The 143,221-nt window shown below is 45.1% G+C and overlaps 5 protein-coding genes across 8 annotated transcripts; 2 read left to right on the top strand and 3 right to left on the bottom strand.

Moving 5' to 3' along the window:
* Window positions 1-24,404: 24,404 nt before the first annotated feature.
* Window positions 24,405-25,103, top strand: LOC147360503 (large ribosomal subunit protein uL6-like). The gene is given in 2 exon segments (XM_086332692.1): window positions 24,405-24,975; window positions 24,977-25,103. Coding segments are annotated over 2 exon segments (579 nt in total). The 5' UTR covers window positions 24,405-24,432; the 3' UTR covers window positions 25,013-25,103.
* Window positions 25,104-45,998: 20,895 nt separating this feature from the next.
* Window positions 45,999-47,578, bottom strand: LOC147360502 (protein FAM209-like). Its single transcript, XM_086332691.1, has 2 exons — window positions 47,285-47,578; window positions 45,999-46,342 (listed from the first exon to the last, which is right to left on the bottom strand). Exons 1-2 carry the CDS (start codon window positions 47,531-47,533, stop codon window positions 46,085-46,087), a joined length of 507 nt encoding a protein of 168 aa, XP_086188817.1. The 5' UTR covers window positions 47,534-47,578; the 3' UTR covers window positions 45,999-46,084.
* A 3,268-nt stretch (window positions 47,579-50,846) lies between these two features.
* On the bottom strand, window positions 50,847-94,152 carry RTF2 (replication termination factor 2). 3 transcript variants are annotated; one of them, XM_086332688.1, is made up of 9 exons: window positions 94,025-94,152; window positions 88,933-89,027; window positions 87,684-87,777; window positions 85,532-85,671; window positions 77,710-77,788; window positions 55,047-55,160; window positions 52,209-52,263; window positions 52,009-52,104; window positions 50,847-51,259 (listed from the first exon to the last, which is right to left on the bottom strand). In XM_086332688.1, the coding sequence occupies exons 1-9, from the start codon at window positions 94,091-94,093 to the stop codon at window positions 51,102-51,104; spliced, it is 900 nt and encodes a 299-aa protein (XP_086188814.1). In that variant the 5' UTR covers window positions 94,094-94,152; the 3' UTR covers window positions 50,847-51,101. The 3 variants fall into 3 exon arrangements, with proteins under 3 accessions (XP_086188814.1, XP_086188815.1, XP_086188816.1); XM_086332689.1 differs by having other exon boundaries at window positions 50,847-51,256; XM_086332690.1 differs by lacking the exons at window positions 50,847-51,259; window positions 52,009-52,104; window positions 52,209-52,263; window positions 55,047-55,160 and adding an exon at window positions 76,728-76,890.
* LOC147360501 (putative beta-1,3-galactosyl-O-glycosyl-glycoprotein beta-1,6-N-acetylglucosaminyltransferase 7) lies at window positions 64,198-71,788 on the top strand. Its single transcript, XM_086332687.1, has 3 exons — window positions 64,198-66,475; window positions 67,456-67,551; window positions 68,940-71,788. Exons 1-3 carry the CDS (start codon window positions 65,506-65,508, stop codon window positions 69,161-69,163), a joined length of 1,290 nt encoding a protein of 429 aa, XP_086188813.1. The 5' UTR covers window positions 64,198-65,505; the 3' UTR covers window positions 69,164-71,788.
* A 6,998-nt stretch (window positions 94,153-101,150) lies between the features above and the next one.
* Window positions 101,151-141,252, bottom strand: CASS4 (Cas scaffold protein family member 4). 2 transcript variants are annotated; one of them, XM_086332675.1, is made up of 7 exons: window positions 137,930-141,252; window positions 118,099-118,515; window positions 112,879-112,980; window positions 111,055-111,135; window positions 108,637-109,947; window positions 107,684-107,761; window positions 101,151-104,364 (listed from the first exon to the last, which is right to left on the bottom strand). In XM_086332675.1, the coding sequence occupies exons 1-7, from the start codon at window positions 137,963-137,965 to the stop codon at window positions 103,954-103,956; spliced, it is 2,436 nt and encodes an 811-aa protein (XP_086188801.1). In that variant the 5' UTR covers window positions 137,966-141,252; the 3' UTR covers window positions 101,151-103,953. The 2 variants fall into 2 exon arrangements, with proteins under 2 accessions (XP_086188801.1, XP_086188802.1); XM_086332676.1 differs by lacking the exon at window positions 137,930-141,252 and adding an exon at window positions 136,580-136,675.
* Window positions 141,253-143,221: the final 1,969 nt, after the last annotated feature.

Genomic DNA, 143,221 nt, shown 5'->3' with positions numbered 1-143,221 from the left:
TTTAGGTCTTCCCCTGGCCTGACTAAAAAACACAATATGAAAGAGGAACTGGTTATTCTTTTTTTTAAGAAGGATTGGTTATTAGATGGCAAGAAATGGTTATTAATTTCTATCGGGAATAATAACCATGTTGGGGTTAGGTGATTAGAATAAAAATAAACAAGCAAACAATCTTTATCTGTTTATTTTTAGGTGAAATGATACAAAGTCTGGATTCGTTTTAAAATAATGATGGGGGCGTGGAGGATAAGGATGGAAAGCAAGTGGCAGGAAGTAGTGGTGATCAAACCAGCAGTGAGTCTGAGGGAGGGGTGGGTCGCTGTACAAGTCTCTTTACTTTGGGATGGGTTTGAAAAGTTCTCCGATAATAACAAATAAAATGGAAATAAGATGTGAGCTCCATTTTCAAGAGAAGGCAGTTGAGCTAGAGTTGAAACAGGGTTGGGCACACAATAGCTGCTAGTACAAATCTAATTAACATCAGTCTTATTTAAAAGACTGAGTTCCACGAAGTCAGTGTCTCAGTAACCTGCATAACAGATCACATTCAGAAAGAAGTGTTTCATCTGTGGATTCTTCTTTTCCTTTTTGTGGGAGGTGTGGTCTAATTCCTTTCTCCTCCTGGGGCCACACCCAATGCATAACCATCCAACTTCACGAAAACTGCTATTAACATTTTCTTTTAACACAAATTATTCACTCACAAAGGAACGATTACAGATCTAAGAACCACTGTTTATGCTGGCTACCTGGGAGGGCGAGGGGACGTGAATGGGTGGGAACACAGATTTGTATTCCCACTTTATAACTCTCTGTTGATTTTGTTTGCTTTAAAGTATATTTTTTCAGTTACCCACTAATGCATGAATATATTTTGGTTATAAAACATTCATGAAATATACATAAATGTACAGCTACAGAACATATGAATGTCCATTCCTTGGCTTTCTCCTAGAAGTCAGTCTTACTCCTGAGTTTAATCCCCAGATAACTGATATATCCTTGGAATCCTTTTTCTTTATGTTGTTGTTTAGTCGCTCAGTTGTGTCTGACTCTTCTGCGACCCCATGGACTGTAGTCTGCCAGGCTCCTCTGTCCATCGAATTTCCCAGGCAAGGATACTGGGGTGGGTTGCCATTTCCTTCTGCTGGGGATCTTCCTGACCCAGGGGTCGAACCTGAGTCTCCTGCATTGGCAGATGGATTCTTTACCACTGAGACCCAGGGAAGCCCTTTTTCTATATATTGAAGTATATATCTCTGCAAGCAGCTTTTATAAAGATTTTATTCTTTGCTATTTTACACAAATTTACCACCCAGCAATATAGTTGGCCGTGCTTCTGCATTATTAGCTACCGACATGTTTCATTTTTAAAAATACCTGCAAAAAAATGGATTTCAAATTAATCAATAAAAACAACCAATATTTCTCTCCTGGGGTAGAGGAGTCCTGCTGGATGACCTGAACTTGAAGGGTTTGTTATTTAGTAACTGAGAAAATATGTAGGAGAATCTAGAACTCTCATCATATCAGAGGGCAGTGAATCTATGAGGCACCTCCCTCCTCGTAATGTGGTGATGAAGGGAAGGCCTGGATGACCCAATGGGAGACAGAACCAAATGGCCTCGGCACAGGAACGAGGTGGTCTGAGAGAGCCCAGTGGATGACCGTGATTTCTCTGCACTTCCCAGGTTCAGCTGACTGTCAAAGACGGTTTGTTATCAAAGTTTAGATAAAAGCAGCCAAAATGACGCAGGCTCTGCTCACTCACAGGCTGTGTTACTCGAAGAAATAGCACTGATGCACCGCACAGATGGGTAGTCGAACAGGCTTCTCTGTTACTGAAATGCTGGAATTGTGAGCAGCCTGAGAAGACTCTGCTCTGGCCACTTGGAGATAGAGCCTGTTAGCAGGCAAATGCCCTCCAGCATTTTTAAGACATTTTAAGACATTAGCATGTCTTAAGCCTTTCCTAGGCTCCAGGCAGTAGGCTAAGCATTAGCCTGCCGATCCACAAATAACCACTGACCACCTACTACACATCTCCCAGGATTACAGGCATTGGTCATAGAGCAGTGAACCCTACAGACCTAGTGTCTGCCTCCACGGGCTTGTGGTCTCAGTCCAACATACAGAATCACAAAGTGTGAAAGCCTGATGAGGAGAGACATTCCAGGCAAAAGAAACAGCCCATGTCCTGCTATGCAGCTCTACCTTGAAAATGTTCACCTATCAGTTGGCTGCCTGACTTTGGAAAAGACAGTTAATGGCTTGAGACTTCATTTTTTTCATCGGTAAATTACAGGGTACTCTTCCTGACCCAGGGATTGAACCCAGGTCTCCTGCATTGCAGGCAGATTCTTTACCATCTGAGCCACCAGGGAAGCAAAATGCAATAGTCACAGATCATCATACTGCTAGCCCCAGAGGGGCACCATGTCCATTCATATATAAGGACCCCTGAGAATCTTGGTGAATGACTGGAACCCCATGCCCACCTGCTGATCAGGGGCTGGGAAGGGCTGCCTTTGAAGTGCAGGCACCCTGTCTGGGCTCTGGTCCCTAATCCTGCCAGGAACCCTAACCCAGGTGGAGGTGGGGTTCGGGGTGATGGGAAATTACCCTCTTCCTGTGTTGTGCCAACATCATTGACCATGAACACGTGCTCTTCTGACAAAAATACCAATTTAATTTTGTATTAAATGATCTAGTATTGGTAGAAGGGCAATCAGAAAAACTAATGGAATTGAATAAAGCCCTTAATACCCTATTCACATATATATGAGGCTTTGTTGTTATTGTTGTTTAGTCATTTAGACTCTTTGCAGCCCCATGGACTGTAGCCCACCAGGCTCCTCTGTCCATGAAATTCTCCAGGCGAGAATACTGGAGTGGGTAGTCATTTCCTTCTCCAGGGGATCTTCCCGACCCAGAGATTGAACCTGAGTCTCCTGCTTGGCAGGCAGATTCTTTACCACTGAGCCACCATATGGGACTTTGGTAAACAGTAAAAGGTGTCATTTCACATCAGTGGCAAAATAACCTGTTATTCAATAGTGACATTAAGCAGAGGCATTTGGGGGAAATTTTTAATTCCTTGTTTCAAAAATGAGTACACTCATAGCAAAGAATTAAATGTACAAAGTGTTAAAGGAGCAGGAAAAAGTTTAGTAATGGATGCGACTTTAACATCAAGACATAAAGAAAAAACACTGATGACACTTACCACCTAAAAATTTCAAATGATATATTTTAGAGACTAACAAATGGAAGCAAAACTCCTGTGTGCTCCCTTCCCGGTGTAGGAAGGAAAACAATCTAGTAGTTACCACCCCAGGAAAACAGAAGTTGGAGTATTTCCTTCCTTGCCCGCTTTTATTCTTGAATTTTTCATATAGGCACCTATGGATCAAATCCAGGTATAAAACTCTGTATCCTTCTGCAACCTGTATTTTTCCTCACAAGGGTATATCTGGGAGCTCCACCTGTGTTGATACAGGAAGCTTGGCTGCAGGAAAATGCAAAACTGCAACAGTAGCTGAGGATGGTTGCATGTTTCCTGCCCAGCTCTGGGGTGTGTTCCCTTCAGTGTTACCCTTGCTGGGAGTTCAGTTTATTTCCTCTAACAGAGGCGGTAACTGAGGCCAGGGTCTAGGCAGAGGGACTCTGGAGAGCCCACAGGAAGAGGTCCTCCATGCCCCCTGGCCCACACCCTGTCCTCAGTAGGGCAGGCTCCCCAGGGAGCGGCTGAAAATGCAGGTCCCTGTGGGGATGACAGTGGCGACTGCAGCCCAGGACAGAGCTGAGATGCAGCCGTGTCTCAAATGGTCCCTCCCCGGTTCTCCTGGAACTCAGCCCATTTACCCCAATTGCCAACTTCCTAAACTCTAGAACCGTGGTTCTCAAAGCCTGGTTCCCTCACAGGCAGCACCTGCAGGACCTGAGAACACATTAGAAATGCAAATTCCTGGACCCCACCCCAGAACTCCTGAATGGAAACTGGAGGTGGGTCCCAGGGACCCCCCAGCAGGTGCTGATGTGAGGTCAAGGTCACAGACCTCTGTCTGGAGTGTGAGACCAGGTTCCCTTTTAGCCTTGGTTCAGCTGTGAGCAAGCCTCATAGACTCTTAATAAAAAGTAGTCGTCATGAGATGAGCCAGCAGCAGGTGCTCAGTAAGTACTGCTAGTGTTGTTGTTCAGTTGCTAAATTGTGTCTAGCTCTTTGCAACCCCATGGACTGGAGCACACCAAGCTTCCTTGTCCTTCACTATCTCCCCAAGTTTGCTCAAACCCATGTCCATTGAGTTGGTGATGCCATCCAACCATCTCATCCTCTGTCGCCCCCTTCTCCTCCTGCCCTCAATCTTTCCCAGCATCAGGGTCTTTTTCAGTGAGTTGGCTCTCCGCATCAGGTGGCCAAAGTATTAGAGCTTCAGCATCAGTCCTTCCAGTGAATATTCAGGGTTGATTTCCTTTTCGACTGACTGGTTTGATCTTGCTGTCCAAGGGACTCTCAAGAGTCTTCTCCAGCACCACAATTCAAAGGCATCAGTTCTTCAGCACTCAGCCTTCCTTATGGTCCAGCTCTCACATCCATACATGACTACTGCTATTGAGTCCTTAACAAACATTTCCTAAATGTTCACCCTGTGCTGGGGTCTGTGCGTGGGGCACCTGTGCCCCTGGAGGTGGGGGTCCAGTCGGGGAACCTGTAAGTCAAGAAGCCCATTCAGGAGCCCAGGTCAGAACAGGGACCTTGACACTCACTGAGTCCAACTGGGGTCTAGGGCAGAAGATGTGGGGTTGCACATGGAACCCCATATCCAGTGGGAGACCACAGATTTATATTTCCCTCTGGTCTGAAATGCCAGTGCTAATATATTTACAGGAGAAGGCAATGGCACCCCACTCCAGTACTCTTGCCTGGAAAATCCCATGGATGGAGGAGCCTGGAAGGCTGCAGTCCATGGGGTTGCTGAGGGTCCGACACGACTGAGCGACTTCACTTTCACTTTTCACTTTCATGCATTGGAGAAGGAAATGGCAACCCACTCCAGTGTTCTTGCCCGGAGAATCCCAGGGACGGGGGAGCCTGGTGGGTTGCTGTCTATAGGGTCGCACAGAGTCGGACACGACTGAAGTGACTTAGCAATAGCAATATATTTACATTTATGCATACTAAAATAAGTAGCTTTTTTTAAATCCATATATTTATTGAGCACTTATTATGTGTTAATCCCTGGTCAAGGTGTCTGATATTTATCTTTGAAGTAAAGTCCTTTCTAGTGATTAAAATGAAACATATGCATATCTCAGAAAACAAATAAATAGGACAGAAGGGCAGAATATAAAGGTTAATCTCTCTATTCCCCTAGCCATTCACCTTCTAATTTTCACATATTGTTTTTAAATTCTGAAACATTTTTGTTCATTTGTAAAACAAATGGCCCACTCTTCAGAGTTTTTTGTGAATTGCCTGTTCACATCTTTTGTCTATTTTTCTACTTTTTACTGCTCTTTTGCTTGACTTTTTTCTTTTTGATTTCTAGGGTTTATATCCTGTATTCTGAAGCCCTACACATATATGGTCTTTTCATATCAAGTATCTTATTTTTTGCCACTTGAAATCCTCTTTAATGCAATTGACTGCATCAACATTTTCTTTTTTCTTAATTTTATTTAATTTTATTCTTTTTTTTTTTTTTTTGACCACATCGCGCAGCAGGTAGAATCTTAATTCCCTGACCAAAACCCACATACCCTGCATTGGAAGCACAGAGTCTAAATCACTGGACCCTCAGGGAAATCCCAATATTTTCTTTTAAAGTTTTGTTATTTTTATCTTGATGAAGAATCCTCCCTCACCCTGATATCATGGTATTTTCTGTTTTCTTCTAAAAGTTTTCAGTGCTGCATTTTCATATTGAGTTATCTAATCTATCTGAATTTTATTTTGTGAATGATCTAATAACAGGAATCTAATTTATCTTCTTTTAATAGCCAGTTACACAGAACCGTTTGCCAACTAACTTATTTCCTCCCTACCAAGTTGTCACATACACATCCCCACAGAAGGGGGTTTTCCTAGTGGCTCAGACAGTAAAGAATCTGCCCTCAGTGAGGGAGCCCAGCGTTCAATCCCTGTGTTGGGAAGATCCCCTGGAGAAGGGAATGGCAATCCCCTCCAATATTTTTGTCTGGGAAATCCCACGGACAGAGGAGCCTGGCAGGCTGCAAAGAGTCAGACACGACTGAATAACACACACACAGAAAGTTGGTCTTCTCTGAGTTCTATTCTAGCTTATTAGTCTGATATACCTGTTGTACTTATCACATTGCTTCTGAGGAAGCTTAACATCTTTTAAGATGTGTTCCTTCTTGTTTTATTTTGAAAAATTGCCTTGATTCTTCCTGGCCATTTCCAAAGCAACAAAATTCCAAAATCTAAAATCCATCGAAAACATGTGCTTTTAAAATCACCCTTGCCAAGTTTTGGGACTAATTCATTAGCATATTTTTATTGGCTTCCCTTGAATTTAGAGATTATTTTGAGGAAAACTGACCTTTGTGTAAAACTTCAAAGTTTTGTAGCACAGCATTATAAATTTCTCCAAAATTTTTAGGTTTGTTTATTACATTTATTCCTAATCACTTTTTGTTGCCATTGTATATCATTATTTTAACTATATGTCTAGTTCTTTTTTCCTTTTATCTATGAACTGTATTGATTTTTAAAATATTAATCATTTTTCTAGTAATGTCACTCAACTCTTTTATTTGTTGTAGTGGTTTGTTGAATTTTCTGGATTGTTTTTACAGAGTCAGCCATGTTATCATTGAAAAATGACATATTTGTTTCTCTCCTTTTAATCTTTACAGTCTCTTCCTTCTTGTTTCTATTTTTTTCTCAGCAGAGGATGGCTTGGCTTGGAAAAGAATATTTTAAAATGTATATAAATGTATAACTGAATCACATTACTGTGCAGCAAAAATTAACACAACATTACGAATCAACCATGGCAGTGGTGGCGGTTTAGTCACTAAGTCGTGTCTGACTCTTACGACCCAAGGACTGCAGCCCACCAGGCTCCTCTATCCATGGAATTTCCCAGACAAGAATACAGGGGTGTGTTGCCATTTCCTTCTCTAGGGATCTTCCCGACTCAGGGACCGAACCTGCATCTCCTGTATTGCAGGCGGATTCTTTACCACTGAGCCACCAGGAAAGCCCTAAATCAACTCTATTTCAATTGAAAGAGAGAGAGATGCCCGTGACCCAAATAAATCAAGGTACAAGAGCACAGGAAGATGGTCTTGGGTCCCCGAGCAGGACCTTGAGTATAGTGTTGAATACAAGTAGTAATAGGGAGATTTTTGTCTTCTTCCTAACTTTGGTGAAATATTTTCATCATTAAGAATGTTTTCTATAGACTTGTGGTGGATACTGTATCAAATTCAATTGCTCTTATAGAAAGAGGTTGCTAATTTGTTTAAACTCCAAAGTATATGGAATTTTGTCAAATGTCTCTTACACATCCACTGATATCATCAAGGAGCCTAAAAATATTCATCGAATGCATTGTTTTCATCTTCAAAACAACTCAGTGAGTCGGGTATTGGCTTCCTCATCTATAAAGTGGGCAGATGAGGTGCAGAGAGGCCACCCCACCGGGTGATGTCAGTTTCAGAACAGTAAGCAGATCTGTCGATCTTTAGAGCCTGTGATCTTTTTGCTAATCCTCCAGGTGGCCCCTGGGAAAGTCAACAAAAGCCTGGGCATTCCGTGGAGCTCCAGGTTTGTGCAGGGTGGAGAGAGTAATATTGAAAACAGCCAGAGACACTCTTGGAGGTTGGCTCCCCGGGGCAAAAGGATTCTCCAGATTAGCTTCATGGCCTCCGTCACTTCATCTATCAGATGGGAGCCTCAAGGTGCCAGTGCCTGACACGGTCAATTCCAAGTAGTCAAGAGATCTAAAAGTCATCATAATTACCTGGTGACCACATCTACCATCAGTAACTGGGATCCAGAGCGGTCCTACAAAGTGTACAATGGCACGTGACTTAACAATGTTTAACAGGATGCTGGAAAAAATACAGGATTCTTAGTTAATTTTGAATTGTGGATAAATAACACTTTTTATTTTTAAAGTATAAGTATTAATAGTTCTACAAATGGGCATCCCGGGTGGCTCAGTGGTAAAGAATCTGTCTGCCAATGCAGGAGACACAAGTTCGATCCCTGGGTCTGGAAGATCCCCTGGAGAAGGGAATAGCTACCGACTCCAGTATTCTCACCTGGAGAATTCCATGGTCGGAGGACCCTGGAGGGCTATAGTCTGTGGGGTTGCAAAGAGTTGGACATAACTGAGCAGCTAAAACTTTCACTTCCAGTGCTAGGGCACAGGTTTGATCCTTGGTCAGAGAACTAAGATCCTACATGCTGCACAGTGTGGCAAAATATAAATAAAAAGAAAAATTATTCGTTGTTCACCCAAAATTCAAGTGCAGGGCAGATCATATTTTTACTATCTCTCTCTGTCAACCCTGCCTAGAAAGAATGCTTGACAAAAAGTTTAACCTGAATCTAATTAAGCCTGTAAACCCAACTTCCAGTGTACAGAAAAGAGAAGGACTAAGTTAAAGATACTTTATGTACTGTAGCCCGCCAGTCTCCTCTGTCTATGGGATTTTCCCTGCAAGAATACTGGAGTGTGTTGCCATGTCCTCCTCTAGGGATCTTCCCAACCCACGGAACAAACATTGGCAGGTGGGTTCTTTACCACTGAACCACCAGGTAAGCCTTCCCAGTACTACATTATTTGACTTTTTGGTCAAAAGTGGGAATAATCAGTATTATAAAAGAAAGCATTTATGTTTATGGTAAATGAAATTAAAACAACAGATAATGGGTACAATTTCCCATCCCTCTCTAACCCCACCTCCCAGAGGTCTGGGGTAGGGTTCCCAGCAGGATTAGGGAACAAGAGGCAACCAACCTGAGTGCCAGCATCTCATACAGGCAGCTGTGCCCAGCCTGGGGTGCCCACAAGTCTGTGGAGCTTCTGGGTGGTCCTGACCCTTTCACTGGAAATGAGGACCACCCAGCTGGCTGTGTCTGCCAATTTGAGGGCCTCACCTCCTTCCCAGGCTCTGCTTTGCCGGCTGGGGTGTGGTCAGTGTCAGAGTCAGCATCAGCAAGAGGTTGAGAGAGACTTGTTCAGCCGCGGCCCACTTGATGCCCGGGTCCGCTCAATGGTGCAGAGAAGTCGGCCTGGGGGGTCCCATCTTCATGGCCCACTAGCGAGTTCCCTAACCTCTCTGAACCTCAGTTTTCACACATCTATAATGGAAATGAGGGACTTCCTTGGTAGTCTAGGAGCTAAGGCTCCATGCTCCCAATGCAGGGGTCCCAGGTTCGATCCTTGGTCAGGGAACTAGATCCCACGTGTCATAACTAAGAGTTCACATGCTGCACTAAAGATCCCTCATGCTACAGCCAAATAAATATAATAAATAATAACTAAAATGGAAATGACATTCTCAACCTCTTGGGGTTTGGGGAAGGAAGGAGTGAGAGGTAATATCTTCAAAGTCCTTAATGAGTGTCCAAAGTGGGAGCCTTGACTTTTAAAAAGGGACTTGTTTTGTGGTGTGTTCAGCACATACGGTTCTGTAGCATTAGCACCTGAAAAGCCCAGGCTGACAGGTCCCCTCTCAGATCAGGGTTGATCTGTCATGTCATCTTCTCAAACTGCCCCCACCCCGGCTCCTCCTCCCCTGTCACCTGGGGTCCACAAGGTCCCTCCGCCCTGTGATTCCCAGCACTGCCCCGAGTCATCTCTTCCCCATCTTTCATTTCGCAAATATATACGGAGCATGTGGCATGCTCCCAGCACTATTCTGGGCAATAGGGATAGAGCAGGGATCAAAAGAGACCAAAAACCCCTCCTCTGGGGGCTTGTTCCACTGAAAGGACCTAATAGACTCATGTCAAACACAGAGAACGTCAGAAGATGCCAAAGCTGACTTAAAAAAACAGTCACAACCTATAAGCTGAGTTGTTTTAGCATTAAATTCTGTAACTTGAGATATCAGGTTTTCTTTAAAAAGTATTCACCAAAAAAAAAAAAAAAAAGTATTCACAAAAATACTTTTGCTGTTCGGACTACCTGCCCTTGGTTACAAACTTCTATATATAACCTGACTCCTCCCTCCACCTCCTTGGAGGAGTTCGCTCAGGGTCACTTGAGATGCTGTCTCCTGGGCTTGAAGTCCTAAAAATTCCCACCAAAGAAAACGTAATTCTCCACTTTTAGGTTGTGACTATTTTTTTTTTTTTAATCGACACCAAGGACCAGAGAAGAGAATTGGGCAGGTGGGACAAGCGGGGGACTTCCCAGGGGTGTTTTAATTATGACAATTTGCAGTGCTTCACGTATCTGGCATTTTCTTATTTATTACTTGTTGGTCAATCAACCCTTCACTGCCCTGACTCTAGGATAAGAGCCCGAGGACATGGGGCACCTGTCCTTTATCCACTGCTGTATCCATAGGGGTTACCTCTGACCCTGACGCATCCAATCACTGAGTATTTATTCACAGAATCACAAGAGGAACACCCATCCTCAAGCAGTGCTGAGATCTCAACAACAACAACAAAAATATATTAAGGTTGGGGCTTCCCAGGTGGCACAAGTGGTAAAGAACCCACGTGCTGGTGCAGGAGACATAAGAGACACAGGTTCGATCCCTGCATCGAGAAGGTACCCTGGAGAAGGGCATGGTAACCCACTCCAGTATTCTTCCCTGGAGAATCCCATGGAAAGAGGAGCCTGGTGGGCTACAGTCCACAGGGTTGCAAAGAGAAGGGCATGACTGATGCAACTTAGCATACACGTTAAGGTGGGAAAAGCTTAAATTGGCTGAAATCCTCAGAAGAACTTCCTTCAAGTACCTTAATGGCACTTTGTCCATTGCTCACAGCTTCCCAGTTTTCCTTTGGCCTTAAGGAAAAGTTGAAAACTACAAGTGGACCGTGAAATAAGAGCGAGGTGGCCATCTAATGGAAGATAAATGCGATTGAGGCTCACGGTAGTTGTTGGTTATGAGGAAGTATTAATTTCTCTATCATCCAAAGGGCCTGGGGGCTAAACGTCAGGATGGTGATGCCACAAACAGGTGCTATTTTGGCGGGAAGGGTCAGAGCCAGCGTGACCATATGATTTATCAGACAGGGTGATTTTGAGAGTGAAAGGGTTTGATATTAGGAATTCCCCCAGCTCAGTAGACACCCTTCAGGACCATCTCAAGGAAACCTGAAAACAGATCACCCTTAGTCAGGCGGGCGGCTCTCAGCCAGGGGTGGGGGCAGGGGCGGGGGTAGGGGCGATTTTGCCCCCAGGGAACATTGGGAAACGTCTGGACACGTTTTCGGTTGCCACAACTTGCCGGTGTGTGTATGTGTGTGTTGGGGGTGGTGTTTACTACAGCTGTCTAGTGCTTAGAGGTCAGGGATTCGGCTAAACATCCTACAGAATACAGGATGCCACCCCTCTCCCCACACTGAGAGGTAAACGGCCCCCAAAGTCAGCAAAGCCCAGAACGGGGACCCCTGATGGAGTTAGACTTTTCATCTGATGCAGAATGGGGTTAGAGTTGACTTTTCAGCCTTTTTTGAAGGGGTCTGGGTCAAACTGTCACTTTGATTTAGTACTCCTAGATGGCACAGCCGTCTAACTTGACCAAGGAAACATCTGAACAGTGAACACCAGCATCCGCTCACCTGCATGGAATTCTGCTGGGTAACGTCTGCTGTTGCAACTTGCTCTTTCCTTGTTAGTGTCAATGCTGTGAGTTTGTTTTAAATGACCTGGGTAACATCGGAATACAATCTTTTTTTTTTTTTTTTTATTCTGATGAGGTAACAGACTGAACTCATTTGCATTTCTAGGCTCTCCTCTGAGTGTCAATTCGAGAGCACCTATAACTTAAGGCAGGCTTTGTTCTCTCCTCAGTCCCTGATGTCATCTTTGGCTTCTGCCTCATTATTTGAAGCACCTGGGGCATTCCATTGTATGGATGCACCCTGCTGAACCCCTTCCCCCGCTAAACGGACCCTGAGGTTATTCCAGTTTTTCCTGTCTTAACAAAGAGAGATAAAAGGCACATCCTGACGTGGACTTCTGAAGAGGTTGCGGGGATGGAAACTGCTGAGTCACGGGGTCAGCTCTGATTTAAGTCTTGTTAAAACTGTTCTACAGGGGTTCAAATTTTAGTGCCATGATCATATATTCCCTGAATCTAAACAAATACATGCTGGACTGGCCCCAAATGTCCCCTGTGAAAAGGACTTTTTTTCCTGTAATGACCATACTTTGGGTTTGGCCCTCACAAAGATACTGCATTCAATCAGATGTGATTTCTAGGTTCTGATAAAACAGTCGTGTCTGACTCTTTGCAACCCATGGGCTGTAGCCCACCAGGCTCCTCTGTTCATGGGATTTCCCAGGCAAGAATATAGGAGTGGATTGTCATTTCCTCCTCCAGGGGATCTTCCCAACCCAGGGATCGAACCCAAATCTCTTGTGTCTCCTGCATTGGCAGGCGGATTCTTTACCACTGAGCCAGCTGGGAAGCCCTTCGGATAAAACAGGGTCTCCTCCTAATAGTAACAGATGTCAAGGAATGCTTTATACCTTAGTCTTCCCTAGAGGGGAAGAAATGAATGATTAACACACATATATGTATTTATTTACCATCCACAGTATGGTAATTACAGGAAAAAAGTCCTTTTCACTGGGGACATTTGGGATCAGCCCGGCATATATACCACACCTGAGAGAGCCCAGGGCATGGACCCCGTTTCCCCATTTCCTGGGTCTTACTGGACTGTGGACAATGGATGATTCAGAGCCATTTTAGGTGGAAATACAAGGAAAACTCTGTTATCCACCAGTTCTCAGGGATCTATAGGGAGGCCCCCAGTGAACAGTGCGGGGATGATCTCTTCTGCTGTGGAGCGCCCTCTTCCTGCCCTGGTGGGTCTCAGGAAGAGAAAAGTTGCCTTGCTCACAGTCACACCCTTTCTGGAACACTGTCAAGGTAGCAGGCTGGTCACTTGCATGCCAAGGACAAATGGGAGGACCCACTGTGCTCCCTGACATTCTGGGCACTGCCGCACAGTCACGCATGACACTGACCTCGATTTGGCTCCCATGGGGCTCCTGATCTACGAGGGGAGATGGATTTAATTTTAAAAGCAGACAGATATACCATCACAAAGTGTGGCACTGGGTTGGACTTGGGGTGGGGCAGTACTCCAGGCAGAAGGAGCAGCACTTGACTGTACCTCGCTGTTGTTGTTCAGTCGCCAAGTCATGTCCGACTCTTTGCAACCCTATGGACTGCAGCACGCCAGGCCTCCCTGTCTTTCACCATCTCCTGGAATTTGCCCAAGTTCATGTCCGTTGAGTTGGTGATGCCATCCAACCATCTCATCCTCTGTCCTCCCCTTCTCCTGCCTTCCATCTTTTGCAGCATCAGGGCCTCTTCCAATGAGTCGGCTGTTCACATCAGGTGGCCGAAGTATTGGAGCTTCAGCTTCTCTAAAGTGACGAGTTCTGCCCACTCGGCCGAATGGCCTGGAGCTGTCACCTACCCTCTCTGAACCTCCCCCTTTCACCTACAGAGTAGAAATAACAACCATAGCTTCACTGTATTGAATGGTCCCCACATAATTTATCATCTGGATGCTTTTGAGAATAATAAAAGGACACTTTTAACAATGATGCTGGGAGAGCAGGCACGACCCGGGTCTACTGTGGGTGAACAAAGATGCTTGGCCCTGCTCCTGTGGGCACACGGGGTGTACCAACTGGAGCTACTGTGTACACACCCTCCCTGTCAGAGTAGGAAGCATCATCCTGATTTTACAGATGAAGAAACTGCCCATTACCACCAGGGAAGTAGATGCAGCACCAGAATTTTTATGCAGGATTTTTGATTCCCAAACCCAAGAAGGGGATTATTATGCTCTCCTGAGATTAGGTTGAAAGATTTGCATGTATAGTTGTCATTGACAAAATGTATTCAAGTTGTCTGGCTAAAGGAGGACAGCTTTGATAAATGGGAACTATTATTCTTGTAATTAGTGAGAACAAAAACTCGAATCATCCCAGTGTTAAGCAATACTGGGATCAGGTAAAAATCACTTGCTGTCTGCTCCAAGACATATCTGCTTCTGGAAGATAAGATTATGCCTCAGCTCTACTTTCAAAACTCCACCACTTGGGCCCACCATTCCAAAGCTGCTGTGTCAGAAACAACCCGATTCCAGCCAGCCCCTTGCCTTGCGAAACTGCTGTAAACTCCCCCAACCAAGGCCCTAAAACCCTATAAATACCATTCCCTAATTTTCCTAATTCTCGAGACTCTGTTGAAGTGGTGTCCTTTATTGCAGGAGGACTAATAAACCCAGCTTTGCTTGATCGACAGGTTTTTCCGGCAGAGTTAAGGTCTAGGAAGGCATTAAAAATGCTTTTTTGCTATTATTCTACAAAATGGAGTACATCAAGGCTGTATATTGTCACCCTGCTTATTTAATTTACATGTGGAGTACATCATGAGAAATGCTGGGCTGGATGAAGCACAAGCTGAACTCAAGATTGCTGGGATGAATATCAATAACCTCAGATATGCAGATGACACCACCCTTACGGCAGAAAGTGAGAAAGAACTAAAGAGCTTCTTGATGAAAGTAAAAGAGGAGAGTGAAAAAGTTGGCTTAAAGCTCAACATTCAGAAAACGAAGATCATGGCATCTGGTACCATCACTTTGTGGGAAGTAGATGGGGAAACAGTGGAAACAGTGGCTGACTTTATTTTTCTGGGCTCCAAAATCACTGCAGATGGTGACTGCAGCCATGAAATTAAAAGACGCTTACTCCTTGGAAGAAAAGTTATGACCTAGATAGCATATTCAAAAGCAGAGACATTACTTTGCCAACAAAGGTCAGTCTAGTCAAGGCTATGGTTTTTCCAGTGGTCATGTATGGATGTGAGAGTTGGACTGTAACGAAAGCTGAGCGCCGAAGAATTGATGCTTTTGAACTGTGGTGTTGGAGAAGACTCTTGAGAATCCCTTGGACTGCAAGGAGATCCAACCAGTCCATCCTGAAGGAGATCAGTCCTGGGTGTTCACTGGAGGGACTGACACTGAAGCTGAAACTCCAATACTGTGGCCACCTGATGCGAAGAGCTGACTCATTTGAAAAGACCCTGATGCTGGGAAAGATTGAGGGCAGGAGGAGAAGGGGACAACAGAGGATGAGATGGTTGGATGGCATCACTGACACAATGGACATAGGTTTGGGTGAACTCCGGGAGTTAGTGATGGACAGGGAGGCCTGACGTGCTGCGGTTCATGGGGTCGCAAAGAGTCGGACATGACTGAGCGACTGAACTGAACTGAACAAAATGGAAACAACCAAGTGTGCTAGACACAACGCTGTTGCTGCTAAGTCGCTTCAGTCGTGTCCGACTCTGTGTGACCCCAGAGACGGCAGCCCACCAGGCTTCCCCGTCCCTGGGATTCTCCAGGCAAGAACACTGGAGTGGGTTGCCATTTCCTTCTCCAATACATGAAAGTGAAAAGTGAAAGTGAAGTCGCTCAGTCGTGTCCGACTCTCAGCAACCCCATGGACTGCAGCCCACCAGGCTCCTCCATCCATGGGATTTTCCAGGCAAAAGTACTGGAGTGGGATGCCATTGCCTTCCCCAGCTAGACACAATAGTGGTCTCCAAAAGCTACCCGAATGCATACGACCAGAATCTGGGAGTAGGACACCTTACTCGGCAAGAGGGGCTTTGCAGACATGATGAAGTATCTTGAAATGGGGAGTTATCCTGGATTGTCTGGGTGGACCCAGCATCATCACAAAGATCCTAACCAGAGGGGGCAGGAGATCAGAGGTAGACATGTAATGATGGAGGCAGAGGCTGGAATGATGGCTTTAAAACCTTCCTGGATCAAGGAAGGCAGGTAGTCTCTACAAGCTGGAAAGGGCAAAAGAATGGATTTTTCACTTAAAACCTCGAGAAGAAACACAGCTCTGCCAACCCATTTTAGACTTCTGCCCTCCAGAACTGTAAGACAATAAAAATGTGTTGTTTTAGGTTACTGAGTTTAAGGTAATTTGTTACAGGAGTCATGAGAAACAAACATGCCAAACATTCAAGAGAGAGAAGCTATGTGATAATTGTCAGCAGAGAAAAGCAGAGAAGCTAGAATACAGGCTAGAGCTAAACTCCCTGGGCTTCATATCCCTCCCCTGCCACTTCCAGGCTGGGTGATGTTGACTGAGTTACTAAGTAACTCTCTGAGCTTTATTTAGTCTTTGCAGAACAAGGATGATACAAGTAACAGCCTGGGAAAGTTACTGTGCTGATAAAAGAAAAGCTATGGTGGGATAAACCTGGCACAGAGCTGGGGTTAATGCATCTCAGCACTGAGGTCAGAAATGGAGGAACTGGGGAATCGCTCCTCATTTGTTTTCTCAGGATGGAGCAGAGCCAAGAGCAGGAGTTACTGGGATAACCAGGAGAATCTCAGCCAGGCTACTACTGCCAGTCCTCAGTATCCTTCCCACGCTTCATTTCCTAACTCACACGGCCAGTTGTATATCTTGCAAAAATAATTTCCAAGGATACGTTGCAGGTTCGTCTGTGATCTGGCAGGTCTTGAGGGAGCTGAAGACCCTTGGGCCTGACCTTCCTCCCCCACGGTCGCTGTTTCCTCTCAGGCTCCGGCCGTGCCTCTTGTTTGGTGTAGATATCAATGCTGCTTTCCAAAACGGTGATAGGCGACCTTCCCAGATACCATGGAGATAGATACTACAGTGTGAGTGCCACCAAGTTGGTGCCCGTTCCTGGAGCCACACCAGCCCACAGGGGCTAGTAGGGGATGGAAGAGCCCTTTCAGACCCAGGAGGTTCCACCCTGCCAAGGCAGTCAGGGTCAGGAGTCCCCAGAAGTTTAGGGAGAAGATGCGAACATTCCCATTGCTGGTCTCCAGGCTCACCCCTCCACTGGGCTCTCCTTCCCTAACTCTGCTGGGAACCCTAACTCTGACATCTGCCTCAGGCCTGAGATCCGGTGGGGGAAGGCATGGGAGATTACTGGCTGTTATTTCAATGTTGTCAAACACATTTTCCTTTTAGTTTTATTAAGACATATTTGACATTTTCAAATATTTTTGAAATAAGGCTAATCATTTTTAGCATTATTCCAAAAAAAAGATTTTTTTTCTGTAAACAAAACACTTTGTTTTATGAAACAAATACTATGATTCTAATCCACAGATAAAAAATTCAATAGCTTCAAAGATTTAAAAATTTAAATAGGGGACACCTAAATATACACATTGGAGAAGGCAATGGCAACCCACTCCAGTACTCTTGCCTGGAAAATCCCATGGACGGAGGAACCTGGTAGGCTACAGTCCAATGTATGCTTTTTACCATACATTGACATGAACCAGCCATGGGTTTACATGGTTCCCCATCCTGAGCCCCCCTCCTACCTCACTCCCCATCCCATCCCTCTGGGTCATCCCAGTGCACCAGCCCTGAGCACCCTGTCTCATGCATCGAACCTAGACTGGCGATCTGTTTCACATATGATAATAGACATGTTTCAATGCTGTTCTCTCACATCATCCCACCCTCGCCTTCTCCCACAGAGTCCAAAAGACTGTTCTATATATCTGTGTCTCTTTTGCTGTCTCACATATAGGGTTATCGTTACCATCTTTCTAAATTCCATATATATGTGTTAGTATACTGTATTGGTGTTTTTCTTTCTGGCTCACTTCACTCTGTATAATAGGCTCCAGTTTCATCCACCTCATTAGAATTGATTCAAATGGATTCTTTTTAATGGCTGAGTAATATTCCATTATGTATATGTACCACAGCTTTCTTATGCATTCTTCTACTGATGGACATCTATGTTGCTTCCATGTCCTGGCTGTTACAAACAGTGAAAGCAGAGATTTAAAATGGGAAAGTCTAACTTGAGCCTTAAGCATGTCATCTTTGGGGGTCAGCTCCCCAAGTGGGCGGCTGGAAATGCAGATCGCTGTGGGAATGAACAGTGGACCTCTGAGAAGTCTCTTCCATCTTCTTGCTGGGAATTAACCCAGTTGCCTTATAATTAGCCGTCTTCCAAAACTCTGGAATTCAAGTGTTCTCAATGTCATTCTCCATTGTTAATATGCATCAGAGTCCCTGAAGGGATTGTTAAATGGTAGATTGCTGGGCATAACCCTCTAGTTTTTCTCTGATTCCGGGCTTCCTTGGTAGCTCAGCTGGTAAAGAATCCACCTGCAATGCAGGAGGTCCTAGTTCGATTCCTGAGTCGGGAAGATCCCCTGGAGAAGGGATAGGCTTTCCTGGTGGCTCAGATAGTAAAGAATCCACCTTCGATACAGGAGACCTGGGTTTGATCCCTGGGTTGGAAAGATCCCTTGGAGGAGGGCATGGCAACCCACTCCAGTATTCTTGCCTGGAGAATCTCCATGGGCAGAGAAGCCTGGTGGGGTACAGTCCACGGGATCACAAAGAGTTGGACATGACTGAGCAACTAAGCACAGTTCTGATTCTGATTCAGTTGGTCTTGGTGGAAGGAGGGGTGGGCAGGAGTTTGGTGGTGCTGATTCTGCTGGTCTGGGACCACACTTTGAGGACCACTGGTCTAGAACTGGAGATCTGAGGGCTTGGGGCACTGTGCCTGACATAGTCATCACAAGCCAGCCAACCTTGGGTGCTCAGGTTAATATTCAATTGACGATCTTAAAAGCCCACTGTGTGAGGGTCTCTGCCCAAGACCAAGGGCCCTGCTGCTGAACACCTGGAGGAAAATCAAGGATGTTCCTGGCCTCTGGGAAGTCAGGGTCCAATAGCACCTATAAGAAAAGGAACCCATACTTGAGCCGAACATAGGCAGTGGGAGCTGCCCCCACACTGAGTAAGGCGGACCAGGGGGAGGGAAGGGGAAGTGAACACTAGCAGGTAACCGGCCAGGTATATGACCTGCAGAAGCGCCTGGTGACCATGGTCCAACAGCGTGAACATAAAAAACTATAAGGGTGCTGCTGTCTGCCAAGCCTTGAACCAGAATCTCTAGATTCATCTTAACCACAAACCCACAGGGAAATGAAGTCCAGTCAAGGCAATTTAACTGGGTACCAAGCTGACACGATCATGGTATCTTCCCATTGACTTAAGCCTAAGTTTATGCCCTCTGGTCAAGTTTCACACTTTCTTTATAAAGATTTTATACATCTTTTGCTAGATTTAGCTTGAGTATACTTTTTGTTAAAAGTTTTGCCAATCATCCTAGTAATACTTCCTTTATATTAAAAGGATCTAATCTCTAGGGAATGGTCATCATTTGCTTGAGATATGATAATGGTATTTAGACATACATATTTGACAGACAGCAATGCGTTGATGCATATTCATGTAAAGTTTATGTGGCAAAATCTTAATATAGTCTATCAGTTTTTCACCTTTTCTATATGTTCGAAATCTTCAAAATAAAAAATAGAAAAAATTAAAAAAAGAATCCAATCTCAGTCACACTCTGCCGTAGTTGTCTCGTCTTTTCTGTCTTTTCCATTCGGAGACTTTCCTCCGTCTTTGCTCAGCTCTCATGACCTTGACGTCTTTGAAGATTACAGGACAGGTATTTGCTGAATGAGGTGTCCCTCGTGGTGCTAGCGGTGAAGAACCCGCCTGCCAATGCGGGAGACGCAGGAGGCGGAGGGTTTGAACCCTGGGTCGGGAAGATCCCTGGAGGAGGAAATGGCAGCCCACTCTCATATTCTTGCCTGGAGAATTCAAAGGACAGAGGAGGCTGGCAGGCTACAGTTCCTTGGGGTCACAAGAGTTGGACACAACTGAGCGTGTACGCACGTGTTTCCTGGGATGAGACTCCAGTTACATGTCTGCCTGGAATTTCACAGAGGGGATGTTTTGTTCTTCTTGTCTCCTGTCAGGTAGCACATGATTTCAACTTGTCCTGTGACTGCTGATGTGAGCACTGATCTCTAGATTAAGGTGTTTTGGTCAAGTTTCTCCGCAGTAATGTTACTTCTCCTTGTCTGTATTTAATAAGTGTTTCAAGGTGAGATATTTAATTTTCCATCGCTGTTCTACTTTCACTCACTAATTTTAGCCTCCATGGATGTTTCTTGTCTGAATTATTCTTATGATGACTGCCAAAGAGTAATTTTCTAATTCCATCCTTCTCTTTACATTTAATTAGTTTGCATTGCAGTGTTAAGAAGCGCTTCTTTTTTCCTCATTTACTCATTCATTTTAAAATTTATGTCAGTGTGAACTCAAGGATTCCTATTTTATTCAGTGGATTTTTTGTGAGTTTCTTTTGTTTGTGTGGCTTTGCTGCTTGCGGGATCTTAGTTCCCTGCCCCGCCCCAGGAATCAAACCTACGCCTCCCGCCTCCCGCAATGGAAGTGCAGTCTTAACCTTTGGACTGCCAGGGAAGTCCCCAGAGGGCTCATTTTAAAGTGATCTCTAGTTTATGGGGTGGCAAAAAGTACAGTTTTGATATTGGCTCCACAAAGACCTTCAACTGGACCCCAGAAATGTGCAACCAGTCTAATACAGACACGAGGCACTGTGCGAGATAAAAGATGATCCCCAGTTCCAAAGAGTGGGGTGGGAAAGGGAGCACCTGAATTCATCTTTCACCCCCTCGTTTGTCCATCCCTTGGTCCGTCTGCAATCTGTGAAAGGGCTCCGGCTGATTCCGATCCCCAGTCTTCGTTAGAAATGCTCCGAAAGAAACTCAGGAACAACAGCAGAGTCAGACTGGGACTTTCCTGTCCACGGCATTGAGGACACTCTGGCAAGGATGACCCAAGGCTGCCAGCGGACGCCAGGTATATGGCATCCGGACACTCCAGGAGGGTCGACCCACGAAGCAGCTCAGGTGTGGGATCCGATGGCTCCTTTTGGGGGTTCAGGCCGGAGGAGTCTCAGATGGCATCTGCCCCTCCCCGCCGCCAGAACTCCTGGGGCAGATTTTGTTCTTCACGAGAGACAATGGGGTTGCCATCGCCCTCAGCGAGCTGGGGTATTTCCAGCAGGGATGTTCCTGCCCCTCTTCCCACGGGGGTACTGTTACAGGGTGGGAAGAACCCCTGGAGGCATTCACGCTTCCCTCCTTCCCCTCCCTGGAGGCTTCACTCATCTGGGTTCTCGAGCAGGTGGGGGTGGGGAGCAGCTGAGGGCGGGGGGACCAGTGGAAGCCTCTATGTGGGTCCCGACTGTATGTCAGGAACTGAGGCAGGGGCTTTATGCCAGTGGCTTGGTGTCTTCTATTTCATTTTTCACAAAGCTATGAGTAGGGGTAGTTGGTGTGCTCTGGGTGACAGAGAAGATGTAAGTAAATTTTGAGGACGGTCCTCCTAGGAGAAAATACTTCCTAATAACCTCTTCTTTTTTTTGGCCATACCATGCAGCTTGCGAGATCTCAGTTCCACCACCAGGGATTACACCCAGGCCACAGTAGTGAAAGCCCAGAATCCTAACCAGTAGGCCACTAAGAAACACTTCTCCATCTCTTTATATAACACCCTGTTCCCCAAAAGCTCAAAGCTTCTGGTGACACCGTATGTGTTAGTGGCTGTGAACCCAGTTTCTTGAGCTGAGCAAATAGGTTCAAGTCTGGACCCTGCCAGAGAATCCCACTTGCCAGGCTGCTGGGAAGATAAAATGGGATAAAATGGAATAATAGGGCTGTGAAGTGCATAGTTCCATCATCCCTCTAAGACAACAGGTATTTGATCAGAATCAAAGGATGGCACCTGTAGCCACAGTTTGCTGAGTTGGAGCAGCTCTTCAAAAGGCAGCCTGGTGGAGTGCAAGGTCCCTCCCCTCTTTCTTCTCCCTGCGTCACAGCTTCCTCTTCTGTAAAGTGATGGGGTTTGGGGCAAGATCTTCATTAAATGCCCCAAATCCCACACAGGGGGTGCTTCCCGGAGCACCCAGTACCACTCCTAGGTTCCCTGGGCACCTCCTCATCCTCACATTGAAGATGCAGCTTCTGTCCTCACTGGACCCACTTCTGCAATGCCCTCCTCAGACCCTCTGTCCACAAGGGTCCTTGCCGGTACCCAGAGCTTTCACCTCGCTGCTAAACTGAGAAGCAGCAAGGCCGAGTCCAACAGAACGAGTCTTGAAAAGTCTCGGCTTCTGCTTTCTTTTCTCCAGAGCCTCAGCTTCTTTCTCTGTGAAATAAGGAGGTCACTCCCTGTTGATTCAGTGGTAAAGAATCCGCTTGCAATGCAGAAGATCCAGGTTTGATCCCCAGGTCAGGAAGATCCCCTGGAGAAGGAAATGGTTACCCACTCCAGTATTCTTGCCTGGAGAATTCCATGGACAGAGGAGCCTGGCTGGCTACATACAGTCCTTGGGGTCACAAGGAGTCAGACACACCTGAGCAGATGTGTGACCCCCACCCCCCACCGCCCCCCCTGCCCCACACACAGATTATGACCCCCAAATCCCTTCCAGTGCTAAACATCCAAGCCATCTAGGCCTTTTATGTCCTTGTTTTAAGCTAACACTGAAGGAAGATGCTCTTCCTGCAACCTCTGAAGGGCAATCCCCTCAACCGTACTCGAGAGTTTGCAAAAGCCAGTGACAGCGACAACGTTATTTGCCCTTGAGATGAGAGCATTTCAGTCTCCATGATTTGGGTAAGAAACATGAATCCTCTGGGTCGTACAACCAGGGTGGTCAAGCCAGGACTTGAACGTAGGCCTCTAGATCCCAGACAAGTCTGGTAGCACCCGTTAGTGGGGTTCAAACCCTGATTCCACCCCTGCGGTGGAGCAGTGGGAACGAGGATGGGAGGGTGCAGTTCCTATGTTTAACCACAAGGTGGCGAGCTGACTTCAGTCACTGCCATTAAGGGTGGGTATTAGGGTGGGGATGGGCTCCTTTGGGGTCACAGTTGTGCAAACATTTTTTTTTTTTTCCCCAAACATCTCTCTGCTTTCTCTCTCCAGTCCTGGATCTGGTTTTCCAGAGGTTTGCAGTGATCTTTAAAAAAGTAAAGCCAACAAAAAGGAAATCAGATCAGGTGACGTGTTTAATTCCCCAAGGGCTTCTCACCACACTGAGAGTAAATCCACAAGCCCAGGTATGTCTGGCCCCTGCGCCCTGCCCCTGCCCAGCCTGCAGCCCACCTACTCAGTGCAATGCGATGGTTCAGGCAGCTCACGTGATGCATTCAGAGAAGGGCAGCGGGCCCTTGGGGAACCCTCCCATGCTGGCATTCTATGGTTCTGTGATCTGGAGAGTGAAAGCCATGTTTGGTCTTATGGGTGTGCTGAAATTAACCGCTGGAGGATAATAACATGACACCTGGAACTCTGGTTTGAGAGTGATTTCATTCATTCACCAGTACCGGTCCAGTCTGTGTGTGTGTGTGTGTGTGTGTGAGTGAGTGAGCGTGTGTTCACGCTCTGCTGCTGCTACTGCTACTAAGTCGCTTCAGTCGTGTCCTACTCTGTGCGACCCAATGGACGGAAGCCCACCAGGTTCCCACCTCCCTTGGATTCTCCAGGCAAGAACACTGGAGTGGGTTGCCATTTCCTTCTCCAATGCATGAAAGTGAAAAGTGAAAGTGAAATCGCTCAGTCGTATCCAACTCTTCGCGACCCCATGGACTGCAGCCTACCAGGCTCCTCCATCCATGGGATTTTCCAGGCAAGAGTACTGTCCAATTCTTTGCCACCTTTTGGGCTGTAGCTCATAAAGATCCTCCGTCCAGGAGATTTTTCAGGCAAGAAATACTGGAGTGGGTTGCTATTTCCTCCTCCAGGGGATCTTCCTGACCCAGGAATTGAACCCATGTCTCCTATGTCTTTTGCACTGCAGGCAGATGCTTTACCTACTGAGCCATTGGGGAAGTCGACTGGATCCAGCCCCTGCTAGGTCCCAAACACTTGGAACACAACTCATAAGGAAGCCAAGGGGTGTCCAAATAGACTATAACCAACCTCTTCCTCCATTCTTCAAGTGACAGTAATGATAAGTATAATATGAATAAACAGAACTAGCCGAGGATCTATTTACAATTCTAGAAGATGGTGTTATGATTTAATACGTGAAAGGCAGAAGCCGATTCTATAATCTATCATTTGGAAGGAAGTGACCATCCATTTGGAAGGAAAAAACTTAGTTTCTATAATCCAGTGGTTAGGACTACGAGCTCCCACTGCAGAGGGCACAGGTTCGATTCTGGGTCGGGGAACTAAGATTCTCCAAACTCTGCAGCGCAACCGAAAAAAGGGAAAAGAAAAAAAAGCAGCTCTTTTTTTTGCCGCATCTACTGCGAGAATGAAGACCATTCTCAGCAACCAGACTGTCGACATCCCAGAAAATGTCGACATTAACTTGAAGGGACGGACAGTTATTGTGAAGGGCCCCAGAGGCACCCTGCGGAGGGACTTCAATCACATCAATGTAGAACTCAGTCTCCTTGGAAAGAAAAAGAAGAGGCTCCGTGTTGACAAATGGTGGGGAAACAGAAAGGAACTGGCCACTGTTCGCACAATCTGTAGTCACGTACAGAACATGATCAAGGGTGTTACACTGGGTTTCCGTTACAAGATGAGGTCGGTGTATGCCCACTTCCCCATCAACGTTGTTATTCAGGAGAATGGTTCTCTTGTGGAAATCCGAAATTTTTTGGGTGAAAAATACATACGCAGGGTTCGAATGAGGCCAGGGGTTGCCTGTTCAGTATCTCAAGCCCAGAAAGATGAGTTGATTCTTGAAGGAAATGACATTGAACTTGTGTCAAATTCAGCTGCTTTGATTCAGCAAGCCACCACAGTTAAAAACAAGGACATCAGAAAATTTTTGGATGGTATCTATGTTGTCTGAAAAAGGAACAGTTCAGCAGGCTGATGAATAAGATCTCAGTGATCCTGCTGCAGAAACAAGATAGATGGTTCTATGGACTCAGTTGTGATGTTTTAAAAAGACAATAAAAACTCTTGATTTGAGATTTTTTCCTACTGATTATCATTTCAAACTATTTGGCCAGTAAGCAGTTAAGTAAATTCTAGTGTGTTAAAAACAATAACAGAAGGAATAGGAGTGGTTGATTGATTTTGTTGTTGTTAGAAAGATGTTAGCAAGACTTAATGGCAGAGGGGGCTTGAAGGAATACCAAGGACATTTCAGGCAAGAGGAATATGGTTATCATAGGAAGAACTTTCGGAGATGCCCTAGGAATCTAATTTTGCAGTGGCACAAATTTGAATATTTGTGAGGCAAATGCCTGAGTCACAGTAACTGAAAAAGCAGCTGAGAAGTGATACTGTCTTAGTAAGAATTAAAAGATGGAGTTAATTTGTATTTATGATAAACATGGTTGCTGTAGTCTAAATTCTCTCAGTTATACTCAGATTTCAGCCACATGTATATCCTAGTCTTTGATAGCTTTAAAAAAACTTAAGAAACGTTCCATGTGTCATACTTCAGATATACTACTATACAGTACAGTAGGGTTGCCCCTAAACCTGCAGTCCTGCCCTGTCTCATTTGTTAGAAACTCTAACCGTGTAATTTCTCAGGCAAAACATTTAACTTTGTCTTACATACTGTGTCTAGTCCATCAATAAAATCTGTGGGCTTACTAAGAAAAAAAAAAAAAGAAAAAAAGCAAAAGGAAGTAGTTCCGCAGGCTTACAAGATGCAAAGGAAGAGATGGAAGATTTGGGAGATGCAGAGAATAATTAAAAGACTTGAAATCCTGGAGAAGGTCACAAAGGGTGGGACCTGGAGCAAGGGAGGGACAGGACTGAGGTTGGAAGAGGAAGTTGTATGTTTCCTCCATAAACCAGGAGAAATGGGAGGAGGAAGGGGACCCAGGTGGGGATGCTTGAAGGACCACACCCCTGGGCCCTGCATTTGGGAGACAGACGCCTCTTGGCAGGATGCGGCTTGTCTCTGAGGTCTGAAGCAACTGGCCCCAAAGATGAGTCAACTTGGCCCCAGAATGGAGACCAACCCAAAGTGAATTCCTTAGTTCACCCGCTCTGAGGTTGGCAGCCTCCCCGAGAAGGCTGGGCCCGTGGGAGCTCCACCCAGCCAGAGGCCATCCAGATGGGGCCCCAGAGAACGTGGCTTCCAAGAGGATGTTTCAGCAATACTGCAGGGCTTGTCTCTGCAGAGAGAGCATGAGCAATCAACAAAGGGCTTAATCCTCTCCTTATCCTGCCTAGCACCTGCCCTGCGCTCACACTGTCTGTCCTGCTTGTTAGGTTCTTAAAGAAAGGGATCAACTGACTTGGGGAGAGGACTTCCCTTATCGTCCAGTGGCTAAGACTCTGAACTCCCAATGCAGGGGGCCTGGGTTCAATCCCTGGTCAGGGAACTAGATCTCACATACCGCAACTAAGACTCAGCACAGCCAAATAAATAAATAAGTATATTTTTGAAAGGGGTTAGGGGCAGAGAGGAAGGGAAGTGGGGAGGAGAGACAGCAAATGAGGAATAATACTTAATGTCAGGGTTTTATGGGGAGAGGCTTCCAGAGTGGCCTAGCCCATTCTTCCACGTGCAGTTGGGCGGTGCACAGTCCAGGGCGCTGGCAGCTGCTCCCTGCACAGACCCTCAGCTCAGTCTGGAGATGCAGCACAACCTGAATCCTGGTACCAGGCTTGCCCCAGGTCTAGGTCAGCACAATGAGCACAACTTTCCTCTGGGCAGCACCCACATCGGGTGCTTTCAAGGCTGCCCAACAACTCCAGAATCACCCTTGTTCTGCAGCTGGGGAATGAGGCTCCGAGAACATAAGTGTCCAAGCCTGCCCGGCTAGGCAGCTGCAGAGCCAGAAACCAAGCCTCTCTGAAGGGCAGGAGGCAGGATGCGTCAAGGTCCTGTGACTCTTGCTGGTTGTGTGGTCTTAGAGAGGTTGCAAAGGACCTACCTCAAGGGGTCGTTTTGAGGTTTAAATGAGTTTATACTTGGGAAGCACGTAGAAAGCATCCTAGGTGCTATGTGATGTTTGGCTATTATTATAGGGGTCTATGGAGCTTCCCAGGTGGCGCTAGTGGTAAAGAACCTGCCTGCCAATGCAAAACACATAAGAGACTTGGGGGTCAATCCCTGGGTCGGGAAGATCCCCTACAGGAGGGCATGGCAACCCACTCCAGTATTCTTGCCTGGAGAATCCCATGGACAGAGGAGCCTGGCGAGCTACAGTCTATAGGGTCGCATGACTGAAGCGACTTAGCACGCATGCACAGAGAGGGCTATCTCCCTGCTCCCATTTCCATCAGCACCCCAGTAGCAAGACAACCCAAATAAGGGTACAATCCAAGTAAAGTCTGGGCTTTCTAAGAAGATCCCACTTGAAGACCAACCCCCAACATTTAAAGTACATTGCCATGCCTAAATCCTCCTTCTCAGGAACTAGCATTTTAGGAACCATTAGTCTTTTTTTTTTTTTTAACTATTATCATTATTTTATTTATTTATTTAATTTTTAAATTTTTTTGGCTGCGCCTCTCAGCTGTGGGATCTTAGTTTCCTGACCAGGGATGGAACCCCGGGCCCTTGGCAATGAAAGCTCAGAGTCGCAAGCACTGGGCCACCAGGGAATTCTCTACTCCGATTTTAATTAAAATCACCTGGGGTCAAAGCAAGAGCTATTTGAAGATATTCCTTCGGAGAAAATTTTAACTTCCCTAAGAGAAAAAATAAAAATATTAGCCACATTTCTACGTTACCACTCTGGAAATTTCAGCAGACAACCATAAACTGTCTTTTTAGCCAGCGCATGAATTCTATGAGCATCAGAGCTAAGAAAACTGTGTCGGGTTCAGTAAAATTGCATTCTCTTTGCTGTCTGTGGGCTCAGCTCTCCTTCCGGTCCGAATGGCAAGATGCTTTGAAATAATTTTTTTTTATGTTAAAGATTTAAGACACTTCGTGGAGGAGAAATGAAGAGCCTCTAAAGGGAGAAGCATGTTTTTTTCTCTACTACTCACCGCTCACACCAGGTGTATGGCGGGGGGCGGGGTGGGGGGTTTCCCACAATTTAACTCATTAGGATACTAACTCCTCAGCCTCATAAGACTGGCCCATGTATATGGAATCTAGAAGGATGGTACTGATGAACCTACTTGCAAGGAGAACAGACTTACGGACACAGGCAGAGGGGAGAGAGGAGAGTGGGATGGATGGAGACAGCAGCATTGGAACATATACATTACAAATGCAATATAGATAACCAGTGGGAATTTGCTATATGACACAGGGGCTCAAACCTGATGCTCTGTGACAAACTAGAGGGGTGAGATAGGCTGGGAGGTGGGAAGGAGGTTCAAGAAGGATGGGACATACGGCTGATTCATGTTGATATATGGCAGAAACCAACACAGTATTATAAAGCAATTATCTTCCAATTACAAAAAAGAGAGACTGACCCCACTTTAGATGCCAATCACAAGCCCAGGCCTCCAGCACTTCTGACCAACTGGCTATAAATTGGGGGTTCCCATGAACACCTCTTCAGGTTTGATAATTTGCCAGAAGGCTCAAAGAACTCATGAAAAACTGTACACTTGCTAGATTGCCAGTTTATTATAAAGGATATGATTCAGGCACAGCCAGGTAGAAGAGACAGATAAGTTTGGGGGTGGGGCCCTGAGTTGCCAGGCCCTCTCCCACCTCTAGGTGTTCAACAACCCGGAAGCTCTTGGAATCCATTGTCCACGTAGTTTTATGGATCTTCCATTAGGCAGGCTGCTGCTGCTGCTGAGTCGCGTCAGTCGTGTCCGACTCTGTGCAACCCCATAGACGGCAGCCCACCAGGCTCCCCCGTCCCTGGGATTCTCCAGGCAAGAACACTGGAGTGGGTTGCCATTTCCTTCTCCAATGCATGAAAGTGAAAAATGAAAGTGAAGTCTCTCAGTCGTGTCCGACCCTCAGTGACCCCATGGACTACAGCCTACCAGGCTCCTCCGTCCATAGGATTTTCCAGGCAAGAGTACTGGAGTGGGGTGCCATTGCCTTCTCCATTAGGCAGGCACCCTTGAGTAAGTCTTTGGCAACCTGCGATTAACTCAACTTCCAGCCCCTCTCTCTTCCCCAAAGGTCAGGAGGCAGGGCTGGAAGTCCCAGCCTTCTAAGTAGGTGGTGGTTCCCATGGCCACCAACCCCCATCCTGAGGCTACTCGGGAGCCCCAGTCACCAATCATCTCATTAACATAGAGAAGACATTTTTTACTCCAGAGATTCCAAGGGGTCTAGGAGTCATGTGCTAGTTATGTCCTAGAAATGGATGGAGGGAGAGGCCAAATACGTATTTCTTATTATGCCACAGCATCTTTTTATTATTATTATTATCTTTAAACTCTAAGACACTTGAGTACGATTCACTAACAGGCCAGGTCACTGTCACTTAAAACAGAAGCTCCTGACCCCAGCAGTTCTATCCTTTAACTTTTACATCCTTGCTTTCTCATCTCTTGGCAGGATTCATACCCTCCACCCGCCATCCCCCACCCCCGTGACCAGGAAAATGTTGATTGGCAGGTGGCAGGAGATGAAAAGTTATCCTTTTTCTCCATCTTCACACCTAAGCCAAGAGGTACTGCCCTGTTTATCATCAGTCTGTATTAGAGTTTTGCCAAAAGTTCAGTTAATAATAATGAAATTGCTCTTCCCTGGCAGTCCAGTGGCTAAGCTTCCAGTGCAAGGAGCATGGGTTCAATCCCTGGCTGGGTAACTGAGATCCCACATGCCCTAGGCTATGGCCTAAAGATATTTTAAAAAATAAATGAAGATTTCCTAATTCTATAATGACCATGAATCATTGTATAACCCCAGGGGAAAAAAAAAAGTTTAAAATAAATGTTAAACCAACTCTAAAGTACTCCCCCTTTTTTTATTTTATAGCAATTAAAGTTAAAAAAAAAAAAAACAAAACCCAAAACCCAGACCCTGGAGTCAGACATGCTAGGGTTCAAAGTCTTACGTTCTCAACCTACTTACCAGCTGGCTGATCCTGAGCCATTACTTAAATGCTTTATGTCACAGCCAGGTGCTATTATGAGGCTTAAATGATCCCCTTGCTTGTGACAGCATAGATATCTCTAGTCCTCAAACCAAGGAAACAAGATGGGAGTCCAGGAGTCTGGGCAGACCAGGGTGTGTAGCAGATCAGCTCTGGTGCAGGGCCCCTGACTTCTCATCTTTGGGGTTTCTTGATTCATTACATGGTGGAGGGCGGCCCCAGTCCTGGCATTAGCGCCAGGTCCGTGGGCTCCACTGAGCAGATGGAGGAGCCTCTGGGTCATGATCCACGGAGGCTTGAGGACTATGGGGAAGGCTGGGAGCTGATGGGAGTACGTGCCAGGCCTCTGAAAAATGATTATCACGATTGCTTCTTATTTCTTTCTGGCTTTTCCAATCAATCCAGCTAAAAGTCGGTTGCAAGGTGACATGTGCATGTGGGGTGTTTGACGTGATAAATACACAGGTGTAGAGCCAAGCTTGAGAGCTTCGGCTGTTCAAACACCACTGTTCTTTCAAGAAATACTCTCTTGGGTCAGGAGGAGAAAGGCTTATATTTTTCAAGTGAAAATGGTCTGAGGAAACTTGACAGAAGTCCAAGGTTATAGGGTCCAAAGATTTTTTTCTCTTTTACGAAAAAAAAAAAAAAAAAGAAATGCCTAAGAGGCAACACTTTTTAAACAATTTGCTTTCCCCATTGGCCCTGAAGGGTCCCGGGTGACAAAAAGCCCCAGGTCCTCTGCAAATCCAGGTTGTATTTCTACTTAAGAAAAGTAAACCCAGAGAAGAATCTTGAGAGTGCCTGGGAACTAGAAAAACTGGTTCAAGCTTCCTTCTTGAATCCTCCTCCAGAATCCAACAAGTCCCCCCTCCCGCCCTCACCCCGTAAGCTTAATGTATCATGACCCCAGGCAAGCAAGGGATTCTTTAGCAAAGCTTACACTGTAATTAAGGAGGAAACTTTTCAAAGAGCTCCTTTGAAACAGTTCGGTGTGGCCGGGACCAGGTTGCAGGGACCAACAGGGACTGTCCTGAATGATCAGTACAGGGCCAGTGGGATTCCTAAAGAGGTGGCCTTAATTTAGGGGTTTGCAAAGTTGCAAGATCTTGGGTCTGCAGACATGACTTAGAAAATGTCCATTTTGCAGCCCTTCAGAGATTAGAGACCAGGACTGGGCTGGGACAGAAGTCAGGCAGGGCTTGGGGAACCCTTGTCCCACTGCTTTTCAAATTCAGAAGGTCTCTTCCATTGCTGCCAAACTTTTTTAAGACCACGCTGTGTAGTATGTGGCATCCCAGCTCCCTGATCAGGAATCGAACCCGGCCCCCCTGCATGGGGAACACCAAGCCCCAACCACTGGACCACCGAAAGTCCCAGCAAACTCAGTTTTGAGAGCATTTGCCTGGGAAATTAACCTTCTCAGCAGAACAACTTTGGACATATCTATGGAAGGGAAGGGCTTACCAGGTGGCTCAGTGGTAAAGGATCCACCTGCCAATCTAGGAGACTCAGGTTCTATCCCTGGGTCTGGCAGGTCCCCTGGAGAAGGGAATGGCAATCCACTTCAGTATCCTTGCCTGGGAAATCTCATGGACAGAGGAGCCTGGCCGGCTACTGTCTGTGGGGCCGCAGAGTCAGACATGACTGACTAAGCAACAACAAATGGAAGGGAAGCAAAATGCAGTGACTGAAAGTGGTGGTGAGGAAGGGTGTTTACTGACTTGGAAGACATTGGTAGTCTGTGACAGGGCTGGTAAATGATTTCCATAAAGGGCTCGATAGGAATTTTAGGTACATATGGTCTTAAAGCAGCCTCAGGCAGTATGCGAATAATATGGCTGCTGTCACTACAACAGAGGAGTTAAGCAGATGGGACACAGACCAGCTGGCCCTCAGAGCCCCAAATATTTACTGTTTCTGGCCAATTACAGAAAAAGCGTGTGGGCCTCTGAGTATACTGGATGGATTACAAGCCAATGAAGGACGGAACCAGGAGAAGCAGCGTTGCTACTCTCTCATCATTGTCAAGGTGAGAGAATTAACTCAAAGGAGGAATCCACTGGCTGCCACCACCACCTGAGCCAGGCGGTCCATGGATGTGACTTGCTCTCTATGGGATGCTGACTCATATCCCCCAGCTGCCTCTAAGCTGCAAGTACCTGCCTTTGGCTCCCCAGTCTGGCCCCACCTACCCCTGAGCTTGAGCCCCACTGCTCCAGGCTTTCACTTTACATCCCGTGAAGATGGTATTTGTTGTCCCTTCCCATTTTTCCTCTGTCCTTCAGTGGGGGAAACACGTGCCCTCCATGCCCCTGCTCCCAATCCATAGCTTCCCCCATGCTTTTATTTCTGTATGTGTCTGCACCGGGTCTTAGCTGCGGCACACAGGATGGATATTCGCTGCAACAGGCGCGGTCTTGTGGTTGCAGCATGCAAACTCTTTTCCTCACTGAACGCTACCATCTGGAAAAGCTTAATGCTAACATAACTCTAGTTCATTCTTCCTCTCTGCTGCACAACATTCCAAGATGGAACACTCTATCATTTCCTTATTTATAGGCTTGTGTACCTGGAAAACCCCCAATATGCTAGTTAGTGAAAAAATAACAACAAAAACCCTAGGGGCTTTCCTGGTGGCTTGGTGGATAAGAATCTGCCTGCCAATGCAGGAGACACAGGTTGGATCCCTGGTCTGGGAAGATCCCACGGAGCAACTTAACCCATGCACCACAACTGCTGAGCCTGTGCTCTAGGGCCCAGGAGCTGCAATTACTGAGGCCCAACTCCCCTGGAGTCTGTGCTCTGCAACGAGAGAAGCCACTGTAGTGAGAAGCCCGCACACCACAACTAGAGAAAAGTCCTCACAGCAATGAGGACGTGGCACAGCCAATAAATAAATAAATAAAATTATTTTAAAAAATATCTAGAATAAATAAGAGACTTTGGTTAGCTGTCCGGGTCCAAGATAAATACACAAAAACAAAAGCTTTCCTACACTCTGGCAATAGAGTAACATAATTTTTTTAAAAATGCATTCACAATATAGAGAGAAATGATGAAATACTCAGAAATAAATTTAGGAAGAAAGGCCTGGTTTTTTATGAGGAAAATTAAAAAATCTTCCTGGATGACAACACACAGAATAGGAACAAAGGAAGGGACATCCCATGTCCTTGAGTAAGAAAAGATAAAAATTATGATACGCATGTGTGAGTAGCTCAGTTGTGTCTGACTCTTTGCGATCCCGTAGACCAGGCTCCTCTGTCCATGGGATTCTCCAGGCAAGAATACTCCCAACCCAGGGATCAAACCCAGGTCTCCCTCATTGCAGGCAGATTCTTAACCATCTAAGCCACCAGGATTTGTAACTCTGACCTTATTTGGGAACAGGGTCCTGGCAGATGTAATTATGATGAAAGTTAAGCTGAGGTCATGCTGGAGAAGGGTGGGCTCTTAATTCTATACAACTGGTGTCCTTATAAGAAAAGGAGAGACTGAGGAAAGAGAGGTCACATGGAGACATAGACAGAGGAGAAACCGTGTGACCACAGAGGCCCGATAGGAGGGATGAGCCTACAAGCCAAACACCCCCGAGGATTTCCAGCCAGCACCAGAGGCCCCGAGAAGGACCTGGGCCAGACTCTTCCCAGAGCCTTTGGAGAGAACATGGCCCTCCTAGCCCTTGGTTTTGGATTTCTAGCCTCCAGAACTGTGAGAGAATACATGTCTGTTGTGTTAAAGCCACCCCGCGTGTTTTGTCTCATTCAATGCCTCAGTCATGTCCAACTTTTTGGGACGCCATGGACTGCAGCACGCCAGGCTTCCCTGTCCTTCACCATCTCTCAGAGGCTGCTCAAACTCATGTGCGTTGAGTCTGTGATGCCATCCAACCATCTCACTCTTTGTCACCCACTTCTCCTGCCCTCAATCTTTCCCAGCATTAGGGTCTTTTCTAATGAGTCAGCTCTTTGCATCAGGTGGCCAAGGTATTGGAGCTTCAGCTTCAGCATCAGTCCCTCCAATGAATATTCGGGGTTGATTTCCTTTAGGATTGGCTGATCTGATCTCCTTGCAGTCCAAAGGACTCTCAACATTGTTATGACAACCCTGAGAAGCTAATGAACAGTGGAATTACATAAATCTTGAAAGAACAAATAGAGTTCTGACTCAGATGGGTAGATGAAAATTTCCTTTGCCAAGAAAGAGGGTGTATTTGGCAAATTTTCCCAAAACTGCAAAAATAAAAAGCTAAACAGAGGGGACTGTGGGCATCCTTTTCTAGGCTAGGAGACTGGGTCACAGAGGGGAACCTCCTCCATGGGGTCACTGTTGAAACCACCATACAGTTGGTGTCTCGGTGGAACCAGCAAGTTTCAGGAATTGGATCCCAGAAGATGGCGGCTTCTCCCACCCCCGCAACCCCCGCCCCCACAACACACCCATCTTTCCACTTGTCCCAACACCTCTCCTTTAAGAGAATGGTTCAGAGAAAGATAAATTCCATGATGTGTCTCTGTGCTCAGTCACTTAGTCGTGTCCAACTCTTTGTGACCCCCATGGACAGCCCACCAGGCTCCTCTGTCCATGGAATTCTCCAGGCAAGAATACTGAAGTGGGGTTGCCACTTCCTACTCAAGGGGATCTTCCCAACCCAGGGATCAAACTCTCATCTCCTGCATTGGCAGGTGGATTCTTTACCACTGAGCCACCAGGGAAGCCAAAGTCGATGGTGCAGACTCTCAAAGCAGAGGTCGCTGTGGCCAAGAGGAAAGCAGTGGCTCCTGGCCATGCCTGGAAATTACAAGAACTTTCTCCTGTGTCAGCTCCTGAGCCCTCACTTCCCGGAGGCCTGACTCAGTGGGAGCAGATCCACTTCCAATCTCTCTTTCATCCTCGTGGGCCAGGCACACAGCAGTGACTCACACAGAGCTCTGTGCCTGCTTGGAGCTTCCAATGCAGGAGGAGGGGAAGAAAACCAACAGATAAGGGTAGATAAGTTGGATGATGGCGTAATGACTATGAAGGAAGTAAGGGGATATGATTAAGAGTGAGGGAGATGGTACTTTCCTGGCAGTCCAAGTGGTTAAGACTCTGAGTTTCCAATGCAGGGGATGTGGGTTTGATCCCTGGTCAGGGGACTAAGATTCCACATGCTACGTGGCATGGCCAAAAAATAAAAAACAAAACAGACAAAATAAAATGAGACTGTTATATTATCTAAAAATTAGTTTCAAAAAAAAAAAAAAGAGTGAGAGGAGATAAGCAGCCCAAAGATAGAAACAACCTAAATGTCCGCTGATGGACAAATGGATCCACAAAATGTGGCCCATCCATGCCATGGAATGGTATTCAGCCATGATAAAGAACAGAATACACAAAAGGCTGCGTGTAGCTGACGAAGTTTATGAGAAATGCCCAGAAGAGGCAAATCCAGAGACAGAAGGTAGATTAGTGGTTGTCAGGGCTGGGCTAAGGATGGAAAGTGAGTGCTAACGGTATGGGGTTTATTTTTTATATCATTTTTTTTAAGGCTGCACTGCATGGCATGCATTGCAAGGAAGATTCTTAACCCCTGGACCACCAGGAAGTCCCTTCGTTCCTTTTCATAGCTGAATAATATTCTGCTCTATGACTGCTGCTACTGCTACTGCTAAGTCACTTTAGTCGTGTCCGACTCTGTGCGACCCCATAGATGGCAGCCCACCGGGCTCCCCCATCCCTGGGATTCTCCAGGCAAGAACACTGGAGTGGGTTGCCATTTCCTTCTCCACGCATGTAAGTGAAAAGTGAAAGGGAAGTCGCTCAGTCATGTCCGACCCTCAGCGACCCCATGGACTGCAGCCTACCAGGCTCCTCCGTCCATGGGATTTTCTAGGCAAGAGTACTGGAGTGGGGTGCCATTGCCTTCTCCGGCTCTATGACTAGTCCACACTTTATTAATCCATTTATCAGATGATGGACATTTGAGTTGTTGCCACTTCTGGCTATTATGAATAATGTTACTATGAACATTCGTGTGTAAGCTTTTTATAAGAGTTATTTTTGTTTGTTTATTTATGGCTGCTCTGGGTCTTCATTGTCACCCGGGCTTGCTGTAGTTGCTGTGAGGGGGGTTACTCTCCAGTTGCAGTGCACTGGCTTCTCTTGCAGAAGGTGAGCTCTAGGGCATGCCGGCTTCAGTAGCTGTGGCTCACGGGCTCAGCTGCTCCCTGGCATGTGGCGACTCAGACCAGTGATCAAGTCTGTGTCTCCTGCCTTGGCATGCGGATTCTTTATACCCCTGAGCCACCAGGGAAGCCTCATGTACAAGTTTTATACGGGAGGTATGTTTTCATTTGGGGCAGGTGTTGACACCTAGGAATAGAATGGCTGGGTTGCACTGTGACTCTGTATGTTTAACCCTTCGAGGAAATGCCAGACTTTTTCTAAAGTAACTGCGTGATTTTACATTTCTGCTAGCAGTGTGTGAGGGTTCCAATTTCTCTGCCTCCTCACCAACATTTGCTATTGTCTGTCTTTTTGATGACAGCCATCCTGGTGGGTATAACATGGTGTCTCATGGTTGTTTTGATTTGCATTTCCCTGATGAGTAATGATGAGCATCTTTTTATGTGCTTGTTGGCCATTTGTGCATCTTCTTTGAAGAAATATCTATTTAAGTCCTTTGCACATTTTCAGTTGGTTTTTATTGAGTTGTGAATTTTTCATATATTCTTAATACTAGATCCTTGTCAGATACATGATATTCAAATATTTGCTCCTATTCTCTGAGTTGTCTTTTCACTTTCTTATAGTTTCCTTTTGAAGTGCAAAAGCTTTTAATTTCACTTACTCATTATTCTTTGGTTTCTTGTGCTTTGAGTTGCATTGCTTTTGTAATCAGAAAAAAAGAAAATATTTTTTAGGCATTTCCCTTGTGGCTCAGCGGTAAAGAATCTGTTTGCCAATGCAGGAGACATGGGTTCTGTCCCTGGTCCACATGCTGTGGAGCAACTAAGCCTGTGCACCGCAACTACTGACCCTGTGCTCTAGAGTGAGGAAACTGCAACCACTGAGCCCCCGGCTGCAGCGCTGAAGCCCGTGTGCCCTGCAGCCCGTGCTCCGAAACAAGAGAAGTCACCGCAATGAGAAGCCTGTGTACTGCAACTAGAGAGGAGCCCCCGACTGCTGCAACTAGAGAATGCATGCATGAAGCAACGAAGACCTAGCATAACCAATAAATTAATAAAAAACATTTTTTAGAAAAATAGGCCCAGACATTATGCAGTTTATTTATTCACCAACATTCCTGTCTTCAAGGAGCTGACACTCAGTTGATGTTTCTTGGGACTCCCTCTCAGTGGTTAAAAACCACTTCTCTTTTCCTCTTGGGTACTTTTCCAGGTTGCTGGGCAAAGTCTTTCATATTCTGATGAACCAGATGGTCCATTAAACAGCTCAGATTTAAGTGGGATGAATCATCACTTAACTGTACTTAGAAATTCTAAAATAAGTCACGTGTAAGCTGTTGCAAGGGTTTTTGTTTTCAGTGCCTTGCCTGGCTGTGCTTTGAGTGTTTGCTGACTGTGGAATAAACCCAAACACTGGCAGATGGCAGCTGTACTGCCTGAAGTGGGGAGCATCAAGTCCTGCCCAGTCTGGGGAAATAGGAACCATATGTGTTCATGATAACACGACACTGGGGAGCACCCTGCATCCACAAGGAGGGAACTGGTTAAGTACGGTACATCCGAACTCTAGAATAAGAATCATTCTTCTCCCCGAGGGCAGGGGAGGGGCACCTCCCTCTATGAAACCTCTGTCCTGCTTTGGGGCAGAAAAAGGGAGGGCAGAGAGCACTTTCTGCCTCAGCTGCCTCCAGCTCAAAACAATCCTTGTGCCAAAGTGGTACACTTTGGGTCAGCATGTCCATCAAGAACCCAATTACAGCAAGAGGCCAACCCTCGGAAGGAAGGTGGGTTTCTCGGAGAACCTTGGGGCCTTTGCACTGGCTTCCCATCCCCAGGGCCTCACCTCACACAGCGTGTTGTTCAAAGTGTCCTCCGAAAGGTCTTCCCTGACCATCTGGCTTCAGGGGCCCCTCCTCCAGAGTATTTTTCTTCACAGCACTCAGCTGCTCCTGAACAATGTTGTATATTTATGTGTTCGTGGCCAGTGTTGGCGTTTCGTCTTTGTCTGACAAAATCCCCAGAAATACTGTAGGATTTTATTACCTTTGCATTCTCGGTGCCCAGAAGGAATTTGGCCTTTTTGGACTTGAATAATACGCAACGTATGGATAAGTCACATTGTGTTCATTGATTCATCCGTCCACCCATGGACACTGAGGCCGCTTCTGTTTCTTGGTGGCTGTGAAAATCATTGCTATGAACTTGGGTGAGCAAATAGCTCTCCCCAGTCCTGCTTTGGGGTGTTTACCCAGAAGTGGGGTTGCCAGATCTTATGGAAATTCTGCTTTTTGAGTTTTGGGGGAAGCTCTGTCCTGTTCTTTGCTGTGGCTGCACCGTGTTTCAGTCTCTTTCCTGGGAGCCACCTCTAAGGGGTGTGAGGAGGCCCTGTGCGCCGCGTTCACACATCACTGGATCTTCAGCACCACTGCCGTGCTCACACAGAGATGCTCCTGAGCCCTGGCTGAATGATGATGAACAGATACAGAGGGAAGGGTGAGTGGGTGAAGGGGAGACGGTGTTTCCAGAATATCGAGGTCAAGGTGGCTATGATGGCAAAGCTCCAGCGCATCTGCCTGAGGGCTGAGGCCACACACACTGGGAGGGGAAGGCGCTGAGCAGCCTCTTCAAGCTCATGGCTCAGAACTGCAGCCCCAGTGGGGAGGCGAGGGTCCAGGCAGGGACCAGGGGCCAGACAGGGAGGGGCTCTGCCCCCAGGAACTCAGGGCCTCCCTGTGCCCCCAGGGAGCTGCCTCCCACATCTCTGCCTCTCCCAGGTCACCACTCTGGGGCAGGTCCCTGCTGGGCCTCCCCAAGTGTCCCTAGGAAAGAGAGACAGAAGAGCCTGGGCAGCAGTGGGTCCTCCCATGGCCACTGTCCCCTCCTCTCCATCATGTTTACTTTTCTATGGGTTTTCAAGATGGAAGGGAATCTAATTTCTTCATCTCTGGGAGTAATACACTTCAGAGCTGTCTTCATGTCAGCACTGTCGCTGAGAAGGGCTCAGGGCTCCGTGTAAGGGAATCATGACTCTTTTACAGTATGATGACCACGTGTCAAAGATGTTACTCGGGGGACTTCCCTGGTGGTCCAGTGGTTAAGGATCCGCCTTGCAATGCAGGGAATGCAAGTTCTATTCCTGGTCAGGGAACAAAGATCTCACATGCTGAGGGCAAGGAGATCACACCAGTCAATCCTAAAGGAAATCAACCCTGAATATTTCCTGGAAGGACTGCTGCTGAAGATGAAGCTCCAATACTTGGACCACCTGATGTGAAGAGCCAACTCATTGGAAAAGACTCTGATGCTGGAAAAGATTGAGGGCAGGGGACAAGGGGGTGACAGAGGATGAGATGGTTGGATGGCATCACTGACTCGATCGACATAAGCTGTAGCAGGTTCCAAGAGATGGTGACGGACAGGGAAGCCTGGCGTGCTGCAGTCCATGGGGTCGCAAAGAGTCAGGCATGACTTAGCAGCAACTGAACAAAAATACACCAAGATGCAACTAAGACCCAACACAGCCAAACAAATAAATAATAAATAAATAAACAAAAGAAACAAAAAATTTCTCAAAAAAAGAGAGATGTCATTCATTAGTTAAGGAGGGGTCAGCTGCATGTTATAGATGAGATTCAGACAAGGCTTCAAAGGACTAGCAGTCAACAGGAGGATGACAGACAGACAGAGGCAGAGCTGCTTGACTGGGTCCCCTACGTGCAACCCACGTGCATCTTCATAAAATTGAAGGCTCGGCGTATTATCTGTTTTCTAGAGTTTACAGAACTGGTAAGTGGCTCCAAGGAGCCAGAAGCCAGAGCTCACTCTCAGGGCCTCCAGAAGACTCCTTGTTTCCCACGGGAAACCTCATGTGGCCATGTCTATTGTCCCCTGAGGCCCCCCCTACCCCCACCAAGGGCTCCTGAGAGCAGAGACCAGCACTCACTCGGCATCCATCGGGTGTGGCCCAGGCTGGGCCATCTGGAGATACCTGGAGAAATGGGTGCATCCTGGCCTGTTCCAGTCTCCTCTCCCCACGGCCCTCATCTCACCAGGAGGGAAACTCAAGTCCTGTGGATGGCCTGCAAGGCACCTGCTCCCTGGGCCCCACCTCATCCCCTCCCCAACTCCACCCCAAGCACAGGACACCACCCCCACCCAGGGCTCCCCATCAGGCTGGGCTCCCTCCAGCCTCAGGCCTTTTGCACCTCCCTTCCCAGTGTCCTCCACACTCATCTCTAGCTGGTCTTCAGGGCTGACCCCCTCTAGTAACGGCTTCTCAGTAGCCCTTCCGTGACCACACCATTTAAGATCTAAAGAACCATCTTGCTCACTGACCCCCACACCCTCACCTCTTGCCTTGGAGAGACTACCTATTGGACTCATGGGTGTGCTTCTCATTTCTTCCTCAGTGGACAGCAAGCTCTGTCCCGGGAAGATGTTTGTTTGTTTTTATCTTCTCATGCCCAGAACCTGGAGAAGTGCACAGAACAAACACTTGAATAAATGAATAAATAATCAATGACAAAAGTTCATTGTTAATAAAAAGTAACGTTGTTATTACTGCTTTTAAATATATATTAATATGTATAATATATAAATATATGTTAAATATATAATTAATATAAATATTTATTTATTTATTTATTTGGCTGCACCAGCTATTAGTTGAGGTATGTGAGGTCTAGTTCTCTGACCAGGGATTGAACCCAGGCCCCCTTCATTGGGAGCACAGCGTCTTCGCCACTGGACCACTAGGGAAGCCCCTGTTATTACTACTGGTACAAAGAATGCCAGTTGCTAACTATGATCAAAGTGTTACGACCACTTCATCAGATGAAGTGTTACCATCACTTCATCTCACACATTATTTTCATCAAAGGTCTTTGAAAACAAGGTCTGGGAAACCAGAGCGCTGTTTCCCGTGACGGGCTTCGTCTGCCACCTAGCAGCAATCTTAGGTAACTGCAAGCCTCACAAGGCCACGTAAGACAGGTGGTTCAGGCAGAAGTGTCCAGTCCGCTGTCCGCAAATCCATTAAAAAAAAAAAAAATCTGTATTGGCATTTCTGATGAGAATTCGAGCTGGCACAAGCCTCCTGGAGGGAAATTTGGCAATACCTAACAAAACTACACCTGGGCTTTCCTTTCTCTCCCACTAAGGTCATTCCTAGAAATCTACCCTAAAGTTATGTCTCCAACAACACAAAAACAGGTATGCACAAAGTGATTCACTGCATTATCATTTGTCATTTCAAACTTCTGGAAACTACCTGAAGATTTTCATGGAAGACGGAGGCTGAACAAACATGATGGAGCACTCTGCAGCGGGGGAAAAAAGCATGAGAAAGACCCTCTCAAAGCCAATAAGAAGGGATTTTCAAGGACTTTCTGTTAAATGGAGAAAGCAAAGCCCCAAAGAATATAGAACGCTTGCTCTTCTTCACATCAGAAAGAAGGAGCATAAGAAAATAAATGTGTATCTGTTCATTTGCGCAACAGAAATGCAGGAAGGATAAGACAGAAAGCAACGAGGCTGATCACAGCCCTACAGGGCTTTGTGGAGGGGAAGAGGGCATGGGATTCGGGTGGCAGGGATGAGAAAGAGAGGCAGTTCTCTGGGTGCATCTTTTTTTCTAAATCTTTGACTCTCAGTGAAGGCCAAACCCTACACTTCTCATGTGAACCAGCAGCCATAATCCTGGACATCTAAACCAGAGAAATGAAAGTGTGTGTTCACATAGAAACCTGCACACAATTCTTCATAGCAGTCCTGTTATCATAAGCGAAAACTACAAAAAGACTAAAATGTGCCCCTACAAGCGGATGGTTCAACAGACTCAGCAGCAGACAGGCATGAATTGTTGGCATATGACACCACCTGGATGTATCTGAAGGGCTGTAAGGAGTGAAAGAGGCCAACCTCAAGGGTAACACACTGTGTGATTTCATTCGCATAACATTGTCGTAGAGATGGAAACGGATTGGTGGTTGCCAGGGGTCAGGGGAGGTGGGGAAGGCTGTTGACAGTCTCTGCCAGGATAGTGTGGTTGGGGTAGGGTGGGTCCAGGCTTCCACACCAGGGACAGAACAACACAGACTCTCCCCACACACTGTTGCAACATCTGTCTTCTGGTTCTGTGATTGTTCTCAAGTTGCATAAGATGCAACCACTGGGGAATCCAGGTGAAGGGTCTAAAAAGATACTCTGTTACCTTTGCAACTTCCTGTGACTCTACAATTATTTCAAATTAAATGCTCAATAACGTGATTATGGTCAAATGAACATGTCAGGGCAGGGGGAGGCTTGGTCCCTGGGCCAATAGTTTGTAACTTCTAGTTTCAAGGAGCAGGACAGTCCTATTCTTGATCCCCTGCCATTATTCCTTTGGTCCCATTCCCCTAGTTCAGAAGCCAGGGACTAGGTCAGAGGGAGTGTGGACTTGTCCTCCAAGGCATTGGGAACAACAATGGTGTTCAGCAATTGGGAACAGAAAGATGGGGTGTGTGCGTTACTGATTTTCTACTGCTGTGTCATAAACTATCACAAACTTGGTGGCTTCAAGCAACACACATTTATTCTCCTACAGTTTCTGTGGACCGAGAGTCTGTTCCGGTGGGTGGGCTCCTCTGTGAGGGTCTCACACGACAGGGGTCCCCTCTGACACGGGGGGCTCTTCCAGATCATGTCCTTGCAGCTGTGTGACTGAGACTCTGGGCTTCTTTTCTAGCTGTCGACTGGGGACTGTTCTCAGATCCTAGAGGATGCTCTCACATCTCTGCCTCATGACCCACCACCTCTGGCAGTGGTCTTTTCAGGCCGCCAGGAGAGGGTCTTGGCTACGAATTCTGCCAACCCTCCAAGTGAATCTCCTCTGACGGAGACAGGAGGTGTAGGTGACTACAACCATCTGGTGGCTTCGAGCTGCTGAGTCACTGCAGAGTGCAGAAACCCTGGGGTTTCAGCTGACACTCAAACAGCAGAGGTGAGCGGCTTTGTGGGGCTCTCACTCCTTGATCTGTATCTATTACATTTTTGTATGAAAATAATGCATGAAATAGACTGGAGCGAGGAAAACACTATTTTCTAGGCAACACCGGGGTCTGCAAAGCTTTGTGTTAGTCAAGGCAAAGACTCGGGACACTCTTTTATGGAAACTGTTAAATCCACTTGAACAGCAGATTTTGTTCTAATTATATCCCAGATCAACTTCCTATAAGAAATTTTGATGTTTTGCTCTTTCATAGGATTCCCATCATTAGCTGGGACAAAACAACACAAAAATGATACGAAATTACATTTTTGCTTATCAGACCAAGAGGGGATGTTTGTGAAGGTTATTGAATATATCAGATCCCAGTGAACATATCTTCTGTTTGTTAACATATAAATTAGGACTTTCCTGGTGGCTTGGATGGTAAAGAATCTGCCTGCAAAGCAGAAGACCCAGGTTTGATCCCTGGGTCAGGAAGATCGCCTGGTGAAGGGAATGGCAATCCACTCCAGTATTCTTGCCTGGAGAATTCCATGGACAGAGGACCCTGGCGGGCTCTAGTTCATGGGGTCGCAAAGAGTTGGACATGACTGAGCAAGATTAGTATAAACTAGGATCAACAAACTTTTCCTGTGAAGAGCTAGTTAGTAAATATTTTCAGCTCTGTGGGTCATAATGGTTTCTGTGCAGTAATTCAACTCTGCCACAGAGCACAAAAGTCACCAGAGGCAACATGTAAATGATAGTGTGGCTCTGTTTCAATAAAAATTTATCTACGGTCACTGAAATTCGAGTTTCATGTAACTTTCATATCATGAAATATGATTCATCAGTTGATATTTTTTCAACCATTTAAAAATATAAAATCCATTACTGGACTTCCCCGATGGTCCAAGTGGTTAATACTCCACACTTCCACTGTGGGTGGAATGGGCTCTATCCCTGATCAGGGAACTAAGGCCTTGCCTGCCACATGGCGTGGCCAAAAATATTAAAATTAAAAATTAAAAAACCACGGTTAGTTCCAGGGCTGTTCAAAAACAGGCAGAAGCTGATTTGACCTGTGAGTCGTGATTTGGCAACCTTTTGATTATCTCCATTCTAATCTAAAATATACCCCATGTTGACATCACAGGTTAAAACCAAAGTCTTTTTTCCTTATCTGCATTTCTTCAGAATGTGCTGGGAAAATAACTTTTGCTTGAAAACACGCAGAAAGAGTACAGGAGGCACTGAGGAGACATCTCAACTCCTTCCAGTTTTTTTTTTTTTTTCTTTTTTAAAAATATTCTGAAAGCTGAAATTGAGACAAAAAGCAAAGGGTTCAGGGATCACTTTTCAAAGACAGGGTGACAATGATGAGAGGGGAAGAGGTGGGAGGTCTAACCTGAGGTCTCTCAGACACTGTGTGGGACTCGTCTTGAAGATGCTGCTCGAACCATGAGGATTAACTCTTTTTAGCCAGATGGAAGGCAATGGAGGTTCAAGCACACTTAAATTAGGTGTGAAGTGGAAATAAGGGAACTTCCAGAGCGGACGTCTCTGCCTAGGCCTGCATCTGCTCGTCCTAAAACTATCAGGGTGGCCTTTATGAGGCGTCATGAGATAATAGAACAGCCCAGAGAAAGTGTAGTTTCCATTAGCCATACGAACATGCCGAAATACCCATATTTTATTTTTATTATTTGTTTTTTTTGGCACACTGCAAGGCATGTGGGATCTTAGTTCCCCAACCAGGGATCAAAACTTCATCCCCTGCTATGGAAGCCTGGAGTCTTAAACACTGGGCTAGCTGCCAGAGAAGTTCCCCAAATATCCATACTTTAAACAAGTATTATAAAGAACATTCAGGAGACATAAGAGACGTAGGTTTGATCTCTGTTGGGAAGATCCTCTGGAGGAGGCATGGCAATCCACTCCGGTATTCTCGTCTGGGAAATCCCGGACAGAGTGGTCCATGGGGTCGCAAAGGATCGGAAATGACTGAAGCGACTTAGCACTCACAAAGAATGCTAACCCTGACTGCTTTGGAAGCTCCTGATTAGCTTGTCTATATCCAAATGACATTAGAAACGTGGTTTGAGTTTCCATTTTTCTTAATCCATTTAGATACATGTAACTGTCAGTTTTGTGTAGAAAAAGTCAATATGTTAGACCCACAAGATAGAATGAATAAGTTTCTGAAGGTAAGAAAATGAAGTGAGGGACTTCCCTAATGGTCCAGTGGCTAAGATTACACACTCCCAATGCAGGGAGCCCAGGTCAGGGAACTGGATCCCACAGGTCGCAACTATGACCAGGAGCAGCTAAATAAATAAACATAAAAAAAAAAAAGTGAATCCACCATCCTCCGGGCACACATACCTCCTAACTCAATCATTTTATAATTTTAAACCTATAATTAAAGTTGTCCTTTGTAATGTAGTAAATTAGAGAAAAAATGGTTCTGCCCTTTCCAAAAATAGCTACTATAAAGATAAGTTATTACAGAAATAATATTAGCATCTTATCCCAAAATCTCCCAAGCCTTATTCTACAAAGGTCATGGCCCAGTGGCCAAGCTTGTCACTGTCCTCACGCTTCTCACCACCCTCAGCTCTAGAGAAGGTAAGAAACACAAAAACAGTAACTGCAATGGCTTCTGGCCTCACGTTTTTTTTTTCCAGTTTAAAGAAAAAATGAGAAAGGAAAAAGGTCACAAATACGAGAATTGCTTTTCTTCACAACAGTTTTATAGTTTGGATACAGTTTGTCAGTACCCAACTTCTCCTCTCCTACTTGGACACACAAACCCACTCAATCGACAGAGTCTTCTTCGCCCCAAACCTCATATATTGTAACTTTATGCTGTGGATCTGCGTTCCCTAAGTTCTGAAGCCTGAAGTGACTGCTGGTTGCCATGCTGACTTTCAGATTCCGCACCCTGGACACAAATTCCACAAGGTCCATCTCGAGCTGGGTTAAGGTACTGAATGCATAGTTTTTGTTGGGTGAAGCGTTTTTCCTTCCTGGAGGGCGAAAGGTACAGCCCCGAAGGGTGGGAGGAGTCTGCACCTGTCAAGAAAGATATTCAGGGTGAATGATACCATTGACATTGCTGGTTTGTGTTGACGGAGTTCTAAGAGAGTTGGGCTCACCTGAGAGAAGTTGGCTCTAGCATTGATCTAGTCAAAGGACTGGCAAATGATGGCCAAATATGGCCTGCCAGCTGTTTTTGTTAATAAAGTTTTATTGGAACAGCCAGGCTCATTCATTTGCCGATAGTCTATGACTGCTTTCATGCTCAAAGGGCAGAGTTGAGTCCTTGCAACAGAGACAGAATGGGCTACAAAGCTGAAAATATCGACTATGTGGCCTTTTGCAGAAAGGTTTGCCAATCCCCTGCTCCCGTCAGTTTGGACACAGTATCCTGGAGCATTGGGTCTGCTGAAGAGGCAACAAGCCACCATATTTCTCTTCCCATCCCCTTCTCAGAGCTCTTCAGCCTCTTCATGGACAGGCTGTTACTTCTTTACACCTCTGACCCTTTACAACAGATCTTTTCCTTTACTTGGAATAATGATACCACTTCCATTCAGTTCAGCAACTGGTAATAATTCAGATGTCAGGGAAATGAAAAATCAGTGGCAGTGAATCTGGCTCTGTAAATAATTTTGACCTGAAACATGCCAAGTTCTTGAATCTATCCTCATTTGAAAAAAAAAAAAAAACAACTGATTTAACAGGATAAACTTTGAGCCAAGGTTTTAGTTGCCTAATAAACAAAAGGTGGCCTTCAACTATATGAGTCCCAACCTCTGTGAGTTCAGGCCTAGTTTTCTCTAAGGATATGTGGGGAAATGAGTTAACCAGCACACTCAGGACTGGGCGTAGATACTCCATATTCAAACTCGTTATACCTAAGTCTTGCCTGTAATAACGAGAGCATCTGTTTCTCTTGAGTCTGAGTTTTCTGAGATGGAATCAACGTGGATTAACAAAAGGAGCCACCCTTACCTTATTCTTTTCACCATCTCCTCGAAACTTCAGTATCATGTACAGCACAACAATAAAAGTGAGCCAGAGCCACTTGCTCCCAAGCCAGCTTTGGGTATGCTCTGGTAGATTCTGCCGAATTCTAAAGTGCCCTCCGCAGGGGACCTTCCCCTGGGTTTCTTTGGGTTTCTCTCTCAGAGAAGAAAACATAAAGGCATAGCCGCAGGAGAGACACAGAGGCAAGAACAAGCACCATTTCAGAGACTGCATGGTGAGCAGAGATGGCACAGGACGTGGCTCACAGTGGGCTGGTGTGCCCTTGCACCTGGAGACAGGGGACCAGGCAGGGCTGGGTTGTTGGTGATGTCACAGAGGGCCCCCCAGCCAGAACCTGCTCTGGCCATTGTGATGACTTCAGGGCAGAGGATTAAGAGGCTTGAGGGGGTCGCCTGGGAGTAGGATTTAAAGGGAAATGGCATCATTTCCAGCAAGCAGTCGAAAAAGAGGTGGGGAGTGACAGAATGCCATCTCCCTGCCAGTGTATGCTTTCTGAGCCTGGTGCTCTACTGGGAGGGCGGGTCCATCTCCTATTTTTATTTTTGCATTTGTTGAATCCAGACACTGTGGTGAGCAGAGCAGACTCAAGGCATGTGCCCCCATGGAGCAGAAAGCTGAATGGGAAAGAAAGATATTAAACCAGAGGCTGCAAACTAGGAGCTCCTGATGTGTTTTGTGTGGCCTACACTGTTCTGAAAAATTATTGTATTCAGTCGCTAAGTCGTGTCTGACTCTTTGTGACCCCATGGACTGTAGCTTGCCAGGCTCTTCTGTCCATGGGATTCTCCAGGAAAGAATACTGCAGTGGGTTGCCATTTCCTCCTCGAGGGGATCTTCCCAACCCAGGGATCAAACCAAGTCTCCTGCATCTCTTGCTTTGGCTGGGGTATTTAAATGGGGGTGGGGGAGCTCCAATTTACAAAGGTCAGATTTCTGATTTCCTTGAAAAGTATGGAAGATCTGATAACACAGGGCCCCTCTCTGCTGGAGCCAAGTAGGAAACCGCCCCTCCGGTGGCTATGTTCTACTGTCCCCACCACTTCCTATTACCTCATATCCACACTCGCTGACATCATCTGAGTGTACAACGCCTGGCTTAATTAAGAGTATCATTTACTTCATTAAAATTGTGATAAGGGAATTAGGAAAGACCTCTTTTGCTTTTACTATTTATAAATTGAAGACAAATCAACATTTGAGCATTAGTTTTACATGACCAGTTATCAAATGGTCACAGTATGAAGTATGCAGTTGTTCATTAGCAAACTGTTTTGAGTTTTAGACTAATAAGTACTAATAGCGGAGATGAAAACTGAAGAAAAATGCCAATTTTAAGTTTGTGAATAGGCAATGGCACCCCACTCCAGTACTCTTGCCTGGAAAATCCCATGGATGGAGGAGCCTGGTGGGCTGCAGTCCATGGGGTCGATAAAAGTCAGACACGACTGAGCGACTTCACTTTCACTTTTCACTTTCATGCATTGGAGAAGGAAATGGCAACCCACTCCAGTGTTCTTGCCTGGAGAATCCCAGGGACGAGGGAGCCTGGTGGGCTGCCGTCTATTGGGTTGCTCAGAGTTGGACACGACTGAAGCAACTTAGCAGCAGCAGAAGCAGCAACAGCCTTAAAAAAGCTCCATCCTTTTAGGTGATCTTTTTTTCCTGTAAGTTCTCTGGAAAAACAATGGAGATTGGACATCTCGATTTCAAATGTAAATGAAAACTAATTTTTAATATTTAACTGTTATTGAAAAAAGTGAAAACATTAGTTTCTCAGTCATGTCTGACTCTTTGTGATCCCATGAGCTGTGGCCCATCAGGCTCCTCTGTCTATGGGATTCTCCAGGCAAGAATCCTGGAGTGGGTAGCCATTCCTTTCTCCAGGGGATCTTCCAGATCCAGGGTGAACTGTTATTACTGTGAAAAAACAAACTGTGATGAGGGAACTTCCCTGGTGGTCCAGTGGTTAGGACTCCAACGCAGGAGACACAGGTTCGATCCCTGATTGGGGAATGAAGATGCCGCAGGCTGAACAGCATGGCCAAAAAACAAAAAACTGTGGTAAGAAATGAGAGCTTTGAGAGTGCGAGGGGGTAGCTGGAGGTTAGTTCAGGCAGGCAGGTTTTCCTGAAGAAGACATCCGGGCAGAGTGTGAGGGATGATCAGTTGGCTGGATGAAGTGGGGGAGAGGCTGATATCCAGGCAGGTGTGGGGACGGTGAGGCGACAGGGGTGCCGCGGACAGGAGCCGCCGCCAGGAACACAACCAGGCCCATAGGCCACCGTGTTCAAAAACCACCAGCTTCTGAAAGTGACACAAAACAAAAAAATCCCAATCAGCGGAACACAGGGCTTGCAGCTGTTCCGCTGGGTCATGAGATTCACACATTTTCCTCAGAAAGAAGACTTCTACTGCTACAACCCAGGGTCCACGGTGTGTCTGCACTCAGCCTCTGACTGTGTTGAGCCCAGGGAAGTTCTGTGAGAGGATGTGAAATCAGAAGGGGAGACAGAGGAGAGTCGGACGTACCACACAGGCTGACGTGGGGATCACACTCCCCCTAGCTTCAGGGGCGGGGGGCTCCCGGGTAGAGAGCTTACAGGAGTGTGAGACCCCAGGCTTGATCAGAAATAGGCATGGTGATCGTAACTAGATGTCTGCATATAAATGTACATAAACGGTAATTTTCACGTTTCTTCTGGAAAAAGTCTGCAACAAAAATTCACTGATCTTGATATAATCTGATGAAAATGCATCTATATTCACGTATCCTGGGGTCCAACTCCTGACTGCTAAGGCAGAGGACAGGGTGTCAGAGCAGCCTGGCTTCAGCTCTCCAGCCCCTTCCCCTTCCCAACCCCAGGCTGCTCCCTCCCGCTTCCAACTTCCTCTCCCAGCTCCTTTGTCTGCTCTAAAAAAAATTGTATTTTCCTGAAGTATAGTTGATTTACAGTGTTGTGTTTCCTCTGCCTGCTTCTTAATGGAACTCCATGCCCCGGATCCCCTATAAAGAACCATCTCAGTAATATGCCCCTGTCTCCAGAAGGCAGGGCTCACAATCTTGAGGCTCCTGCCTTTAGAACAGTTTCATTAATTAATGACTTTAACACACTTTATGCATGAGACATACCAATTTTATATCCAGTTTTCCTTTTCATAATCTGCTGAGAAAGAATGTGGCATTGATGTGACGTCACAGAATTACTGTCACTAACAATGCAATGGTTCCAAGTTTCTCACTCAAATATTAGTGGAAGAAGGAAAACACAGAGATGAGAGAAAAAGCAGACTTTAGACTTAATTTTTGTACCAAATCATCAGGTGCGCAACTAAATCGCCTTTCTCATCACAGCGATGGAGCAAGGAAACCCCCTAAGTCCCCTGCTCTGGTGCAAAACGCTCCCTCCCACAGCCCTGCAGGCAGAATGTACTTGAAACTCAACTCGTCCTTTCTCAAGTTCAGTCTCACTTGGCTTATTTAATTAATTAACCATTGGCAGCAAAACCATGAAAATGTTAGTCAAAATGAGCTGACCACACACCCAGGAGGAACCTGGAGTCTTTAATTATTTTGAGCATAAATATGCAGCCAACGTGCTCTTAGGGCCGCGGGAAGGTCCAAGTGCACAGAGGGTGGAGGTCAGCGGGACAGGGTGACGGGCGAGGCCAGCGGGGTCACAGAGTCCCCACTGTGCCTTCCTACTCGAAGGCACCGTGCCTGGCTCCAGCTTTAAGGGGACGAGCAAGTGCACAGGCCCCAGCTGAGGCCGCACCGCTGGCCTCAGAAGCAGTAGGATGTGTGGGTGACCCAGTGGGCCGACTCCTCCTTGGAGCGCTTGGCGGAGCTGTGGGTGGTGAAGAGAGACTTGTAAGCTTCTGACTCTTCGCTGTCGGCGATGGACCTCTTAGCGGCTTTTCCAGAAGTGATCCCGTGTGCTGCTGGAAAAACGAGAAGCTTTCAACTCTGAGGCTGGGGCTGCAGACCATTCCAACCATCACATTCTTGAGAGGCCACCAAGCCCAGGAATTTCCCTCCTCCTTTCTGGGGAGGAATGCTGAAATACAGTATCTCAATCACCAAACCCAAAAAACAAACGAAGCTACTGTATGTAAATCTGTCATTTAAAATCACCTTAATCACTACTTGCACTGGCCCCAGCTTCAGGGATTGACGTACATGAGACCCTGAGGCCAGGGAGCTGGTATGTGGAGGGGTTTCTGGAACCCATGAACACTAGATGACTCACTCCTTACCTCATCCATCTGTCCTTCTCTTCTTTGTGAAATAAGTACTAGTGTCTCTAAATTCTGGACTAGCCACCAAACAGCTCCTGGCTGGGAGGCCAGAGGAGGGAGGCTGGCTCCAGTGCACAGAGAACCCAGCCTTGAAACGGGGAACGACCGAGTCAGGTCTTTGGTCTCTGCATCCCGTTCGCCTGGCCCTACGAGCAGGCTCCACAGGAAAACTGGACAACGGCATGTGTGAACACCCCCTTCAATCCTGACAGGTCTTCTGCTCCAAGGTGAATCAACCGTTTCTTAGTCACCCCCCAAGAGAGCTCAGGGAACCCCAAGAGAGACACGATCAGGATAAGCTAGAGTCTCCAGAGTCACCCCAGCAAACAGTGACACGACCACGCGGGTCTCCAGCTGTCTGAGTGGCGCACAGTCGTCCCAACTGGACCCACCTGCACTTTTGGGAGCCGAGTTGGTCTTCTTCTCTCGAGTGTCAAGGCTGGTTTCTTCGGGCTTCCCTGTTTTCATTTTTGATGGTCCTGGGGTTTCTGTGAAAAAACAAAGCAAAACAAAACCAAAGCAGGAACTTACTTAGCAAAACAGGCCTAGCGGCTTATTTTTGCTAAACAAGGACTTCTTTTTAGCATCTTACCTTCACTGATTTCTGATTTTGAGACAGACTCTGCCGCCTTAGGTTTCTTTGTTTTCTGTGAAAAGAAAGGGAGAGAGGACACGTGCTCCAATTCACTGATTTTTAGCGTCTGTGTGGCTGCCACTGGCCTGGGAGTCCAACTTGAGGCCGACACAGTCACCTAGGGCAGGGCTCCCTCTGAAGGCGACTCTGACCCTCAGCCCTGCACCTTGGTCCTGCCTAGGTGTTTCTGGCTGCACACTTATGCCTCACGCAGTACACATCTAGAGGGATCTGCTCAGCTGTACAGTTATATTCCAAAACCACATCCTCAGACAATTTCAACGAGGAAGACAAGTTTCGGTGAGAACAGTCCGTTTTAATAGTGACCACCACACACATAAGAGCAGTTAGCTGGATAATAACATAAAATCCAGACAGGATAACCATGGACTGAGTCCTAACCTTTTCAGGAAGACCTCTTCAAAGTGGTCAAAATGTTCTGACATTTGTGTATTTAACTGTAAGGACTTGAGGCCTGTACTAAAGAGCACTTTAGCCGATTCTCAACTGTGGATTACTTCTGTTAGAATTCTGTTGCTCATAATAGTTAAAGTTAAGCTGGTCAGCAAAAAGTTAAGAAATGAAACTTCTAAAAACCACACAGCTGGGCTTCCCTGCTGGCTCAGTAGTAAAGAACACACCTAACAATGCGAGAGACACAAGTTCGATCCCTGAACTGAGAAGATCCCACAAGCCGAGGAGCAACTAAGTCCGTGTTGCTACTCAACTACTGAAGCTCGCATACCCTAGAAGCCATGCTCTGCAACAAGAGAAGCCACCACAATGAGAAGCCCATGCATCACAACTAGAGAAAGCCCACGCAGCAATGAAGACCCAGTGCAGCCATAAACAAATAAACATTAAGAGAAAAAGAATATTAAAAACCACACAGCTGATTCAATCATAGGATAAACAGGACTCTTCACTGAGGGAATTTACTCTCATCATGACATTTCCTTCAGTATGCAAAAGGCGGCGCTACAGATACACAGCCTAACCCTTTCAGGAGGCTCCCATACCTAGAAAACATCCCACCTCTAGAAAACATCAGAGACCCTGCTCAGGCAGTGGCCTCTTGGTCTTGTAATATATATATACGCCTTGTGATTTGTAACATCTGTACAAAACACAATGTCCTGTTCATTTCACACAGGCAAGACATGCATTCAACTCTGAGGGTAACACATCGTGGTTCAAAAATAATACAGAAAAGTGACTTCTAAGCCCTCCACTCACAGATAAGGTTATGATGTTTGAAAAGCATGGGCAGTGGGGCATTAGAAAGGAAATGCTATGTCCTATTCCTAGCTGTGGGTATATTTGGGAAATATTTTGGTTTCCCGGCAGCCGTCTCTAAGAGGCATTCCCAGAAGCTCCAGGAAGGACCCTGAGGAGACAGGCAGGTTAGCTCCGCTGGGCTTTCAACAACTTGGCGGAAGCCTGGGACACAGGAGACAACTAAGGTAAGAGGGCTACGACCACACCACCATCTCTACTAAAGCTTCCTTCAAAACACAATCTCCCCTTCCGTGCTTTTTAAAAACTGGACTTGATTGGTAGCAGCAATCAAGGACAAGCAGATCCTTTTTGGTAAATGTCCTCTGTCAAAAACATCTCAAACTTTTTCTTTTTTTGCTCATTTGATAATGAGATCACAGCTATTTAGAAAACCAACTTGAAATGAACACATTTATAGATTTAATTGCTCCTAAACCTAAAGTCACCCCTTTAAAACACAGAGTGGCTCTTTATCCTCATGAATGTTGTAATAACCCATACAAGACCACTTCGAGGAACACTTCGATTGGCATTTGATCACATAAGCTGGGCACAATTTCCTGTACTACAGAATAATTCACACAAATTATTTATTTTCTACCTAAGTGAGACAATAAGAGAAGAAAACCCAAATGGTTTAGCTCTTTCTGAGAATTCTGGACACGTAAGACCAATACCACATTCTCAAGCATCAGGCTTTTAAAGCCCCATGAACATGAATTACATATTATTTGAGAGTGATACAATCCTGCACTTTCCTCTATTATGATTTTTAAAAAAGAATAACCTGAAAAATCTTTAATTATGACATCACTGGTAGATGTACTCCAACTGCATAAAAACAGGCAGGCTATTTTTTCTTCCCCACTATTTTATGTCCTCAATTTTCTAGTATTTTAGGCATTCTTTTGCCTTAGTTCTGAAGACATGAAGTTTCTCCCACATTTAAACTAAACCTAACTTTTTTTTTTAAGAATGTAAAAAGACCATAGCTATCACCTTAAGTACTCAAGAAATAACAAAATTCACTGCTGGATACAGAATCGATGGCATATTGAACACATTTCTTAGCTGATCAATTGTTTTGAGCCTGGGGCACAAAACAAAGCCTGCACCCTGACACCCCAACCCAGAGCATTGCCTGCAGTTGATGCTCACTGAGGTGCCACTCAAAACAGGTGGGCGGGAAGAGAGTCCAAGCCATGGCTCCAGTGGTGGGAAGGCTATTCTCTGCTCTCCTGCCCGTGCTCTTCCCCTGCGGGTGGGCCAACCACTCCTCCCTCCACACTGAAGAGGAAGCTGAGTGCAGAGCAGACCATGGAGCCCGAGCTCCGAGGAATCTTCTAGAGCCCACGTTCTTCTAGGTCATAAAAGCCACCTCCATCACTGCAAACCCTGAGGGCGCTGCCAGCAGTGTGGTTGTGGGGTTGCAACAGGCTCCCGAGCAGGGGCCATAGCTGGGCAGGACCTACTTTTGCCCAGACTCAGAGGCTAAGGGCAAAGCCCAGGACGCGGTACCTTCCCCAGCTTGGCTCGCAGCCGCCTCTCCTCCATCCTGCTCTTCAGTACTTCCACGTCTTCCTTGGTGCCATTGAGCACGATGACGTCATCCTCCTGGAAGGCAGCCCCACACTGGAGAGGAGAGAGGAGAGAGGAGACAGGTCCCGTGAGCACGCGGACAGCAGCGACCCCAGGTCCTGGCTCTCAGCCCAGCCACTGGGCCTCCTGTTGTTTTCCCGCTTGCACCTTGGCTTGATCCGCTGTGGAGGTCCCGCCCTGCTTGGGGAAGTTTCCGGGCATGGTTAGTCCAACAGGCCTGCCTACAAGACTGGCCTTGGCTGGTGTCTGGGAACGTACATTTCTGGAGGGTTCTTCCCATTTCCAAACTGTGCTGGGCTTCTGCTTACAGTCCCCACCCCCGCCACTGGACCCAACCTCTGGGTGCACAGACCCAAGCACGGGGTGGGCATTTAGGAGATGCCTGTTAAGGACTCACCAGCAGTACTTACTGAGCACCTACTGCTGCCTCATCTCATGATGACAGACTTAATACGAGCCCATGAGGCTCACACACAGCTGAGCCAAGGCTAGAAGGGAAGAGACCAGGGGATCTCACATTCCAGACAGAGGTCTGTGACCTTGACCTCAGAGCAGCACCTCCTGGGGGATCCCTGGGACCCACCTTCAGTTTCCTTTCAGGAGTTCTGGGGTGGGACCTGGGGATTCACATTTCTAATGTGTTCTCAGGTCCTGCAGGTGCTGCCTGTGGGGGAACCAGGCTTTGAGAACCACGGTTCTAGAGTTTAGATAGTTGGTGATTGGGGCAAATGGGCTGAATTCTAGCAGGACGGGGGAGAGATCATTCCAGAGACACAGCTGCATCTCAGCTCTGTCCTGGGCTGCAGTGGCCACTGTCATCCCCACAGGGACCTGCATTTTCAGCCGCTCCCTGGGGAGCCCGCGCTGCTGAGGACAGGGTGTGGGCCAGGGGCATGGAGGACCTCTTCCTGTGGGCTCTCCAGAGTCCCTCTGCCTAGACCCTGGCCTCAGTTACTGCCTCTGTTAAAGGGAATAAACTGAACTCCCAGCAAGGGTAACACTGAAGGGACTAGAATGCCGAGTTGGGCACCAAGCACTTGACCATTCTCAGCTACTGTTGCAGTTGCGCATTTTCTTGGAGCAGAGCTTCTGGTATCAGCACAGGTGGAACTCTAAGACACAGCCCTCTGCACCATGCTCTAACCAGCTTCCCTAGGCAGAAGCACTGCCTACCCTGAGTTCCTTATCCATGGATTCAACCAACTTCTGACTAAAAATACTGGGAAAAAAAATTTTTTCATAAAGTTCCAGAAAGCAACACTTGAATACTATTTAAATAGTTACCACGCATCTGTGCAGGGCAGTAACTATTTACACAGACCCGCAACTATTAACATAACATTTACACCGTATTTACAAAGCATTTACATTCTATTAGTAGGAGTGTTAGTTGCTCAGTCGTGCCCTACTCTTTGCGACCCCATGGACTGCAGCCCACCAGGCTCCTCTATCCATGGGATTTTCCAGGCAAGGATACTGGAGTGGGTTGCCATTTCCTTCTCCAGGGGATATCTTACCCAGGAAGATCATTAGGTATTATTATTATTCTTAGGTATATTCTATTAGGTATTTTATTAAGTAACCTGAAGATGACTTGGAGTATATGGGAAGATGGATGTCGGTCACACGCAAATACTACACCATGCTATATAAGGGACTTCAGCCTCTTCGGATTCTGGTATTGGGGGCGGGGTGGGGGGGAGTGTCCTGGACCAACCCCAAGCCCCCAGCCCAATAAGGAGGGCTGACAGTCACATGGCTGCATTCTCCCTACTGGGAGGTGCGCGCCTGCATCGGGGGAGAACGCAGAAGGAAGCCTCACAGGATTCCTCTAGACAGCCTGAGTCTCCATCCCTCACCATGAGGGCTACACACCCCTGCTGGATCAGTGGACAAAGCTGGGCCATGAGGACAGCTGTAGGGCACGTCCGGTGGGTCCTACTAGCCCACTCTGCCCAGAACAGTAAGAGACCAACTGTGCCCAGAATCTCTTTGATAGATAACATTCTCAACACAAGACTGTTGCAAGTTCTGTTCTCAGAAGCTGCCAAAGCTTTCCCAGCACCTCCCAACTCTCCTCAGCCACTGCCTTAGCTGTGTTATTTACTGTGGTTCTGGGTCCAAAAAGCATAGCTCCAAGTCAAAGTAAGCTCACGTTCGGGTAAGTTTTCTCAACTGAAAAGACATTCCTTTGACCCACCAAGCCCAAGGCTGGTGCCGTAGAGATAGTTCTGTGCCCCTGGAGAACAGTGAGGCTGGCAGGCCTGGGGAAGGGAAGAGCCCCTCTGCAGGGGGAGAGTCCCTCTAACCCAGAAGCCGCGGGTTGTGGGAGATTTGGGCAGAGCCTTCCCCTGGAGGTGTCCTCCTTGGAGAGACAATGGGAGAGAATCTGCAGGAACAGAATCAGGTGGTAGATAAGGCCCAGTGAGGCTTGGGGCCGGGTTCTGGTGTCAGTAACCCTCCTGAGTGCACAACCGTGAGGCAGAGTTGTGGCGTCTGCTCACCCTGCTCCATCACAGCCGCGCTGTCCTCCTCTGGGGGCTTTCTGTGCCTCCTTCCACCTTCCACCATGCCCTGCTGCCCTGGCCTGATCATGTCAGTGGCCTCAGCCTCCTCCCCTGCACATGACTGCTTAGTTGCCTGTCTATAATGGTGGGCTCTGCCCTGCCTGCTGCTGTGGTATGCTGCCCCCAAAGTTGTACTCTTACAGCTGATTTAGCTGCTAACACCACCAAGTCAGGAACTGCTCACGTTAAAACTCGTGGTATCTTGCTCTTGGTCTCCAAAATTTAAAAGACCCACTAATATCAAACCCACTCTTCCCTCAAGGCTTCAACTGCCTGGACTTGACCTGGCAGCCCTTGGAGAAGGCACCTGGCTCTCCCACCAGCCACAGGCCTGTGACCTGACCTCACCAGGCTTCTGCAGGACTCCAGGGCCCTGGGTGGAGCAAACCATCCCTGGAGGTGAGTGAAACCAGGGCAGGAATCAGGCTTCTGCCATGATGCCAGCCTCAGACTGGGGCTCTTCTCTGTGGACTAAAGGGTAGGAATCACTTTAGAAAGGGGGGGGGAGTGGCGCTGCTGTAAAGACCCCAAAGGGACTGATCCTCTCTCTGCCTATAAAATTAACATGCACACAAAGCAGAAAACACCATATTTCCCTGTGAATGCATTTTTCTATGTGTGCCATTACCATGCACTTGAAATCGTAAATTCATTTTCAGTTTTGCTTCATCACTTGGACCTTAGACGTCCAAAAAAATGCGGGGGGGGGGGATAGCTAAATAAATCATAATACGTTCCTAAAAAGGAAGCGTATATATAGCTATTTTAGATTTTTTGACAGCATAGAAAATGCTTATTATATGTTAAAAGGAAAAGTAGGCTGGAAGTTATATATTCATATGATCTCTGGATGTTAATTTCTTTTTAAATATTGGGAAAAAAAGGCTAGTAGCAAAGTCCTGAAGGAGACAGAATTAAGAGTAATATGCCTCTCTATCTGTATTTTTACATATGAGACAAATGGAGTAGTGGTTTCTCAATTTTTGTTCTTACGAACAATAACTGTGATGAAGAACTGATTACATGCATCTCTGACCCAGAAATTTCACTTCTGAGACTTGGTTATTCTGTCATAGAACCCTGTCAGTTTCCTGCATTCATGGCTTATAATATTAATAAATGAATGCATGCCTGTATGTGTGTATGAACTTTTAAAACAGGGCTTCCCTCTGTCATACCGTAAGCTCCAAATGAGAAGGTTTTATCTTTCTTGGTTGTAGCCAAGTCTTAAGCCCAGGGTCTTGCACACAGTGGACGCTCAGTAAATAACTGCTGACTACATGAATGAGAACATAACCTAAAGAAATATTTCAAACCAGGATGAAAGGGAGTGAAATTTTAAAGCCAAATAGCTCGCCTAAAAGGCCGCATGAACCTTACACTCCCTAAAACATGTGAGAATGCCCATCACATCACATAAAGGCAGGGGTAAAAAAAAAAAAAAAAAACTTACGGTAATCTAAAAAGGAGAAGATTGCTCCTCTTGGGCTTTAAGAAATACAAAAGTACCCCACTGTATTCATAGCACATATAAATTCTGTTATTTATGTTTATGCTGTTTTCTTAGGACTTTCATTTAAAAAATTTTAGCTGAATCAATCTGTAATGGCAACCCACTCCAGTACTCTTGCCTGGAGAATCCCATGGATAGAGGAGCCTGGTAGGCTATAGTCCATGGGGTCGCAAAGAGTTGGACACGACTGAGAGACTCCACTTTCACTTTCAATCTGTATAAGAAGCTGATACATTAAACCTATCTTTCATCCACTTATTACAACAGCTCCTCCAACATGTTTGATTTTTATTCTGTATTTTCCTCAGAGCTGTGGGGTGTAAAGTGCATGCAAGCAACTCTCACCATTTTCTCAGCTGTTTTCTTCCACTGTTTCCCCCAGGTTAAGGATGTGAGATCCAGGTGAAATCCAGCACCAAACCTCTTCCCCCAGGGATGGACCTGCCAGGCCAGTTCAGCAGCACCCACGGGACATTTAAGACAAGCCCTCAGGGTCCTGGGGGGCAGCACTGCAGCAACGTTTGACGAGCTGGCAGGGTGGCCTTTCCTTTCTTGGTAAAATTAGTCTATCGACTCAGAGAATCTGAATACCTCCATACAAACCTACACAGGGTCTCCCCACTGAAAGGCTGCATAGATCTGTTTTTATATAAAAAGCATGCATGTTACATGCACAGCAATGCTGCAGCCCCTTAAGATCAGACAGACCAGGTTCTCTATGCCCCATTAAGAAAACTTAAGCAACATCTGTTCTGCAAAAGAGCAACAGGTATCTCGAGTGACCGGAGGTGAAGAAAAGCTGGACTCATCTGACTTAACAAAGAGCTCAGGTGTCTGGACACCCACGAGGGTGAGAGTCTCTGTGGGCTCTGAGTCACGTCTCTTGGCTTCACTATCCCCGGCAGACACACGTGGGGTAAACCTAAAGAGCGGACCAGCAAGTGGAGGACCTTTTAAGCCAGAAAAGCGAAGATTGTTAAGAGGAGAAGTACCCATCAGAGAAGAGTAACAAAAGGGGGGAGCCACTACTCGTGGACAGAGACTCCACCTCCGCCTGGTGCACAGGCTAGCCGGTGGCCGCTGGAAGATGGGGCAGGGCCAGGACTCTGCCTGTGTCTCTGAAGTCAGGCCTCTGGAGAGCCATGCTGAGGCACTCGACTGCTCCAATGCTACGTAGGAAGCAAGTGAGATTTTTAAGCGATTTTTATTTACTCCCTGAATGAAAAAGGCTCAATAATCAATTCTGGCCTCCTTCTTTTAAAAACATTTAAGAAATCTGACCCAGGACTGCCAGGATTTCACCCAGCTTTTAGAATCCGAGAAGCACCCCGTGCTGCCCTTCTCCTGGGCCAGGTGTTTGTTTTGTAAAGGGAGCCAGCCCTGAAGAAACACTCAGGTTCTGTTTTTCAACCCATGGGTCAGAATTGACAAGAATAAAATCCTCCAGGGATGAAAGGGTAACAAAACCTGCCAAGCGACTCTGGTTCATGTGACTTCAGCAGGAGCCGCAGCAAGAGAAGCAACTGAAGGAGAAGAAAAGCCAGGCAGGGTGCAGACACGCCCGGACCTCCAACCCATGAGAGGAGCATCTCTCGGTAAGTGCTTCATGAATGCCACAGGCTGAGCAGGTATTGTTACTACTAATAAAATGAAATTTAAGTTTTTCTGTGTCTCCTCCATGTCTTTAAACTAGAACTACTGGAATATCAGTAATATTTTAAAATTCAGAAGTACTGCGCATCTTTTCCTCTCAAAAAACAGCCCTCATTTTTTCATTTAAGTCAAGAAAATTTAAAGTGGAATTTTAAGAATGAGACCAATTTTATTTTTAAATTTTAAATGCTGCCATTTATTGATTCCTCATGTGGGAAATAACTAAGTCAGCCTCAAGGCCGTGTCCACACTCTCAGTTCTCAATCTGCACCAATAAGAAGAACGTTGTATTTGCTGTGATGTTCTGAGTGGATATCCTGAAATGCAGTTTCCCTCTTCATATAGTGGCTGAAGAAACAAATACTCATTTTAGGAATTAGCATGTTGTGATTAAGACATCTGTTTTACTAGATAGCTAGATGGTCTGAGTTCAAAATTAGTCTAATATGTTAAAGCTCAAATAGTTCAAGAAAAAAACCGTTAACTTGTAGGATGCTCTGGACATCATTCTGAGCCTAGAGATGACAGAAAAACACATAAAATTTTCATCGCTGCAGCTACAGTGACTTTTTTAGGACAAACACACAGTAAATGGAGAGAGAGCCGACATTCATGGTCTGAAGGTCTCACTACTCCAGGAGACTGGTGGGAATTAAGCACCCCCATCCGACTTAAGCACTGAGCACCCTCCCAGGCCAGGCTCAGGAGGAAACACTCGTCTATCCACTCCCACACCCCTGGGTCCCTGGGCCTTAAGAGACAGGTTCTGTCATATACCCCCACCTGCAGTCCAGAAGATAAAGACTACACTGTTTAATCCCTGTTAAATTGACATTAACCAGCTAACATTAATGCTCTAAAACAGAAGTATACTAGGGTATATGGCAAAATACCACAAGTTCATCTTTAAAGATGCCCATGATCTATTTACTAACAGGAATAACCTTTAAATAAGTGTAAGTTTCAGCAAAATAATTAATTTATACAGGATGTTGCCAACCTGCCCTTTAAAGTCCATACAACAACTTAAATCTCATCATAATGAAATTCAAAACGACTGCCCCGAAGTGTTCCAGTGGCAATACCTGGTACCAAACCCACATTACTGGCTTTGTTTTGGGCTGTTTAAGGCTTGTTAGTGGGGTGGGAGAGGAGGACTACAGAAGGACACAGAAGAAAGGAAAAAAGAAGGAAAATATACTTACTGGCTCTCAGTTAGGATAGTAAGGAATTGTGAAATAACTTCTTGGAAATATTTTATGCTTGGACAAAAAACATAAAAGGTTAAATTATTCCATTCTGAGAACAAGAATTAGAAATCATGTGTGATTGCTAATACCACAAAAAGGAAAAAATCTTAACACCATCCTTAACCATAGCCTTGGTAATTACTTCTATTGAAGGATATTCTACAAAATCTCTTAGATGTCATATGTCTTCAGTCAACTGACTGTAAAATCTTTAAAACATTATTCATTGTCTGGAAGCTATTTAATTCTACTGTACACTATACATATTTTATTATTATTATTTTTTGGCCATTCCCCTACCAGGGACAGAACCCATGCCCCACTGACCCCCTGCCCTTCAGTGGAAGCACAGAGTCTAAACCACTGGACCACCAGGAAAGTTCCATTATATATATTTTAATGACGTTTTTGCCATGCTCAGTTGCTAAGTCGTGTCTGACTCTGTGACCACATGGACTGTAGCCTGCCAGGCCTCTCTGTCCATGGGGTTTTCCAGGCAAAAATACTGGAGCAGGTTACCATTTCCCACTCCAGGGGATCTTCCCAATCCAGGGATGGAACTCGAGTCTCCTGTGGCTCCTGCATTGGCAGGTGATTCTTTACCACTGCACCACCTGTGAAGCCTTATTTTAATGAGGCTACTCATTAAAAAAAAAAAAAAAAAAAAGAACTATATCTGCTCCTGATCCATGAAACACAATGATAACTGCCGCTCTTTCTAAAGCCTTTAAAATACACAGTTTAAATAAAACTTTTTGCGGAAGAAAAAAAAGGCTCAAAAATAAAAGACTGTACTTTTTTTTAATGGGATCCCCTCACTTGAAAAATATTGCTTGTATTTCTTGGAAATTAGTGATTAAAAGTCACATGTTTAACAATTATAGTTTCATGATGACTACAAAAGTTGATTTCACATTACAGAAACAAAACAACAAAAAATCACCAAGAAGAGAGGCTGGAAATGCCTGCAAAGCTGAAAATGGTGTTCATTTACTACTTCAAAAGAAAAAATTGCCAGGCCCTAAACAGTTGATCCCTGTAGCAATTTTCACGTTATCCACCTCGTGGAGGTTAAACCAACAGCAACAACTATTTACATTCAACAGCAGTAGGGTCTCCAAAGGCTTCATTTCAAGGCTGTCCTTGAAAGGCTCGTGTTGAAACAATGAAAATAAAGTTGGTGGCCCTTCCCACAACGTGACATTCTAGCACTCCCCAGCTTCTAAATTTCAAAGTGAACCTGAGCTAAAAGGAAGACTGGGCAACTGTGAACCACACACCACAGAACAAGAGGTGGAAAGGCGGCCGATTAACCCTGACCACACTCCACTGACCGTCTCTTTATAAGGGAGGGAAGGGACTTAGCCCATGTATTGCCCTGAAGGACAACAGGTTACACATGGGACTCATCTTCATTTAATTATCACAAACCACTGAAAATACCCAATCCTCTGGGCGCTGCATGAGGTGGAGTCTGTCAGTGAAGTGGGGCTAACACTTCTGTGATGAGGCCAGCTGGTTTTACTTTGACCATAAGCTTAAAAACATCAACCAAGACAACAAACTGAAAAATACTCCAAACCCCCTTCCCATGCTAAAACTAAATGCAGGATAAAATGTAATAAACTATGGTACATGGTTTACATTTAACCAAAATTCTTAACAGAGAAGCATTTCTTTTCATTTCAGGAAGGTATTTCCTTCCAACTGGATTTCTGTTTACATGATAAAGGTTGTGTCTATTTTAGAGACCAGATACGAAATGTGTTAATGATGACTCTGTACTTCATAAAAAAATGTCTTTAAAATTATGCCATAATGTTTTCTGTTTGGGACCATCAACAAACATTTACTGAACTAGAGTAAAATGTAACCTGGCGTATATGGGCAGCAGCTGCTTTTTATTTTTGAAGCATGATGTGTAAAAAGAAAACTGTATACATTTTAAAAATCCACAACCTTCAACCAGCATTTATAGTTTTTCCTGGCTCACAGTTTTAAAAGCACAGAGATAACTCAAAAATGTTGCCTCATCCATACTTTCAAATGGCATTTGCAATAATGATGTGGAAAGGTAAGGGGCTAATGTGAAATTTGAGATTAACATTGGTCAAAAGTAATTGGGTCTTTAAAAACAGGAAGGAGGAATAGGCAATGATGACTTTTTTTTTTTTACAGAAACTTAGAAATAAGACTCATAAATAAGGAAAAAAATTACTAACAATAAAGACATTTTACCTGATCAATTTTCTTCCCTAAATTCCCAAGGATGGTATTTGCATGCTAATAATAATTAATTAAAACACCTATTCATGCATCTCTATAGAGTTCAAGAGAGGCAACTAAATTATTATCAAATAATCTTATTAAAAATATCTTGTTTTTAATCACTGAAGCCTTCTCTAAAAAAAATTAAAATACATAAATTCATTTCAGTAAGTCGAATTATGTGATCACAAAATTTCTCTTGATTTGTTGTTCCTTTTATTGAAAAGATATATCCTCATAACATGATACAGAATTACAGCCTAAGAAATTCTGGATAATGCAAACCAGGACAGGATCTACGTCCAAAATAAATCTTTGAGATTTTTTTTTTCTGCCAAGATAAAGGCAATAACACATGAAAATATATTCAACACCATCAATCATTGGGGAAATGCACAGTAAAACCACAGTGAATTACCATTACCAATTAAACAAATTTTAAATTGACTACACCCTGTGTTGGTGAGGATGTGGAGTAAACGGAACGCTCATACTTTGCTGGTGGGGATAGAAAATGGCACACTCACTTTGGAAAACAACCTGGCAGTTTCTTAAGAAGTTAAACACCCATATGTGAGCCAGCTAGTTCACTCTTAGGTACTTACCTCAGGGATACAAAAACACAGGTCTACACAAAGACTTATGCATAAATGCTTACAGCGCCTTGTAGTATCCTAAAATGGAAACAACTTCAGTCCTTCAACAGATGAGCAAACAGATTGTGCCACATCCATTTGATGGAATACTGCTCAGCAGTAAAAAGGGAAAATGGTGATAAGTGCAATGATGTGGGTCAAACCTTAAAAGCATTATCCTAAGTGAAAAAAAAATCCAGGCAAAAAAATACACACGTGTAACTCCATTTATATAAAACTGCAGAATATGCCAAAACATCTACAGTGACCAAAGCACATTAAGAGATTATCTAGAGACAAGGATGGAAGGAGGATAGAGTACAAAGGGGCCCAAGAAAACTCTTATGGGGTAAAAGAAATGCTTAACGTGACTGTGGTGTGGGTTTCACAAGCACTTTCACAACACCCTGAATTCTGTCTGTTGTTCCTTTAGGAAGCTGAGAGGAGAACATTTCAAACCATGGTAATAAGAAGGCAACTGGAGCTCAAAGCATGAGCCAGCTGCGAGCCACAAAGCCTGGTCTTCTCGTGTGCACAGCCATTTGCATCTTCATTTTTATTTATTTAAGGAATCTGACTCCTGAGGAAGCAGAGGAGGAACCCACCCACCCAGCAGTGGTGGAATGCGGCTTCTATCCAGATGAACTGTGCTCGGCTTTGTTTGAAGGGAAAGAGGCGGCTCCCCAGATTGCAAAGTTCTGTAGAAACCCTCATGGATCTGAAATACTTGCTCATTTACACAGACCAGGAAATTGCTCCAGGATTTCCCAGGAGTTGCATTTCATAACCAGACCCCTGTCTGCAGAGGAAGCCAGCTTCTCTTTGGCATATATTGTAACTATTCATAAGGAGCTGGCTATGTTTGTGCAGCTACTCAGGGCTGTTTATGTGCCTCAGAATGTTTACTGTATTCATGTGGATGAAAAGGCCCCAAAGAAGTATAAGACTGCAGTGCAATCCCTGGTTAACTGTTTTGAGAACATTTTCATTTCATCAAAGAGAGAGAAAATGGCTTACACTGGCTTTAGAAGACTACAGGCAGATATTAACTGTATGAGAGATCTAGTGCATTCCAAATTTCAATGGAACTATGTCATTAATCTCTGTGGACAGGACTTTCCAATCAAAACCAACAAAGAAATCATACACTACATCAGAAGCAAATGGAAAGATAAAAATATCACTCCCGGAGTAATCCAGTCACCAAGCATTAAATCTAAGACAAGTCAGAGCCATCTTGAATTCAGCCCTGAAGGAGACATCTACGTGTCTCCAAATGCAGGATTCAAGGTTGAGCCACCCCATAACTTGACCATTTATTTTGGAAGTGCTTACTATGTACTAACGAGGAAGTTTGTGGAGTTTGTGCTGACTGACATCCGCGCAAAAGACATGCTCCAGTGGTCCCAAGACATCCATGGCCCAGAGCGACACTACTGGGTGACTCTGAACCGACTGAAAGGTAAAAACAATCCAGCAGAGGGGTGTCTGTGCAGGCCAGCTGCAACAGCAGACGTGTACCCTTGAAGATTCTATTTCAGCTCTTTGACTTGGCAAACAGCTCTACATATTCTGTAGGACCTCCCACTTGGGTGGTTGTTGGCGGGGGTTGGGGTGCAGGGTGTCTCTGCTTTTAGGGGTCTGGGCTTTGCCAGGCTCACTGCTTTGTTCCCTCTCCAGAAGGAAGTGCCAGCATTCTGCATCTCCCCAAATAGAGCCCTTTGAAAATTCTGAGCACAGATCACTGGAAAGGTCTTCCTTTCTTCATTTACTTATTAGATACTGCTGAATACCTACGCGTACTATTTATCATGCTGCTGCTGCTAAGTTGCTTCAGTCGTGTCTGACTCTGCACGACCCCAGAGACGGCAGCCCACCAGGCTCCCCCGTCCCTGGGATTCTCCAGGCAAGAACACTGAAGGGGGTTGCCCTTTCCTTCTCCAATGTATGAAAGTGAAAAGGGAAAGGGAAGTCGCTCAGTCGTGTCCGACTCTTCGAGACCCCATGGACTGCAGCCTACCAGGCTCCTCCATCCATGGGATTTTCCAGGCAAGAGTACTGGAGTGGGGTGCCATCACCTTCTCCATATATCATGCTAGGGGCTCTTTAAGAATGGAAAATATTAAAACTAGCCATTGTGTGTGGGTAGGTAGGTTTTCTGAGAGGCAGAGGGAAATATGATGCTTTCCTTTAAATGGGGCTTATTTGCGACTGGCTCCAACTGGGGACGGGCCTTCAAGCTTGAATAGCTAAGTGAATAGGTCCAGGAAGACAGTGCAAACAATGAGTCCAGAAAAAATGAGTTAGGACCTTTTTAACCACTGAAAATCCTTTCAAATTACCCAGAGAGCTGTCCTTTGTGCAGACAAGGGCACACATCCTGAGTGAGGTAGGGCTTGCTTTCCACCTGCTCCCTGTGTACCTGCCTGTCTTCTCCCTTAGACGCTCCGGGCTCCACCCCAAACGCTGGCTGGGAAGGAAACATTCGAGCTGTTAAATGGAGAAATAAGGAGGGAACAGTTCACGAAGGCTGTAAAGGTAAAAACAAAACCCAAGGGAGCTCCCTGGTGGCCTAATGGGTTAGGACTCCAGGCTTTCAACTGCTGGGGCCTGGGTTCCATCCCTGGTCTGGAAACAGATCCTGCAAGCCAACCAGCTCAGGAAAACAAAAAATAAAAACAAAATAAAACACACACCATAGGATGCCTTCAAATTTTACAAAAACTGTACAACTGCTGCCTCAGTAACAATAGGAAAAGGCTAACGGTCATGTATGAGATGATCCAATTAGCATGGTGTCAATTTTTTAAAAAACTTCTAACTACTCTCCAGACAGAAAAGTACACAAATTCTAAGAATCTGAGTCAATAAATTTTCACAAAGAGAACACACAACAGGACTGCAACTTCCAAAATTTTCAGATAAAAATACATCAGCCATCTGGCTTTACCCCACTTGCTCCTAGAATTCAAACCCAAACATTTATTTAAAATGAGCTCCCTGCCTCCCTGGGTCTATTAGAACAAAACGACTGAATAACACAAGTCTGTGCTCATTGGTGGGATCAGCCAGCGATACCCCACATTTCCAACACAGTTCCTGCTGAAAAAAGGTCTCTTTCCTTTGCCCTCAGGAGGCTCTCTGGAACCGTGAATTCTTTTGCCCCTTTGACTGGTGTCCCAGAGGTTTTAGTTACTGGGACAAAACACAGAAGCCAGATAGTGGGTGGAGGAGAGAGCAGTGTCTCTGTTCTGTGAACAGTCTGGAAGAGAATTAGCAGGCTACAGGGAGGTTCTCAGGCTCATCAGTTTGGGGGAGATCACTTCCGGGTTGAAGAGCCAGAACCTGGCTCCTAGGGAGCGATTCAAGCCTACTCTCCTGGGCTGGCTCTCCCTGCCCACCCAGACCTGCGATGTGAAGATGGAAGAGAGGGGCAGACAGTCTCAGGGAGGAAATGACGGATGACGATTCACAACGTGACACAGACGGGGTCCAGTAGAAAGATGGCAAGTTCTCTGGTGCACACACGGAAGGGAAAACAGAGCATGCATGACCTCTGTGGGCCCGCAGCTCGTGGTGGACAGAGAACTCGCGGAGACTGCAGCAAATCCCTGCGTGAGTCAGTTCTTCACATCAGGGGGCCAGAGAGTTGCAGCTCATGACGAGCTAAAATTCTAAAGAATTCACCTACAGCAGCCATTAAAGACTTCACACATCACTAACCAAACGAATAGAAGCTTCCCTTCCATCACAAGTTCAAAGTTGAAAATAAAAGCCCCTTTCAAAGCACTTGTGGAAATCATGTTTAATCTGAACTTGCAAGAAGCAGAGAGGCCTGAGAGATGACCTTAGAAGTGGCACTTATCCATGTAGATGTACACTGACAACAAAACAAAGGCGGCTCAGCTTCTGTGTTCTCTTTGCAGGCCACTACGCCCAGGACACCTGTGTGTACGGACCAGGGGATTTGCCATGGATCATTCAATCACCTTCTCTCTTTGCCAACCAATTTGACTCGACCGAGCCTCTTGTGGTCTCCTGCCTGGAGCGGTGGCACAGGCTCAGAGTTCTCGGGCAGGCAGAGGGCCCTGTGGAGGCACACTGGCATTTCCAACGGGAGAGCCATTTTAATACGGAATTGAACCGCTGAGTCGAAAGTTATAGAGACTGCTTGCTTTCTTATTGGTATCATTCTGTTTTCTTGACTTGAAATCAGAGAACATTCAACCAAAAAAGAATGGAAAAATAATTCCTTGACAGAAGTTAGTCATAAAATGAATTTAGAAACTTGCTACTGACAAAGACTCTGCTGTTGGTGATAAGCCACTTTCACAGTTTAGAGAAAGAAATCACAAGAGAAAAAATAATTCAAAGTTCCACTGGTGACTAGATAAGTGACATGGAGGCCTGACTGCCTCACTAAACAGTTAATGGAAATCAAGATTCTCCAAACACTTAGATCCAGGCTCAAGTTAGAGTAAGAATGTATCTTGTCTTAAAGATACTATTGTGTATGAGATTCTAATAAAGAACAAACTCCCACTGAAAATGAAAATAGGCTTCTAGCAGTCCTCCAGTTTGGCTAGGAACAATGTAACTCTGTTCTAGAAATCCTAGAAAAACAAGGAAGAGTCTAATTCCTTTGGGTAAAAGGAAATTATGGAATTGAAACATAACTTCTTACAAAGGCTGCCCCCAAGTTTCTGCGGGCTTGCAGCTGCCATGATGGGATGGTCTGTGTCTAAGCTGCCTATACCAGTCACAACCACAGGGAGCGCTGGGCATCTGAAATGTGGTTGCAGTGACTGATCAAGTGAACATTAACTTTAAAAACTTTAATTAATTAAAATGTAAAAAGTCACACGTAGCTGGTGGTTACAGAACAGCACAGGTCAAAGGTGTGGATGGTCTTACTTCTCTCTACTCAAAGATCCAGGTCTTTCAAAAATCCACAAATCTTTGTTGTTTTGTCGAGGACTTTTTATATACTCTTTCGAAAAGAGCCCACGGCATCATACAGGGCTGCTGCTGCTGCTAAGTCGCCTCAGTCCTGTCCGACTCTGTGCGACCCCATAGACGGCAGCCCACCAGGCTCCCCCGTCCCTGGGATTCTCTAGGCAAGAATACTGGAGTGGGTTAGAAACATACAACTATTAAACAGCACAACTTAAAACAACTAAAGTAAGGGAAAAGTAGGAACCACAGGACAGGATACTAAAGAAATAAACATATAATTCAAGGACAAAGCATACCCTTTAGTGAACTGACACTTCTCAAATGCAGAAACTAAATGAGATTCCACTTAAGTCAATGCAAACAGCCCTTGAAAAGCATGGAACTACACAGAAGGAAAAGAGGCTCTGAAAGCAGAGTCTGCAAATCAAACTTGAGCTAACCATAGCACATTGAATTTCCATTGAAACAAATATTTCTTCACCAAAGATACGTGATTCCAGGGAAAGCGCACAACAGAAGGTTAAGACCATCAGAAAATGTGAGCGCCCCAGCCAGCCTGCTTACAGGCAGACACGGAGTTGATGGTCATGGTCTGAGTGGTTGTTCAGAAAGCTCAGGTTCACCACAATCTTGTCCCCTACATTTTATAACAACTCTTTGCAAGTAAGTGCAAACCCCAGTACACTTTTTAAATTAAATAAAATAAAAAATAAAAGAAGCTAACATTGTTTCAAGTTACTTAAAAGATAAGCTTCCCTTCATTTCAATGTCAATTCATAGAACACAAATTCACACAACTGCCCTCAAAAACCTCAAATCCTGCAACAAAGCATTTCTGTAACAGCGAGATAAAAAATAAGAATAATAAGATAAAGACAGGGACTTCCCCCGTGGTCCAGCGGCTAAGACTCTGCCCTCCCAATGCAGGGGGCCTGGGTTCTATCCCTGGTGAGGGAACTGGATCCTGCATGCTGCATTAAGACCTGGTGCAGCCACATAAATAAATAAAAAACAACTTAAAGGTACAGAGGAATGAAGGGGGCTTCCCTGGTGGCTCAGTTGGTAAAGAATCCTCCTGCAGTGCAGGAGACCTGGGTTCCATTCATGAGTTGGGAAGATACCCTAGAGAAGGAAACAGCAACCCACTCCAGTATTCTTGCCTGGGAAATCCCATGGACAGAAGATCTTGGAGGGCTACAGTCCTTGAGGTTGCAAGAGTTGGACACGACTAAGCAACTAAACCACCACCACAGTGGAATGAAGCAGCGTGAGATTTGGGGAAGCACAAGCTGGGTGTTAGTGGGGCATCAGGGCACCTCCCAGGAGGCCAAGACAAAGCCACAGCCTCCATGGATATGAGAACCAGTGGGAAGCTGCCGCACTCTCTACCCTGAGCCAGCCTCTAACTGTGTTTATTCGTCATATAAAAAAAACAAAATCAAATCACATGTAAAACAAAGTCTGAACAACGTTTCTAAGGATTGTATCTTAAAGGTGAGACAAATAGGGGTCTTGAGATAATTTCTCTAAGTTTCCGGGAACAGAACCTGCTTGTGAATATGTAGAGTCTACTGTTCAATTTTCCTATTGTGTTTTCCTTACATGTAAAAATTTAAAGCTGCCAGTGCTGTATGCTATATGATTTCCTAAGGCTTACTATTCACCGAGACCATGAAGATGGCAGAAAGGAACAACTGGAGGAGGCTGGGCCCGAGAAGCAGAATTCACCACCCGCTTTTGAAGTGCCTCCTTCTTTATTTTCTCCCCTTTCCACTCTGCTTGCTCCATGATAAAAATAAAACAAAACAAAAAACCAGTGTATGAGTGTAAATTTTTGTTTCACTTCTGACTTTAAAACATCCACACCCTGTGCTCAGTTGTCACAAAGCCTAACTAAATAAAGCCAGGTCAGCAAGCCAAATGCTACTGCCCACACTTCTATTGATTAGTGCTTTCCAACTGTGATGCTGGAGAAGACTCTTGAGAGTCCTTTGGACAGCAAGGAGATCAAACCAGTCAATCCTAAAGGAAATCAACCTGGAATACTCATTGGAAGGACTGATGCTGAAGATGAAGATCCAATACTTTGGCCACCTGATGCAAAGAGCCGACTCACTGGACAAGACCTTGATGTTGGGAAAGACTGAGGGCAGGAGAAGAGGTTAACAGAGGATGAGATGGTTAGATGGCATCATCGACTCAATGGATATGAGTTTGAGCAAACTCTGGGAGATAGTGAAGGACAGGGAAGCCTGGTGTGCTGCACTCCATGAGGTGGCAAAGAGTCAGACATGACTGAGCGAAGGAACACCATCACCACCACCGTTAACATCCAGGTCAGCTTCTCAAGCTGACCTGTGCATACAAATACCCTGGGAGGCTCTTGTTAAAATGAAGTTTTCAATTCTGCAGGTCTGAGGAGGGGCCTGGGAGTCTGTGTTTCTTTTTTTTTTTCTGTGTTTCTTAAAAAACAAAAGCAAAACCCTCCCAGGTGATGCCAGTATTTGCGGGACCATGGCTCATGTTTTGAGTAACAAGCACACCATTTATTTTGCAACCCGTGGTTACTCCAATGTGTTTCTTATTACAAGCAGGGATGAACACAGTAGGGAATACTATTAGTTTTGTGGCTAGTGCTTTGTTTACCACGAAAACAGAAAAACCTAGCAACTACATCTCTTTGGTCTCTGTTTCCTGAAGTCAGGCGCACAGTGTGTATTTTAGAACACAGAACCAGGGCAACTTCAAACCCTGGAGTCTCTTCTGGTGAACCAAAGAGCCCAATGTCCATGGGATTACAGAGGGAAAGTGGAGAAAGTGCACACACTCAGCATCACTCCTGATACTGTTCTTTTTTTAAAACATAACATTCCATCGTGTTTGTTTACATGTTTATTCCTTCCTGTTTCCAAGAAAGGTGTTCTTGTGCAGAGGAAACACAGTTCTAACCACTGGACTGCCAGAGAAGTCCCTGACACCGTTTTAATGACACTGGTTCCTCTAAATTTCAGACGTTTTCTAAAACATGAAAAATACTTGCTTTAGATTTCCACACTGTGGCCTTATCTCCCTTCATTCACATTTTCACAACGCACCACAGCTCCTGAAACTGCACCATCATTCCTCCTTTGGGTACTTGGGCAGAAATGGTTGGTGTTCACCTCTTCTTCTGGGGTGTCCAGCTAGAACGCAATCCCTAGGCTCCTGCAGGTAGGTGTGGTCACCTGACTAAGTTCTGGCCAATGGCATGTGAGCAGAAGCAGTAAGTACTATACCCAGGTCTGCCCCATAAAATACAAGGCTCTCAGTGTTGGCTGCGTGAGTGACTGAATGAATGACGCCCACCAAGGGCACCACAGACTGTCCCAGGCTCTAATTTTCTAAACCGTATAGTGTTATCAGTTGAATTATGCTCCCCCACCTCCCCAAAAAGTCCTAACCCCCAGGATGTTACAACGTCACCTTCTGCAGATGCAGTTGGTTAAGATGCAGTCACTGCGTGGGCTGGTATTATTATAAAAAGGGGGGAATTGAGACACAAAGACACGCTCCACAGAGGGAAGACTGTGCAAACAGACACAGGGAGAGGCAGCTATGGACAAGCCAGGGAGAGAGGTCTGGAACAGATCTTCCCCTCGCTGCCCTCAGGAAGAACCAGCCCGGCCAACACTGTGACTGCAGACTTCAAGCCTCCAGAAAGGTAAGAAACTAAATGTCTGTTAGGTCACCCAGTCTGCAGCGCCTGGTTACGGAAGCCCTAGTGAACTAATACGCAGAGTACTCAACCTACCTCTGTGTGCAAGGGCGATTTTTAAGGAGATGACCTAAGTGAAAAGAGTAAAATATTACTCTTCTGATGACAGACTGATTTTTAAGGGAAGCTGGTCCCTAAGGTTGGTTCCTGGGTTATATAGCCAGGGTCCCGTCTTGACTGTGGGTAGTCTCGGCTACCCTGCGGCCCCTGTTAGGTGGTAGGAGGAGCCAGCACTCTGGTTCTCATCTGGTCTTGGCTGCTGCTTGTGCAATCCTGATGAGGTCATTTCCCCTCTCCCCCTGCTTCCTTCCCTTCCCTTGAAGAGCTGGATGGTGACTTTCAGAAGGTGACTAGCACTTTGTTTCGAGACACCAACAGAATGACTTTACAGTTCCCTAGTGGCACTGCCTTTCCATGAAATCACATCAATTTTTCTGCAGAGCTGTTCTGCAGAGCACACTCCTGTTCGCACACTCCTGTTCTGCTGCAGGCCTGTCACAATGGCTACCACCAAGGACATCCAGGGTCAGCCAGAGAAGAAGACAACTGCACACCAATCTAAGAGATGGACACCCACTGTGGGTCAGGAGAAAAAGCCTGATTCCTTTAGATCACTGAGCCTCCCAGCAGAAATCAAAAACAAATGAAGAAAGAAAAGAAATACGTGAGGGCTCCACACTAATCCTGAAATCCTGACGTAGGGCCTGAGGTCGGGAGCGGGGACTTAAAAAACCACTGCGGTGACTCTACAGCGCGGCCTGGGCTGGGAACCACTAGTTCAGGGCATCTGACTGCTTTAAGATTTCAGCTTAATTTCCCACCTTCTCATATTTACATTCTTTCAAGCAAGCTTCCAGAGTGCACCTGTGGATGTGTCTGACACAGACAACGCCTCACACACTACTTGTTAAAACGCACACACACTTGAACACAGAGAGGTTCCTTTCCTGCTCTTGGGAACCCCAGGCCAGCTGAGTTCCCTCTCCTTCATGACGCTTCTCTCACAGGCTCCTTTTTCTTACTTGCTCTTGTTTAGTCTTTTCTCTCTGTCCATCTTGCACAGACCTACACACTGTTGCCCCCAGGGGTCTCTGCTGCTGCAAAGGTATCAACAGCCCCTGATGACAGCATTGCCCTCCCGCCTCCACCCCCGGGCAGCTGCTCCTCAGCCTGGTGCTCCTAGTTTTCACCAGGCAGTCTGACTCACACCCCTGGCTTCTCCCTGCTCCTGAGCGGCCCGGGCAGTGATGGCACCTCGAGCCCCCACCTTCTCAGGCTGCCTGGGCACTTCCTCTCCTGAATGCGGCTGCAGCTCTTCCTCTCCCACCTATTGCCACCCCCACAGCGCGCCCACCATCACTAATAGCATCTCTCAAACTGCAGGCCTTCCCCTGCCTAATGTACTGTCAGCATCTTAATATTTTTCTTTAAATCTACCCATCGCTTTTACTTAAATTTACTTGAAACATTAACTTGATCTTGCTAAGTATAAAAATAGTGTGTGTGTGCACATGCTAAGTCACGTCTGTCTCTTTGCAACCCATGGACTGCAGCCCACTGGGTTCCTCTGACCATGGGATTTAGGAAGCATAGAAATGCAGAGAACAAATCTCTGGAGGCTCTGTCTGCCTAAGCTCTGAGCGTAAGGCCCATTCTCCTGGGAGCTCAGTGAGTGTTGGAGATGCGTTAAAACCATCCCAGGACCAAATGGAGACTCCCTGCAGGGCAGGCACATGACAGAAGGCGCGGGAAACGGGAGCTGCCGTCCTGCCACGCAATGTCTCGTGAGGATGTCTGGGGTCCTTCCTGTGGTCCCCGCACCAGCACTCCTACGCTGACAGTGACGTCCCAATCTCTGGGAAAGCCTGACTGATGAGAACACGCTCTGCCTCCAAGGCCTACAACAAATACCTCCTCCTTCATAAAGCCATTTATCACCAGCATGGCCAGAAAGTTCTCCGGCCCCTCAACTCCAATAACGTCCTTACATCCACTTGGCAACTGGCCTCAAGAGACAAAGAAGGGAATGGCAACCCACTCCAGTGTTCTTGCCTGGAGAATCCCCATGGACAGAGGAGCCTGGCAGGGAGTCCACAGGGCTACAAAGAGTTGGACACAACTTACTGACGAAACAACAACAACTCAAGAAACGAAGTAGAACACGATTTTTCATATAACTTGATTCCTGCAGGACTGCAGTTTCCTTAAGTGCAGGGACCGAGTCATCCACATCCCACTTTCCCTGGGAACCCCTGTAACATCATCTTTAATACCGGAGACATAATCAATACTGGACAATAAATGACACGGATTGATTCCTAAATGCATTCTTTAAATTTCTCTTTTTTTGGTAAAAGCTTAATGAGACAGATTCCAAATTTTGTGATGGGCTCGATCCATAATCACCCCAAAGTGGAAACAACTAGATGCTCCCCAACTTCTTCACCACCCATCACCTTCTGTCTGCCTTTGAGCCTCAAATTAATGAAGTCACATTTCAGTGAGTCCTCCTCTGCGTCTGGCTTCTTTGCAGAGAAGTCATTCTGAAACTAAAGTCATCCAGCTTAGCTGGAAGCTGCCCCCAGCTTCCCACTGCTCTGAGGATAAAATCCACAAGCCCCCGTGTGGCCACCCGGGCCTACGGAAGGTGACCCCTGCCTAGCCCTCCACCTCACCCACTTCTCCTCTCCTGTCCCCACCCTCCACCACACTTTCTGTTCCTTCAACTAGCAAAACCCTCTGCCACTTCTGAGCTTAGGTGCAAATGTTCTTCAGCGAGCTCCTTCCTGCCCTCAGGTCTTAACTCAAATCTGCAGAGGCACCCCATTCCACAGTTGCCAAGATGAGGCTGGCCCATGACATTTGTTTTATGAAAGCTGCTGAATCAAAGAATAACTCACAACAGGGAGAAACCATCCTGGGAAGCCTAAGGAAACCCAAGCAGAGCTAATGTGGATGAAAATGCAGTCAGTTGTTGGCATCCATGACATTAAAATAAATGCCAGGTTCTCCACGGACAGGCGGAACACCAAGACACAGAGGTCCCAGGCTGTGCAGCAACCCTGGAGAGCAAAGTCCTCTGTACCCTCTCATGTGAGCTGAGCAGGCACTCTTACATCACGTGTGTGCTCATGGGTGTGAGCGTCTACTGAGGACGTCCAACATGCCTGGACAGAACAAGGCAAGGGTGAAGAGACAGTCAAGCCCTGCTCCCACTTTCAAACATGTCCCAGCGGAGCACAGGGGATGGTGAGGGCAGTGGAGACACACTGTGAGCCTGCAGTGACAGACGCACACCATTACATCCTCGTCCCAGCTCAAGAACGCTCACTGCCGAGCATGGACCCTAACATGAAGGGGCCTCAGGTGATGGTGAGGGATCATAATAGGTTCATTAACTGGAACGAATACACCACTGGCGCGGATGTGGATACAGGGGGAGGCCGTGCACATATGGGGGTAGAGGGTCTGTGAGAAACCCTTTACTTTCCTCTTAATTCTGCTATGCACGTCAAACTGCTCTAAAAATAAAGTCCTATTTATGAAAATAAAAAAGAAAATGAGAAAGAAGAAACTTTCATAGTCCAGTGGGAAAAGTACCACACAACCAGCAAGTACATTCTGATGAGATCCGTGGGATAACCAAGTGCCCAGGGAATGGGGAAGGAGGCTGGGTTCACAGAGGAAGCAACGGCTCTGAACTAAGGTTCTGGAAGCAGGCCTCCACCCACTAGAGGGAATAAAGGCACCAGACAGGACAGGTGGGCAGGGACCAGAGGTGGTCTGAGTCTCTACCTTAAAGGAGGGGATAGAAGATGGAATCAAAGCAAGGATGGGGATGGAAGGGTTTTATGCAGAGAAGCAACTGATGAGATCCCTGTCTCAGAAAGAATTGAAAGATGCTGAAATAACACACGGAGGGAAGGAGCCCAAACCATCTGATGTCTTCAGCTACTGAGAAGGAACAAATGATGTCAACAACTCACCGTGTGACAAACTTCTGCTTTGATCTCTTTTAGGGCTCGCTCAGAAAACACGCAACCACAGCACCGGAGGAAGCAAAACCTGGAGAGAGAATCCAACATGGAGAATGACTTAAATAACAACTTAAAAATTATTACCCACATTATCGATTAATATTTATTCTGTTTTCACAAAGGCCAAGAACCACAAAGAGAAAAATGGTTATATCTGATTCCCTTAAGAAAAAAAAAATCAGTGTGTCCTAAATAAATAAGTAAGTACAGACCCACACATGAGGTATCCCCCACTTTTTGAAAGTTTGCTTTAGGAAACTTCATTCTTTACAAAGACCTACACTTTCATTGTTTCAAAAGACCTACATGAGCACCTATTTTTACTAATGGAAAGAAATTCAAAGTGAATTTTTCCTTCTATGAAACAAGGCAAAAAAGCAGAAAATAGCGTTCAGTGTTTGTTTTGCAGAGAGCTGTTATATAGGTAGCTTGCACTCCAAACTCCTTCCAGCTAACCACATTCACCATCTCAGCATCAAGCTGCCACAGCTCTGAATTATGTCTGTGAGCATCAGGCCTTCATCCCTATTTAACTTGTGCATGTGTAAGCAAGGTAAGCAAGGTAACTGCTTCTTCATTTTATAAGAAAAATTCTTATAAAAATTCGTACAAATTTAGGGAAAGCTCTACTTTTCAGATAGAGGAAGTGAAGTGAAGTGAAGTGAAGTTGCTAAGTCATGTCCGACTCTTTGCGACCCCATGGACTGTAGCCTATCAGGCTCCTCCATCCATGGGATTTTCCAGGCAAGAGTGCTGGAGTGGATTGCCATTTCCTTCTCCAGGGGATCTTCCTGATACAGGAATCGAACCAGGGTCTCCCACATTGCAGGCAGACGCTTTACCGTCTGAGCCACCATAGAGGAGAAACCCGTATACTGAAATTAAAACCACAAACACAGGCAACAGTTCCACTCCCACCTCCTTGCAATAATCCTTTGGAAAAAAACACTAACGATAAAAATAAATAAATGAATTTTTTAAAAACTCCACAAGAGTCAAAAGACAGAATACGAACTCAGGGAGAAAATATTTTAAATATATATGAGACTCAAGAGTTTTTTTTTTTTTTTGGCCACTACATACAGCATGTGGGATCTCAGTTTCCCAACCAGAAATTGAACCCACGTTCCCTGTATTGGAAGCACACAGTCATAACCACTGGACCAGCAGGGAAGTCCCAAGATTCAGAGTTTATGAATATTCAAAATGGTCTTTAAAAGCAATAATAAACAATACAGAAAAATGGGCAAAGGGCCTTAACATGTGGTTGACAAGAGAAACATAAACGGTCAGAACACATAAAAGATGCTTAACCCCCATCTGTGAAGAGAAGCGAAAAGCAAAGGAGAAAAAGAAAGATATAAACATCTGAATGCAGAGTTCCAAAGAATAGCAAGGAGAGATAAGAAAGCCTTCCTCAGTGATCAATGCAAAGAAACAGAGGAAAACAAAAGAATGGGAAAGACTAGAGATCTCTTCAAGAAAATTAGAGATACCAAGGGAACATTTCATGCAAAGATGGGCACAATAAAGGACAGAAATGGTATGGACCTAACAGGAGCAGAAGATATTAAGAAGAGGTGGCAAGAATATACAGAAGAACTGTACAAAAAAGATCTTCACGACCAAGATAATCACGATGCTGTGATCACTCACCTAGAGCCAGACATCCTGGAATGCAAAATCAGGTAGGCCTTAGAAAGCATCACTACGAACAAAGCTAGTGGAGGTGAGGGAATTCCAGTTGAGCTATTTCAAATCCTGAAAGATGATGCTGTGAAAGTGCTGCACTCAATATGCCAGCAAAGTTGGAAAACTCAGCAGTGGCCACAAGACTGGAAAAGGTCAGTTTTCATTCCAATCCCAAAGAAAGGCAGTGCCAAAGAATGCTCAAACTACCGCACAATTGCACTCATCTCACACGCTAGTAAAGTAATGCTCAAAATTTTCCAAGCCAGACTTCAGCAATATGTGAACTGTGAACTTCCAGACGTTCAACCTGGTTTTAGAAAAGGCAGAGGAACCAGAGATCAAATTGCCAACATCCAGTGGATCATGGAAAAAGCAAGAGAGTTTCAGAAAAACATCTATTTCTGCTTTATTGACTATGCCAAAGCCTTTGACTATGCAGATCACAATAAACTGTGGAAAATTCTGGAAGAGATGGGAATACCAGACCACCTGACCTGCCTATTGAGAATCCTATATGCAGGTCAGGAAGCAACAGTTAGAACTAGACATGGACCAACAGACTGGTTCCAAATAGGAAAAGGAGTACGTCAAGGCTGTATATTGTCACCCTGCTTATTTAACTTACATGCAGAGTACATCATGAGAAACGCTGGGCTGGAAGAAGCATAAGCTGGAATCAAGATTGCCGGGAGAAATATCAATAACCTCAGATATGCAGTTGACACCACCCTTACGGCAGAAAGTGAAGAACTAAAGAGCCTCTTGATGGAAGTGAAGGAGGAGAGTGAAAAAGTTGGCTTAAAGCTCAACATTCAGAAAACTACGATCATGGCATCTGATCCCATCACTTCATGGGAAATAGATGGGGAAACAGTGGAAACAGTGTCAGACTTTATTTTTGGGGGCTCCAAAATCACTGCAGATGGTGGTTGCAGCCATGACATTAAACGACGCTTACTCCTTGGAAGGAAAGTTATGACCAACCTAGATAGCATATTGAAAAGCAGAGACATTACTTTGCCAACAAAGATCCGTCTACTCAAGGCTATGGTTTTTCCAGTGGTCATGTATGGATGTGAGAGTTGGACTGTGAAGAAAGCTGAGCGCCAAAGAATTGATGCTTTTGAACTGTGGTGTTAGAGAAGACTCTTGAGAGTCCCTTGGACTCTCCAACCAGTCCATTCTGAAGGAGATCAGTCCTGGGTGTTCATTGGAAGGACTGATGCTAAGGCTGAAACACCAATACTTAGGCCACCTGATATGAAGAGCTGACTCAATGGAAAAGACTCTGATGCTGGGAGGTATTGGGGGCAGGAGGAGAAGGTGACGACAGAGGATGAGATGGCTGGATGGCATCGTTGACTCGATGGACACCGAGTTCAGTTGAGTGAACTCCAGGAGTTGGTGATGGACAGGGAGACCTGGTGTGCTGCAATTCATGGGGTCGCAGAGAGTTGGACATGACTGAGCGACTGAACTGAACTGAACTGAACCCCCATCTATTAATTACACAAACGCATTTCAAACAAAGACACATACTGTTTTACCGATCAGGCAGTAATGAAAGAGTCTGAAGGTGACCAGCTGGAAACTGTCTGGGGAAACGCACATTTGTGGGTGGGTGGGTGCGACACACTACAGGATTTCAGGAGGACGACTGGCAGCACTGGGTAAAGCATCACTCTTCTGAATTTCTCCTACAGAAACATTCCCTATGGAAACAAGTGTTCAGTTCAGTCACTCAGTTGTGTCTGACTCTCTGTGACCCCATAGACTGCAGCACGTCAGGCTTCCCTGTCCATCATCAACTCCCAGAGCTTACTCAAACTCATGTCCATCGAGTCAGTGATGCCATCCACCCATCTCATCCTCTATCATCCCCTTTTCCTCCCACCTTCAATCTTTCTCAGCATCAGGGTCTTTTCCAAGGCATCAGTTCTTTGCATCAGGTGGCCAAAGTATTGGAATTTCAACTTCAGCAGCAGTCCTTCCAATGAATATTCAGGACTCATCTCCTTTAGAATGGACTCGTTGGATCTCCTTGCAGTCCAATGGACTCTCAAGAGTCTTCTCCAACACCATAGTTCAAAAGCATCAATTCTTCAGTGCTTGGCATTCTTTATAGTCCAACTCTCACATCCATACATAACTACTGGAAAAACCACAGCTTTGACTAGATGGATTTTTGTTGGCAAAGTAATGTCTCTGCTTTTTAATATGCTATCTAGGTTGGTCATAACTTTTCTTCCAAAGAGCAAGTATCTTTTAAGTTCATGGCTGCAATCACCATCTGCAGTGATTTTGGAGCCCAAGAAAAGAAAGTCTGTCACTGTTTCCACTGTTTCCCCATCTATTTCCCATGAAGTGATGGGACCAGATGCCATGATCTTAGTTTCCTAAATGTTGAGTTTTAAGCCAACTTTTTCACTCTCCTCTTTCACTTTCATCAAGAGGCTCTTTAGTTCTTCACTTTCTGCCATAAGGGTGGTGTCATCTGCATATCTGAGATTACTGATATTTCTCCCGGCAATCTTGATTCCAGCTTCTGCTTCCTCCAGCCCAACGTTTCTCATGATGTACTCTGCATAGAAGTTAAACAAGTAGAGTAACAATATGCAGCCTTGACGTACTCCTTTTCCTATTTGGAACCAGTCTGTTGTTCCATGTCCAGTTCTAACTGTTGCTTCCTGACCTACATATAGATTTCTCAAGAGGCAGGTTAGGTGGTTTGGTATTTCCATCTATTTACTAATTTTCCACAGTTTGTTGTGATCCACACAGTCAAAGGCTTTGGCGTAGTCAATAAAACAGAAATAGATGTTTTTCTGGAAATCTCTTGCTTTTTCGATGATCCAATGGATGTTGGCAATTTGATCTCTGGTTCCTCTGCCTTTTCTAAAACCAGCTTGAACATCTGGAAGTTCATGGTTCACGTACTGTTGAACCGTGGCTTGGAGAATTTTGAGTATTACTTTGCTAGTGTGTGAGATGAGTGAAACTGTGCAGTAGTTTGAACATTCTTTGCCATTGCCTTTCTTTGAGATTGGAATGAAAACTGACCTTTTCCAGTCTTGTGGCCACTGCCGAGTTTTCCAACTTTGCTGGCATATTGAGTGCAGCACTTTCACAGCATCATCTTTCAGGATTTGAAATAGCTCAACTGGAATTCCATCAGCTCCACTAGCTTTGTTCGTAGTGATGCTTCCCAAGGCCCACCTGACTTTGCATTCCAGGATGTCTGGCTCTAGGTGAGTGATCACACCATCATTATTATCTGGGTCATGAAGATCTTTCTTGTGTAGTTCTTCTATGTATTCTTGCCATCTCTTCTTAATATCTTCTGCTTCTGTCAGGTCCATACCATTTCTGTCCTTTATTGTGCCCATCTTTGCATGAAATGTTCCCTTGGTATCTCTAATTTTCTTGAAGAGACCTCTAGTCTTTCCCATTCTATTGTTTTCCTCTGTTTCTTTGCATTGATCACTGAGGAAGGCTTTCTTGTTTCTCCTTGCTTGTCTTCAGAACTCTGCATTCAAATGGGTATATCTTTCCTTTTCTCCTTTGCCTTTCACTTCTCTTCTTTTCACAGCTATTTTAAGGCCTCCTTAGACAACCATTTTGCCTTTTTGCATTTCTTTTTCTTGGGGATGATCTCGATCACTGCCTCCTGTAGAACGTCACAAACATCCGTCCATAGGTCTTCAGGCACTCTGTCTATCAGATCTAATCCCTTGAATCTATTTCTCACTTCCACCGTAAAATTGTAAGGGATTTGATTCAGTCATACCTGATTCAGTCATACCTGAATGGTCTAGTGGTTTTCACTACTTTCTTCAATTTAAGTCTGAATTTGGCAGTAAGGAGTTGATCTGAGCTACAGTCAGCTCTTGGTCTTGTTTTTACTAACGGTATAGAGCTTCTCTATCTTTGGCTGCAAAGAATATAATCAATCTGATTTCGGAATTGACCATCTGGTGATGCCCATGTCTAGAGTCTTCTCTTGTGTTGTTGGAAGAGGGTCTTTGCTACGACCAGTGCGTTCTCCTGGCAAAACTCTTGTTAGCCTTTGACGTGCTTCGTTTTGTATATTAAATATACAAACGAACTCCAAAATCAATTTTCTAGTGTGGAGGTCCTACAAATAGCACCAGGGCAAAGCCAAAACAGGCAAAGCTCAATGAACTGAGAAGAGAAAAAGGAGAAGAGATTAACTAACAAGTGAAAAGAAAATCTAGGGGAAACCACAATCGGAGCAATGTACTGCAGGTAACCCCTGCTCAAGACCCCAGAGCTGAGACTGTTTCTGCTAAGTTCCTCTTTTGGGGTGAACCATGGTTTCCTTAAAAAGAAGTGGGAAGTCAGATATAAAAGGTCACATAGTGTGTCATTCTATGGGGCTGGGGAGGAACGGGGAGGGACTGCTAATGGGTAGGGGGTTTTTGAACTAGATGGAGGTGACAGCTGCACAGCACTCTGACTGGATCAATACTAAATGCCGCTGAAACATACACCTTAAATGATAAATTTCACATTATGAAATTCACCTCAAAATACTGTCTATGTACACAACACACGCACAGAACAAGGTTAGTGGCAAGTCTCATTCCTCAGAATCTCTCTCGTGAACTTTAGCCTTTCATTTTATTTACTTTTCTTTTTTTCAGCTTTATTTAGGTATAATTGACAAACAGGAATTGTATATATTTGTGTACAACTTGATGATCTGCTATATGTATAAACTGTTAAGATAATCCTTGTAGTCAAGCTTGTTAATATACCCATCACCTCACGGTTCAGTTCAGTCGCTCAGTGATGTCCGACTCTTTGCAACTCCATAAACTGCAGCATGCCAGGCCTCCCTGTCCATCACCAACTCCCGGAGTCCACCCAAACCCATGTCCATAGAGTCCGTGATGCCATCCAACTGTTTCATCCTCTATCGTCCCCTTCTCCTCCTGCTCTCAATCTTTCCCAGCATCAGGGTCTTTTCAAGTGAGTCAGCTCTTCGCATCAGGTGGCCAAAGTATTGGAGTTTCAGCTTCAACATGAGTCCTTCTAATGAACACCCAGGACTGATCTCCTTTAGAATGGACTGGTTGGATCTCCTTGCAGTCCAAGGGACTCTCAGAGTCTTCTCCAACACCATAATTCAAAAGCATCAATTCTTCGGCGCTCAGCTTTCTTCACAGTTCAACTCTCCCATCCATACATGACCACTGGAAAAACCATAGCCTTGACTAGATGGACCTTTGTTGGCAAAGTAATATCTCTGCTTTTCAACATGCTATCTAAGTTCGTCAAAACTTTCCTTCCAAGGAGTAAGTGTCATTTAATTTCATGGCTGCAACCATCATCTGCAGTGATTTTGGAGCCCCCCAAAATAAAGTCAGCCACTGTTTCCACTGTTTCCCCATCTATTTCCCATGAAGTGATGGGATCAGATGCCATGATCTTAGCTTTCTGAATGTTGACCTTTAAGCCAACTTTTTCACTCTCCTCCTTCACTTTCATCAAGAGACTCTTTAGTTCTTCTTCACTTTCTGCCATAAGGGTGGTGTCATCTGCATACCTGAGGTTACTGATATTTTCTCCTGGCAATCTTGATTCCAGCTGGTGCTTCCTCCAGCCCAGCGTTTCTTATGATGTACTCTGCATATAAGTTAAATAAGCAGGGTGACAATATACAGCCTTGACGTACTCCCAGGGTCACCACTAAACGTAAACTTTAAGAGAAGTCTAAACGATTTCCATTCAGACTATCTGAAGAATATAAACTTTAAAAGTAGAAGATCCTTGGGACTTAAGTTTTCCTTCTCCACAAACCCATGAAGCCTTAGGTTATTTCATTTCAGAGCTGGGTGATCGGTTCCTCTGGTGTAGTTTTCCACATACAATGTACATATGTCTCTTAGATGGCCATGTACAGATGTGCCAGAACACTCCAGATTAGGTGCAGCACTTCCCTAACCAAAAGACACCTTAGAGAAACCAGTGTGATTATGAAGTTACAGCATAGTTCATAACAGCCCTGGGATTACTCACCCAGAGTCCACATCACCTGTCTACACTGACTACCTACCTGTGTCGGCCGTTCATTTCCAAGCCCACGACAGGGCAGATGAAACGTGCCCGCTGGAGGTCATCATGCTTGTCACCTTTAGTGTTTCCTTTATCGCCTTCCCAGGCGGGGTTGTCAGAGAGCCTCAGTTCTGTCACATTCTGTGAAAAAACATCAACAATTCCTTTGACAAATGGATCATCCTTAGCCTTAATTATTGTTCTAGTCTCTTCCCCGGAGAAGGCAATGGCACCCCACTCCAGTACTCTTGCTTAGAAAATTCCATGGACGGAGGAGCTTGTTAGGCTGCAGTCCATGGGGTCGCTAAAAGTCAGACATGACTGAGCGACTACACTTTCACTTTTCACTTTCCTGCATTGGAGAAGGAAATGGCAACCCACTCCAGTGTTCTTGCCTGGAGAATCCCAGGGACAGGGGAGCCTGGTGGGCTGCTGTCTATGGGGTCCCACAGAGTTGGACACGACTGAAGTGACTTAGCATAGCATAGCATAGTCTCTTCCCATCCAAACCTCTTTTTCTACTTTCCTTTTGCATCAATTAACACAGAAATGAAATTAAGCCATAAGTTGTGATAGAAAACATTTTTTAAATGTACTGTCTAGCAGATTATTAATTTTTATTTTACAAGCGTTTTGCTAAGTAAGGCAAAGGAACTTTGGACATGAAAATTTATCCCACTAAGAGAAGAAAGGTTCGTATTAGTATTCTCTGGAAAGGAACACCTTCTTTCCTGGCTAATGAAGCCTCAGTCAGGCTGTTCATATTATTGACCTGCCATGTTAATTTAACAGCTGAAGAGACAGTAAATCTGTGAGGCCACGATCTAATGAGTCCAAGGCAGGCTATCAGCTGGGGATTATTGTCATACTCCAAGACCCAGTTATTTGGGTTTTCAAAATTCAATTTTACAAGGAGTGACTTAACAGCCTCACTTTAGCATCTGAAGCATTTCTTCATAATTAACTGCACCAATTTGATTTCAACACTCCAGGGAGCAGCTGAGCATGTCCGAAGGAAAGCCACTACACAGTAAACTTCTTGCTTGAGAGCTGGTGTGTGCTAATTAGGTTCTTTGCTCAGAGTATTTGTGGACTATTAATTACAGTAATAATAACTTTTACATTGTTTTATTTGAATCCTTCTGTCTTTATAGAGTTATGAACTCTTAGAAAAAATATTTTGCATTAAAATTAAAAGTTCAACCACATACATTATATATTGTAAGTATAGACTTGTATAGGTTAATTTCAGTGGTCATCACATTTTTGAGATAAGGTCATTCTGCTACTGTGGGTTTTTAAGAAATGAATTTTCTTCTCAAGGAAATGACGACAAAAATCAACATGGATATCTCCACAGCATGACCATCAGCCACAATTCAGAATTATTAATTTGTCTGAAATGAACTATTTCAAATCCCTATATCCTTTAATTACCCACCCCAGACTCAAACAAAACACCTACTGTAGTAATAGGCTAAAAACTTAAAAAAGAAAGAGGAGGAGGAAAAAAAGGAAAAACCTCAAAGCCTCAGCTTGGGAGTCAGGGGCTCTGGCTCTGATTTAAGCAACCCTCTGACAAGCCATGAGGCCTCACCATGTCACACACAGTGAGATGAAGTGTCTGACAAGCTTTACAGTTCTCAGATTCTTCACTACTTTTTTGATTTTTCTCCCACTGACCAGATTTTGTCTTCTCAACAAAGTTCCTTTACTACAAAACTTGTTTTTCCACTTCTGCGATAGAAATGTGTCAATCACAACATCTAATCAGCAGGAGATAACCACAATGACTGAAAAGTGATCTATCTATAAAAATCTCTAATTGTATAAAAGTGTCTTCTAAATAAAAAAATTCAAGTAGCTGAGTTTTAACTTCAAAAATTATGCCTCTTAACATTTATACAGCACACTGAGAATTTTTGAAGCTCTTTCACAGACATTAAGTCACCAGAGATTTATAATCCAGTAAGTACAGGTGTGGGGACTTCTGGCTTGAACTTTACGTGACCTGTCCTAAATCACACCTTTATTAGATGGCTCGATGGGACTGGAATTCCAATTTCCAAGTCCAGTGTAAAACATACATGAATTCTATACAATAAACCTTAACCACTGAGACTCCCAGAGCACTTCAGAATCACCTGTCTTACCTTAATGCTTTTAATGTGAGAGGCTGCCTTCCCAAGAGCCTTTTCGGAAGATTTGTCCAATAAAAATTCAATGACTGCATCTTTGTTGTAAAGTCTGCAACAATAAAGATCAGTCAAGACATTCTGGCAACAATCAACCTTCATCCAAGGGAAGAAGACTAAACTGAGTACAGTCCAAAGTCATTTACATCTGATAACAGAAATGTCCTTGCACTCCTAAAAATGTAAATTTAATCCTGTCTTAACCATTTCCAAAGCATACAAAGAAAGAAACCAGTTTAAATCAAGGGCTATGCGGACTGGCAGTCAGAGGACTGAATGTGACCCAAACTAAGATTTTTTAAATTGGGAAATTAACATAAAACATTTTCAGGCCTCCCTGGTGGTTCAGTGGTAAAGAATCTGACTGCCAGTGCAGAAGACACAGGTTCAATCCCCAATCCAGGAAGATCCCACCTGCCGAGAGACAACTAAGCCAGAGTGCCACATCTATTGAGCCTGTGCTCTGGGTCCTGGGAACTGCAACTACTGAGCCCTGTGCCGCAATCACTGAAGTCTGAGCACCCTAGAGCCTTGTGCCACAAGAGGAGCCACCATGATGAGAAGCCTGTGCACTGGAACTAGAGAGTAGCCCCCTGTCGCTGGAACCAGAGAAAAGCCTGCTAAGCAACAAAGATCCAACATAGTCATAAATAAATAAATAAAATTATTATTTTTTTTAAAGTACACATTTTCAACTTTCCCTGGGGGAAAAAAGAAATCAGATGTTTTGGAATCAGTCTACCTTCTTGAAATGTAACAACAAGCTGGAATTCAATAGCAGCTGCCTTTTATTTTATTATTTTTTTGCTATGCAGCCTGGGGGATCTCAGTTCCCCAACCAGGAACTGAACGTGGGCGCTCAGCAGTGAGAACAAGTCTTAACCACTGGAACACCAGGGAACATGAACTCTCTGGTTCACCCAGTCCTCACCATGCCCTACTGATCCCACATGGATCCTTCATGCGTTTAGGTTTGTAACTTAGCTCCCTCCTATCGGCCCCTGAGTTTCCAACCCATGGATTAAACAAACCAAACTGAATAGAAAAGTGCGGAAGTATGCTCTGAGACAGGGAATGACAACCCAGGCTTCACAAATTTGCTTGAGATAATTCATCATCTGATGAATCAAAAACTGAATTTACATGTTAAAATTCTTTTTAACACCATGTAATAAAAACTCATCTCCATTAAGTGAAGGAACTATACCTGCCAAGTTCACAGGCAACTATTGGTCGTCTTAATATTTCCTGACTTAGAGTACAGTAGTTCCACTGGGCCACTAATTCAGCATCCTTGTCGACCTGAGAAGAGAAAAAAAAAATCCTTTCAGTTAATTTTCTCCTTTGAAAGACACATACTCCACAGAATTCTACATATAAAGGCTTATTTAGTAATACCACGCTGTGATCATTTTTGTTTTTTAAATCAAATTACTGAAACACGAAGCTGGGATTTAAAAAGTCACAAGTAATCAATAGTATGTCAAATAAAGGCCTCTCTATATATGATGTGTACAAAAAAACAGTTTACATCAAGTCACTAAATTGCTTACGTCAATTACATATAAATATTAGTATTTATATCCTAATAGTAAACCAGGAAGCTCAAACAGAAAAAACAAGCAGTACAGGTTGATTTCTAACAGTGGGAACAGCTCCAAAGTTGTAGCAGAATTTAAGGGCAAAGAATTGAGAAGACAGGCATTAAAAACAAAAACAAAAAAAAGTTCAGCACAAAGACTGTATAATTCCTTACAAAAATCACCGATGTAACAAAAATGTTTTTGCAGAGTACTCACTACAAGGCGTATCAAGTCATTATCCACACTGTAAAGATTCAGATCTGAGACCCTCCAAAGCCCTCAAATGATATTTCCACCTATTTAATATCCCATGTCCCACTCTCTACTGTTCCTAAAATGTCAAACCTGAATAATTTAACAAGATGGCACACTTGGGGGAAAGAAAGGAAGAAAAAATAAAGAATTTAAATTCCCTCAAATTTAATTTTTGCAGGAACTATTTAAGGGTTTACTGTATGCCAGGTACTATGCTAGACAGTTTCTGTGACTTAGTCTTTTCAGTTCAGTTGCTCAGTCGTGTCTGAGTCTTTGCAACCCCATGGGTTGCATCACGTCAGGCTTTCCTATTCATCAACTCCGGAGCTTGCTCAAACTCACGTCCATCGAGTCGGTGATGCCATCCAACCATCTCATCCTCTGTCGTCCCCTTCTCCTCCTGCCTTCAATCCTTCCCAACATCAGGGTCTTTTCCAATGAGTCAGTTCTTTGCATCAGGTGGCCAAAGTGTTGGAGCTTCAGCTTCAGCATATTTTAGCCCTCATAGAAACTTATGAGTTTGGATTCCTATCTTTGTAGTTGAGGAAACTGAGGTACCAAGAAGTTAAATTGCGTGTCAAGGTCACACACTCAAGCAGAGGAGCGAAGATAAAGTCAGGCAGGCAGGCTCTAAAGACCATGCTTTTAATCGCTACTCTCTATTACATTTCTATTTTTGTATAACTTTTATATTATTTTTATTAACGTACAGTTTATTTACAATATTGTGTTAGTTTCAGGTATATAGTGTAGTTATTTGAGGTTTTTGCAGATTATGTTCAATTACAGGCTGTTACAAGATATTAGATTTAATTCTTTGTGCTATACAGTAAATCCTTGTTGCTTATCTATTTTATGTATTTGTTGTTCAGTCGCTCAGTCACATCAACTCTTTGTGACCCCACGGACTGCAGCACGCCAAGCTTCCCTGTCCTTCACTATCTCCCAGAGTTGGCTCAAACTCATGTCCATTGAGTCGATGATGCCATCCAACCATCTCATCCTGATTTTATGTATAGTAGTTCAGTTCAGTCATTCAGTCGTGTCCGACTCTGCGACCCCATGAATCACAGCACGCCAGGCCTCCCTATCCATCACCATCTCCCGGAGTTCACTCAAACTCATATCCATCGATTGGTGATGCCATCCAGCCATCTCATCCTCTGTCGTCCCCTTCTCCTCCTGACTCCAAATCCTCCCAGCATCAGAGTCTTTTCCAATGAGTCAACTCTTTGCATGGGGTGGCCAAAGTACTGGAGTTTCAGCTTCAACGTCATTCCTTCCAAAGAAATCCCAGGGCTGATCTCCTTCAGAATGGACTGGTTGGATCTCCTTGCAGTCCAAGGGACTCTCAAGAGTCTTCTCCAACACCACAGTTCAAAAGCATCAATTCTTCGGTGCTCAGCCTTCTTCACAGTCCAACTCTCACATCCATATATGACTACTGGAAAAACCATAGCCTTGACTAGACGAACCTTTGTTGGCAAAGTAATGTCTCCGCTTTTCAATATGTTATCTAGGTTTGTCATAACTTTTCTTCCAAGGAGTAAGTGTCGTTTAATGTCATGGCTGCAGTCACCATCTGCAGTGATTTTGGAGCCCCCAAAAATAAAGTCTGACACTGTTTCCACTGTTTCCTCATCTATTTCCCATGAAGTGATGGGACCGGATGCCATGATATTCGTTTTCTGAATGTTGAGCTTTAAGCCAACTTTTTCACTCTCCTCTTTCACTTTCATCAAGAGGCTTTTTAGTTCCTCTTCACTTTCTGCCATAAGGGTGGTGTCATCTGCATATCTGAGGTTATTAATAGTAGTTAGTATCTGTTAATACAGATAAATGTGTCCTTCCCCTCTATAGTTTAAAACAAAACCAAACACACAAACAACAAAAATCCCACCACACTACTGCAGATGTTGTCCTATTTGGTCCCAAGATCCAACAGCCCCATTTTGGCATCTTAAATAGCACTTATCATCAGCCACACTGTAGAAGAGCCCCGAGAGAGACTTGTCACCAGTGAAGCTGACGTACTATGCTTTTTGTAGATTTAAAAAGCTACATTAGGTAAGTTTAGGACCTACCTTCTAGATCTCCCACCTGCTTCACACCACAGTCCTTCACTGCTTCAAAAAAACTACCTGGGAGAGTTGGGGACAGGGAAGGAATTACTTCTTTCCAATTTAAAATTTGGTCCACACAAGGTCTTAAACCTGAGGAATGTCTTGGGCCAAATCAAACATACTATATGTGATCGACAAATGTTATTATATACCTATCTGAAATGCAAGCTCTACAATGGCTGGACTCTGTTCACTGCTATAACTCCAGGGCCTAGAATGGTGTATATCGTAAGCACTTAATATGTATCTGTTGAGTGAATAAGGATAATAAAAATCCACCTTGCCTGGGTACTCTAGTTGTTTCAGATCACCCTTTCTTCTTTTCTTTCCCCTTCTGACATCTATTCTTAGCCAAGCCTGTCAATAAGCTACTCCTCTTCAGTTCTGGGCTCAAGGTAACAAAACCGAGCTAAATACTACTTGGGTAAAAGCTTGCTCACAAAAGTGGTAGCTACCCAGCATTAATCTCTGCACACGTAGCTGTGATCAGAAGAGCACACACCATCACCTTGGGTGTTCACTCACTCTCAAATTCCATATACATTTGTTGGGAGTTGACTGTGTGGCAGACACATCACAGGGGTCACAAAAGTGACACATACATGGCCCCTGTTCACATAAGAAATAGACAAAGAATAAATAAATATAGTGATAAGCATGATAAAGTAAAGCAGCAGAAGAGGACAGAGTGATCAGAAAAGAGATGTATTTTGGCTACAGTGGGCTGAGATGACATTTCAGTAAAGAATTAACTGATGTATTAAAAAAAACACCAAATGATATGATTGTCTCAGTGAAGAACATATCAGGTTGAGGAAATTATACTCCAGGTTGAGGAACAAGGCCTATGAGCTGGAACAGAATAAAAGAACTGGAGAAGGGCAGAAGATGAGGTAAACAGATCACATCCTGTCTGATCACACAGGGTCTTGTGGGACTTTTTTTCTGAATATAATGGGAATGACTGGAGGGGTTTAAATACAGTAGTGATACATGGAATTTACTTTAAAAAAAGACTTCTCTGGCTACTGACTGGAGACTCATATGGACCACCCAGTGTGGCAGTCACTTGTATAATATTAGGTACTTTAAACACCTTCTATTATTAAAAAGTAATCACTGGTGCTAACTCTGAAATCCTGAATAACTGGATGGGAATCCTGGCTTCATTACCTAACAGTTGTGTGATCTTGCTCATGTTACTGACTCAATTTCCCTGTTAGTAGCCTACGACTTAGCGACTGAACAACAACAAAAGCAGGTAAATTATTATACGTAATTTGCTCAATCATTGGTGAGAATTATGGATTATTCAATCACCCATTTATCTACGGTATTTATAGTGCTAGTTGAGGAGGGGGAAAAGGTGTGGCCTCAGCCCCCAGGAGCTTACCACCCTCTGAAAGTTAAAGTCGCTCAGTCCTGTCCCACTCTTTGCAACCCCATGGACTATATAGTCCATGGAATTCTCCAGGTCAGAACACTGGGAAATGTTCAGTAGCCGTTCCCTTCTCCAGGAGATATTCAACCCAGGGATTAAACCCAGGTCTCCTGTATTGAAGGCGGATTCTTTACCAGCTGAGCCACAAGGGAAGCCCAAGAATACGGAGTGGGTAGCCTATTTCTTACCCACTCCAGTGTTCTTGCCTGGAGAATCCCATGGACGGGGGGAGCCTGGTGGGCTGCCGTCTATGGGGTCACAGAGAGTTGGACACGACTGAAGCGACTTCGCAGCAGCAGCAGCAGCCTATTTATTCTCCAGCGGATCTTCCCGACCCAAGAATCGAACCGCGGTCTCCTGCATTGCAGGCGGATTCTTTACCAACTGAGAAGCCCAACCACCTTCTAAGACCAACAGTAATCAACTTGAACGCAGTGTACACGGTGGTTACTTTTTAAGTGGAGGCCCTGACCTCCTGAGAAAACGAAGTTAGTGTGTACAGAACTCAATAAACAGCAACTATTTGTATCATTGTTACTAGCAGCAGACAAACTTCAAATCCTGGTTCTGCCACTTACTAGCTTTGCAACTTTCTCCTCCTGAGCCTCAATTTTCAAGTCTCAAAAGTGAGGCTTCTGAAAGTATATACCCGTAAGGCTGCTTTGAAAATTACATGAGACACCCTATATCATGCATACTGTCGGATGAATGGTAACAGCCCGCAGTCAATGAACGTCCCTTATTAACACTGTGGTTAATTTTGAGTTCTCTGAAAGGGAATAAATAAGCACGGTTGTATGTGGAAACCCGCTAGCTCCTCCTCCCACCTCCCTTCGTTTCCTGGGAGCGTTCGCAGGCCGCACCACCCCCAGGCCCCACTGGGCCCATGTAACTCACCTTCTCAACCTTCTTCGGCCCCTTCACCAGTTCATGCCTCTTAGGGATTGTTCCTCCGTCGCAACCCATCGCAAGCCGACAGAGTCCAGAACAAGCAGCAACTTCCGGAGTCCCTGACTGTAGGACTCACTTCCGGCGCGCTGCAATGACGCAACACGCTAGTCTCCACACGGAAGGGCGGGGCGGGGCGGGGCGGGGCTTGTGCCCAGTCTTGGTTGCTATGGAGAGCGTCGCTAGGCGCTGGGCGTGGCCCCGCAGCGGGGGCAGCTGCAAAGCGAAGGCTGGGTCTTGGTGCAAGCAGCACGTCTGTCTGCAGCCAGTCCCTTCATCTTTCCGGTGGACGTGGGATTCCTGCTGCATCCGCCTACCTAATCGTTCTTCCACCTTTCGGGGGCGGGGTTCAGGGGGCGGCGCGGGTGGGGACGACTCAGGAGCAGCAGCCGTGTTTTGGGGCCCCATCCCACCCCAGCCTTTCTGACTGTGGGCAAACATCCCTAGACTGGGACCGCGTGGAGGAAAAGACTAAATTTTATTAGTGCAATTAGCGATGAATAGGGATGGATCCATTTCAGTTAACGTTTATGTGTCTAAAAGAGAACGTATCTTTTTACTGGGCGTCAGTTATGATCGAAGCATTCACAACAAAGAAGTGATGTTAACTGAGATTGTTCGGGAATTAACTTATATGCAGAGTACATCATGAGAAACGCTGGACTGGAAGAAACACAAGCTGGAATCAAGATTGCAGGGAGAAATATCAATAACCTCAGATATGCAGATGACACCACCCTTATGGCAGAAAGTGAAGAGGAACTAAAAAGCCTCTTGATGAAAGTGAAAGAGGAGAGTGAAAAAGTTGGCTTAAAGCTCAACATTCAGAAAACGAATATCATGGCATCCGGTCCCATCACTTCATGGGAAATAGATGAGGAAACAGTGGAAACAGTGTCAGACTTTATTTTTGGGGGCTCCAAAATCACTGCAGATGGTGACTGCAGCCATGAAATTAAAAGACGCTTACTCCTTGGAAGGAAAGTTATGACCAACCTAGATAGCATATTCAAAAGCAGAGACATTACTTTGCCAACAAAGGTTCGTCTAGTCAAGGCTATGGTTTTTCCTGTGGTCATGTATGGATGTGAGAGTTGGACTGTGAAGAAGGCAGAGCGCCGAAGAATTGATGCTTTTGAACTGTGGTGTTGGAGAAGACTCTTGAGAATCCCTTGGACTGCAAGGAGATCCAATCAGTCCATTCTGAAGGAGATCAGCCCTGGGATTTCTTTGGAAAGAATGATGCTGAAGCTGAAACTCCAGTACTTTGGCCACCTCATGCGAAGAGTTGACTCATTGGAAAAGACTCTGATGCTGGGAGGATTTGGGGGCAGGAGGAGAAGGGGACGACAGAGGATGAGATGGCTGGATGGCATCACTGACTAGATGGACGTGAGTCTGGGTGTTACCACCTTGATCAAAATGAAACAAAAAGACTAAAAATACTCCCCACTTGGGAAGAGAAAATACAGTGTATGTGGATTGGAAAGCTTCAAGGGCTAGATGATTGAGTTATCTGATACTGCAATTAATTAGAATTAAAATAAATCCTTTAATCAGTTGGTCTCTGATTGGCACCTAATTTATTTTTATTAACATCTCAAGAACTGTAAACTTCCTAGGGACTTTGTTTTACTCCCTCTTGCATTCTCAGTGCCTGCAAGAGTCTTTGCTGCTGCTAAGTCGCTTCAGTTGTGTCCGACTCTTTGCGACCCCATAGACGGCAGTCCATCAGGCTCCCCCGTCCCTGGGATTCTCCAGGCGAGAACACTGGAGTGGGTTGCCATTTCCTTCTCCAGTGCATGAAAGTGAAAAGTGAAAGTGAAGTCGCTCAGTCGTGCCTGACTCTTAGCGACCCCGTGGACTACAGCCTACCAGGCTCCTCCGTCCATGGGATTTTCCAGGCAAGAGTACTGGAGTGGGGTGCCATTGCCTTCTCCGAATAGGTTGAGAGCAAGAGTCTAAGTCCTCCATAAACCAAAAAAGTACAGATTCATTCCGAGAGGGTTGACCAGCAGACCCTAAAAAAGTTTGATTCAACTAGAATCTCATTTCTAGGGTAGGGAAACAGAAGGCTGGAAAGATCAAAAGCACTGGTCCAAGGTTAAACAGCTAGTGAGAGCTGGGGATGGCTTCTAAGATTGGTTTTCTCTTAAAGCAATGGACAGAAAAACAGAGAATAGCAAAAATAAAGGATTTTTAGACAGACTCTCAAACCAGTGTTCTTTTCGGACAGGTACAACTACCCCTCACCAAATTCATTTGGGGTGGAATAAACAAAAATAGCTGCTCTTTATCAAACTGTAATTCTATGCTGGGAGAGTTGGAAGCATTCTTGCCTTCTGTCCTCTCAACCTTAGTATGGGGTATAGTGCCTTCTGTTATCCAAGTGACAACCCTGAGGCTCAGATGTGCCAGATGTCCTGGGTCCATGGCACACATCAGGGAAGTAGAAGGGAAAGGAGGTGGGGGAGGGGCTTTCCCAAATGAGGCCCATCTAACCACAGATGCCAGGATCCTTCACCTCCTCCCCCCAAAGCTACTGATGACACCCAGTGGTAATGACTGTGCGGGCGTTAAAGTTCAGGCAGCTGCATGGTTTTTCTCTTCCCCCTTGGTTTCCTCTTTTAGAATATTGGTTTCTTAGCTACTCTGTGTTGCAGACTATACACAGCTAAAATGTACAGGTTTATTTTTTAATATCAGTAGCAACTAGTTTGTGTTGAGAGCTGTCAGCATTGTATTCTGCCTTTATTTCATTAGAGTATTTCATTTCCAGCCACACTGAGAAGTAGGTCTATTATCTGCTGCTTCTTCCCACTGTCTGTTGAATGAGCTGGTAAAGGATATTCCCTTATGAGGATCCTTGGTGACAAGTTTGATCCCTGGATCAAGCTGTGAACTTGAAGGGCAGGAGAGGCGTGGAATCATGATAGAGAAAACCATTACCTTCTACCAAAATCAGTACTCCTTAGAGACGTCCTTGGTAGTCCAGTGGTTAAGACTCTACTTTTCCACTGCAGAGAGCATGGTTCCATTCCTGATCAGAAAACTAAGATCTCACATGCTGTTCAGCCAATTAAAAAAATCAGTAGTCCTTAACCTTTCTGGGGTCATTGGACCTGTTGGAGAATTTGGTGAAAGCTTTGGACTTATTCCCCAGAAAAATTATCCATAAGCACTCAGGATGCTACAATTTGTTTGTTATTTTAGTTGCTAAGTCATCTCTGACTCTTTTTGACTCATGAACTGTAGCCTGCCAGGCTCCTCTGTCAATGGCATTTCCCAGGCAAAAATACTAGAGTGGGTAGCCATTTCCTTCTCCAGGGGATCTTCCTGACCCAGGGTTTGAACCCTTGTTGTCTTCATTGGCAGGTGGATTCTTTACCACTGAGCCACCTGGGAAGCCCAGCTGTACTTTATACATATATGCATTTTATTCATGGCTTCCTGAAGCCCAGGCTAAGACCCACTACTTTAAGTGCTTCAACTGCCTGTTAAAATAGTTCCCAAATACTTCCGACTTCTAAACCATTGAGGGTTTTATTTCCTGTTAGCTCTGCCCAGATGCTCTTCCAAAGCTGCAGTTTTCAATTCTGTCTGGAAAAGGCTGATATGCAGAATAACTCGTTCTAAGAGTCAGCATGAAAAAACAAAAACGTAAAACTACGTGTTAGGATTCTTCAAGATGCTCACAGCCTGGGGACTTCCCTAGTGGCCCAGGGATTAAGACTGTGCTTCCAATGCCGGTGGCGTGGGTTCAGCCCCTGGTGGGTAATTAAGATCCCACATGCCTCTTGGCACGGCCAAAAAATAAAAAAGAATTTCATGGCCTCATTTAAGGTTACACTGGGAGGGTGTCCCAAAGACAGTTAAAATAAAGTAGAAAATGGAAGTGTTTGCGGCGGTAATTCAAGAGAAAAGTTACTTTTCATTGCTGTTTTAGTGAAATATTAAAACTATTCCAGGACTCTACAGGGCCTTACATGAACTGGGCTCCTAACTACGCCTCCCAGCTCACGTCATTCATTTTTCTTTCCTACACTGGCATCTCCTCCACTTGATAGAACTCTCTCCAGGTATACGTTTACTCCGGAGAAGGCAATGGCACCCCACTCCAGTACTCTTGCCTGGAAAATCCCATGGACGGAGGAGCCTGGTAGGCTGCAGTCCATGGGGTCGATAAGAGTCGGACACGACTGAGCGACTTCCCTTTCACTTTTCACTTTCATGCATTGGAGAAGGAAATGGCAACCCACTCCAGTGTTCTTGCCTGGAGAATCCCAGGGACGGGGGAGCCTGGTGGGCTTCCGTCTATGGGGTCACACAGAGTCGGACACGACTGAAGTGACTTAGCAGCAGCAGCAGCATACGTTTACTCTCCAGGTGTACATTTATTCTCCCGGTGTATGTTTGCTTTCCAGGTGTACATCTACTCTGCACACTCCCCTTGCTGTTCCCTTTGCAGAACACTCTTCCCCTGCATTTGCCAAGCTGACTCTCTTCAGTGATGCATCATCACTTGGCTCCTGGTCCCTTCTTCAGAGCAATCTTTCCAGACCTCTCCATTTGAAAAGGCACATCTTGGTACTTCTCTGGCGGGCCAGTAGTTGAGGCTCTGTGTTCCCAATGCAGGGGGCATGGGTTTGCTCACTGGTCAGGGAAGTAAGATTCCCTCATGCTGCAGGGTGCAGTAAAAACAAAACAAACGAACAAAAAACTCAGGCTTCCGTGATGGTCCAGTGGTTAAGAATCTGCCTTGCAATGCAAGGAACACCAGTTAGAGCCCTGGTTCAGGAAGATTCCACATAGCACAGAGCAGTTAAGCCCACGTACCACAACTACTGAACCCACCTGTGCCCTAGAGCCCGTGCTGTGCTACAAGAGAAGCCAGCACACTGAGAAGCCCACCTACTGTGATGAAGGGTAGCCCCTGCTTGCAGCAACTAGAGAAAGCCTGAGTGCAGCAGTGAACACCCACCACAGCCAAAAAAATAAATAAATCTTTTTAAAAAATGCACATCTCCCCCATCACCCTACCCACTACCCTGATTTAATTTCTTCCTTCCATTTACCATCACTGATAACCTGTTATAAATGTAACTTTTGATGTCTTGTCCACCATGGAGTTTTTGCATTAATTTAGATTTTTAAAATGTTGTATAAAATATAATTTATCTTTATTACCAAGTGCTGGGTGTGCCTGCCTGCATTTTGCATCCAAAGAGAGCGCCTCACTGGCCTTCACCCTCACTTTGGCCCTGGTATTCCATCTCCCTGAGCTGAGAAGAAAGCTGCATGATGAGACCCTTTGTTTTGTCTACTGCAGCACGTCTAGTGATCAGAAGAGGCCTGGGCAGATAGGAGATGCTCAATAAACGATTGTTAAATGAATGAAGGAAAGGAAAAGGACATTAGCGAATAACCTACAAATATGGGCAACTTGCAAAGGGAAAGCTTCGGGAGACCTGGGGTGCGTACTTGGGGAGAACATAACATTTTTAAAAGATGCTTTGTTAAGAAAAATAGTTGCCACCCACCTGGGTTCTTGGCGCCCCCAGGGCCTATCACATTGAAAGATCTCTAAAGGAGGCTTCTCACCACTTCCATCTTCCTGAGGAAATTTAACTTAATTGAGGTCAGGTTGCTACCACCACCACCACCACCATACACCCACCATTTCCTCTTCCTACCTGGAGAGGAAACAGTACAGAATTCTGGACATTGAAGAAACAGACTTAGCAAAAAGCTGCTGAAACCTGAAAAATGTGATTTTATCTACTTTACAACTTTTTCAGAAGTAATTATCCTATTAAATCAATCAGTGGAAACTCATCCCATAACTGCTCTCTTTCAAAAAAAGGAAGGAAACTCATTTAGCTAGGAGCAGCGGTTTTCAATATTTTGAACCCAGTGGTTCTGGTTTTATACTTTGTTGCCAAAGATCCCTGGTTTAAACTGATCTCAAAAAAAGAAATATCTATAGATAGATATAGCTCCAGATGTCTGTCTCTTTGTGGTGTCTCTGTCTCTCTTTTTGGCTCTCTCTCAGTCATTCTATCTCTCTACACACATAGGTACATACTTACATAGTGTTCTGAAACCATGTGGGACCTGTTCATTACCTCCTGGAGACTAGGTCACTTATAAAGGACTAAATGAGTTGAAACATCTAAAGCATTAGAACAGTATCTGAAATGTAGTAATCACTAAATAGATACATCCCGTTGCTATCACTAGTGTGTAACACATCACTTTGCCTCCTGGGGCAAACACTGACTGGTGTCTCCCTGGAGCAGCCCTTCCTCTCTACAGTGCCATTTCTCACTTTGCTAGGGGTTCCGGCTGGGACACAGCACTCCAGGGGTCTCTCGTGTTTCTGCATGTCTTCTGAACAGAGGCATTGGCTTGATATTTTGTTCCAGACTATCTTGTCAAGGATGTATGTAGCAAACCCCTTGGAAGACAGAGACAACATCTCCCTCCAGAGAAGAATGGCAGGATTGTTTGCTGTCCAGTGTCATAAAGATAAAGTCTTCCTCTGAGGCAAAGTTTGGTCAGGTTTACACAGAGACTGCTATAAAAGATTGGGAGCTTCCTAGGTTCAGGGGTTTTTTTATGGCTTTGATGCAAACCCTTTGTGTGCACAGCATCACATACACACACCTTTGCATTGCCTCTGGGACTTGAGGGGTATGGGGAAATGATGTAAAAATGAAGCATTAGCAGACTTCCCTGGTGGTAGAGTGGCTAAGGATCGTCTTGCCAATGCAGGGGAGGTGGGTTCTGTCTCTGGTCTGGAAAGATCCCATGTGCCATGGAGCAATTGAGCCTGTGCGCCACAACCAAGAGCCCTGGAGTCACAGCTACTGAGCCTGCACGCTCTAGGGCCTGAGAGCCACAACTAATGAGCCCCTGTGCCACAACTACTGAAGCCCATGAGCACTAGAGCCTGTGCTCTGCAACAAGAGAGGCCACTGCAATAGAAACCCGTGCACCGCAACAAAAGTAGCCCATGCTCACTGCAACTAGAGGAAGCCCACGAGCAGCAATGAAGACTCAGCACAACCAAAACTAGGAATAAATAAATAATTTTTTTTATTTTAAAAATGAATCAGTAACCACTTGTGAGGCTATAAGAGGAGCCATTTGACTCTGTGTAGGAGAGTTGACATAATAACAGGTCTGACTAATATCCTTAGAAAGGCCTGCTGGCAAGATTGGCTTTGGCGGTTGTATAGGAACTTGGTTTCAGGGAGAGTTTCCACCATCCCTGAGTTGATAAGAATGGAGCAGGGCCTAAACTGTTTGTACAAACAATGTGATTCATACAGGACACCTGCTTCCCTTCAAAGAGTCTGAGACTTTGGTCCACACCACACAGAGGCTCACACATGATCAACGCTAGTGAAAACCCTGGAGGCCAGGCTGTCATGAATTTCTCTGGCCAGCAACACTCCCTGTATATTGTCATGGCTTCCAGCTGGGGGAGTTAAGGGGGTCCTAGGTAACCCCCGGGAGGGGACTCTTGGCAGCCTGAGCCTGCCCTGGTGCTTCATTCCCACGTGACCTTTCCCTTTGCAGATTTTGCTCTCCTTTCATTGTGATAGATCGGAGGGGTGAGACACTATACGTGGGATCCTGTGAAGCTTCCTACCGAATCAGGGGGCCTCAGGGCGGTCTTGGGTACCCCCGACATGGTCTCTGACCCCAGAATCTCATGTCTTCTCTCAGCATCCATGAGATTATGGCAGGCTGACTTGTTACTTTGAAGTAAGGGAAGAAGTAATTTCACAGTTCTTGCTAGAGCCATCTCCTTATCTGTCTAGGAACTCATGGCTGTGTGTGTGTGTGTGTGTGTTGTGTGTCTGTGTGTCTGTGTGTGTCCGTGTGTAGGGGTAAATCCCAGGTCTAGGACACTTTGGGTATTATACACCCATCTTACCATGGAGTTGTTAGGGGCAGACATCTGATCTAAGACTCTTTTCTTCCCCTCTGGCCACAGACCAATAAAGACCATAACTCATGGCAGACACCTTGAAACCATGAGAGTTAACACAGAGAAAGTGGGACTCAGAAATTGGGCCTTGATGATTCTGCTGGGGGTACTCAAAGCAGCTGTTTTTGAAGCCAGCTTGACCCTGGATTATGTTAAGATACTTGAGTCAATAAATTCCTTTTATTGCTTAAGAGAGATGGTATCAGAAGAAGTCCTAACTGACATAGATCACGGCTGCTCCCAGAAAATGTCTCCATTCTAGTGCAGAGAACCAAGCCTCACCAGGACAGGATCCTTCTTTAGGGACTCTGAGAGTAACTTGATGTATACTATCAGTCTTTTGGTAGTCAACAATTTAAAAGTGCAGAGTAGCAGATAGGAACTGCAGCTGGTACCATTTCAGGTAATTTCCAGCCTAGAGATGGCTCATGGCAGAGGGACACATAGAAGACATGAACCTCCCCTTGAAGTGATGATGTAACCATAGAAACATGAACTAAAGCCCCAGCTGCAAGGACAGGAAGAGGAGGTGTTTGACTTGGCGTGGGGGAGTGGGGGGGAATTCTGGGCCACTCTCAGATCTGTGCCCAGTGATAGGGCTGCTGTTTATACCACACTTCCTGGCTCTACTTTTCCCGAGCTAGCGTTGCATGTGCAAACTTGGCCTCTACTTCCTCTCCTTGCACACTTTGGGGAGAAGCATTTGCGTGACACAAATAAACATTTTGCTTTGGTACCAGAACCCAAGTGACACAGATCAAACATCTTTCCAAAGAAAAGATTGGTGCAAAGGATGTTTCAATTCATGACTGTATTGACATAATATTATAAATGGTAACACATTTGAGACTACTGAGGTATAAACCTTTTCTGATTGAACATACTAAATGCTCAATCCATGTGTTGAATTTATCAACACAGAATCTATAATGTACAAAATAAATAGGGAACCCAATAGAACATGTTATATTGCAAATTTACCACTACTTATAACATGTTTGTTTAACTCTGTTCAGATAAAACAGCAAATATATATATATATATACATGTGTGGTATAAGTCACAGATACAGAATTTGTACCAGTCTCACAGAATTAATTCTATCCAAACTGAAAATTATACTGCATTTTCTAGTAGATGCAACAGAAATTAATCACTTGAAAATAGTCTCTGCCCTCATTCTCATATTCTATTTTCTCCCTGTTGTTCAGTCGCTCAGTCATGTCTAACTCTCTTGCCAACCCATGGACTGTAGTCTGCCAAACTCCTCTGTCCATGGGATTTCCCAGGAAAGAATACTGGAGGGGGTTACCATTTGGTTCTCCAGGGGATCTTCCCAATCCAGGGATCGAACCACATCTCCTGCATTGGCAGGTGGGTTCTTTACCACTGAGCCCCAAAGGAAGCCCAAAAGTAGGCTTCTCCCTAGCACCTAATATATTGTGTATGTATTTCTCCATCATTTGTCTGTCTCCCCACTAGATTGTAAATGCCCTGAGGGCAAAGCCTTGGTCTGATTCTGTGCTACATGCCCAGCACCTAGAATTTAACATACAATAGGTACCCAATAAATAAGTACTGAATGAATGAATGAACTTAAAACAGGCACACATTGGGCTAATATAAAAAACTGGATTCCACAACCTCATTTCATACACTGGCCCTACACCATAGGTCCTTTCTTCACACCTAACTCCTCCCTGACTCTGTGGGATAAGCCAATATCCTGGAGTTGCCCAGACCCTCGGTAACACTGGGTTTGGGCACCATGACGATTGCCATCCATTGCACACCCCCAGGTTGGTTTTTCCCAGAGGACAGACTTGCACAGGTTGTGGGTGTGCAACTGAAGTGAAGAGTTTAACAGGGAGAACGAGGCTTATTCCAACGTCCCCCTGAACTGCTGCGCGTGCTGCTCCAGCTTCTTGGCTTCGGCCAGGAGGTGCTGCAGGGCAGTGGGGCTGGGGTGCTGGAGCACGGCGTGCTTGGTGGCCAGCGCTAGGTCCTTGAGTAGGCTGCAGAGGCAGCTGCTGCCCCGCAGGATCTCATTGCGCACGTCCCGCTCCTGGGTCTCCCGGCACAGCCTGTCCACCAGCTTCTGCCCGACCGTGATGACCAGCTTGCTCTGCGTGATGAAGGTCTCGGGGGGTTGGCTGTTCTGGAGGCTGCTGTTCAGCACGCTGATGGCTTTGAAGAGCGCCCCAAAATAGAGGCGGCAATGTTCAGAAAGACGGGTTTTCTTCTCGGGATTCTGCTGACTCAAAGGCCTGGGGACCAGGGAGCTAGGATTCTAGAGAAGGGGAAGAAGATGACAGATTAGAGAGAGACACGAGCAACAGGCTGTGGTTGTCTCTCTTCTGTTTTTGCTTAATTTGCAGACTTTTTATAAGAAAAAGTATAGTTTTGTTTGGGAAGCCCCACGTGCAGGTGCAACATGCTGCCTAACAAATTCATGTTAATTCAAAGCATGTTGTGCTGTTTAGTTGCTAAATCCTGTCCAACTCTTTTGTGACCCAATGGACTGTAGCCTGCCAGGCTCCTCTGTCCATGGGATTCTCCAGGCAAGAATACTGGAGTGGGTTGCCATTTCCTCCTCCAGGAAATCTTCCCGACCCAGGGATCAAATCCTGGGTCCTTGCCATCTCCTACATTGACAGGAAGTTTCTTTACTGCTGAGCCACCAGGGAAACCCTTTTTAAAGCTTCCTTATAAATATAATCTTATATATTGTGTTATATATAATCATTCATATTAAATATACATAAAATTATAGTCAATCCTCTCAATAAACCATTAGAAACCCATTCTAAGAAACTTACTGACAATGACTAAATTTATACCTTTTTTTAAAAAGTTTTTTCTTTTTATGTTGATCCTTTTTTAACATTTTTATTGAATTTGTTACAATATTCCTTCTGCTTTGCATTTTGTTTTGTATTTTTTTACTTTGAGGCATGCGGGAACTTAGCTCCCAATCCAAACCCCTTGCACTGGAAGGCAAAGTCTTAACCACTGGACCACAGCGAAGTCCCCTAAATTTATAAATTTAAAAAAATGCAGGAAAGTTGATGGTGAGATTTTAAAATTTACTGAAATAACAGATTTTAAAGCATTTTTTAAAAATCCTTCCTAATTCCAGTATAAGAGGTAAACTTGAATTCCCCCAAATTTCCAGAAGAAATCAAAACATACTGACCTATTTGCTTTAAGATTAAAATATTTATCTTACTTACTAGTTAAAGTTTCATTTAGAATTTTACTTTCGTGAATTTTATTTTCTGCAGTGTGGCACCAAAGCCTATTCACTAGTGAAAGATTCTCTGCATCAAATTTAGTGTCAGCCACCCCAGGTAACAATCAAAATCCCCTTTGTTAGGTGATAGGTGAGGAGACTGAGTATCCCAGAAGAGAAGAGGTCACCTAGGGTCACTCAATTAGCAAAATAAAGATTGGAGGGCTGGACTTCCCCGGCAGTCCAGTGGTTAAGACTCACCTTCCCAATGGAGGGACCCAGGCTTCAATCCCTGGTCAGGGAGCTAGATCCCACACGCCACAACTAAGACCTGGTGCAGCCAAATGCATCAATAAATACTGAAAAAAAAGTTCTGGAGCTCTAAGCCGAGTCAGCAAGTCTGAAATTCTCATTCTTTGTTACACTGCACCCTTTTATCAATCTAAGATCTCAAAACTCACAGCTCAGAAGCACTCAGACTGCGTTATGGTCTGACTGTGTCTCCCTAAAATCTGTATCATGAAACTCTAACCCCTCAAGGTAAAGGTATTAGGAGATGGAGCCTTTGGGAGGTGGTGACTAGAATTAAGGCTTCCTCGGTGGTTCACGGCCCCCAGGGTGGGGGATTAGTGCTCTTATAAGGGTCATGTGAGAGCTTGCTTCCCACCTGTGTCTTCTGCCAGGTCTGAAGCCTGGGAGGGATCTCTCACCGGAACCTGATCATGCTGGCATCCTGATCTTAGACTCCTAGTCTCCAGGACAGTGAGACATAAATTTCTCTTGTTTGCAAGCCACCCAGACTACAGTACTTTGTTGTAGCAGCATAAACAAGGACAAGTGATGAAGAAAAGATTGGAGTGTTAGCTGTGGTAGACTCTTGGAGGGGCAGGAAACATGAGAAGAACACATCAGAGGCTAGAAATGAGAAGCAACCATCTAGGGAATAGGAATGTTGGCATCTTAGCTTGAGAGTATTACCTGTAGGGAAACAAAGTACTGCCTTTTATCCTGAGGTGTTGGAAATCTCTGGAGGTATTTTTGGCTGTCACACTGATGAGGGAGCACCACAGAATACCGGCAGTCAGGGGGCTAGGGATGCTCAATGTTCCATCCCACATGACGGAGAATTGTCCGCCCAATGGTCAGTGGTCCCTCTACCCACACTAAGAAGCAGTCAGTCTAAAGCAGGATATTTCCAAGTGTGGTCCTTGGACCACGGCACCAGTAGCACCTGAGAACTTATTAGAAAAGAAAATTCTCAGGCCCTACCCTAGACTTACTGCATCCTGAACACTGGGGTGGGACCCAATTCTCTGGGTTTTAACAAGCCCTATAGGAAACTGTGACACACTCTCAAATTTGAGAACTGCTAGTCCAAGACAGACTTCATGTTGAATAAAATAGCATGACTTTTAGCAATGTGACAGGCCACTAAGTTTGGGGTTTGGAGTTTGCAGAACTAAGCATCAGGAGGCCTGGGTTATTATCCTAGCTGGCCTCTGAAAAGGCAGCAATCTTATCCATATCATTGAATAACTCTGACCCTTCTTGCCTACCCTGATCCCCCAACCAGAAAGTTGAGTGGGTTCACTGGTTCCCAGGCTCCAGTTATGCAAAGAAAACCTTCACACGCTATGAAGTTTCTACCTTCCTCTTGACTTCAGTTGGCTTCATATTTGTCTTTAAACGATCCAGTTTTTACTTAAGTTAAAACTGTTTAAATTGGTAAATGGAAAACTAGTATCGTTTGCCAGCAATAGGAGGTAACCAATTAAAATTAAGCACAATGATAACATCTTTGATTTCAAAAAAAAAGAACATCATATGTCAAAGACGTGCTGAAGGTACACAAGCCTCAAACCAAAATGGTTTTTCTGTTGTAATCAGAAACATTAAAAGAGAATGTCAGACCGCTAACGGATAGAGGGTAGATCAAGTGAAGACACAATGAGAAGATGATCACGTACAAGCCAGGGAAAGAGATGCCGCAGAAGAAACGAACCTTGATTTTGGATTTCTAACCTCCATAATTGTGAGAAAATAAATTTCTATTGTTTAAGCCAAAGGTGGGGTGGGGGGAAAAAAAAAGAATGTTAGGCCATGTGACTTAATGGCAGGTCATTGATAAACTTGCAGAGGACCTAGAATTATTTCACTAATGGTCAAAGGACCGTGTTCCACGCTTGGGGGCTCACTGGGCTAGTTCATCTCCAGGGTTCCTTCTATTGTAAATAAGGAAGAACTATGACAAAACCAAGTCTCCTCCCAGGTGGGTCAGGGCTGTGATATTGAATTATTCACAGCAGGAGATGTCTCTGGGGATAAAGCGTTTCAGTCAATCAGAAGGGTTGGAGAGTCAGTCAGCATCATCACTTACCTGTGTTTCCAAGTCGCTGTTTTCATCCGACCTTTGTTCCAAGATGGGCTTTTCTCTCTCTTCCAGGTGAGGCAACTTCTGAAACATACAATCCCTTCGAATTACCAACCAGAACGGTCTTTACCTACTGTATAGCTATTTAATCCACTTTAAAACTTGAGCGTTCCTCTTTATGCTTTTGTTGAGGTTCTGCCTATGATACCTGTTGCCAACAAAGGAGATTTTAGCAGGTGAAGAGCTGAATTTTGCCTATCAACACAACCTAATAGAAGGACACAGAGTTTAACCAGAAATGAAAAATATCTAAATGTCCAGCTTCTCTGGAGTGTGTTAAAGCTCTTGCACCACCAGGCATGTCAGCAGAAAACCCCAAGACTGGGGCCGAAAGCACCAAGTTATCCTGTGACACAGCCCCTGTTATCTGCTGCATCTCCTGCAACTTGCAATTCTTGAACTAAAGGTGTCTTACTATAGTGCCTCATCTCATGGAGGAAAGTATTTCTAAGAGTAACTAGAGTCTGGAGGCTGCTAGGACCATGGACAATTTGGAAGAGTATTTATACTTCCTCTTATGTTCCTAAGAAGCACACTGACAATGACTCAGTTTATAACTTTCCAAAGTGCAAGGAAACTTGATGGTGAGATAAAAATTTTGCTCAAAAAACAGGTTTCAAAAGGTTTTCAGAATCCTTTCTTATCCTAGCATCAGAAGTAAGCCCCAAACCCTAAAATGTCCAGAAGACATCCTGTTTGTCTTAATATTAATCTTTCTTCTTAGTAAGATTTCATATAGAATTTTACCTTCATGAATTTTATTTTCTGGAAAATGGAACTCATGCCTCCCCAAAGATGAAATAGTAGATTCTCAGCATCTAACTTATGGGTGACCACTCCAGATAAAAATGGAAAGCCCCTTTATATTTTATTAATACCGTGTGGAACTCTGAACTCACCTGTTCACAAACATTTGTCCTATTCTTCTCTAATAGTTCAGGAGAGTGTTTGCTTTCTTTTTGCTTATGAAAAGGAGTGTTCCTTTGATAGGATTCAATCTCCCTTTGGGGAAGCTGGATGGATTTGGCAAGCTTAAACTCTGCACTTGGGGTCAATTGCACGGGATCTTCCTTTTCACAGTTCGGCTTGAAAAGGAGCCTCCCATTGGCAATGATGATGGAGGCGAACCTCTTGACATCTTCCGGAACCATCCGTGCCACCTGGACAAATCTCTCCAGGTCATCCGGGCTGTTCTGGATTTTGTCAGTCACAAGGACTTCCAGGGACCAATCGCAGCTCTCCAGACTTTCCTTTGATTCAAGCAGGATTTGGTAGGAGTTGGAGATTGTCTGTAGCTGATCCCTAATTCTGGCCTGAAGGTTACTGTTGGTGAGGTTGCAGGTGGTCCCACAGACTCCTCGGGCAAAATCCAGGAATTCTTTCAAGGATTCCTCTGTGCGGTCAGCGGCCCTGCGAATTGCATCAATGTTGGCCTCCAGAGAGTCCCTGAACCTCCACTTCCTACTGACAAAGAGCATCAGGCTCCCGACGGAGTTGGCCACCTTGTGCTGCAGAACTGTGACCGTCTCTCTGGCCAAGTCCAGGTCCAAGGGGAGCTCTCTGGCTGACTCCTCTGAGAAGGAGCTGGACGAAGAGTCAGTGGATGTGGAGGAGCAGGAGGAAAGAATGCTGGCTCTACTGTCAGAGCTGGACACAGACGAGCTGTCTGGTTCAGGGGACAGCGATGCTGCCTGGCTAGGAAACCACGGGGAGTTATGGTCCAAGGAATTCTCTGAAGGCACGTTGGCTTTCCCCAGCTCTTTCCCAGCCTGGGGGTCCCTTGGCCTTGCTTTAGGGATGTCGTAAATGTTCGGCTTGGTGTTCTGCTGCTCCACTCGGGGGATCAGAAAACTTGAAGGAACCTTGTAGCTGACAGCTTCATCCAAAGGGAATGCAGCCTTGGCTAGTGGAAAGCTATAAGAAGGAATTTCTGGAAGGCTGAGTTTTTTCTGCATGGGCATGTTTTTCTGCGGGTGTGGACTGAGAGTCCCTGCTCTGCTGCTCGGAGGGCTGTGGAAGCTGGACATACACCTGGGGAGGACATGGTGCCCCGATTTTTCCACAGAGCTACTTGGAGATGCATTTCTTACATCAGCCTTTTCCAGAGACACTGGTGTGTCATAAATCCATTCCGATTTCTGAGGGCTTGGCAGTGTGTTGCAACCACCCCTCCTTAAGGCGATGCTTGATGTCAGGGGAATATTCTGCCTCTGTGAAGAACCACACAAAGTCACCCGTTATTTAGTTTAAGGAAAAGACAGTGTGAGTGACTCGGGGGATGCATGTGTATTATACTGAGGAGCCACCAAGCGCTGGGCACTGTGCATCTTAAAAGCCTGATGGTCACTCCTCTGCTCAAGTTTCTGCAGTGGCTTCCCATTTCCGCCACCACTCAAGCCCTTCACAGTCTGGCTCCAGACTGCTTTTGAGTCTCCTCGCTCTCTGCCTCTGCCACCACACGTGGCACTCCCCTCCTTCAAGGTCCAGCGACTCAGGCTGCTTACCTTTCTCTGAACCCAAAATGCTCTCCTGCACGGCTATATTCAATTCTGTCCAAGCTGGTTCCTCTGTTCTCAGTGTCCACTCAACCCCCTGCCTTCCATCTAACAAACTCCTGTGCATCCCTCATGACACTGCTGAGAAGCCACCTTGGGCATAAGTGCATGCGTGCTGAGTCACTTCAGTCATGTCCCACTCTCTGCAACCCCATGGACTGTAGACCGCCAGGCTCCTCTGTCCATGGGACTCTCCAGGCAAGAATACTGGAGTGGGTTGCCATGCCCTCCTCCAGGGGACCTTCCTGACCCAGGGAGAGAATGTCTCCCTCATCGGCAGGTAAGTTCTCTATCACTAGCACTACCTGGAGAGCCCACCTTGGGCATAGGTGTATTTATTGTATGCATGTGACAGAATCCATTGATAAGCATGGATTACAGATTTCAAGTTAAGTCATCTCCCCTCCATACAAATAAAAACCTACCTCAACACGTCTCCAAGGTAGATTGCAAGAAGCATTTATCTCAAGTCTCCTGAGCTCTTGCTCTGTGCCAAGCACTGTACTAGGTCCTTCACAGGGATTATGTCAATTCTCACAGTAAGTTTGTAAAGAGAAACGGAGGTGTACGGAAGTCAAAGGGTTTATCTAGACCACATGACTTGTCTGGTTCCTGAACACTGTCGCAGTTAAAAGTTTTGCCTCCAGTGAAGTAAATTCTGCTATGAGGGATTTGAGTTCCTAATTTTGACCAAGCAAACAACATTTCCCAGAGGCGGTTCAGGTTTGCACAGTCTCAGATCTCAGTGCCGATCATACTTACGTTTGTTTGGCTGGCCGGGGGACCCAGTGCTGCCTTTTGGGGGCTGGGGGGGATATCATATAGCTGCTGCGTGCCTGGCTCCTGGGAAAAGACCATGAAGAAGGTCAACTTGAAATTTTCCTTCCTGGTGACAGCACATCACAAACTGTCTCAACGCTGGTATTTTGTTTTGTTTTGTTTTTTTTCCCAAGTGAAAACACAAATCACTGAAGACTTTGGGACTTTCAGTCATGATGGTTTTATGGTACAAGTGTGTGCTGTTCTGAGTATATTTTCAACAATGGGTTCTGTGTTTTATAAAAAAAGGTACCTTCTCAATCAAAGGTGGGGACAAACCACAGAGAGAATTAGCTGCAGTTGTCTGAGTTAAAAACAGCAGTTCATTTCCTTCTGTAAGTTCACCTTAAGACTGAATCAAAGAAGACTAAATATAAGATTGGAATTTACTATGTCTTTTTTCTTTCTTGTTTTTCCCAGTAGAAATTTTCCTGTGCTTATAACTCATGTATTAATCCTGCAAATATTTACTAAGTGCCCACTAATGACTAGCCACTGAACTAAATGACATGTACACCCAGTAACGAGCAAAAGACATGGCATCTCTAGAGATAATAGACATTTGTGGGGAGGTGCAACAATTAGGAAATACATATATTAGGACGTGAAAAATAGGTTCCATATTCCAAGGTAAGGTGAGAGCACCAGACAGGTTTTTCAAAGAAAGAGAAAAGAAGCTGAAATTTGGAGAGGGTTTTTGTTTTGGGCTTTTTTTTTTTTTTTTTAAGCCACACATCATGACTTGTGGGATCTTATTTCCCCGACCAGGGATTGAACCCGGGCCCTCGGCAGTGAGAGTCCTAATCACTGAAGAGAGTCAGGCTATGAGTCTCCTCCAAGTCTCCTCCTTTCACTTTATAGGCAGGGGGAATTTTGGTACAGCCTGCTCAGAACATTAAATTCCTCCACGGAGATTTCTTACTACCTGGGAGCGACCAGGAAGTCGCCAAACCAGCTTGAATTTAGAACCAACTGGGAGCTTTAAAATTCCTACTGCCCAGGGCCCACCCCAGATCTCAAACCTCAGAGTCTCTGGGCGTGGTTCCAGGAAGCAGGCATGGCTGAAGCATCCAGGCCATTCCCCTGTGAGTGGCGGGCAGGGGAGAGCATGGCCACGGGGCAGTTCTGATGGGCTAAGAAGTGAGTGAAGTTGTTTTCTGATTATAGGAAGTATGTCTTACAAAACTGATGTACCAGTTACATTCAAATAAGGTAAAAAAAAAAAACAACAAAAAACCTCTGAAATTTCCTCCCCGAGAGATAATCAGTGTTAAGATAACCAACAATAATATTAAGACTATGATGTATATCCTTCGTGTTACTATTACTTTTTAAAAAGTGCAGATATGTGTATACAGGTGTGTGTATATATTGTGTTAGTCACTCAATCGTGTCCGACTCTTTGTGACCCTATGGACTGTAGCTGACCAGGATTCTCTGTCCATGGGATTCTCCAGGCTAGAAAACTGGAGTGGGTTGCCAATCTTTTCTCCAGTGCGTATATATGCATGGATATAAAGCATTACAAATGCAAAGTAAAAATTTTTTAAATATTCAGAATTCAAATAATAGTAATATTCTTCTGAGCATGTCTGGGTTCCCTGGGCACAAAGCTGGTTTCTGAGTGGTGATGGGTCCCTTGGAGTCAGAACTGAAGCTCCAAAGATCTCTCAATGGTAAAACTGAAATGCAAGGTCAGCGTGATGCTGAGAGCCAACAATTTAGATGGAGAAACCGGGGCGGAGCAGGGCCACGGATGAGGCTCACCTTCAGAGTTGGTGGGCACCGGCTCTGGGCAGGCACATCGTACACCTGGCAACCCAGGGCTGGTAATGAGGTCCGAGCATGTCTAGGAATCATGAAGATAGCCTTGGGGAGAAAAAGAAGAACAGAGGAAAAGAAATGTTACCACCGCATCCATGGATCACGAAACAGCAAAGGCACCACCATCATGCTAGGACATTCTCTGGGCACCTCTTGTTGGAGACCCTTTGCTCTGAGACTGGAGACAGCAGGATGCTGGTGGGGAGGTCTGTGATGGAGGGCAATCTTCCTCACCATGTGGATCAGCCTCATCTGGGAAGCGGGTTGGAAATGCAGATTCCTGGGCCCCGCGTGCATTGCACGGAATCTCTGAGTCTTGACGGAGAGCCTAGGAAACTGCATTATTGTCAGGGCCCCCAGGTGATTCTGATGTTCTCAGAATTTTATTTGTGGAGCTGACTTTGTGGGCCACACTTGTCCAAGAGACAACCTACAGCCTAGGATGGGACTTTCCTTGGTTTGGAATTGTAGGTGGAAAGAAGCCAGTTCAGAAAGGCCCATTGTTTCTTGGAAAACGTAGATGGGAACTAAGGAACATTTTTTTGAGAAATATGGTTTTGAAAGGTTTAGGGGACAGAAAGAAACTCTAGTTCAAGAACTAGATGGTCTATAAGCAATTTAAACCTAAAAGCAGATTTCATCAGGAAATCTGATCTTTTTACTTGAAATACAAAAGATTACCCTTTCTGAATTTAAACCAAAATCAAATACTTTCTTTGTATGGTCATTTTTTTTTTTTTAAAGAGAGGCCAGTGTATTATAATAAGGAAGTTGGAATAAAAAGTAAAACAAAGCTCAAGATCGTGGTTACCCTGGGGGGAAGTGGCTGGGAGAGGTGGGAGGGGGCTTCTGGCTTGCTGGTTTCATTGTGTTTCTGGATTCGGATACTAGTGACTGAACAGTGTACTCTGAAGATCTAGAGGTTAAACTTCAATAAAACATTAATAGATAGTATCAGCCACAGAGCCAGGCAAACTAGATCAAGAGCATGCCAAGGGCTCTGTTTTGGGTGTTGGCAGGCCAGGGGTATGGACAGACACAGACACAACAAGGAAACTTTAGTCTCTGGTGTTCATCAGGATATGACCTTGGATGGGCCTTTCACCTCCCAGGGAATCAATTTCCTCATTTGTAAAATGAAGAGTTGTTCTCATCTAAAGAGGTCTCTTTTTCTCTCAGATCTACAGAGGTCTCTTCCAGCTAGAAATATGCAGAGTCCCTGATGAGGACAACTTGAGACAAGGGACATATTTTCACCTTCTTGGTTTTTAATTTTTGGCTAACATAAATCTAGAGATGCTCAACCTGAGTATAAAGGGAATCTTTTAGATGGATCCCCTGGGCTGTGTGCCAAGCCTGTGAACTGCCCATTGGAAAACAGCTCAAAGCTAGTGGCTGGGCTTGCTTATTTTTACCAATGTCTGCTTCTGCTCAGAATGTTATTTTTTTCAGCCGTCTCAGACTCAAAGCTCACCACTGGATTACCCAAGTAGGGAGAAGATGCCTGTCTTCTGTGGATCAGAATATTCTTAAGTTATTATAATCTTGCATCCTTCTAGCTCCTTCCTTCTTGTAGTAGAGGAAGAAGCAAGATTACTCAGAATCACCAAAAACTAGTTTGAGGTGAACTCAGAAATGATAAGATGGTTGGATGGCATCACTGACTCAATGGACATGAGTTTTAGCAAGCTCCAGGAGTTGGTGATGGACAGGGAAGCCTGGTGTGCTGCAGTCCATGGGGTTGCAAAGAGTCAGACACGACTGCGTGACTGGACTGAACTGAACCCTCTCTTGATACAGACCAAGAAAGAGAAGTCTAGAGGGGTGCTGTGATGTCTCCAGTCACCCAGCATGGCAGTGGCTGCTGCAGAAACCAAGTGAACCTGGATTCCTGATTTCTAAGCTGCAGATGACATTGCTTGCTTTAAAAGACCCTCAAGCACAGAGAAGGCGATGAAAAAGGGAATGGGGAGAGAGCCAAAACATAGATAGGGCAGTGATGGAGGGAACTTAGGCAGGAATAAAAGGCAGGAAAGTTCCCCAAGTGTTTTACTGGGGCCACCTCAAGACCTGCTTGAGTGGTGAGGAGCTCCCGGCTTCTGAAATCCCCTTCAGTGGCTGTGGTTTCTGCCGTGGCCACAGCCTGCACCAGTGAGGTCTCCACACTTCATGTCAAGGACAAATCTTACGCTAGCGCCCTGACTCTTTTCTAAGTTAGGATGGTCGACTCATCTCTCCTTTTATACCAACATCAGTCTAGAAGTTGACAGTGAGCCCATTATGTTGGATCTGGTCATTTCATTCATTCCACAAATGTCTATGGAGCATCTCTCAGGAGCCTAGCATGGTCCTGGGGGTTCAGAATCCCCAGCAAACCGCAGACTTTGCACCTGCTGTGCTTTTAGGGGGTGGGGAAAATGACCTTAGATTTCAAAAAAAAATTTTAATTGGAGTATAATTGCTTAACAATGTTGTGTTCATTTCTGCTGTACAACAACATGAATCAGCTATCTATATACATGTATCCGCTACTTCTTGAGCTTCCCTCTCACCCCCATCCCCATCCCAGCCCTCTAGGTCAACAAAGAGCACTGAGCTGAGCTCCCTGTGCTATACAACAGCTTCCCACTAGCTGTTTGTTTTACACATGGTAGTGTATACACCGGAGAAGGCAATGGCACCCCACTCCAGTGTTCTTGCCTGGAGAATCCCAGGGACGGGGGAGCCTGGTAGGCTGCCGTCTATGGGGTCGCACAGAGTCGGACACAACTGAAATGACTTAGCAGCAGCAGCAGCAGTGTATACACATAAATGCTACTCTCTTCAGTTCGTCCCATTTGGCCTTTGATTTTGTTTTTTTCTTTCCTTTGAAAGTGAAAGTTGCTCAGTCATGACCAACTCTTTGTGACCCCATGGACTATATGGTCCATGGAATTCTCCAGGCTAGAATATTGGAGTGGGTAGCCTTTTCCTTCTCCAGGGGATCTTCCCAACCCAGGGATTGAACCCAGGTCTCCCACTTTGCAGGCAGATTCTTTACCAGCTGAGCCACAAGGGAAGCCCAAGAATACTGGAGTGGGTAGCCTTGCCCTTCTCTAGCAGATCTTCCCGACCCAGGAATCCAACCGGGGTCTCCTGCATTGCAGGCGGATTTTTTACCAACTGAGCTATCAGGGAGCAACTCAATTAACTTCAGCCCAGACCACTCGCTCTCAGAGGAGCCAGCACCCAGGCCCCACTCTGGGTCAGCTGCTCGGATGACAGCTGAGCGTGCCAGGCCTAGATTTGGGCCAGTTGTTCCAGAAAAGGGACTTCAGGTCCACCTCACGGATGGCTGAAGGACAATCAGCCACCTCTTTCTGGTGTTTGTAGTCGGTGCCTAGAGGGGCAGCTGTTCTGTGTAACACGGGTCGTGTGCCTGGCAGCCCAGGGAGGCAGGCAATCTGCAGGATTCGGAATCTCTTAGGGACTTCCCTGATGGTCCAGAGGTTAAGACTTTACCTTCCAGTGCAGGGTGAGCAGGTTCCATCCCTGGTCAGGGAGCTAAGATCCCACGTGCCCCGCCCAAACCCCCCCAAAACATAAAACAGAAGCAATATTGTAACAAATTCAATAAAGACTTTAAATAAGTCTCTTAAGGAATCAAAGAAGAAGCTGGTGTGGAGGAGGCCTGCAGGGTAAGTGGGACATTCCTGGGAGGAGGGGCAGCACATACATGGGAGAAGTGGTCTCTCCTGGCCTAGGGCCTCATCAGGACCTCTGTGCAGAGCTGAGGCCAGGTGGGATGTGTCATCGAGCTGAAAGCAAAGTGTGTGATGGCAGGAAATGCTTGCAGTGACTGAAGATCGTGCAAGACTGTGCTGCATTCTTAACACCTCATGAAGGCCAGGGCTTGGAGGGAAACAGTGCAGTTACTTTTTTTTTTTTTTTCTTTTAAATTCCTGCTTCTTTCTTCTTCTTTTTTTTGATGTGGACCATTTTTAAAGTCTTTATTGAATTTGATACAATATCGCTTCTATTTTACGTTTTGGGTTTTTAGCCCCAAGGCGTGTAGGATCTTAGCTCCCCAACCAGGGATTGAACCTGCACTCTCTGCATTGGGAGGTGAAATCTTAACCACTTGACCACCAGGGAAGTCCCTTCCTCTCCTACTTTAAAAAAATGTTTCATTATACATTTATGAAGTGCTTCTTTTCCTCGGCTTTAAAAAAAATGTTACTTTTTAAAAATTACAGATGTAATACATGTTCTATATAACACACAAATCAACCTCTTAGTCTCTTTGTTCATCAAATATTTATCAAGTGCCCACCCCAGGCGAGGCACATCCAAGGTGCAGGGGACACAGAAGCCAATAAAGTATAGATCCCTGTTTAATGACTTCTTCCACTTTCTGCTTAACCAGTTCCACTTCCTAAGGGTGACCACTGCTAGTGTGTGTTCTTTTCAATGCACACATATACACACATACTTTTTAAAGGTTTTTTTTTGGTTTGTTTGTTAGGTTTTTATGTAAATGGCTCTTTCTCCCTCCCTTATACATCGTTACAGAACTAATTTCATTTTTTCTCCCCACAACTGCAGTACACACACACACACACACACACACACACGGACACACACACACGGAGTGGCTCGTCCTAGGGTACTGCCAAAACTTATGTAACCAATCCTCCATGAACATTCCTTTAGGCAACTGAAATTTTTCCCTATAACAAATAATACTGTAATGGCTATGACTTTCTCATTCAGATATACTTCTGCCTTCTTGTATATTTTTGCAACAATTCTGGAAATCCTTTCTAGGTTGAAAGGAACACATATTTTAAATCTGATGAATGATTTCTTGCCTTTGACCCATGGAAATTCAACCCCTTCATTTAACTAATGTTTCTTCCTAGTGTAAAAAGAGACCGCTGTGAATGTTATCATTCTTTCAGACTCAGCTCAACTAAGCATTCAGTTTCCTGCAAAGTGTGGGCGTCTTGGCAAGCCAGGAACCACCAGGGTACCCAGAGTGTTAACGACAACCCAATCACCCTAACTGTCTGGTTCCCATCCTGTACGTTTGCTCTCCTGATGGACACCCACAATTCAAGGGTATTTAGGCCCTGGGTGCTGCCTACCTTTTGACCTATTTCTTCTGTCTGGAAATGTACTTACCTGTTTTGGAAAGCTTAGGTTCTTTTCACAGACGATTCTGGCACAGGCAGGTGGGTCAGGGACTTCGTAGACTTGGACTGTGGGAGGTGGGGGTCCCTCCACCCAACTCTTCATCTGCTCATACACAGGAGATGAGGGGTTGAGCAGGGTGGGCACCTCATAGGTCTCCTGGGAGATGGCGGGAGCATTGTCTAGGCCTTTCAGGAAAGGGGGACGAGGCCTGTCTGTGGAGGCCTCCGCTAGGATTTGGAGGCGGTTGGCAGGGGCCAGGCCTTGCCTCCCGTGGAGCAGACACTTCCACCAGCCTTCACTTTCTGGCACATTTTGTTCCAGAATGGTCAGGATGTCTCCTCTGCAGAAAGCCAGCTCATCAGCGGAGTCGGGGTGGTTGTCGTAAAGTGCCTTGGCCAAGAGAGTCTGGAGATGGGAGAGAAAGAATTCACAGTCATTGTTATTGCCAAGGACCAAGACTGCCACGCCACTAGCTTAGAACACAGTCACAGCTGCTCCTTTATCTCATTTCCTCCCCTCCCCACCACCCAGAGACCCTTGTCCCTGCTGTTTGCCTGATTTATTTCTAGCCATACTTGGGGAGGTGAGGAGAGTCTCAGGTGAAATGTCAGAACTTCCAGGTAGTCTTAATGGACTCAATGGACATGAGTTTGAGCAAGATCCAGGAGATGATACTGCAGTCCATGGGTCACAAAGACTTGGACACCACTGAGTGACTGAACAAATGACCCACCCGAGTTATATGGTAGACGGCAGCCTAGCGCAGAACTAGGTTGAAATACCGGCTCTCCTTCCTAGCTCTGTGCCCTTAAGTAAATTAGCCCTATCTTTGGGCCTCAGTTTCCTTGTCTGTAAAATGGGAATAATAGTGCTATCTACCTCATGTAGGTGTGCTCAGTCACTCAGTCATGTCCGACTCTTTCCGACCCTTTGAACTGTAGCCTTCCAGGCTCTTCTGACCATGGGATTTTCCAGGCAAGAATATTGGAGTGGGTTGCCATTTCTTCCTCCGGGGGATCTTCCTGACCCTGGGACTGAACCCAAGTCTCTTGAATCTCCTGCACTGCAGGCAGATTCTTTACCACTAGCGCCACCTCTGCCTCACAAAGTTATTAATTAAATGGGTTGATATGTATAGAAAGCTCACTGAACAGTGCCTGGCACTTTGTAAGTGCTCAGTAAAGCTTGGCTGCAAACTGTCAAAACGATTATATTGCTCTTTGCCTGGTTGTTGCTTTTCTCCTGGCTGGCCTTGGAAGCTCCATGACTTTTGGGATCACATCTTGCTCGATTTGCTGTTCTCTTGCAGCATTGAGCATGGACCCGGGCTCAGAGCAGAGGCTCTATTAATGATCATTTATTCACATGCAGTGAAATAAAGACACAGAGGGTGAGTGACTGGTCTACACAGCCGGAATCAAAATATAAACAATCTCCTAATTCTCAGGCCCATGCTCTTTCTGTAAGCTACATGGTTCTCATAAAATCCCAAACAACAACAACAAAAAAACCCCACCTGTTATAATGACAGCAATGGTACTGTACTGCCTACAAATACCTAGTTCCTCAAATGCCCCTTGACCTGATTTTAACCTTTTTCTGGTTCCCTCATCAATTAATCAGTTTAATAAAATCCTTGACGTGAGGTCATTTCATATTTGCATGAGAGTTATGATTTTACCTTTTTGAAAATGAGACTTTGTTCATACTGGGGAAAAAACGGAAAGCAAAACACAGTCTCCAATCTATCATCACAATTCCCATGAAATACATCTAACACAGTCTGAGAAGAAAAAACCCATCATCTGAAACGTGCTTGCATTTGTCTGGAAATAAGATAGTGTGTGTGTTTAGGCAGAGCAGTTGCTTCAACATGGCAGCTGCTTGGAAGTGCCCAGATTGGCAGCAGCTTAGCTGGTGGACTTGCCTGTTGCAAAAAGGGATACTTGTCTAGAGAATAATTGCCTTGTGTGATCACCTGCCTGATCAGGCACCCACAACTGTCCAAAATGGACATCGACAGTCTTGCTACGGAGACATGGTTTACTTTGAATGGATAGAAAAATCTGCAATCTTCAGAGCAGCAGTCCACACCCTAAAGGGCATATAGTCACAGCAAAGGAAAACCCTAACTATGTTGCTAGAACAGGATTCCCCTCAAAATAGTATTTTGTTACAACTGGTTCAGAGACACCTCCTGCAGTCAATTAATGTCTCAAAGCTTTGATAACAAAGACTATCAATATTTACGTTATAAAAGAATTAAATACATGTAAGAAATCTTGGAGAATTCCTCTCCCAGAAAAGGGAGCTAACAGTAGACTATACTGAATGGGGAATTATTTTGTGTTGGGGACACTGAAGCTATGATATCAGTGAATTCTCAGGTGCCTCAGAGGTGGGTTTTCTTCTTCCCATTTTACAGATGAGGAAACAGGGTCAGAGAGATCAGATGACTTGTCTGAGGTCCCATGGACTCGACGTTTTCTCCTCACATCCATTATTGCACCCTTCTCCTTCCAATTCATTCTCTAGACACCAATCAGAATGACATTTTATATGACATTTCTCCTTCTCTGTCTGGTTTACCTCAATTAGTATGATAATATCTATGTATGATAATCCATGTTGCTGCAAATGATGGTATTTCACTCTTTTAATGGCTGAGTAATATTCCATGCTACGTATGTACTACATCTTCTTTATCCATTCCTCTGTCAATGGGCATTTAGGTTGCGTCCATGTCTTGGCTATTGTGAATAATGGTGCAATGAACACTGAGGTGCATGTGTCCTTTTGAATTACGGTTTTCTCCAGATATATGCCAGGCGTGGGATTGCAAGGTCATATGGTAGCTCTATTTTCAGTTTTTTAAGGAACCTCCACAGTGTTCTCCTTTGGCTGTACTAATTTATTAATACATTCCCACCAACAGTGTAGGAGGCTTCCCTTTTTCTCCACACCCTTGCCAGCATTTATTGTTTTGTAGAGTTTTTAATGATGGCCAATCTGACTGGTGCGATGTGATACCTCATTGCAGTTTTGATTTGTATAGAATGATATTTTTTACACATAAATCAGACTGTTGGTCTGTTGTTTAAAAATGTCCAATTGCTTAGAACCACCTTTAGAACAAAACCTAAACTCTCTGCCTGATTGCCTGGCTTGAGTGACTTCCTCCTGTTAATTTTAGTGCTTCTCTTCTGTTAATTTTCCTCCAGCTGCCTCGTTTTCTTTCTCTGACGCACTGATTACTTCCACCTCAGGACCTTTGCCCTTGTGAGTCCTCCTGCCCTGAACACTCTTCAGCCATATATTTGCACAACTGACTCCTCATCCTTCAGATCTCAGCTCAAGTCACTTCCTGTAGAAGCTGTCCCTGACCACACGGGAAGGCTGGGCTCCTCCTCCATGTGCATGCATGGGACTTGGAGACGAGGGCCCTCTGGGCATGTTAAGAAAGAACCCAGTTGGGACCAAGCCAGACTTTTATGGACAGGACGGCAGTGTGGGGAGAATGAGAAATAGCAGCCTTGGGTTTCCCTGGTGGCTGAGGAGTGAGGAATCCGCGTGCCAGTGCAGGAGACATGGCTTCCACCCCTTGTCCGGGAAGATCCCACATGCAACTGAGCTCATGCACTGCAACTCCTGAGCCTGTGCTCTAGAGCCTGGGAGCTACAACTACTGAAGCCCACATGCCCTAGAGCCTGTGCTCTGCAACAAGAGAAGCCACTGCAATGAGAAGCCCGCGAACTGCGACTGAAGAGTAGCCCCTGCTTGCCTCAACTAGAGAAAAGCAACAAAGACCCAGCACAGCCAAAAATAAAAATAAATTAATTAATCCAATTAAACAAAAAAAGAAATAGCAGCCTCAGCAAACAGGTATCGAGCTCTTATGTCCCTGATACTGCACTGAATGCTTTGCAGACAATAGACCGAAGGGACTGATGGGCTACTACAACAGCGTTCTGATTACAACCAAGATCACCACTGAGGCCACCCCCAAGTTATTCTTTGTGTGTGAATGCTCAGTAGTGTCCTACTCTTCGAGACCCCATGGACTGTAGCCTGCCTGGCTCCTTTGTCCCTGGGATTTCCCAGGCAAAAATACTGAAGTGGGTTGCCATTTCCTCCTCCAGGGGATCTTCCCAACTCAGGGATTGTACCTGTGTCTCCTGCATCTCCTGCATTGCAGGAGGATTCTTTACCCTCAGAGCCACTGGGAAAGCCCAAAAGACCTATAGCACCCGGTATGCCTGTGGTCTCTCATGCAAGTACTAACCAGGCCCAACTCTGCTTAGCTTCCAAGATCAGGTGAGATCAGGGGCTTTCAGGGTAGTATTAATTTGGGAACATTTGTGTAGACAAGAGATGAAGGAAGGCATATATTTATATTTTTATTCTCTTTGGGCACAAAGACAGTTAGATCTTAGGTACAACAGAAGAAACCTTCCTTGCCAATTTCCAAAAAGGACCTTTCCCTCAAATGCCCATCTTCATACAACAGTTGGGAGAAGGGAAAGGAGACTAGGGAAACAGAGGCAAAGAATAAGAGTTTCTCTCTCTGGGGAGACATTCACATGGCCAGATGCAAAGTGCTAATCCATACTGAACTGGCAATGAGCCACGGGAGTAATTAACTATCTTCATTTACTCATACATCAAGTTTGATCATCAATTATATGTCTGGCGCTTGGGGGAGATAAAGTGGTGAAGAAAATAGTTCCTGATCTTATGTCGGTGTATATCCTAACAGAGGAGACACACAACAGAAATAAACATAGGGTTTCTACTTCTCTTAAGTGCAGCCAAGAAAAATACAGAAAGTTATGAGGAATTCTGAGTACAGTTGGGAAGTGGGGATGGATAAGGGCTTAGAGAACATTTTCCTGAGAACTGGCCATGGAAGTTGCAATCTGGAAGTGAGTAGAAATTAGTCGGATTGAGAAAGGGGGAGAAATCATCCAGGCAGAGGAAGAGAAATGGGTGAGGGAGGGAGTGAGTTTGTGCATTTGTGTGAATTGTATGGTGAGTCAGGGAAACTGAAAGATGTCCAGGTTGTCTTGTTGTTGCTATTGAGTCGCTAAGTTGTGTTCGATGCTTTTGCGACCCCATGGACTGTAGCCCAACAGGCTCCTCTGTCCATAGGATTTCCCAGTCAAGAATACTGGAGCAGGTTGCCATTTCCTTCTCCAAGGGGATCTCGCCAACCCAGGGATCAAACCTGCGTCTCCTGCGATGGCAGGTAGGTTCTTTACTGCTAAGCTATCATGGAAGCCCTGACCAGGTTGTCTGGAAAGAAGTAAACAAAAACCTAGAGCTTCCTTCCGTATTGGCTGACGCTTCTCTCTAATTTCTGGATGGGAAGGGGATTAGATGGAACTGGTGTGAAGCCAAAGAAGCTCATCAAAGCCAGTGGTGGTCCAGTCCAGGTGGGAGAGGCCTGAGGCTCAGAGGAGGGTGGTGGTTGGCTGTAGGAGCACAGTTGGGAGGAGCTGCTGAGGGATTGTGTGTAATCCTGAGGTGAGTCTTGAAAGAAGGGCAGGGTTATAACTGCTGAGAAGGAAAGAGAGTTGCACTGTGGATCAGGGGAAGTAAGAGGCAGAGAGAGAGATTTGGTCCCATACTTTGTCTTCTGCAGTGATGTAAAAGCTGGCAGAAGCAGCTACAGTTCTAAGCAGAGGCCGGTTAGAGGAGCCTGTAGAAATGCCACCTGCTGAAGCTACCGACTTTTATTTCTGCATCATTCCCACTGCCAGGGTGGTCAGCTCCTCTCTAGACCAGGAGGGTGGGCTCCTCGGCGACTGCCCCACACTGGCTCTCCGAGAGCCCAGCTTGCCTTCCTGCTTGCCTTTCCACTTTTCTTCAGTTCACTTGAAAGAGCAAAGTGGCAGAAACTCAGAATGTTCTAGCTGGGTCTCATCTATTCTTTTCGCCATATTTCAGAGCTTTATGTTGCCTGTGTCTAGGAGAGGTTAAGGTCATAAGGCGGCAGGCAGAAAGTAGGGATCCAAATGCGAGTCTCTCTGACTCTGAAGCCTGCTACGGCTGATTCACTGCACAGCCTCCCAAAGTCCAAGTCAATTCCTATTCTAATCTGCCAAAGTCTCTGTGCATGTGTGCTTAGTCTCTCAGTTATGCCCGACTCTTGGCAGCCTCATGGACTTTGCAGCCCACCAGGCTTCTCTCCCTATGGAAGTTTCCAGGTAAAAATATTGGAGTGGGTTTCCATTTCCTACTCCAGGGGATCTTCCCAACCCAGGGATCAAACCTGGGTCTCTTGCATCTCCTGCATTTGCAGGCAGATTCTTTACCACTGAGCCACCTGGGAAGCCATAGGCAGGAGAGGCAAACTCAAATGATCATAAGAACCAGGGAAAGAAGTATGTGTATGTCAGGGAGGAAGGCCAGGTGTCAGACATTTGAGAGTGGTGGGGACTTTGGCATGGTCAGACAGATTTCAAAAGATAACTATTAATGCTGGGGTCAAATGAAGTTCTCTACTGCTGAGTCCAGCCCACTGCTTGGGTCTTAGAGGCCTCACCCTGGCTTCCTTTGCAAACCGGGCATTAAAACTAGGGATCGCAGGAGCATTTATGTCCAATGCAGGACTCCTCTAATGGACATTCTGTTCTGAAGCCTCCCACCCATCCCATTATGTTATCCATGACTATGTGCAAATTGCTCACAGTCTGAGGCTCTCTCTGTCCTCCCCTGCTGGCTCCCCTCTCTCCCTCCACAAGGGTCTGATCAGCAGCATCACAGCCCAATCCTGCTCCCTCCTCGATTTATCCTTCACAAGTCTCCCTCCACTCCCAGACTCTTGTACACCTGAAATTACAGAGTTAGTGGCAGGGGATAGGAGAGTAAGGATCCTGGGATGTTTCCATTAAAGTAGCTAGAAAAGGATTTTTTTCCTTGGGAAGGTAATTATACCATGAGGGCATCAGCACACAGCAGGAAGTAGTAAATAAACAAATGCCACAAACAAGGAGAAATAGAGATCATAAATGTGCAAGGAACTCTGAGTAGCAAGTGGTTGCTGGGTCCCTGCTCTGTACAATGTCATGGAACCCCATTAACAAGATGAGTGTTTTTCTTCTACTAAAATCCTTCTTTGAAAAGTGTCCATGTTTAGCATGTTGGCTTCCTTCTCACAGATTCCATGACTTACTTCCAAGAATTCTTAGTTAGTTTTAGGGGAAGGTGATGGAATGGTTCATACTTCCCTTCTGAGGGCCATGAGAGAGAACAGTTATACAGAAGTCACAATTTTTAAAACCACATATACTGTAAATATTTCAAATCCTGTGGTGTATGGGAAATGTGAACCCCTGAGGTTCATGAAGGTTTTCCTGGATGTAGGAACTTCTTTGAGATCCATGCAGTATTCTCTCATCCATCTTTATGAGGCTGCTGAGTCCAGACTCAGAACATCAGGAGTAAATGCAGAGTGGAGAAAGCTCTTTGATCATCTTTAAAGACAAAGGTCTCCCCTTCAATGTACTTGGAAGTATTTCAAATCATATAAATACATAGACAGGCTTAGAATGATCAAAGCAGAGAGAATGGTGCTATCTGTTGGCTTGTGACTGTTTATTTTCCATCAAATTTTAAAGCATAATTTTTTTTTTTAAAAAGGAGAGAGAGAAATAAAAGTTTCCAAAAGCATAATAAAAATCCCCTTACCACCTCCATTTTTCCTTTCCCACCCACATTCTCCAAAAAGGGAAGAAAGAGAGAGGAAGAAGGACAACCCTGAGGAAGAAGCACAGTATCCACATGACATCTTTTCATGGGAGATGCTGATGAGCGACAACATTCTGCGAGGTAACCTTAGAAGAGATGAGGGAGGGGCAGACAGGCTTTCAAGGAGTCACTGCAAAGACTCTCTGGGGAGGCTCCCCACTTTGCAAAGTCCATATAACAATGCAGACTTCGTACACACTGTGTGTCAGCTAATATTGAGTTCCTGTAATTAATCAAAGAGAAAAAAAATTCTCTCTAATCTTCCGGAGGTATATTGAGTCATGTTCATGCTGTTGTTTACTAATTTAGCCAGTACCTCATTAATAAGGATTGCTCATAGCTTTTCAACTCAGTTCCAGGCACTGGGATAAGTAATTAGTATTGATTATCTCACTTGGTAGTCACAATTCCATAAAGCAGGGACTGTTACTAATGTCCCATTTAAGAGATGTGAAAGTTAAGGCACAGAAAGGGTGAGTGAGTAGTCTAAAGCTGCTCAGAGAGGCAAGGAATAGAACCAAGATTGGCACACAGGCAAATCTGACCCTGGAGTCTTCCTTTTAGCCTACAAGTCATAGTGGTTACTGTCTATCACACTGTCCATCACACGATGTCATGTGCATTTCTCTGGATGAGGAAATGACCAAGGGTGCCTCAGGAGAGAGGGATGGCAATCTGATAAAAAACATTTTAACACAGTTGGATAAGTTGCATGGTTAGAGCATCAGAATTAGATACTGCATTAGAATTCAGACAATGGCTTCAATGTAATTACTGACAAATAATGACACATTTGTATAATGGAATACTATACAGTCATTAAAAAGAATGAGGTAGAGTTTATATGAGCTGAAGTGGAACAGTCTCAAAAACAGAGTATTATTATTTGACTGTCATGCAGCTTGTGGGATCTTAGCTCCCTGACCAAGGGTTGAACTTGGACCTGGGCAGCAAAAGTTCAGAGTCCTAACCACTTAACCACCAGAAAATCCCTGAATGCTAATATTTTTAAATGCAAGATGAGAAACTGCAGATGGTAGGCTTCTATGAGGACAGCGTCTTTCTGGAAGAAGACCTAAGTCATTGGGGCTCCCCCTCTGGTTTGGGGAACTGGAGACCAGGAAACCCTAGAGATCTGGGATTAAAGGAAAACATGCTTTCAGTCCATGTTTACTGGAACAGTTTCAGTTTTTTAAATCACATGTGCATGTTTTGATTTTTCAATTCAATAATCTAGTGTAAAGAGGGTTCTGTTCTGTTGGAAGAAAATGGCTTCTGTGTTGGTAAACTTGTGCTTCTGCTTGTCATGATCCCTGTTCTACTTCCAGATTTGCTAGATGGGAACCTTGACCAAGCCAGTCTTCATCTCAGCCAAAAGCATTTTGTCACGTAAAAGCATCTCACACCTGGGGAGATGCTTCATGAACTTCCAGGATAACTCACACCATCGATGGCACTCTCGTTGTCCATCCATTCAGAGGACCATTTACATCTTGAAAGATGCTGAGAAGTGTTTGGACCATTGTCGAGAACTGGCTGATTTTGTCAGTGTTTTTTTCTCCCCAGCTCCTTGAGAGTAGGACTACAGCGTGAAGATCCCCAGAGAAGGCAACAAAGACCTACCACTTAGATGCAACAGGGTCAGGGACTTCCCTGCTGGTCCACTGGTTAAGAATCTGCCTTCCAATGCAGGAGATACGGGTTCGATCCCTGGTTGGGGAGTAAGATCCCACATGTCACTGGGCAACTAAGCCGGTGTGCCAGAGCTAGAGAGGACTCTGTGTGCCACAATGAAAACTCTTGCATGCTGCAACTGAGACCCGATGCGGCCAAAAAAATCAATAAATAATATTAAAAATAAATGCAACAGGGTCTAACTGCAGGTGTGTTAAGAATCACAGAAGTTGGGACGTCCTGGTGGTCCACTGGTGAAGAATCCACCTGCCAATGCAGGGAACACAGGTTCCAACCTTGGTCCAGGAAGATTCCACATGCTACGGGGCAACTAGATCTGTGGGCCACAACTACTGAAGCCTGCGTGCCCTAGAGCCCATGCTCTGCAATAAGAGAAGCCACTGCAATGAGAAACCCGCACACTGCAACTAGAAAGTATCTGTGCTCGCCACAAAGCATGCGGGCAGCAACGAAGACCCAGCACAGCCATAAATAAACAAAATCGGAAAAAAAAAAATCACAGAAGTTTAGTCTGGAAGAAGCCTGAAGGGTTTTTCTGGGCTGGCCCAGGCAAGTGAGAGAGGCATGGAATGAGTCTCCAGGAAAAAGGGGGAGGCAGGTTGCGTTTGTCCCCATCATACCCCCTCCCCTGTGGTCAGCTGCAGAATGACATGTCCTGGGCACAAACACCTGGACCAGAAGGGAGGCCTCCTTTGAGGGGACTGTTCCCAGGACCAGAAATGAACAGCGGCAGGACGCTGCAGCTGCTCATGCGTCTAACACCCGGGAAGGTGTTAGTTTAACCATTTGTTACTTTCCCTGTGAATGGAGTTGTATTACGAGGCCATCGGGCCTCCTCTTCTTTCTCTTCTTTAAGTTATCTTAACTTTTCTTTCCTTTCATGAATTTCAGCAGCTCTCTGTAGCCACAATTACATTGAAAAGTAAAATTCCACAAGTTACAGGGAACCGAGAGTCACTTAACATAGCAAGATGGTACATTTCGCAACCAGAACTTGCCTGGAGATTGGCAACTCTATTAAATTATTTCCTTTGAATGTGTCATGCCTAAACATGGGTGCTGCAGAACTTGAGACACCGTGGCTACAATGATCTGCATTTCAATTTCAGAAGTTTTTAGATTTTTTTTTAATGAAGTGAGAGCTAAGTAATTTCTTGCATCATCCCCACAGTATAAAGAAGAGTAGTTTCTCTTGGAGTTTTGTTTTTTTTTTTAACTTTGCAAAGTAGTTAAATGAGAGATGCTGAGGGAAAACTGCTGTCTTTCTTGTGCTTAATATTAATTTGCTTGGATGGGCTAGGAAAATAACTGGCTTCCACTCTACTTTGAGGAAAAAGTTGAAAAGTTCTGGATGGAAAGACTCCAGAATGCAGAGAACATCTGAAGTTATTTAGCTGAGATATTGAAATACACTTTTCCAGATTAAGAGAAACAGGACTTTCCTGGTGGCTCGTTGGTAAAGAATCCACCTGCCGATGCATGGGACACGGGTTTGATCTTTGGTCTAGGAAGATCCTACATGTCAGAGAGCAACTAAGCCTGTGAGCCACAACTACTGAGCCCAAGCTCTAGGGCCCGAGAGCCGCAACTACAGAAGCCCGCTTGCCCTAGAGCCCATGCTCTGCAACAAGAGAAGGCGTCGCAATGAGAAACCCGTGAACCACAGCAAAGAATAACCCCCACTCGCCTCACTAGAGAAAGCCTGAGAGCAGCAATGAAGACCAGTACAACCAAATAAAGAAAGAAAGAGCATGATAAGAATGCATCAAAAATATTAAAAGAAAAAAATAGAAACAAATAAAAGAAAGTTTCCTTGTTTTCTCAACATCTCTAAAAATGATCCTGACTATATGAACAGGCACAAACCTTAACTGATTTCTCCATCATAATGTTGAACTCTGATCTTTTCAGCTTTGAATTCTTCCTGATGGTTCAGATGTAAAAGTCTCTCACACGGGGACTTCTGTAGCCGCAGAAGGCATTGTCGACTAATAAGAGTTTGAGGAAGAGACAGTGGCCAGAAAAAAATTCCAAAGCCACTGAGTGGAAATGAGGCATTTTCTTCCCTGATGCCTGAATAGTGTGGTTATCCAATAGATTTGGGTCTTCACCAGACCCAGATGTTTGAATATACTTCCCCTATTCATGGGAACATTGCTAAAATATGCTTTCCCTGCTTCACTGATTTGACACTTATTAAGCACCAACTGTACGTCTGATGTGTATTAGGGGGAGCAAGGTGAACAAGTTTCCTTAGTCTAAGCTCAGGGTTGAAATGATGCAACAATGAAGATCTCCCGGGTCTTCTAAGTAATTGATCTTTTTGGATGTGGCCCAAGACAGGTTGGTGTTGTACCAAACTGTTTTTGTAGCCTGTAGTGCCCTAGAGACACAGCATATTTGTTCATCCATTCCCCAAAGCCCCTCCCCACCTCGAAGTTCATTCCTTGCTAGACAAGTCCCTGAATTTTTGTTTAAGATACTTGGTTTGGGGACAAGAGTTGTTGAGAGCAAAGGTGGGCCAAGGTAAGTGGTTGGGATTCAGCCTTCTCTCGTGAGAAACTTGTGGAGGGAGGAGGGCAAGTAGCTGAGAATTTCCTGGATCTCAGGACAGGACCCTCATCTGAAAGTGTAGGGTTCCCATCCAGCTCCAACCCACTCCCCACTGCATTTTGCACAGTTTCTTCTCTTATTCTTATCTCCTATTTTGTGAAAGTCATCAGAGGAATTAAAGAAAGTGACAGGTGGGATCTTTTCCTATCTCATCTTTTCCTTCCTTTCTTCCTTTTTTCTTGCTTTGAAAGGTAAAGGGAAGGAATGGCATGGAGACCAAAGAAGGTGTTTCATGGCCTTTGAGCAGTCTGAAGCAATTACACCACCCTTATTAGGGGAAAGCTTTGTCTAAGACTGTGCTTCTTAAACTTCGTGTCCTATTAACTGCATAGGAAAGGAAAAAAGGAAAGTGAAGTCACTCAGTTGTGTTCGACTCTTTGCAACTCCATGGACTGTAGCCTACTGGGCTCCTCCATCCATGGGATTTTCCAGGCAGGGGTACTGGAGTGGAAATTTTCTCCTCCAGGGGAATCTTCCTGACCCAGAGATCGAACCCAGGTCTCCTACGTAACAGGCAGACACTTTACCATCTGAGCCACCAGGAAGGGTGACTATTAACTGCATGCTTCCTGTCATACCTGTGTGCTGTTCGTATACTTTCTAACTTAAAGAACAATATTAAATTAAACCAATTAAAAAAAAAACTCTCCCAAAGCAATATGACCTATGAAATAAAAAATTTGATAAGCCAGCCTTAGTTTTTTCCCAATGCACATTAGAATACATAGCTAACATTAACAAATGTCCCATCTATGAACCACACCTAAAATAATCTTGTGTGACTGAGGTCAAAGTCCCTGTAGGGTGTGGTTTTTCCGTTTGACTGATCAGGAAGAATTCAAAACTGGTCCAAGCTATTTAATAGATTGCAGAGAAATAAGTGAAGGTTCATACTTGTTCACGGAATTCTCCATTGCCTAGGGTCATATTTAGCGTTGTTAGGAAAACAACAAGCTACCTGTTAAGTTCTTCTCCCATTCTGTTAGCAGGAATTTTTTTCCAGGTTACCAGGTTTATTCATTTTGTTGTTAGTAATGAGTCACAGACAAACCAATTGCTAGCCTTACAGGAGACACCACAAGGAAGGTTATAGACCATGTGCTCTGCAACTGTCCCTGTTGATTTCTTGATCCCCTCATTTTGGTGTTTCCCAAAGTATAGAAGCCAGTTGATGTTTCCGCTGTTAGTAATTGACTCTCATGCTCTTTCAACCTGTGAGTTTAAATTCTGCACCCAAGTGAACATTCTTTTTTAAAATATTTATTTATTTATCTGGCTACAGCAGGTCTTAGTTGCGGTGTGCAGAATCTAGTTCCCTGACCAAGGATCGAACCAGGGTCTGCTGCCCTGGGAGCTTGGAGTCTTAGCCACTGGACCACCAAGCACCTTTCAGCTTTTGTTAACCAGGTGTCAAATATCTCCAAGAGAGAAGCATCCTACTGCTTTCTTACCCCAGTTGTCCCCAACGCCAACCCCCAAATGATAGGCTGCTGTAACAAATGTGTGACAAACAAAACTGCTGTTGCTTTTGTGAAGCAAAGGTTAGTTCCCTGACCAGGAATCAAACCCATGACCCCTGCCCTGGCAGCCCAGAGTCTTAACACTGGACCACCAGAGAAGTCTTGAGAAGCAATGGTTTAAAGAAAAAGAACAACCGGTTCACTAATTTATAAACTCATGGCAAACCACTCTGAATGGGCAGATGGGTCGCCTGGACTTGCCCAGGATTAACACTTCCTTGAGGTGCCTTAAGAACTGGCAAAGCCTCCCTGGGAGGAGTGACCTCTCCGGCGCAGGCGCACATGCTGCACTCTAGGTCCTAACTCTGTCCTGGCCATGAGCACACAAGAGCCCTCTCCCATTCTGCTAAACACATGGCTCATGAGCACTGCATTTGGAAATGGTTCCTAACAGATGACTTCCCCTTTTTGCAACTCATGTTGAAGTCTTCGAGTATCACTTATAGGGGCATTTTTTTTTGTTGTTACTAGCCTCCCACCTTCCTCCTTTGAAGTTATTTCCCCTCTTGTCATTTCCTCTCTGAGTCATCACGGTTCCAAGATGACCACACATGTTTCTACAGCCACTTCCCCATTCCATTATCATGCAGGCCACTTTCCTTTGAAAAGTCTCCTAATAGGCGTTTTTAACTTTAAGGGTAAGCTCGATGGTGTTCTGTTTTGCTTCCTCCCCGCCCCGCCCCGCTCAATCCCACCCCCTCTCCCCCCAGCAAAGTGAGCTCTTTAGTAAATACTCTGTTAAGGGAATTAAAGGTTATCAAACAGGGGAAAGAATATTCTGTACTAGATTGTTAATGCTAATGATGATTTATTAAGTATTGAAAAAGGGGACCAAACCTTTTTTCTCTGTGGCATTTAGAGCAGCATCTGGCTTAATATTTGTGGAATGAAGGAAAGGATTTTCAACAGAAAATGGAAATAAAGTTGGTGAAAATAAACATCAGTTTCTTGGGACTTTCCTCGCGGTCCAGTGGTTAAGATTCTGAGCTTCCACTACAGGGGGGCAAGGGTTCAATCCCTATTCTGGGTACTTATCTCTCAGGCCACTCAGTGTGGCAAAAAAAAAAATCAGGGTTGGGTGGGAGGGAGGTTCAAGAGGAAGGGAATATATGGGATATATGTCTACTTAAGGCTGATTCACACTGTTCTATGGTAAAGCAATTATCCTGCAATTAAAAATTAAAAAAAAAATCAGTTCCTTAAAAAGAAAACTATTTAGCACACGCAGTTCACTAAAAGCTATTTATACCTTTATTTAATCTTCCTTCTGTTCACATCTCCTGACACTTTTGAACACCAAATGTCTTATTTTTTTCAAAAGGCAGAGCGAATGATTCTTCTCCGTGTGCACTGAGAACAGCAGGGTACCATCTGAGATGGAAAAGGAAGCCCTGCTCTGTCTCCTGAATCACCTCCTGCTTCTGCTGTCTCCTACTGACTGTCCATGGGCACCCAGAAGCCTGAGTGATCTCTTAAAAGGTAAGACAGCCCGTGTCACCTCCTGCTTTAAACAGGCCACTGGTTTCCGCTGCAGTCCAAGTTCGCAGTCCAAGTTCTTCCAGCGTCGACGAGCCCCAGTGTGCACAGGACACTGCCGACCCCTCAAATGTTGCTGCTGACACTTTCTCCCCTTGTGACTCTTCTCTAACATCACTGGCCTTTTCACCGACACTCTGCTCTGCTCAGTTCATTCCTGCCCTTGCATTTGCTGTTCCCTCTGCCTGGAATACTTTCCCCATCATTCTGGTTTCCAGAGAGGTCCTTTCTGTCTACCACCTCTGTCAGGTCACCCTGTTTTGTTTTCTTTAGGGCAGTTAGCAGCATCTGAAATCATTGCGTCCCTTTACTGACTTAACTGACCTTCTGACCCCACAGGAACGTTGGCTCTTTGTTGATCACCCTGATCCCCAGAGCTCGATAACTATGTGTTGGGTAAAAGGATGACAGTGAACCATGAGCTATGTTTTCCACTGGGTTCTGTGTCAGCCTGTCCTGCCTTGGGAGGCAGGTGAAGGGGTCAAGCGCTGGATAAAGTCAGAGGGAGGCCACCAGTGCTTATGGCTATGACTTTGGTTGCAAAGGCTCAGAGATAAGGCAACATCTGATCACGGGAGAAGGAGCAGGTGATTCTCAAGTGTCTAGGTTAAGAGGTGGGTCAGGTTGGGGCCAGGGAGGGCTTAGGAGAGCTGAGAGTCAGGGATGACCTCTGTTCCCAGACATCTGTAAGCAGGAAGTACCGTTCCTGTCCTCAAGGCTGTTTTGCAAGGGCTCTGCACGCCTGTCAACCTCCCATTCATTCACACACACATACACCTAGGTATTTCTTGAATACCTACTGTGTGTAGGCACTAAAGATGCAGCACTGAGGGTTTCCCTGGTGGCTCAGTGGTAAAGAATCCACCTGCCAATGTAGGAAACACAGGTTCCGCCCCGATCGGGAAGATCCCACAAGCCACGGACAACATAGCCTGTGCGCCACAACTATTGAGCCTAGAGCCTGGGAGCCATAACTACTGCAGCCCGTGCACCTACAGCCCCCGCTCTGCAAGAAGAGAAAGCACCATAACGAGGAACCTGCACTCCACAACTAGAGAGTACCCCCACCATTCTCTGCAACTAGAGAAAGTCCTTGTGCAGCCATGAAGATCCAGCACAGCTATAAATAAATACATAAAGTTGTAGCGCCGAATGAGAAAGCCCAGATCTATCCTTAATGGAGTTGACTTTCCAGAGCAGGAAACAATCAATCTCCCATCTTGATAAGAGAGGCTGAGATGGATGGTGAGATGATGCAGTGGGTGTCTAAAGGGAGGCGGTTTAGACAGGGTGGTGCAGAGAGGCCTTTGGCTGGCGAGATGCTTGATAGGAGTACCCAGTGGTCCAGCCACAGGAAGAGAGAAGCATGCCAGGCCAGGAATGGCAGGGGAGAAGGGGAAGGAATTCGTTCAGGGAAGAATTCAGCTCCAGTGGGGGAGCTGGTGGGAGTGGATCATTATACTTCAGAGCTTCTAAAGGTATAAGGAGAGCCTGAAATTGTTCCCCACTCACAAACAAAGCCTCAGTGAGCATTCTTGCCCAGAAGCACCAGAGCAGGAGAGTCTCAGCAACCGGTGGACACTCTGATGCCACCCTAGTCTATCAGGGTCTAAACCAACCCTGGGAATGTTGGTGGTTTTTTTAAAAAAACAATTCAAAGTCTTCACTATAGACCCTGCTTGACTGATTCTGGAACCATTTCACTTAGAGGTGCAATGAAGCAGGACCATTTGCTTTTCAATTGAAGCTGAAATCTGAAATGCTGAGAACATTTCAGGACATTTAAAAGTTCTTAAAACATAAACATGATTTAAGTCAGTTCTCTGGACCATCCACCTTTCAGTAACACAATGAAGACACTTGTCTGAAAATTCCCTTCAGAAAACCAAGTGAGCAAACAGCCTATAGCTCTACTCATAAGAGAGAACGTCTAGACTGTAGAGAAAATACTACAGAAAGTAGGTTTTCAAATAGTCGAGATTCTCAGAAAATGATGGAAAATAACCACCATGCTTATTTGACCCAGGATTCCTCTTTCGATTTCTGGACATTCACTCCAGGGAGACAAAGATGCTATTTTCAGTATCACTTCTAAGTGTGTGGACGTGTGCACGCACACGCACACACACACACACACACTCAGAAGTAAACACAATTTGCATTACATTTAATAAAACCACTTATTCATCTTGTCTTTTAGACCTGATTTTCTAGCTTTTCTTGAATGAGTTGAACATGGAGCCCGTCAGCTACAGTCCACTGAGAGGCTGGATTTACCAACTTGCCAACGCATCATGGTCTCTATTTTTGCTGCAGTCACACTGTTTGAGGTCAGTGTTTCCTAGCTCTAATTTTATCACGTTTATTTTTCAGTTTTTCTCTTCATTTAATAAGACAGTTTGGGGAAACTTAATAAAAGTCAGACAATTACACAGAGCCTGCTGTGCACACAGGTGAAATTCTAGTGACGAGGAAGTCCAGGTTGGCTGTTAAGCAGCAACACTGGGGAACAGCCTGGGAGGGCTCTGCTCGCCTCCCGACGTGCACAGGCAGACATCGGGACATGAGAGGCGTTGGGGAAACACTCGGGTCACCCAAGTGAAAAGCAGGGTTGCTTTAAAGTCAGATGCCCCGATGCGGGGGACCACTCCCATGGCATGACCCCTTCACGTACTGTGTTACCATCAAATCAGAAGCACCTAAACAGCAATGTAGGCATTAAAAATACTGAGGTAGATCAACAGTGCTAAAACAGACAGCATTCTAATACATAATTTTCACTGTGAAAGACAAGAAGCCCCACAGATATTCAGTTACTGCTCCCGCTCTTGTAAAGCCATTTTAAAAAGTATATTATTTTCTTTGTGTATTGGTGGTTTTATAGGAATGCTGGGGAAGCCGTGAGGTGAGGCTGCCTTAGGACTGGGAGTGGAAGACTTGGGTTCTTGCCCTGGGACTGCCCTTACTGGGTGGGGGCATTTGAACAAGTTCACATGTCATTCATCTAAGACTTGGGTCGGCAATCTAGGGCCTTTAGACCAAATCTGCATGACCGGTCCAAGAGTTAAGAATGATTTCATATTTTTAAAGGGTTGTAAAAACAAACAAGAATATGCACTGGAGATCAGAGGTGGCCCACAGAGCATAAAACACTATCTGGCTCTTTATGAAAAGAGTGTGGACCTCTTGCCTAAGGATCAGGATATAGTGAGGTGGTTAAGAGCTGGGGCTTGGGTCAGTCTGCCTGGTTGGTACCTGGCATTCTACTAACTAGCAAATGACCTTGTCAAGTTGTTTCAAGGTCATCTGGTCTACTTTCCTCATCTGTAAAATGAGGATAAGAGTAACACACCTACCTCATGGAGATGTCGAGAGGATATAATGAAAAGCAAGCAGAAAACTCAGCACCAGGCCTGGCAGATGGACAGTCAGTAAGGGTCAGCTGTTACTATCTGTATAATATCGATAATAGAATTTTATGGGACTGCTGAGACTATCAAATATATGTTACACGCATGTATATATATGTTAATCACATGCTACAAAGTGCTGTAGAAACTGGGCAGATTTAGCGGCCCATAAATAAAAATAAGTCTAAATTATAAAAAAATCTGGATATTCATAGAAAATGTCAATGTTATGAAAGAAATAAAAAGTAGTGGATTGTTCTAGATTAAGGTTGACAGAGACCTAACAAACAAAATGTGTGATCCTGGAATGAGTTTGGGGTTAGAAAAACAAACACACACATACACAAAGACATAGTAATAGCCAAAAAAGATAGAAAGGATATTTTTGGATTTCTGGAAAATGTGAATGTAGCCTGTGTCTAAATATATATAGGTTTATATATAAAAAAATATATAAATAGATCACAAATGTGATAAAGTGCCTGGAATCAGTGAATCTAGGTAAAGGATAATGCACAAGTTTACTGCATTTTTTTTTTTTTTCTGTTTTACCAGTGCTTTAAATTTTTTTCAAAGAAAATAGTTGAGTACAAAATTCTAGGATAGCTAATATACATTAGAGAGGCTGTCATGGGTTTTTCAGCTGTAACTTTCACTAATGACACCTATGATTATTATTATAATAATAAATATCACATATTTAATCATATAAGCAAGCTTCCCATTTCATAATTGCTTCATTTCTTTTTCCTGTTCTACTTAGAATTTTTAAAAAGATGTAGCAAAATAACCCTGACCTTCACTTTCCTTGTGTCTGAGCAGTCTTTTTGTTTTCTTTTTTAAGCAGTTATTTCAACTTTCTAAATAGCAAAACCTTTTTGATCCCTGCCACAGACTTGAGCTCTGCTCAGGAATAATCAGTACAGAAGGTATCATGAAAACAGCATGAAAACAGCATAGGAAAGCCTGCTGAGGGCTCAGGGCCAGAGCAGAGACCTATGTCTTGCTCAGAAATGTGTTAGAAGGTGAATGGGCACAAAGAGGTGGGTTGTGTTATCAGTCATGTACACTGAGTTTTGCTAGAAAATAATTTGCATCCATCTCTGAGTCAGACTGGTAAGGAGCTTTATAGCACATATATTTTCTGCACTTAAACTCCCATGAAACTTTCTCCTCTAGAGCTTACATGTTACTGTTACATTTTTTACTTCATCAGAAACTCAGCACTGAAATCAGCCGCTGTCCTTAACCCAGACTCCTCCAACTTCTGCCCCTGCAGACCGCCCGGCCACTCACCTTGGGCGCTCCGTCCAGGATGCCTGCTCCTTTCATGTTGCTCGTGTGAACCAGCTCCTCTGAGCCCGGCGGCTAATATCTCTGACTTCAGAAGCGGTTACGCAATGTCACTGCATGCCTCTGGCTGGTTCTCAGAAACTGAATTCTATGGAGCTATCTGACAGCACAGGAAATTGTCAGAATGGTTCTCCCAGAAGGCAGACTTTCTGGAAAGGAGGAGAAGAAAAGAAATGAAGGAGGGAAGATAAGAAATCAAGGCCACCCTCACTCCTCAATGCCTAACGTCTATGAGTAGAGACTGTCACACATTTGCTCTGAGAAACCGCAAAAGGGGAAAAAAATAGTCTTCTCCTTTATAGGGTGAAGTTCCTACTTTGAAAAGCTGAGTGTATGAACGCACGGCAGTCTCATTCCCTGAACGCTGTGGAACAACTCCCACTGGACAGATCAAACTTATTTCTCTGATTAGAGGCCGCCAGGACAAATTTCTGATAGTGGTCAGTGTTTCTTCCTTCTCGCCCCTTAAAACTTGCCCTGCAACAGCCAGAGAAAACGAGTCCGGGGATGGGGGAGCGGTATCCAGGAGACCTCCTCCCACATCTTTCTGGGTCAGGCACACACTTCCCCCTGCTCCAACCCCCACTGCCCACCCCCTGGTCTTTGGGTGCTGTCTCTGCAGCAGGGCTATGCTGAGCACTTGTCAATACAAGTATATTATCTCTCAAATCTCACCCACCCACCATCTGAACTTGAAGCCACAATGCTAGTTCATCATGCAATTCAGGACAACTTGCTAAATTGCTCCACTTTTGTTGTGAGCACGCGTGTTTAGTTGCTCAGTCATGTCCAGTTCTTTGCAACCCTTTGAGCTGTAGCCCACCAGGCTCCTCTGTTTATGGGATGTCCCAGGCAAGAATACTGGAGAGGGTTGCCATTTCCTTCTCCAGGGGATCTTCCCCATCCAAGAATCGAACCTGAGTTTCCTGTGGCTCCTGCATTGCAGGCAGATTCTTTCCACTTTCCTTAAATTCAGACTAAATATCCAGAGAGGACCTACAGGGACGCAAATGGCTTGCTAGGCTTGTTGGCATTTTTATTTCACATAAACAAACTGGTGTCCATCCTTCCAGCCGGGCTCAGGTTCCGTCTCCAATGAGCTCTCTCTCTCTTCCCATCCTGTGATTACAGCACTTACTGTCTTATCTGCTGGTTGTCCTGTCTGAGCACCAGGAAGGATTTATGGGTGGAAAGAGCTCACTGATTTCCAGTGGGAGACAATCTATATTCTAAATTGTTACCTTTGTTGGAACTTCCCTGGCCAAGTGGTTGACATGTTATAGATGAGAGCAAATAAGAGGGAAGGAACAAAGATCACACAGAACCGTCACAAAACGACTGAGCAACAAGCTTAAGGTGGAGATCCATAGAGAGGAGGGCAGAGACAGGAGAAGAGGGAATAATCTAGGAAAGTCTTCACATGGAAGGCAAGGTATGAGAAGCAGGGGCAGGTCAGTGTAGAGCCTGGATGTACCTGTTTATCTTTTACAGGTACTTATCCTGTTTATCCTGTTTGTCTCTACAGATGAGACAAATCGTTAAAATGGTACTACTGCAGGTGATATTTGTGAGGCAAAGGCCACTAAAAAATAGCAGATGATTTTAAATATGAATCTGGACATTTCTCTCAGGTGTACCCGTTTGCTCCTGCTTTCTTCTGGCTTTACCAGCTCCTCTGTGTCGGTGACCTCAGGTCATGGAGCACCTTATAAGGAAGAGGCAAGCGCTGTCCAGCTAAAGAGGGAATCTAAGGAACCAAACTCTGATGCCTCTTATGTACAGAAATGGAATGATGTTATGATTGCATTTTTAAAAGCCCTTATCTCTCAGAGAGGAAATATTTACAGACAAAATTTGAAAATTCAAAATAATTCAAGGGGAAAGTGGATAGAGGTAATTAGAACAATACTGGCCATGAGCTGAAAATTGGGGAGTCTGAGTCATGGATCCATGTGGATTCATTGTACAGTACTGCTGTATTGAATTTTAAAAAGTAACAGCTTTATTAGCACATAATTCACATAGACCCCTCGGAGAAGGGAATGACAACCCACTCTAGTATTCTTGCCTGAAGAATTCCATGGATGGAGGAGCCTAATGGGCTACAGTCTATGAAATCGCAAGGGGTCGGACTTGACTGAAGCAACTAACACTTTCACTACCTGACTCTAAGGTACCACAGAAGTACGATTCAGCGTTTTTTTTAGTATATTTAGAGTTGTGCATCCATCACCACTATTTAATTTCAGAACTTCTTCATCACCCCAATGAGAAAGACAATACCTATCAGCAGTCACTCCTTTTTCTCCTCTCCACACTTACAACCACTGTTTTCTGTTGTATTGAAAAAAGGTAGAAAGGCTGGACAAACTTGCTCAAGTGATGAACAGATACAGACTCTGAACCCAAGTCTCCGGGAAAAGACAACAGATAGATTTCACGCCAGTTCAAGTTTGGATGGTTCCCATCACCTTGGCGAATTCCAGACAGCAATTCTTCCCAGTACTGAAGGGATGACCCTGAAGGTCCCTATGCAGATTAGAATGATGTCATTTGCATGTCTTTTTCAAGGAAAAATAGTCTGAACCAAAAAACAAAACTAATAGGATTTGACCCTAAATTAAATACTCACCCCTGCATAGATATTCAGTGTGGTATTAAATGAGGGGCTTGACTCCTCATTCTCTCTGACTCCTGTTTGATCAGCTAGAATTTTTCTGAATGGAAAGCTGTAGACATTTTGCTGCGGTCCATTCATATTTACATTTTAACTCAACATTGCGAGAGTTGATTATTCTAGGAAACTGGGTTGTTTTCGCAATATCCCACAGACCAAAGGCTGAAACAGCTAGAATTAAGAGAACTAAGTGAGAAAGCTTCTAATAAGATAATCTCCCCTTCTCTTAAGTAATGTGCTGCTAAGAACAGTGTTTTTTGTTTATTTTTATTATTTATTTGGATGTGCCGGGCCTTAGTTGAGGCACACAGGACCTTCGATCTTCATTGAGGCATGCCAGATCTTTAGTTGTGGCATGTGGGATCTAGTTTCCTGACCAGGGATCAAACCCAGGCCTCCTGCAAGTGACAGTGTGAAGTCTTAGTCACTGCACCACCAGCAAAGTCCCCGAGAACAGAATTTTGAGTTGAGTTTCTTTTCAGAACTTAGGGAGTCTGATCATTTTCATAACTCCTAAAAAATGTGCAGGAAGGCATATTGTTTTGTGTACTGAGCTCTTTTTCATATGCTTTTTTATACTGTTTTCGTGTGGACTTTCAGCCACTCGGCTGTATGAGTATCAGTTCAATACCTGACATTAAAGTCCAGCTGAACACCAGACTCAGAATGTCCAGAGCATTAAAGTCCTGGCAGGACATTTCAGACTGTGCTGCTTTATTTTTTTAGAAGTCTTTATTGGTTTTGTTACAATATTGTTTCTGTTTTATGTTTTGGTTCTTTGGCCAGGAGGCATGTGGTATCCTAGCTCGTTGACCAGGGATTGAACCCGAACCCCCTGCATTGGGAGTCAAAGTCTTAACCACTGGACTGCCAGGGAATCCCCTGTGCTGCTTTAAAATCACCTGATTATCGGCAGATTATAACCTCAAGAAGGTAACTCAAAAGAGCTCCTTTGGTCAAAGTAGGATTTCATAAATTGCCAACAAATTCATCTAAAAACCCGAGTATAGGAATAATACGGGGAAGACTGAAATACTGAAGGTATTATAATTAGCGATAGCTCAGCTTACTAGCCTGAATTTTGATCCCAAGGTTGACAGGAAAAAGGAATCAGAGCAAGACTTGAAAAAAAGGACACTGTAGAGGAAATGCTACAGGTGGAGAAAGGTCTGTAAAGCTGGAGGGCAAGGCTGAATGCAGAAAATGATGCCACAAGCCAGTAGTCATTATGGAGGTGCAACCAGGAAGGGAAGAGACAATTGGCCAGAAAATGACTGGGAAAGAGTCTTCATAGATGATAACACCTACTAAAGGGAAAAGGAAGACAAAGGCACAGGGCAAAGACAAGAGGTACTGCTGCTGCTGCTGTTAAGTCGCTTCAGTCGTGTCCGACTCTGTGTGACCCCATAGACGGCAGCCCACCAGGCTCCCCCATCCCTGGGATTCTCCAGGCAAGAACACTGGAGTGGGTTGCCATTTCCTTCTCCAAAGCGTGAAAGGAAAAGTGAAAGTGAAGTCGCTCAGTCATGTCTGACTCTTAGCGACCCCATGGACTGCAGCCCACCAGGCCCCTCCATCCATGGGATTTTCCAGGCGAGAGTACTGGAGTGGGGTGCCATTGCCCTCTCCAGACAAGAGGTATGAAAGCTACGAAAATGCTGAAAGTTTTTCTCATTTTGTTGTTGTTGTTCAAATCTACTCGGTTAAAGTCTCTTGATCCTTGACCCCATTTTATTGTTTTAGTTTTTCAGACGTATTCTACACAATGCTTAGCTATCATGCACCTGCTAATTCCACTGTCTGACTCGTTTCTGCTGATTCTCATCACCATGGCTGCTTCTTACACTCGAGAACACGTGATTATCTTTTTAAAGATTCATTTACTCATGTTTTTGGTTGCACTGGGTTTTCATCGCTGCGCATGGCCTTGCTCTCGTTGCGAGTGGGAGCAGCTCTCCAGTTGCGGTGTGGGGTCTTCTCGTCGCAGTGGTTTCTCTTGTGGAACATGGGCTCTAGGCACTTGGGCTTCAGTAGTTGTGGCACATGGGCTTAGTTGCCCGGCTGCACATGGGATCTCCCTGGACCAGGGATCGAACCCAAGTCTCCTGCATTGGCCGGTGGATTCCTTACCACTGAGACACCAGGGAAGCCCCTGAAAACAATTCTTACAGTTTCTCTGGGAGAAGTTATTGAGGCCTGGGGCTAAGATGTGCTCTTCTGAAGAGCAGCAGTCCCCAACCTTTTTGGCATCAGGGATGGGTTTCATGGAAGACAATTTTTCTGTGAACTGGGGTGGGGGTGGGGGGGTGGTTTCAGGATGATTCAAGTGCATTACATTTATTGTACACTTTATTATTATTACATCAGCTCCACCTCAGATCAGGCATTAGATCCTGGAGTTTGGGGACCCCAGCTGTACAGAGGTGCAAGCCTGACACTCCACTACCAGCTGGAGCTGTTTTAAATTCTCAGCTTGAAACCACACAGAGGTTTTTCTAAACCACTAAGCAGTATGACTTGTTCTAGCCTTGCTCAAGGAGCCAACAGCTTGTGGACAG

The sequence above is a fragment of the Bos grunniens genome, chromosome 13 (genome assembly GCF_055505025.1).
Source record: "Bos grunniens cultivar Pamir isolate PY7600 chromosome 13, Bosgru_T2T1.0, whole genome shotgun sequence".
Classification (NCBI taxonomy): Eukaryota; Metazoa; Chordata; class Mammalia; order Artiodactyla; family Bovidae; genus Bos; species Bos grunniens.
The sequence above is the reverse complement of the archived record's forward strand: the minus strand, read 5'-3'. Positions and strand labels throughout refer to the sequence as shown.

Excerpts from the sequence above, each read along its gene's own strand:
- LOC147360502 (XM_086332691.1), bottom strand. The coding sequence starts at position 47,533 with ATGCAGTCTCTGAAATGGTGCTTGTTCTTGCCTCTGTGTCTCTCCTGC. Across the intron at positions 46,343-47,284 it reads GAGATGGTGAAAAGAATAAG|GTGCAGACTCCTCCCACCCT; the intron begins GTAAGGGTGGCT and ends CTTTCTTGACAG.
- LOC147360501 (XM_086332687.1), top strand. The coding sequence starts at position 65,506 with ATGAGCCAGCTGCGAGCCACAAAGCCTGGTCTTCTCGTGTGCACAGCC. Across the intron at positions 66,476-67,455 it reads GACTCTGAACCGACTGAAAG|ACGCTCCGGGCTCCACCCCA; the intron begins GTAAAAACAATC and ends CTTCTCCCTTAG. Across the intron at positions 67,552-68,939 it reads AGTTCACGAAGGCTGTAAAG|GCCACTACGCCCAGGACACC; the intron begins GTAAAAACAAAA and ends TTCTCTTTGCAG.
- RTF2 (XM_086332688.1), bottom strand. The coding sequence starts at position 94,093 with ATGGGTTGCGACGGAGGAACAATCCCTAAGAGGCATGAACTGGTGAAG. Across the intron at positions 77,789-85,531 it reads GAAATGAACGGCCGACACAG|GTTTTGCTTCCTCCGGTGCT; the intron begins GTAGGTAGTCAG and ends TTCTCTCTCCAG. Across the intron at positions 52,105-52,208 it reads AAAATCAGAAATCAGTGAAG|AAACCCCAGGACCATCAAAA; the intron begins GTAAGATGCTAA and ends GTTTTTTCACAG.
- CASS4 (XM_086332675.1), bottom strand. The coding sequence starts at position 137,965 with ATGAAAGGAGCAGGCATCCTGGACGGAGCGCCCAAG. Across the intron at positions 111,136-112,878 it reads GGTGCCCACCAACTCTGAAG|GAGCCAGGCACGCAGCAGCT; the intron begins GTGAGCCTCATC and ends GTCTTTTCCCAG. Across the intron at positions 107,762-108,636 it reads GGACAAATGTTTGTGAACAG|AAGTTGCCTCACCTGGAAGA; the intron begins GTGAGTTCAGAG and ends TGTATGTTTCAG.